The sequence below is a fragment of the Cyclopterus lumpus genome, chromosome 24 (assembly GCF_009769545.1).
Source record: "Cyclopterus lumpus isolate fCycLum1 chromosome 24, fCycLum1.pri, whole genome shotgun sequence".
Classification (NCBI taxonomy): Eukaryota; Metazoa; Chordata; class Actinopteri; order Perciformes; family Cyclopteridae; genus Cyclopterus; species Cyclopterus lumpus.
In genome coordinates, this window is record NC_046989.1 from 10728963 (window position 1) to 10844079 (window position 115117).

The window sequence follows — 115117 nt, forward strand, 5'->3', positions numbered from 1 at the left end:
TATTTTAAAGCTGAGACAAAGAAATGGTTAATTAGTACCCAGCTCTGGCAGCACTAGACTGTTACTGCTCCTACCCATCCTTAATCTGTCAGTCAATCAGTTTGTCTGTCAGTTGTTGACTGTCTGTTTTTAGGTCTGTATGTCTTGACTTTGCTAGTCGACCATTCACTCCACCTGCATGTATGTCTTTTGTTGTTGTTTACCTGTCTGTGGTTATACATTTCATTTACTCTGTATGCTTTTATGTGTTGGGTCTCTGACATGGATGTTTTTATTCTGTCCATTTTAACATAGTTCTCCCTTATTTTATTTTGCTTGTTTGTACATTGTATATGTAATCTTATGTTTTTAGGTTTTGTTGAGAATGAAATACTTAGAAACGTAGAATAGAAACCAGACACATATGAAGACCAGATCCGTGAGCCTAGAGGATGGGACCATCCTGTGCTCCAATGAGGCTCTCAGAAAGTCTAAACCAAGAGCCGCCTCCACCTTATAGTCGACAAATCAAAAATGCCCTTAAGGACGATATAGGCTAAGTGCGCACTCTTGCTAAGTTGCCCTTTTTCTTTGCTATTTTAGCTAGATTTTGGGCCATGCATGCATGTTTAACTGCTGGACATAATACTCCTGTTACGATTGAATAAATGTTCATTGATTGATTTTAATTTGCTCGTCTCAAGTCCTGATTTCACTACCACGACAGTTTGTTTCATAACATCTGCATCTTGGGACTACAGATGAAAAATAGCCTCTTGGCTAACTCTGGCACATTTACAGAAATGTTTATATTAATGTACACTGTCCCTTATCAAATAAACAAATTAAAAAATTTAAAAAGCATGTATGATCATCTCTAATTCAGTTGTTGATAATACAGATAGCAGTTTGCTAATGTTTCTAAGGTGGAAGAAACAAGATCTGGACAGCTGCTTAACATGGGGGTCAAACGACAAGCATTGGGCACATATTACCCCGAGATCACGCAGGTTGCGGTAGCAAAGAGCAGCTACTTTGAAAGTTTGAAAAACACGTTTGTTGAGAGTAACGTCATCTCTTATTGGAGGGAGGTCAGGGCCGGGGTGGGTAATCGGGAAAATCGGGAGAGTTCCCGATGGGCCGCTTCACTTCTGGGCCGGTCGAGAAATGTATTTGTTGACATTTGTCACGTTAGTTCATCTTCTCTTAAAGTGGGCTACACACGTTCCGCATTCTTACACCGCAGCCTCTGGGTTGTACCATGTGAGGAAATTCTCCCCTCCCAAATAGAGTTGGTTCGGTCCGTAGCCCGTCTTTTCCAAAAGCTTTTCTCAGATAGGCTACGGATAGCTGGGCCGGCCCGACCGCAGCGATACGCGTCAGGGAGGATGGACGGGAGGAAGAGGGCAGGAGGGGCTGAAAAAGCCAGGTTGAAAAAAAGAAAGGCATTGGAGGAGGATGCTGCCAAATGTGCCACGTTTACTGATTTATTTTCAAGAGGACAAACACAAGTGGCAACTGGTAAAGAGAGACAAAGGCCTATTGATTAACAACGTAACTATTCGGCTAACGTTATAGCCTTGATTAATAGCGTTGTCAACCTATTCCCAAGCAAAATATTAAGTTGATTTTAACTATTGTCTAAACAATAAAACATTCATTCTCATGCATCATATAGTTAATTATTACATTTGTCATTAACAAACAGAATAATAAAACAGTGAACCTCTCTTATGTTTCATAATACATTCCTCCAGAATATTCCTCATAATATCCCAAATTAATTATCATAACTTTCTTTATGTATTAATTTAAAACATAAACTTTCTTATCTACATGTGCAAGTATATATAAAATCCACTACAATTCAACAAAGTATGCAGTAATATGACTCAACATTTTTCTTTGTAGCTTCGGAGTTGAACTGAGTTGAACTGTAAACATTAGTTCAATATGCCTCTTTGTTGAAGAGTGGGATATGTTTCAAATGTTTTATTTATTTATTTCTGCTTTTGTTAATTTATCAACCTATCCTTGTGGAATAGTGGAATATTTTTTGTTAACTTCTCATCTTAAGTGGATTATTATTGTTGTATTTAACCTTTACATTATTTGTTGGACCATGGTATTCATTTTTTAAAAACTACAGGATAGTAAGAGCTGAACTTGCTGAACTCATTTATCCAATTTCCACTACCATGGAAAAAGTGGGCTGGTCTTGAGCCTGAAATTCCCAGCCTGAAAAGTGGCCCTGAGAGAGGTAGTAACAAAATGGTAGAAGGCAGGGACTTACAAGAGCTGACAAGCAGGAACACAGAGTACAGAACAGATTCAACCTAATGGTGTTGGTAGGAACATTTATAGTTGAGAGTTACTTATGGGAGGGCGGTCGTAAACAAAAAATTGAAGTCAGGGTGGAGGCGCTTAAAGGAACACAGAGCAGAGGACAGCTTCAACCTGAAGGTGTAGGTAATCATTTTCCTTATCTTTCCTCATGGTATGACAGTTGATGATCCAAATACTACACTTGTAGTAATGTAAACAAGATAATCCTAAAGAATGTTAAATGTTAACAGGGTTGTTTTATGCCTGTTAACATTTAACATTCTTTAGGAGTTTAGAGTTTAGTTTAAAAACTACCAAAAGCTAAATAATAAATAATTTACAAATGTTAAACATTTAGTGTAAACAGGAGCAAAATATATACATACAATGTCTTTTTGCAGAAGATTGGAGTATTCACTCTGCAATTTTCTCGACAGTTTCCACAGACTGACCATGGCTGAGTACAAGCTAGAGGTCACAACGGGTGACATGAAATATTCAGGAACAAATGACCACATATACGTCACATTATTTGGCACTGAAGGGCAGAGTGAGAGAACCGAGTTGGACAACTTTGGAACTGACTTTTCGACTGGGACAGTAAGTTGAATCCTGTTGAACATCCTTAAATTAGGTCTGGGACAATGTAATGGCTTTTGTTTGTATATTTGTCTTCTGCCTATTTGAAGAAACATCAAACTTTTATATAAATAATACACTTCATGTTTATTTCCCGGTTGACACAAAGGGAAAACTGTCATGGATCTGAGGACAGGGGGCGAGGGTGGAAACCGGGCAGGACAAGATAGGGCAGGCAGACTGGGGAACCAGGAGGATGATCCAAACTATAGGGACAGGAAGAATAGCAAGGGAATAAACACTTGGATGAACAGGAAGACAAGCAGGGAAGAGTGACACGTTAGGTTATTAGGTCTCAATGTAATACTAATACATAAGCAAATGAGAGCATCAGCAATAAAAGTGACTATTTCTGTATAGTTATTCTTAATGCTTTCCATTGGTGCCACAGTCGGATACATTTATTTTTTAAAAAAAAGTGAAAGTATGTCTAGTCTTGGCGGAGATATGTTCTCTTTAGACGCTTGCCTAAAGCAACATACATACTGAACTGAGTCAGCAAGGAGTGTTTCTAGAGTTTGAGGACATTCAGGGCTAAGCCTGGACATCTGCAGGGAGTCCAAGGGATCATTCCCGCGAATTTAGTTTTGATTAAACAAGCTCTATTTTGATGCCTATTTATATACAGTTTATATTACATTTATATACAGTTTATATTACATAGAACGAAAGTTCTATGCAATATAAACTGTTTATGACATGTTTATAGTGCTTTTATCAGTGTATTGTTAGTCATTATGAAATCTGAAAAGCTCAGATTGAACCATCCCGGTGAACATGCATGCAATGACGACATCTTTTTCTGGCACACGCACGCCTCCTCCCGGCTTCACTAAGCTTTAGCCTACCTTTGCTTCCCTCCTTCCTTCCACCTGGACTTGTACACTCTGCCATTCCTACGGAGAACTTCATTGACTTTGACATTCTGGGATGTTACAAAGACTACCGTGCATTCACACACAATATATTTTTGGTTGTTCTTCACAGGCTTACGTTTCAAATCATACACTGAAAACACAATCTAATGGCATTTAATCTTAATGGTGCTAAGGTCACATGATACATTTAAATTAACTTGTCAGAGTCTAACTTATTGCTTTTTAAAAGCTGGAATTTTTAATATTTCTACTAGGATGTATTCTATGAAGGGCTTTCACCAGCCAGTTGGCATGCTCATCTATCACGAGATGATGATATATATTTCTATATGTTTTAATATTAAAATAAATATTTAAGAAGACTGTCCGGTCTGTGCGGACATTTGTACTCAGATACTTACATATATTATACTATATAGTATGGGTTAAACTGTTATTCACAATACTCTAACATTCATGTTGAACTGTAATATTGTATTTGTATGTTTAAATTTACATGAACCTTTGTTTCAAGACAGGAACTTACACCCTGAGCACCAATCTGTCTCTGGAGAAACTTCTGCTCATCAAGGTGGAGAAAGATCCTTTTTGCTATCTCCCAGAAGATGAGTGGTACCTCTCCAAGATAGTGGTGACGACTCCTGAAGGAGAAGCCATTCTTTTCCCCTGTTACAGATGGATCTCTAGAGGAGAACTGGTGGAGCTCAGAGGAGGAAGAGGTCTGTTTCAAGGTCCCCAAATAATTGATGAAAGATCATAAATATTGAGATTTATAGATACAACTTATTTTCACATGTTTGTTTTGTTGATAGTTTGTCAATTTTAAAGTTGTATTGATGTAATGTTCTCTTCATGTCTCAGCCTTGAAGGGTTTTGAGGAGGACCATCCCGTTATGATTGAACACCGCGAAAAAGAGCTGATACTTAAAAAGAGCTTTTACCAGTAAGTTTGTATGTGTGCAGTACAGTATGTACCAGCATATGCTGTTATGGTCTCAGAAGTTCATCTGGAGAAATTCATACGTGCCTTTTGGTAACTTCTTTTATTTTGTGGGGCTGTTTTTTAGATGGAAGATTTTGGCTGAAGGACTACCCCACATCAACCATTTCAATAATGTGTTGGAGCTCCCAGCTGAAATCCGCTTCTCTCATTCCAAATCATCTGAAATAGATTATGAGAAAATGAAAACGTATGTGTACATACATATTGTATAGTCAACTGGTTACATGTTCTATGTTTTGAGGCAAAAAGACAATTTGACACATAAATATCAGTATTCTGTTTAATCATGTATTATAAATACTTTTTTTGTTTTACTCTGTCTTACTTCAGTGGTATTGAGCTGGAACTCAAGGGACTGCTTGGATCTGCTGAAAAATGGGAAAGCATTGAAGACATGAACAAAATCTTCTGGTGGAAAAAGACAACAATGACAGGTAGGTTGTTTTTCCACATCATTAATAATATCATTCAATGTCAATGAATATGAGCATTTGGCCAATTCTATCATTAGTTCAACAAAACAGTTCATTCTGCAATGATAATACAATATGTATGAAAGCCTTTTAAGAAAAGTTGATATACTGCATCTTAAATTATTTAAATGGACTCGGCACTAATATCTCTAATCTATCTAGGATTTACACAAATGTAAAATTATCCCAAAATTAAAACCCAAGGAACACTTTTAAAGGTGCACTCAGCAGAGTTAAGATATCCACATGGTGTCACGGATTGGCTGGGAGCCACAGGAAATAGGACTCAAAATGCAGATAAAGAGGCGTTATTCAGAACTCAGGAAATAGGGATCTTTACTGGGCAACATTAAGAGCCGAACTGACACAGAACAAGGGGTTGACACAGACTAAATACACAGGGAAACGAGACACAGGTGGAAACAAAACGAGACACAGGTGGAAACAATGAGGGCGGGGTCTGCAATCACACATGAAGACGACACACAAGGAGGGAGGATTCTGAAACGAGAGACTGGGTAAGTGACAGACAACACAACAGAAAACAGACAGTGAACTACTCAGAAGGTCTGGGTGTAACACATGGTGCGTCTATACAACTGAATACAACCCATAATTACTTAACCATTTAAATTAGTTTACAATGTTGTATTAGATGTTGTTCCTGTTGGGCAAAACATATACATATATTATATTATATATCATATTTGCAATTCTTCCAGAGTATGTTAGCGAGCACTGGAAGGAAGATGACTTTTATGGATTCCAGTTCCTGAACGGACTCAATCCCAAAGTGATCAAGCGCTGCTCAGAGCTTCCCCCAAACTTTCCAGTCACAGAGGAGATGGTGAAGCCGTTCCTGGAAGAGGGAAGCTCTCTGCAGGAGGAAGTGAAGGTATGAAAGAAGAAGAGTGGCTTTAGTTTGGAGATAATCTCGGTTTTGGGAGACGGTTTTGTGTGTTTATCATCCCAATATAATTTTGCCTTGATTTATCTGTGCAATTCTGTCCTCTGTCTTTCATTCCCATACAGAAAGGCAATATATTCCTCTCTGACCATAAGAAGATGGATGGAATACCCCCGAGAGCCTATAATGGAAAACCTCTGCACGTGACTGCTGGTCTCTGTTTGCTCTACTTGAACCCAGAAAACAAACTGATGCCCATTGCAATACAGGTCTAGTCACATGATCATATTACGTTCCACACTACATTACTATGTTTTCAAAAGTCCAGTTGACATTCTTTAACCTACAACAAATAAAAATGTTTTCATCAAATTCCAGTTGCATCAACAACCTTCTGAGCAGAACCCCATCTTTCTGCCCAGTGACTCAGAGACTGACTGGCTGCTCGCCAAGATGTTTATTAAAAATGTTGTTTCCATGGATCATCAAGCAGTCCAACACCTCATGAAAACTCACTTTCTGGCAGAGGTCTATACTGTTGCTGCTCTCCGCAAATTCTCTGTGATTCATCCCCTCTATAAGGTATGATTGCTGGTGCACTTTTTTAAATATATTTCAATGATCTGAACTGATTTTTTTGTATGTCGTTACTAGAGAGTCAATAGAGCAGAGACAGGAAATGACAGAAAAAGTGATGAGGAATGCATGCAATCAAGATTATCTTAACTTACGTATATGTCATGTTGGTCTCAAAATAGTCACATAAAATTGCAATTAAAAAAATATCTATTTCCATTGAGTAATTCACCGATAATATATAAATAAATAAGTATTACCATAAAGAGAAACATTCAGTTTATTTTGTGTAGCCCAAAATCACAAATTACAAATTTGCCTCAGAGGACTTTACAATCTGTACACATACGACATCCCTGTCCCAGGACCTCCCATCGGATCAGGAAAAACTCCCAAATAATAGAAAAACCCTTTCACAGGGAAAAAAGGAAGAAACCTCCAGTAGAGCAACAGAGGAGGATCCCTCTCCCCGGATGGACAGAAGCAATAGATGTCATGTGTACATATGAACAGCGTTACAGAGTTACAACACATTTAATGAATATGACAGAAATGTATGAATAATTACTAGGCATGGACCACGATCCATGAAACAGAAGGAGAAAGAGAGGCAGGAGGCCGCCCACCAGGCATGAGGCATTGCGAAAGAGGCGGGGCCAATGAGGTCTGCCTTTGAGGCAGGAGGCACAGAGAAGGAGGCAGGACCATTGGGAAGGAGGCCAGGCCCAGGCCAGATGCAGGAAGCAGGGGCAAGGACCCAGGACCAGCTTCAGACACAGCCAGGTCCAATAGACCTTATGAGATGTGAAGTCACAAAGACTCCGGGGAGGAAGTAGCTAGGTACAGCTCGAAAGTAAAAGGGTAAACAGGAAATATGGCAACGAAATATTGAATAGGAAACTTGTCGATTCCCTCTCTGTCTCGCCCCGTGTTTCCTGTTGGATTGTGCTCTTATATTTGTTATTGTAGTATGCTAATTTTTCACTTTTGATGTTCACTTTGTTTTCTACTTTATATAAGATGTTGCCCTTCTGACAGTCGTTCAGTCTATAAAAGAAATGTGCATATCACTCTCAAGATTGTTTTGCAGGGAACCTTGCCCTCCACCATTTGAGGATCTTTTATATACTTCTCTATAAAAGACAGCTCATTGAAAGTCTCCTTTCCATAGTAAACCAATTGTGTATGTGTTTATTCTAGTAAGCAATGGTCTTAATAGTGCAGACCAAATATATATTGTAATATCTTTACAAAGAATGTGGTTGTATTTTCCATCAATGGTGAATCACCTCTAAGCGTTACCTTTTTACTCAGTATTACATTTTCTAGCTTTTGAAGTGACAGTTAACTTGTTATAGATCAATAACTTTGCATCCATCAGGGTTTACTCTTGTTTCCTGGATTCCTTTGGTGATCAACACAAACAAGATGTGCTGCCTGTTGTTTGCTCAAATGAGCAAACATGACTTTTAAAATTATTCTCTTTGTCTGTACAGCTGCTGATTCCACACTTCAAGTCTACTCTGTACATAAACACTGGAGGCCGCAAAAATCTTTTTGGACCTGATGGGGCTTTCAGTATTGTATGGCTCTGTAAAATACATATTTCTGAATACAATACATAATTCTTTTACTTGAAGAAATGTGTTTGATTTTCAATATCTGTGCATTAATTACTTATTAGAGTTCACTTGGATATGACGGACTGACAGAGCTCATGAGAAGGGCTCTCTCTGAAACGACCTACAGCTCCCTCTGTCTGCCAGAGGACATCACTGCACGAGGACTGGAATCCATCCCCAACTTCTACTACAGAGATGATGGCCTGAAGCTGTGGGACATCATCAACAGGTTATCTTAAATAATTATTCCAACTGTCCACACCGGTTAATTCTACAAGCAACATATTAGAGTCTTATTCACAGATACAAAATGTAAATTAAATCTATTTTGTGTTCACTAGCTTCGTGAAGGCAGTAGTGGAGTACTACTATCCCTCAGACAGTGAAGTGCGTAAAGACAATGAGCTGCAGGAATGGATCAGTGAGATATTCACACATGGCTTCTTGGGAAACAAAGCCTCAGGTATTTAACAGTGAGCCTTTAATATTGCAATGAAGATTGTGATTGCCAATAATGAACTGATAGTAATTATGCTACCAACAGGGTCTCCAGAGAGCTTTCATACTGTCGAGGAGGTGATCAAATTCATCACCATGGTGATCTTCACAGTGACGGCTCAACATGCTGCAGTAAACAATGGGCAGGTAATTAGTTGGGACATTGGAATGTTTATTGATGTTTGATCAAGTATGAGTTAGTTTTAACACTAAAACAGATGTATGAACATTTGGCAGGTCTGCAATCTGCTTTTAATTTATTACACTTTTTCTTTAGTTGAGCATTACATTTGGGAAGAGGTTTCACAGAATACTCGAATATCATAGAAACTCTGCAATTGTTATAGACTAATCAAGACTAGAATAGAATAAAAAGCAGCAGTCATATATACCCTACAATGGTGCAAAGTTTAAATTCCCAGTGTAGATTGACATTAAATCAAGTTTATTTTATTAATTTAGTTGTGACATGTTGAGATTTCTTTCTTAATTTAGTTTGACTACTACTCCTGGATGCCAAATGGCTCACTTCTGCTGCGCAAACCTCCTCCAACCACTAAGGGGCAGTCAAGCATGGAGACAATTTTGGAGACTCTCCCAAATGTTGGTGAGACAGTCAACTTTGGAGCACTCGGTTGGATACTTTCAGAGACATACTCTGACATGGTAGGTTTTGTGATGATAAATACTCATTATAACACGTTCGCATTTTAAGTGTTTAAAATAATTTATACCAAACACATTACTGTGTCAATCTGATTCACTGTTTTGTTTTGTCCTTTTGGCAGGTTCCCATGGGTTCATACCCCGATGAACGATTCCAGGAGCCTGCTCCAAAGCAGATGATTAAAGAATTTCAAGCAGAGTTGTCCAACCTCAGTGAAGCAATTGCAACAAGGAACTTGCAGCTTGAAATACCTTACAGCTACCTGGACCCTGCTCATATCGAGAACAGTATTGCTATTTAACTCAAGCTGTTTTATCTCTCTGCATGAAGCAACTATATCAATACCTTTTAACACCTGTTTTGCATGCTGGGTTGTGGGTTACATTCTGACTATACTCTAGGCTGTATCATGTTAAGTCGGCCTATGATGGGGTACCTGTATCTTTGTGTGAATCGTGTTTTACATAGACATGTAGAAATAAGTTAAATGAGCAGTTTTGATAGGACATATTTGAGCTTGGACTGATATGCATCAAAGAGGTCAAAGTCCAAAATAACAGATACTTGACTATCAAGGCTAGCTAATTTCCTGATGTTTATCTTTTTTTAAAGTACCCTGTTCACTCGTTAAATGAGTTGAAGTTAAAATCAAAAGGGAACTTCTATTGTGAGTCAGAAGAATGTTAAGCCATTGCAATTTGCGTTTCATATGCGTTTTCATGCTGTTTTAGGGTATTTTAATCATACTTGTTTTGTCTGCAATAATTATATATTTCAGCTTTATTTAGCACTACTAATGCCTGACAATATTGAGCTAACAACCTTAAAAATGTAGAAGGGTTATTCAAGCTGTCAGACCTAAGTCTGATTTAGCTTTGAAAAATAGGACATTAGATATCTAAAAAGTATCCAACCCAAGTTTTGGATTGCAGTTGCCCTAGCAAGATTTAGCTCTGAAAGACAATATGTGAACCATGTCTTCAATCTTCAATCTTCTAAAAAAAAATTATATTATCTTTGTGTTTGACATCATGGTGGTGCAGGGGTCTTGTGTTGGGGCACACTTCACCAGAACCTGTATTTAAGGCATAATCTTTGGCATTGTTTGCAGTTAAAATTAAAACGGCATGGGATTCAATTGTGTCATTCAGTGTGTCACATACTTATTAGAGATGTAAAAGTCAACATGATTTGAGCATGAGTAAAAATGTATGCAATTAGTGACAAAAACACAACTTTAATAGGATTACTTCATTGGTAATTCTACTCACAAGCAAGCCATTTGTTTTTTTTTAAGCAAAAGCTAAAACATCCTTCATGCCTGTCAGAACATCACCAGCTACACCTGGCCTTTCAGGAAGTTAAACCTGCCTCAGGACAGTAACCGACTACAACGGAAAGTCAGGAATGCAAAAAATGCAATGGTGAAACACACCTTTATTATTATGTCAATGCACAGAGAGGGAGGTAGAAGTCAGGGTGGAGGGGCTTAAAGGAGCCAACAAGCCTGAACTTAGAGTAGATACAATCTGAAGATGTTTGTCAGAACTTCACTTATCTTTCCTCATCATCTAACAGTTGATAATCCAAATACGACACTTGTAGTAATGCAAACAAGAGAATCCTAGACAATGTTAAGTGTTAACAAGGTGTTTTGATGCCAGTTGAGAAAAAATTTCAAAACCCCTCTCAGACAATATTGCTGAGTTATGGTGACAGCATTATAGTACCTTATTCAACTGTATCAAAAGTGACTTATATAAAGGTGGCCAATATTGAGAGTAATGTGCCAACGACGATTATGTCACATGAGGTGTACCAAGCTATAAATAAGCTGACTGATGGCAAAGCAAGTGGTTTAGACCATATTACTGCTGAACACCTTAAATATGCTCGTCCGAGGATAGCTCCTCTTCTTGCCATTTGTTTTACTGGCTTTGTGACGCATGGCTTGTTACCAGACTCAATGCTGTCGGTTCTGTTAGTGCCTGTCATTAAAAACAGAGCTAGGTAGTAGGTAGCCTAGATAATTACAGGCCCATTGCACTGACTTGTGTATATGCCTTAAAGGAAATTGTCAACAAATATAGAAATCAAAACTCATCCGTTCTCATGTGTTTTATTGATGACTCCAAAGATTTTGACCGTGTTAATCATGGAGAGGTGTTTGTAAAATTGAGTCAAAGAGGTGTCCCCAAACACATTGTGAGAATTCTGGCTTACTGGTATGCCCACCAGACGATGCAAGTTAAATAGGGCCAAAGTGTCTCAGCCCCATTTGGGGTCTGCTAAGGGGGGATCTTGTCCCCAGTTCTTTTGAATCTATATATTGATGATCTGTCCAAGAAGTTGAACGCCTGTAATACTGGGTGCATGATTGGTAAAACTTTAGTTAATCATATTATGTATGCAGATGATCTTGTGATTCTTAGCCCATGTAGGGCTGGTCTTCAGCAGCTCCTTACTGTATGTACTGTATATGGTGTGGAACATGACATCAAATACAATGCCAGTAAGAGTGCTATCCTGATCTGTAGAACCAAAGAGGACAAAAGTGTAAAATTCCCTGACTTCAAATTGTCTGATAATTACCTCAGTGTCTGTGATAAGGTAAAAATATCTTGGACATTTATTATATAGATGACCGATGATGAAGATATCTATAGGCAATGTCGTATGAAGTATGCACAAGCAAACATTCTCTCACACAGGTTTATATGTGGACAGATGGAGTGAAGATGTCTCTGTTTTAGAGCATAGTGTACACTTCTCTACACTGCACACTTGTGGTCTAATTACAAAAAGCAAGCTTACAGAAACTTCAAGTAGCTTATAATGATGCCATGAGAATATTATTGAAGAGACCGAGATGGAGTAGTGCCAGTGAAATGTTTGTGGCTGCAGGAGTTAATACTTTCCAAGCTGTTTTCTATTGGTAGGTGTAAGAGCCATTTTGTTTACTTGTGTTTTGTTGGACCTCCCACCACTAGGGGTTGTAGGGCGACGACTGTCAATTGAGACAGGCCAATATAATCAAGAGGAAAACTAAGGCCAGGTGTTGCTAGACTGGCAGGCGCACACAGTCTTTTGACCGGGCGGAAGTAGACAGTGTTCGACAAACCTACGGTTTGATTTCTTTCACTCTTTTCTTCTGTACATTTTGGTTTCTGTTGAAAAGACCTACAACATTACAAATAAATAACATTTCAAACTAAAAACTGGACATGGCATCTACTTATTGCACGCGTCAAGACTAAACCTGTAGCAACCATAGTGACCACTTGTTGACAGGCAACGGGGTCACTACAGTAGGTCTATGTATTTTACTTGTGATTTTGTATGTATTTTATTCTATTTAATTTGTTGTACTATCTGGACCTTGAGTCTGAAATAAAAGTTTGATTGATTGATAGTCTGTTGTAGCAGACATTAGTTCATGTGGTAGAGAATTTCAGACTAAGACCACAATGCATGCTTAACCTCTAAAGCTACATGTATATCTGCTGAAATCAAGAAACACAACATTAATAGTTACATCACCTCTTATAGGAAGGCAGTAGTAACATAAAGGTTTACCGTATTTTCCGCACTTAAAAGCGCACTTAAAAGCGCACTTAAAAGCGCACTTAAAAGCGCACTTAAAGGTGCACTTAAAGGTGCACTTAAAGGTGCACTTAAAAGCGCACTTAAAGCGCACTTAAAAGCGCACTTAAAAGCGCACTTAAAAGCGCACTTAAAAGCCTTTAATTTTCTCAAAAAACGACAGTGCGCCTTATAATCCGGAGCGCCTTATATATGAATTAATTCTGGTTGTGCTTACTGACCTCGAAGCGATTTTGTGTGGTACACGGCGCTCTGTCAAAATGTTTTAGTACGACTTTGGTAAACTACAAAGCCGCACCGCTTGCAGCATTATGGTGCGTTCACACCAAACGGCTTTATAACTCGCGTCAGTTTATTCGCCAGTCAAGTTGTGTTCATTTGTGTCTTTCGCAACCAGTTGCGAAAAGGAGGCGTGGCTTATCTCCGTGGCTTGGCTCGGTAAAAACAGTTATAAATTCCACCATCCACCACGGTCGAAATAACCACTAGTTCTGCTTTATACTTGTTGTGTACATCCCATAAACGTCGGAACATCTAACGCCCTCGTGTTTGGGTTCATAACATCACCCGTAGGCTCACACAGCTCGGAGAGTTTCACCGACTCCGCCTCGATAACTTCCGCTTCCAGCGCTACCAGAGCAGCAGCAGCCCAACGGGCGGAGCATCTCAATGCTGATTGGCTGCTTCCAGAGCAGCAGCAGTCCAACGGGCGGAGCATCTCAACACTGATTGGCTGGCGAGTTGCGAAACTTTTGCAACTTGCGTTGGAAGTTGAAATATTTCAACTCTGGCGAAATTTCGCAACGCGCGAAACGCGTCTATTCAACCAAAAATTTCAACAAACGTGTCTATGCGTTGACTTTATATGGGATCCAGACTCGTGAAAGATTCGCAACGCGTTTGGTGTGAACGCCCCTTTACGGCTACCGTAGTCAGGAGCGTCGCGGAGTAATACATACTGTGCTTCGACATAATATTACAGTGTGTGTGTAAGGACCCCAAAATGGCACCTGTCAAGAGACACGCTTACGACGCGGACTTCAAACTCAAGGCTATCAGTCACGCAGTAGAACATGGGAATAGAGCAGCTGCGACAGAATTCAACATTAATGAATCAATGGTAAGGAAGTGAAGGAAGGAAGAAGATGACCTGCGCCAAGTAAAGAAGACCACACAGAGTTACGCTAACGTTTGATTTAGCGGTATCAGACTGTTTTTTACGTGTTACAACTGAACAAGGTTGGGAGTTATTCTGAATACGCTCATTAACGTTTGAACAATGTTGAGAGTTATTGTGAACATGTTTAATAAAGTTTGACTGACTGTTTTGTTTCGCTTAATGCGCCTTATAGGCGGGTGCGCTTTATATATGAAAAAAGATCGAAAATAGACCATTCATTGACAGTGCGCCTTATAATCCAGTGCGCCCTATAGTGCGGAAAATACGGTAAGTCAGGGTGGAGGTGCTTGAAGGGGCCAAACAGCAGGAAAGGAGGATGGTACTAAAGGCAGAGCTGACGTCTACAAACAGGAGGTTGAGACGCCTTCAACACACATTCAAACCCGGCTTGGGTTTTGAAACAAAAATCTAAAGTCATCAAACAAGAACTTGTACTCTATTCAAACCAGTTCGCTTATTTTTTATTTTTAGTCAGCACATAAAGTTCCAGAACAGCTTCAATCTGAAGGTGTAGGTAGGAACTTCCCTCATGGTATGACAGTTGATGATCCAAATACGACACTTGTAGAAATGTAAATGTCTTTTGATTACTGTTGACAAAAAAGTGTAGTTGAGAAATAATATCAAAAAGCCAAGGAAGAGGCCTGCAGTGGTGGGGCAGGAGATTATTGTACAACCAGGCCAGGAACACACTGATCAAGAAGATCAGAGGAGCAAAGAGCAGCTACTCTGAAAGGTTGAAAAACAAGTCTTTGTCCAACAGTCCTGTTTGGGGGTGTAGACGCCTGCAGGATATCACCAGCAACATCTGGCTGCTCAGGAATCTCAACCTGCCTCAGAAGCTGCTGATGCAATTCTAAAACACAATAGTCCAGTCTGTTCTGGTTTGGATGAGCCAATAAACAGGGTGGAGGCACTTAAAGGAGCCAAAAAGCAGGAACACAGAACAGCTTCAATCTCAAGGTGTAGGTAGGAACTTTCCTTATCTTTCCTCATGGTATGAGAGTTGATGATCCAAGTACTACACATGTAGTAATGTAAACAGGATAACCTAGACAACGAGTTACGCATGTAACTACGGTTCTATGAATCCTGGATGACCGCCAGAGGCGGTGCTTAGCACTGGATATCTTCCGTCTCGCGCACACGCAGGTCGAGTTTTAATAACAACTAAGTCACTTGTGACCTCAGATGACCCCCAGCCGGGTATAAGTTCCGGTGTCATCCCGAGATCAAGCCTATGGAATCTTCTCGCGAAATCACGAAAATAACTCTGGCGGTCATCCAGGATTCATAGAACCGTAGTTACATACATAACTCTCGTTCTATTTCATCCTTCCTGACCGCCAGAGGCGGTGCTTAGCACTGGATGACTTGTATCAACAGAGTCACAGGAAACCCAAGGAGCCTACCTCGTATGGATCAAGTAGAGGAATCTGGACAAAGAAACACCCTCAGTGAGTGATGGGTAGCAACGTTCACCCTGTAGTATCTGGTGAACATGCTCGGTGATGCCCATGAGGCTGCAGCACATATATCCTCCACCGGCACACCTCTCAGGGTTGCCCATGATGGGAAACATTCCTAGGTAGAATGGCCCCTCACTCCGGATGGCAGAGCACAGCCATTCGCTTTGTATCCACAGGCAATGGCCTCCACTATCCAGTGGGACAGGCGCTGTTTTGAAAGGGCACAGCTCTTCCTAGTCCCACCATGACAGATGAAAAGCTGCTCTGACTGTCGTATGCCTGTGATGGCTTCGACATAGGCTCTGAGGGCCCGGACCGGGCACAGGAGCCTTGACCTCTCCTCTTCCAATGGGGGGTCAAATTGTGCAAGCCGGATAGGCTGTTGCCAGCACCTTATGGAGAAATGCTGCATTAAGCCATAGTGTAACACCCAAACCATCCAAGTTCCACCTGAGACAGGACTAACTCACCGACAGGGCGTGCAGTTCGCCTACTCGCTTTGCCGAAGTGGTGGCAAGGAGAAAAACGGTCTTTGCCGACAGCCATCTCAGCTCTGCCTCCACCAGGGGTTCGAAAGGAGGCAAGCATAGGATGTCCAGTACCACAGACAGGTCCCATGGAGGAGCCTTTGGGGTGCTCGGGGGACGCAGTCCCTGAGCCCCTTTTTAAGAAGAGGGACACCAACCTGTGGCTCCCTACCGTGTCATTGTCAATTTTAACATGCTGCCATGAGATAGCAGCTACATACACCCTCAGGGTAGAGGGAGACCGGTCCTTATCTAGGAGGGACTGCAGAAACTCAAGTATAACGGGCACGGGGCACTGCACCGGGTCCTCGTTGTGACCCACGCACCAGTCTGAAAACAGCCTCCATCTACATTCGTACTGTGGACGGGTTGATGGCGCTCTGGCATTCAGAATAGTCTTCCTGACTAGTTCCGCCATGGCGTCCTGCGGCAGAGTCTGTGAAACTTTTAAAATAATGTAATTTCAGTAAAGAGGTCATTATTATGGGTGATTTTTAACATAAACTGGGAGGAAAAATCATCTAGAAAGAATCTTAAACGGCTAACTGATGACTTTGACCTTGTACAGATTGTCTGTGGGCCCACAAGACTAACCAATTCTTCCAGGACCCAAATTGATTTAATATTTAGTAATAGGCCTGATAGAGTTCTAAAAACTCTCAACATGGTAACTGGTCTTTCTGACAACAATCTAACTCTGGTAGCCAGGAAACTAACCAGCAAGTGGTTTAGGCCTTCGGTCAGGGATGATGAATCTTTTAGAATCCCCAAAAGAAATCAAGATATTTTTCATCACACTCTTCAACTAATTGATTGCGATGATCTACTTTCGGGAATAGACATTGAGGAAGACAGTAAAACATTCTCAGATAAATTAGAGAACACTATCAGGGATTTTAGTCGCAAATTTAGGAACAAAAATATCAAACACTCTGTTCCTTGGATAAATGATGATATCTTCAAAATAATGAAAGAACGGGATTGTGTCATAAAAACTGTAATTTAAAATAAATCGAGGCATGACAGACAACATTTTGCTATGCTGAGGAACAAAGTGGTAAAGAAGTTAAGAAAAGCTAAGGCAGATTTTTTCCTGACTATAATAGGCAACATAAGGCAAGAGGTAAAACTAAAATGATCTGGGATCAGTTACACAAGCTAACAGGACATCCCAACAAAGTAAGGAAGCTGCAGGAACTTAACATTAATGAGAAACTGTCAAATAATCCAGTTGAAGTAGCAAAAGCTTTCAATCACTATTTAATTGATTCTGTAGCGACCATTGCTAAATGTTTCTCCCTTGAGATTAGACCTGTCTGTACACTAAATTCATTGGTTCTAGTCATGATGCTTTCTCCGTACAGGCAGCAGTACACTGGAACTCCATTCCAGGATCAATCAGAGATCTACAATCATTCAATTCTTTTAAAGCTGAGACAAAGAAATGGTTAATTAGTACCCAGCTCTGGCAGCACTAGACTGTTACTGCTCCTACCCGTCTTTAATCTGTCAGTCAATCAGTTTGTCTGTCAGTTGTTGACTGTCTGTTTTTAGGTCTGTATGTCTTGACTTTGCTAGTCGACCATTCACTCCACCTGCATGTATGTCTTTTGTTGTTGTTTACCTGTCTGTGGTTATACATTTCATTTACTCTGTATGCTTTTATGTGTTGGGTCTCTGACATGGATGTTTTTATTCTGTCCATTTTAACATAGTTCTCCCTTATTTTATTTTGCTTGTTTGTACATTGTATATGTAATCTTATGTTTTTAGGTTTTGTTGAGAATGAAATACTTAGAAACGTAGAATAGAAACCAGACACATATGAAGACCAGATCCGTGAGCCTAGAGGATGGGACCATCCTGTGCTCCAATGAGGCTCTCAGAAAGTCTAAACCAAGAGCCGCCTCCACCTTATAGTCGACAAATCAAAAATGCCCTTAAGGACGATATAGGCTAAGTGCGCACTCTTGCTAAGTTGCCCTTTTTCTTTGCTATTTTAGCTAGATTTTGGGCCATGCATGCATGTTTAACTGCTGGACATAATACTCCTGTTACGATTGAATAAATGTTCATTGATTGATTTTAATTTGCTCGTCTCAAGTCCTGATTTCACTACCACGACAGTTTGTTTCATAACATCTGCATCTTGGGACTACAGATGAAAAATAGCCTCTTGGCTAACTCTGGCACATTTACAGAAATGTTTATATTAATGTACACTGTCCCTTATCAAATAAACAAATTAAAAAATTTAAAAAGCATGTATGATCATCTCTAATTCAGTTGTTGATAATACAGATAGCAGTTTGCTAATGTTTCTAAGGTGGAAGAAACAAGATCTGGACAGCTGCTTAACATGGGGGTCAAACGACAAGCATTGGGCACATATTACCCCGAGATCACGCAGGTTGCAGTAGCAAAGAGCAGCTACTTTGAAAGTTTGAAAAACACGTTTGTTGAGAGTAACGTCATCTCTTATTGGAGGGAGGTCAGGGCCGGGGTGGGTAATCGGGAAAATCGGGAGAGTTCCCGATGGGCCGCTTCACTTCTGGGCCGGTCGAGAAATGTATTTGTTGACATTTGTCACGTTAGTTCATCTTCTCTTAAAGTGGGCTACACACGTTCCGCATTCTTACACCGCAGCCTCTGGGTTGTACCATGTGAGGAAATTCTCCCCTCCCAAATAGAGTTGGTTCGGTCCGTAGCCCGTCTTTTCCAAAAGCTTTTCTCAGATAGGCTACGGATAGCTGGGCCGGCCCGACCGCAGCGATACGCGTCAGGGAGGATGGACGGGAGGAAGAGGGCAGGAGGGGCTGAAAAAGCCAGGTTGAAAAAAAGAAAGGCATTGGAGGAGGATGCTGCCAAATGTGCCACGTTTACTGATTTATTTTCAAGAGGACAAACACAAGTGGCAACTGGTAAAGAGAGACAAAGGCCTATTGATTAACAACGTAACTATTCGGCTAACGTTATAGCCTTGATTAATAGCGTTGTCAACCTATTCCCAAGCAAAATATTAAGTTGATTTTAACTATTGTCTAAACAATAAAACATTCATTCTCATGCATCATATAGTTAATTATTACATTTGTCATTAACAAACAGAATAATAAAACAGTGAACCTCTCTTATGTTTCATAATACATTCCTCCAGAATATTCCTCATAATATCCCAAATTAATTATCATAACTTTCTTTATGTATTAATTTAAAACATAAACTTTCTTATCTACATGTGCAAGTATATATAAAATCCACTACAATTCAACAAAGTATGCAGTAATATGACTCAACATTTTTCTTTGTAGCTTCGGAGTTGAACTGAGTTGAACTGTAAACATTAGTTCAATATGCCTCTTTGTTGAAGAGTGGGATATGTTTCAAATGTTTTATTTATTTATTTCTGCTTTTGTTAATTTATCAACCTATCCTTGTGGAATAGTGGAATATTTTTTGTTAACTTCTCATCTTAAGTGGATTATTATTGTTGTATTTAACCTTTACATTATTTGTTGGACCATGGTATTCATTTTTTAAAAACTACAGGATAGTAAGAGCTGAACTTGCTGAACTCATTTATCCAATTTCCACTACCATGGAAAAAGTGGGCTGGTCTTGAGCCTGACATTCCCAGCCTGAAAAGTGGCCCTGAGAGAGGTAGTAACAAAATGGTAGAAGGCAGGGACTTACAAGAGCTGACAAGCAGGAACACAGAGTACAGAACAGATTCAACCTAATGGTGTCGGTAGGAACATTTATAGTTGAGAGTTACTTATGGGAGGGCGGTCGTAAACAAAAAATTGAAGTCAGGGTGGAGGCGCTTAAAGGAACACAGAGCAGAGGACAGCTTCAACCTGAAGGTGTAGGTAATCATTTTCCTTATCTTTCCTCATGGTATGACAGTTGATGATCCAAATACTACACTTGTAGTAATGTAAACAAGATAATCCTAAAGAATGTTAAATGTTAACAGGGTTGTTTTATGCCTGTTAACATTTAACATTCTTTAGGAGTTTAGAGTTTAGTTTAAAAACTACCAAAAGCTAAATAATAAATAATTTACAAATGTTAAACATTTAGTGTAAACAGGAGCAAAATATATACATACAATGTCTTTTTGCAGAAGATTGGAGTATTCACTCTGCAATTTTCTCGACAGTTTCCACAGACTGACCATGGCTGAGTACAAGCTAGAGGTCACAACGGGTGACATGAAATATTCAGGAACAAATGACCACATATACGTCACATTATTTGGCACTGAAGGGCAGAGTGAGAGAACCGAGTTGGACAACTTTGGAACTGACTTTTCGACTGGGACAGTAAGTTGAATCCTGTTGAACATCCTTAAATTAGGTCTGGGACAATGTAATGGCTTTTGTTTGTATATTTGTCTTCTGCCTATTTGAAGAAACATCAAACTTTTATATAAATAATACACTTCATGTTTATTTCCCGGTTGACACAAAGGGAAAACTGTCATGGATCTGAGGACAGGGGGCGAGGGTGGAAACCGGGCAGGACAAGATAGGGCAGGCAGACTGGGGAACCAGGAGGATGATCCAAACTATAGGGACAGGAAGAATAGCAAGGGAATAAACACTTGGATGAACAGGAAGACAAGCAGGGAAGAGTGACACGTTAGGTTATTAGGTCTCAATGTAATACTAATACATAAGCAAATGAGAGCATCAGCAATAAAAGTGACTATTTCTGTATAGTTATTCTTAATGCTTTCCATTGGTGCCACAGTCGGATACATTTATTTTTTAAAAAAAGTGAAAGTATGTCTAGTCTTGGCGGAGATATGTTCTCTTTAGACGCTTGCCTAAAGCAACATACATACTGAACTGAGTCAGCAAGGAGTGTTTCTAGAGTTTGAGGACATTCAGGGCTAAGCCTGGACATCTGCAGGGAGTCCAAGGGATCATTCCCGCGAATTTAGTTTTGATTAAACAAGCTCTATTTTGATGCCTATTTATATACAGTTTATATTACATTTATATACAGTTTATATTGCATAGAACTTTCGTTCTATGTAATATAAACTGTTTATGACATGTTTATAGTGCTTTTATCAGTGTATTGTTAGTCATTATGAAATCTGAAAAGCTCAGATTGAACCATCCCGGTGAACATGCATGCAATGACGACATCTTTTTCTGGCACACGCACGCCTCCTCCCGGCTTCACTAAGCTTTAGCCTACCTTTGCTTCCCTCCTTCCTTCCACCTGGACTTGTACACTCTGCCATTCCTACGGAGAACTTCATTGACTTTGACATTCTGGGATGTTACAAAGACTACCGTGCATTCACACACAATATATTTTTGGTTGTTCTTCACAGGCTTACGTTTCAAATCATACACTGAAAACACAATCTAATGGCATTTAATCTTAATGGTGCTAAGGTCACATGATACATTTAAATTAACTTGTCAGAGTCTAACTTATTGCTTTTTAAAAGCTGGAATTTTTAATATTTCTACTAGGATGTATTCTATGAAGGGCTTTCACCAGCCAGTTGGCATGCTCATCTATCACGAGATGATGATATATATTTCTATATGTTTTAATATTAAAATAAATATTTAAGAAGACTGTCCGGTCTGTGCGGACATTTGTACTCAGATACTTACATATATTATACTATATAGTATGGGTTAAACTGTTATTCACAATACTCTAACATTCATGTTGAACTGTAATATTGTATTTGTATGTTTAAATTTACATGAACCTTTGTTTCAAGACAGGAACTTACACCCTGAGCACCAATCTGTCTCTGGAGAAACTTCTGCTCATCAAGGTGGAGAAAGATCCTTTTTGCTATCTCCCAGAAGATGAGTGGTACCTCTCCAAGATAGTGGTGACGACTCCTGAAGGAGAAGCCATTCTTTTCCCCTGTTACAGATGGATCTCTAGAGGAGAACTGGTGGAGCTCAGAGGAGGAAGAGGTCTGTTTCAAGGTCCCCAAATAATTGATGAAAGATCATAAATATTGAGATTTATAGATACAACTTATTTTCACATGTTTGTTTTGTTGACAGTTTGTCAATTTTAAAGTTGTATTGATGTAATGTTCTCTTCATGTCTCAGCCTTGAAGGGTTTTGAGGAGGACCATCCCGTTATGATTGAACACCGCGAAAAAGAGCTGATACTTAAAAAGAGCTTTTACCAGTAAGTTTGTATGTGAGCAGTACAGTATGTACCAGCATATGCTGTTATGGTCTCAGAAGTTCATCTGGAGAAATTCATACGTGCCTTTTGGTAACTTCTTTTATTTTGTGGGGCTGTTTTTTAGATGGAAGATTTTGGCTGAAGGACTACCCCACATCAACCATTTCAATAATGTGTTGGAGCTCCCAGCTGAAATCCGCTTCTCTCATTCCAAATCATCTGAAATAGATTATGAGAAAATGAAAACGTATGTGTACATACATATTGTATAGTCAACTGGTTACATGTTCTATGTTTTGAGGCAAAAAGACAATTTGACACATAAATATCAGTATTCTGTTTAATCATGTATTATAAATACTTTTTTTGTTTTACTCTGTCTTACTTCAGTGGTATTGAGCTGGAACTCAAGGGACTGCTTGGATCTGCTGAAAAATGGGAAAGCATTGAAGACATGAACAAAATCTTCTGGTGGAAAAAGACAACAATGACAGGTAGGTTGTTTTTCCACATCATTAATAATATCATTCAATGTCAATGAATATGAGCATTTGGCCAATTCTATCATTAGTTCAACAAAACAGTTCATTCTGCAATGATAATACAATATGTATGAAAGCCTTTTAAGAAAAGTTGATATACTGCATCTTAAATTATTTAAATGGACTCGGCACTAATATCTCTAATCTATCTAGGATTTACACAAATGTAAAATTATCCCAAAATTAAAACCCAAGGAACACTTTTAAAGGTGCACTCAGCAGAGTTAAGATATCCACATGGTGTCACGGATTGGCTGGGAGCCACAGGAAATAGGACTCAAAATGCAGATAAAGAGGCGTTATTCAGAACTCAGGAAATAGGGATCTTTACTGGGCAACATTAAGAGCCGAACTGACACAGAACAAGGGGTTGACACAGACTAAATACACAGGGAAACGAGACACAGGTGGAAACAAAACGAGACACAGGTGGAAACAATGAGGGCGGGGTCTGCAATCACACATGAAGACGACACACAAGGAGGGAGGATTCTGAAACGAGAGACTGGGTAAGTGACAGACAACACAACAGAAAACAGACAGTGAACTACTCAGAAGGTCTGGGTGTAACACATGGTGCGTCTATACAACTGAATACAACCCATAATTACTTAACCATTTAAATTAGTTTACAATGTTGTATTAGATGTTGTTCCTGTTGGGCAAAACATATACATATATTATATTATATATCATATTTGCAATTCTTCCAGAGTATGTTAGCGAGCACTGGAAGGAAGATGACTTTTATGGATTCCAGTTCCTGAACGGACTCAATCCCAAAGTGATCAAGCGCTGCTCAGAGCTTCCCCCAAACTTTCCAGTCACAGAGGAGATGGTGAAGCCGTTCCTGGAAGAGGGAAGCTCTCTGCAGGAGGAAGTGAAGGTATGAAAGAAGAAGAGTGGCTTTAGTTTGGAGATAATCTCGGCTTTGGGAGACGGTTTTGTGTGTTTATCATCCCAATATAATTTTGCCTTGATTTATCTGTGCAATTCTGTCCTCTGTCTTTCATTCCCATACAGAAAGGCAATATATTCCTCTCTGACCATAAGAAGATGGAAGGAATACCCCCGAGAGCCTATAATGGAAAACCTCTGCACGTGACTGCTGGTCTCTGTTTGCTCTACTTGAACCCAGAAAACAAACTGATGCCCATTGCAATACAGGTCTAGTCACATGATCATATTACGTTCCACACTACATTACTATGTTTTCAAAAGTCCAGTTGACATTCTTTAACCTACAACAAATAAAAATGTTTTCATCAAATTCCAGTTGCATCAACAACCTTCTGAGCAGAACCCCATCTTTCTGCCCAGTGACTCAGAGACTGACTGGCTGCTCGCCAAGATGTTTATTAAAAATGTTGTTTCCATGGATCATCAAGCAGTCCAACACCTCATGAAAACTCACTTTCTGGCAGAGGTCTATACTGTTGCTGCTCTCCGCAAATTCTCTGTGATTCATCCCCTCTATAAGGTATGATTGCTGGTGCACTTTTTTAAATATATTTCAATGATCTGAACTGATTTTTTTGTATGTCGTTACTAGAGAGTCAATAGAGCAGAGACAGGAAATGACAGAAAAAGTGATGAGGAATGCATGCAATCAAGATTATCTTAACTTACGTATATGTCATGTTGGTCTCAAAATAGTCACATAAAATTGCAATTAAAAAAATATCTATTTCCATTGAGTAATTCACCGATAATATATAAATAAATAAGTATTACCATAAAGAGAAACATTCAGTTTATTTTGTGTAGCCCAAAATCACAAATTACAAATTTGCCTCAGAGGACTTTACAATCTGTACACATACGACATCCCTGTCCCAGGACCTCCCATCGGATCAGGAAAAACTCCCAAATAATAGAAAAACCCTTTCACAGGGAAAAAAGGAAGAAACCTCCAGTAGAGCAACAGAGGAGGATCCCTCTCCCCGGATGGACAGAAGCAATAGATGTCATGTGTACATATGAACAGCGTTACAGAGTTACAACACATTTAATGAATATGACAGAAATGTATGAATAATTACTAGGCATGGACCACGATCCATGAAACAGAAGGAGAAAGAGAGGCAGGAGGCCGGCCCACCAGGAGGCACAGAGAAGGAGGCAGGACCATTGGGAAGGAGGCCAGGCCCAGGCCAGATGCAGGAAGCAGGGGCAAGGACCCAGGACCAGCTTCAGACACAGCCAGGTCCAATAGACCTTATGAGATGTGAAGTCACAAAGACTCCGGGGAGGAAGTAGCTAGGTACAGCTCGAAAGTAAAAGGGTAAACAGGAAATATGGCAACGAAATATTGAATAGGAAACTTGTCGATTCCCTCTCTGTCTCGCCCCGTGTTTCCTGTTGGATTGTGCTCTTATATTTGTTATTGTAGTATGCTAATTTTTCACTTTTGATGTTCACTTTGTTTTCTACTTTATATAAGATGTTGCCCTTCTGACAGTCGTTCAGTCTATAAAAGAAATGTGCATATCACTCTCAAGATTGTTTTGCAGGGAACCTTGCCCTCCACCATTTGAGGATCTTTTATATACTTCTCTATAAAAGACAGCTCATTGAAAGTCTCCTTTCCATAGTAAACCAATTGTGTATGTGTTTATTCTAGTAAGCAATGGTCTTAATAGTGCAGACCAAATATATATTGTAATATCTTTACAAAGAATGTGGTTGTATTTTCCATCAATGGTGAATCACCTCTAAGCGTTACCTTTTTACTCAGTATTACATTTTCTAGCTTTTGAAGTGACAGTTAACTTGTTATAGATCAATAACTTTGCATCCATCAGGGTTTACTCTTGTTTCCTGGATTCCTTTGGTGATCAACACAAACAAGATGTGCTGCCTGTTGTTTGCTCAAATGAGCAAACATGACTTTTAAAATTATTCTCTTTGTCTGTACAGCTGCTGATTCCACACTTCAAGTCTACTCTGTACATAAACACTGGAGGCCGCAAAAATCTTTTTGGACCTGATGGGGCTTTCAGTATTGTATGGCTCTGTAAAATACATATTTCTGAATACAATACATAATTCTTTTACTTGAAGAAATGTGTTTGATTTTCAATATCTGTGCATTAATTACTTATTAGAGTTCACTTGGATATGACGGACTGACAGAGCTCATGAGAAGGGCTCTCTCTGAAACGACCTACAGCTCCCTCTGTCTGCCAGAGGACATCACTGCACGAGGACTGGAATCCATCCCCAACTTCTACTACAGAGATGATGGCCTGAAGCTGTGGGACATCATCAACAGGTTATCTTAAATAATTATTCCAACTGTCCACACCGGTTAATTCTACAAGCAACATATTAGAGTCTTATTCACAGATACAAAATGTAAATTAAATCTATTTTGTGTTCACTAGCTTCGTGAAGGCAGTAGTGGAGTACTACTATCCCTCAGACAGTGAAGTGCGTAAAGACAATGAGCTGCAGGAATGGATCAGTGAGATATTCACACATGGCTTCTTGGGAAACAAAGCCTCAGGTATTTAACAGTGAGCCTTTAATATTGCAATGAAGATTGTGATTGCCAATAATGAACTGATAGTAATTATGCTACCAACAGGGTCTCCAGAGAGCTTTCATACTGTCGAGGAGGTGATCAAATTCATCACCATGGTGATCTTCACAGTGACGGCTCAACATGCTGCAGTAAACAATGGGCAGGTAATTAGTTGGGACATTGGAATGTTTATTGATGTTTGATCAAGTATGAGTTAGTTTTAACACTAAAACAGATGTATGAACATTTGGCAGGTCTGCAATCTGCTTTTAATTTATTACACTTTTTCTTTAGTTGAGCATTACATTTGGGAAGAGGTTTCACAGAATACTCGAATATCATAGAAACTCTGCAATTGTTATAGACTAATCAAGACTAGAATAGAATAAAAAGCAGCAGTCATATATACCCTACAATGGTGCAAAGTTTAAATTCCCAGTGTAGATTGACATTAAATCAAGTTTATTTTATTAATTTAGTTGTGACATGTTGAGATTTCTTTCTTAATTTAGTTTGACTACTACTCCTGGATGCCAAATGGCTCACTTCTGCTGCGCAAACCTCCTCCAACCACTAAGGGGCAGTCAAGCATGGAGACAATTTTGGAGACTCTCCCAAATGTTGGTGAGACAGTCAACTTTGGAGCACTCGGTTGGATACTTTCAGAGACATACTCTGACATGGTAGGTTTTGTGATGATAAATACTCATTATAACACGTTCGCATTTTAAGTGTTTAAAATAATTTATACCAAACACATTACTGTGTCAATCTGATTCACTGTTTTGTTTTGTCCTTTTGGCAGGTTCCCATGGGTTCATACCCCGATGAACGATTCCAGGAGCCTGCTCCAAAGCAGATGATTAAAGAATTTCAAGCAGAGTTGTCCAACCTCAGTGAAGCAATTGCAACAAGGAACTTGCAGCTTGAAATACCTTACAGCTACCTGGACCCTGCTCATATCGAGAACAGTATTGCTATTTAACTCAAGCTGTTTTATCTCTCTGCATGAAGCAACTATATCAATACCTTTTAACACCTGTTTTGCATGCTGGGTTGTGGGTTACATTCTGACTATACTCTAGGCTGTATCATGTTAAGTCGGCCTATGATGGGGTACCTGTATCTTTGTGTGAATCGTGTTTTACATAGACATGTAGAAATAAGTTAAATGAGCAGTTTTGATAGGACATATTTGAGCTTGGACTGATATGCATCAAAGAGGTCAAAGTCCAAAATAACAGATACTTGACTATCAAGGCTAGCTAATTTCCTGATGTTTATCTTTTTTTAAAGTACCCTGTTCACTCGTTAAATGAGTTGAAGTTAAAATCAAAAGGGAACTTCTATTGTGAGTCAGAAGAATGTTAAGCCATTGCAATTTGCGTTTCATATGCGTTTTCATGCTGTTTTAGGGTATTTAACATACTTGTTTTGTCTGCAATAATTATATATTTCAGCTTTATTTAGCACTACTAATGCCTGACAATATTGAGCTAACAACCTTAAAAATGTAGAAGGGTTATTCAAGCTGTCAGACCTAAGTCTGATTTAGCTTTGAAAAATAGGACATTAGATATCTAAAAAGTATCCAACCCAAGTTTTGGATTGCAGTTGCCCTAGCAAGATTTAGCTCTGAAAGACAATATGTGAACCATGTCTTCAATCTTCAATCTTCTAAAAAAAAATTATATTATCTTTGTGTTTGACATCATGGTGGTGCAGGGGTCTTGTGTTGGGGCACACTTCACCAGAACCTGTATTTAAGGCATAATCTTTGGCATTGTTTGCAGTTAAAATTAAAACGGCATGGGATTCAATTGTGTCATTCAGTGTGTCACATACTTATTAGAGATGTAAAAGTCAACATGATTTGAGCATGAGTAAAAATGTATGCAATTAGTGACAAAAACACAACTTTAATAGGATTACTTCATTGGTAATTCTACTCACAAGCAAGCCATTTGTTTTTTTTTAAGCAAAAGCTAAAACATCCTTCATGCCTGTCAGAACATCACCAGCTACACCTGGCCTTTCAGGAAGTTAAACCTGCCTCAGGACAGTAACCGACTACAACGGAAAGTCAGGAATGCAAAAAATGCAATGGTGAAACACACCTTTATTATTATGTCAATGCACAGAGAGGGAGGTAGAAGTCAGGGTGGAGGGGCTTAAAGGAGCCAACAAGCCTGAACTTAGAGTAGATACAATCTGAAGATGTTTGTCAGAACTTCACTTATCTTTCCTCATCATCTAACAGTTGATAATCCAAATACGACACTTGTAGTAATGCAAACAAGAGAATCCTAGACAATGTTAAGTGTTAACAAGGTGTTTTGATGCCAGTTGAGAAAAAATTTCAAAACCCCTCTCAGACAATATTGCTGAGTTATGGTGACAGCATTATAGTACCTTATTCAACTGTATCAAAAGTGACTTATATAAAGGTGGCCAATATTGAGAGTAATGTGCCAACGACGATTATGTCACATGAGGTGTACCAAGCTATAAATAAGCTGACTGATGGCAAAGCAAGTGGTTTAGACCATATTACTGCTGAACACCTTAAATATGCTCGTCCGAGGATAGCTCCTCTTCTTGCCATTTGTTTTACTGGCTTTGTGACGCATGGCTTGTTACCAGACTCAATGCTGTCGGTTCTGTTAGTGCCTGTCATTAAAAACAGAGCTAGGTAGTAGGTAGCCTAGATAATTACAGGCCCATTGCACTGACTTGTGTATATGCCTTAAAGGAAATTGTCAACAAATATAGAAATCAAAACTCATCCGTTCTCATGTGTTTTATTGATGACTCCAAAGATTTTGACCGTGTTAATCATGGAGAGGTGTTTGTAAAATTGAGTCAAAGAGGTGTCCCCAAACACATTGTGAGAATTCTGGCTTACTGGTATGCCCACCAGACGATGCAAGTTAAATAGGGCCAAAGTGTCTCAGCCCCATTTGGGGTCTGCTAAGGGGGGATCTTGTCCCCAGTTCTTTTGAATCTATATATTGATGATCTGTCCAAGAAGTTGAACGCCTGTAATACTGGGTGCATGATTGGTAAAACTTTAGTTAATCATATTATGTATGCAGATGATCTTGTGATTCTTAGCCCATGTAGGGCTGGTCTTCAGCAGCTCCTTACTGTATGTACTGTATATGGTGTGGAACATGACATCAAATACAATGCCAGTAAGAGTGCTATCCTGATCTGTAGAACCAAAGAGGACAAAAGTGTAAAATTCCCTGACTTCAAATTGTCTGATAATTACCTCAGTGTCTGTGATAAGGTAAAAATATCTTGGACATTTATTATATAGATGACCGATGATGAAGATATCTATAGGCAATGTCGTATGAAGTATGCACAAGCAAACATTCTCTCACACAGGTTTATATGTGGACAGATGGAGTGAAGATGTCTCTGTTTTAGAGCATAGTGTACACTTCTCTACACTGCACACTTGTGGTCTAATTACAAAAAGCAAGCTTACAGAAACTTCAAGTAGCTTATAATGATGCCATGAGAATATTATTGAAGAGACCGAGATGGAGTAGTGCCAGTGAAATGTTTGTGGCTGCAGGAGTTAATACTTTCCAAGCTGTTTTCTATTGGTAGGTGTAAGAGCCATTTTGTTTACTTGTGTTTTGTTGGACCTCCCACCACTAGGGGTTGTAGGGCGACGACTGTCAATTGAGACAGGCCAATATAATCAAGAGGAAAACTAAGGCCAGGTGTTGCTAGACTGGCAGGCGCACACAGTCTTTTGACCGGGCGGAAGTAGACAGTGTTCGACAAACCTACGGTTTGATTTCTTTCACTCTTTTCTTCTGTACATTTTGGTTTCTGTTGAAAAGACCTACAACATTACAAATAAATAACATTTCAAACTAAAAACTGGACATGGCATCTACTTATTGCACGCGTCAAGACTAAACCTGTAGCAACCATAGTGACCACTTGTTGACAGGCAACGGGGTCACTACAGTAGGTCTATGTATTTTACTTGTGATTTTGTATGTATTTTATTCTATTTAATTTGTTGTACTATCTGGACCTTGAGTCTGAAATAAAAGTTTGATTGATTGATAGTCTGTTGTAGCAGACATTAGTTCATGTGGTAGAGAATTTCAGACTAAGACCACAATGCATGCTTAACCTCTAAAGCTACATGTATATCTGCTGAAATCAAGAAACACAACATTAATAGTTACATCACCTCTTATAGGAAGGCAGTAGTAACATAAAGGTTTACCGTATTTTCCGCACTTAAAAGCGCACTTAAAAGCGCACTTAAAAGCGCACTTAAAAGCGCACTTAAATGCGCACTTAAAGGTGCACTTAAAGGTGCACTTAAAAGCGCACTTAAAGCGCACTTAAAAGCGCACTTAAAAGCCTTTAATTTTCTCAAAAAACGACAGTGCGCCTTATAATCCGGAGCGCCTTATATATGAATTAATTCTGGTTGTGCTTACTGACCTCGAAGCGATTTTGTGTGGTACACGGCGCTCTGTCAAAATGTTTTAGTACGACTTTGGTAAACTACAAAGCCGCACCGCTTGCAGCATTATGGTACGTTCACACCAAACGGCTTTATAACTCGCGTCAGTTTATTCGCCAGTCAAGTTGTGTTCATTTGTGTCTTTCGCAACCAGTTGCGAAAAGGAGGCGTGGCTTATCTCCGTGGCTTGGCTCGGTAAAAACAGTTATAAATTCCACCATCCACCACGGTCGAAATAACCACTAGTTCTGCTTTATACTTGTTGTGGACATCCCATAAACGTCGGAACATCTAACGCCCTCGTGTTTGGGTTCATAACATCACCCGTAGGCTCACACAGCTCGGAGAGTTTCACCGACTCCGCCTCGATAACTTCCGCTTCCAGCGCTACCAGAGCAGCAGCAGCCCAACGGGCGGAGCATCTCAATGCTGATTGGCTGCTTCCAGAGCAGCAGCAGTCCAACGGGCGGAGCATCTCAACACTGATTGGCTGGCGAGTTGCGAAACTTTTGCAACTTGCGTTGGAAGTTGAAATATTTCAACTCTGGCGAAATTTCGCAACGCGCGAAACGCGTCTATTCAACCAAAAATTTCAACCAAACGTGTCTATGCGTTGACTTTATATGGGATCCAGACTCGTGAAAGATTCGCAACGCGTTTGGTGTGAACGCCCCTTTACGGCTACCGTAGTCAGGAGCGTCGCGGAGTAATACATACTGTGCTTCGACATAATATTACAGTGTGTGTGTAAGGACCCCAAAATGGCACCTGTCAAGAGACACGCTTACGACGCGGACTTCAAACTCAAGGCTATCAGTCACGCAGTAGAACATGGGAATAGAGCAGCTGCGACAGAATTCAACATTAATGAATCAATGGTAAGGAAGTGAAGGAAGGAAGAAGATGACCTGCGCCAAGTAAAGAAGACCACACAGAGTTACGCTAACGTTTGATTTAGCGGTATCAGACTGTTTTTTACGTGTTACAACTGAACAAGGTTGGGAGTTATTCTGAATACGCTCATTAACGTTTGAACAATGTTGAGAGTTATTGTGAACATGTTTAATAAAGTTTGACTGACTGTTTTGTTTCGCTTAATGCGCCTTATAGGCGGGTGCGCTTTATATATGAAAAAAGATCGAAAATAGACCATTCATTGACAGTGCGCCTTATAATCCAGTGCGCCCTATAGTGCGGAAAATACGGTAAGTCAGGGTGGAGGCTTGAAGGGGCCAAACAGCAGGAAAGGAGGATGGTACTAAAGGCAGAGCTGACGTCTACAAACAGGAGGTTGAGACGCCTTCAACACACATTCAAACCCGGCTTGGGTTTTGAAACAAAAATCTAAAGTCATCAAACAAGAACTTGTACTCTATTCAAACCAGTTCGCTTATTTTTTATTTTTAGTCAGCACATAAAGTTCCAGAACAGCTTCAATCTGAAGGTGTAGGTAGGAACTTCCCTCATGGTATGACAGTTGATGATCCAAATACGACACTTGTAGAAATGTAAATGTCTTTTGATTACTGTTGACAAAAAAGTGTAGTTGAGAAATAATATCAAAAAGCCAAGGAAGAGGCCTGCAGTGGTGGGGCAGGAGATTATTGTACAACCAGGCCAGGAACACACTGATCAAGAAGATCAGAGGAGCAAAGAGCAGCTACTCTGAAAGGTTGAAAAACAAGTCTTTGTCCAACAGTCCTGTTTGGGGGTGTAGACGCCTGCAGGATATCACCAGCAACATCTGGCTGCTCAGGAATCTCAACCTGCCTCAGAAGCTGCTGATGCAATTCTAAAACACAATAGTCCAGTCTGTTCTGGTTTGGATGAGCCAATAAACAGGGTGGAGGCACTTAAAGGAGCCAAAAAGCAGGAACACAGAACAGCTTCAATCTCAAGGTGTAGGTAGGAACTTTCCTTATCTTTCCTCATGGTATGAGAGTTGATGATCCAAGTACTACACATGTAGTAATGTAAACAGGATAACCTAGACAACGAGTTACGCATGTAACTACGGTTCTATGAATCCTGGATGACCGCCAGAGGCGGTGCTTAGCACTGGATATCTTCCGTCTCGCGCACACGCAGGTCGAGTTTTAATAACAACTAAGTCACTTGTGACCTCAGATGACCCCCAGCCGGGTATAAGTTCCGGTGTCATCCCGAGATCAAGCCTATGGAATCTTCTCGCGAAATCACGAAAATAACTCTGGCGGTCATCCAGGATTCATAGAACCGTAGTTACATACATAACTCTCGTTCTATTTCATCCTTCCTGACCGCCAGAGGCGGTGCTTAGCACTGGATGACTTGTATCAACAGAGTCACAGGAAACCCAAGGAGCCTACCTCGTATGGATCAAGTAGAGGAATCTGGACAAAGAAACACCCTCAGTGAGTGATGGGTAGCAACGTTCACCCTGTAGTATCTGGTGAACATGCTCGGTGATGCCCATGAGGCTGCAGCACATATATCCTCCACCGGCACACCTCTCAGGGTTGCCCATGATGGGAAACATTCCTAGGTAGAATGGCCCCTCACTCCGGATGGCAGAGCACAGCCATTCGCTTTGTATCCACAGGCAATGGCCTCCACTATCCAGTGGGACAGGCGCTGTTTTGAAAGGGCACAGCTCTTCCTAGTCCCACCATGACAGATGAAAAGCTGCTCTGACTGTCGTATGCCTGTGATGGCTTCGACATAGGCTCTGAGGGCCCGGACCGGGCACAGGAGCCTTGACCTCTCCTCTTCCAATGGGGGGTCAAATTGTGCAAGCCGGATAGGCTGTTGCCAGCACCTTATGGAGAAATGCTGCATTAAGCCATAGTGTAACACCCAAACCATCCAAGTTCCACCTGAGACAGGACTAACTCACCGACAGGGCGTGCAGTTCGCCTACTCGCTTTGCCGAAGTGGTGGCAAGGAGAAAAACGGTCTTTGCCGACAGCCATCTCAGCTCTGCCTCCACCAGGGGTTCGAAAGGAGGCAAGCATAGGATGTCCAGTACCACAGACAGGTCCCATGGAGGAGCCTTTGGGGTGCTCGGGGGACGCAGTCCCTGAGCCCCTTTTTAAGAAGAGGGACACCAACCTGTGGCTCCCTACCGTGTCATTGTCAATTTTAACATGCTGCCATGAGATAGCAGCTACATACACCCTCAGGGTAGAGGGAGACCGGTCCTTATCTAGGAGGGACTGCAGAAACTCAAGTATAACGGGCACGGGGCACTGCACCGGGTCCTCGTTGTGACCCACGCACCAGTCTGAAAACAGCCTCCATCTACATTCGTACTGTGGACGGGTTGATGGCGCTCTGGCATTCAGAATAGTCTTCCTGACTAGTTCCGCCATGGCGTCCTGCGGCAGAGTCTGTGAAACTTTTAAAATAATGTAATTTCAGTAAAGAGGTCATTATTATGGGTGATTTTTAACATAAACTGGGAGGAAAAATCATCTAGAAAGAATCTTAAACGGCTAACTGATGACTTTGACCTTGTACAGATTGTCTGTGGGCCCACAAGACTAACCAATTCTTCCAGGACCCAAATTGATTTAATATTTAGTAATAGGCCTGATAGAGTTCTAAAAACTCTCAACATGGTAACTGGTCTTTCTGACAACAATCTAACTCTGGTAGCCAGGAAACTAACCAGCAAGTGGTTTAGGCCTTCGGTCAGGGATGATGAATCTTTTAGAATCCCCAAAAGAAATCAAGATATTTTTCATCACACTCTTCAACTAATTGATTGCGATGATCTACTTTCGGGAATAGACATTGAGGAAGACAGTAAAACATTCTCAGATAAATTAGAGAACACTATCAAGGATTTTAGTTGCAAATTTAGGCACAAACATATCAAACACTCTGTTCCTTGGATAAATGATGATATCTTCAAAATAATGAAAGAACGGGATTCTGTCTTAAAAACTGCAATTAAAAATAAATCGAGCCATGACAGACAACATTTTGCTATGCTAAGAAACAAAGTGGTAATGAAATTAAGAAAAGCTAAGGCAGATTTCTTCCTGACTATAATAGAAAAGGCGAGAGGTAAAACTAAAATGATCTGGGATCAGTTACACAAGCTAACGGGACATCCCAACAAAGTAAGGAAGCTGCAGGAACTTAACATTAATGAGAAACTGTCAAATAATCCAGTTGAAGTAGCAAAAGCTTTCAATCACTATTTAATTGATTCTGTAGCGACCATTGCTAAATGTTTCTCCCTTGAGATTAGACCTGTCTGTACACTAAATTCATTGGTTCTAGTCATGATGCTTTCTCCGTACAGGCAGCAGTACACTGGAACTCCATTCCAGGATCAATCAGAGATCTACAATCATTCAATTCTTTTAAAGCTGAGACAAAGAAATGGTTAATTAGTACCCAGCTCTGGCAGCACTAGACTGTTACTGCTCCTACCCGTCTTTAATCTGTCAGTCAATCAGTTTGTCTGTCAGTTGTTGACTGTCTGTTTTTAGGTCTGTATGTCTTGACTTTGCTAGTCGACCATTCACTCCACCTGCATGTATGTCTTTTGTTGTTGTTTACCTGTCTGTGGTTATACATTTCATTTACTCTGTATGCTTTTATGTGTTGGGTCTCTGACATGGATGTTTTTATTCTGTCCATTTTAACATAGTTCTCCCTTATTTTATTTTGCTTGTTTGTACATTGTATATGTAATCTTATGTTTTTAGGTTTTGTTGAGAATGAAATACTTAGAAACGTAGAATAGAAACCAGACACATATGAAGACCAGATCCGTGAGCCTAGAGGATGGGACCATCCTGTGCTCCAATGAGGCTCTCAGAAAGTCTAAACCAAGAGCCGCCTCCACCTTATAGTCGACAAATCAAAAATGCCCTTAAGGACGATATAGGCTAAGTGCGCACTCTTGCTAAGTTGCCCTTTTTCTTTGCTATTTTAGCTAGATTTTGGGCCATGCATGCATGTTTAACTGCTGGACATAATACTCCTGTTACGATTGAATAAATGTTCATTGATTGATTTTAATTTGCTCGTCTCAAGTCCTGATTTCACTACCACGACAGTTTGTTTCATAACATCTGCATCTTGGGACTACAGATGAAAAATAGCCTCTTGGCTAACTCTGGCACATTTACAGAAATGTTTATATTAATGTACACTGTCCCTTATCAAATAAACAAATTAAAAAATTTAAAAAGCATGTATGATCATCTCTAATTCAGTTGTTGATAATACAGATAGCAGTTTGCTAATGTTTCTAAGGTGGAAGAAACAAGATCTGGACAGCTGCTTAACATGGGGGTCAAACGACAAGCATTGGGCACATATTACCGAGATCACGCAGTTGCGTAGCAAAGAGCAGCTACTTTGAAAGTTTGAAAAACACGTTTGTTGAGAGTAACGTCATCTCTTATTGGAGGGAGGTCAGGGCCGGGGTGGGTAATCGGGAAAATCGGGAGAGTTCCCGATGGGCCGCTTCACTTCTGGGCCGGTCGAGAAATGTATTTGTTGACATTTGTCACGTTAGTTCATCTTCTCTTAAAGTGGGCTACACACGTTCCGCATTCTTACACCGCAGCCTCTGGGTTGTACCATGTGAGGAAATTCTCCCCTCCCAAATAGAGTTGGTTCGGTCCGTAGCCCGTCTTTTCCAAAAGCTTTTCTCAGATAGGCTACGGATAGCTGGGCCGGCCCGACCGCAGCGATACGCGTCAGGGAGGATGGACGGGAGGAAGAGGGCAGGAGGGGCTGAAAAAGCCAGGTTGAAAAAAAGAAAGGCATTGGAGGAGGATGCTGCCAAATGTGCCACGTTTACTGATTTATTTTCAAGAGGACAAACACAAGTGGCAACTGGTAAAGAGAGACAAAGGCCTATTGATTAACAACGTAACTATTCGGCTAACGTTATAGCCTTGATTAATAGCGTTGTCAACCTATTCCCAAGCAAAATATTAAGTTGATTTTAACTATTGTCTAAACAATAAAACATTCATTCTCATGCATCATATAGTTAATTATTACATTTGTCATTAACAAACAGAATAATAAAACAGTGAACCTCTCTTATGTTTCATAATACATTCCTCCAGAATATTCCTCATAATATCCCAAATTAATTATCATAACTTTCTTTATGTATTAATTTAAAACATAAACTTTCTTATCTACATGTGCAAGTATATATAAAATCCACTACAATTCAACAAAGTATGCAGTAATATGACTCAACATTTTTCTTTGTAGCTTCGGAGTTGAACTGAGTTGAACTGTAAACATTAGTTCAATATGCCTCTTTGTTGAAGAGTGGGATATGTTTCAAATGTTTTATTTATTTATTTCTGCTTTTGTTAATTTATCAACCTATCCCTTGTGGAATAGTGGAATATTTTTTGTTAACTTCTCATCTTAAGTGGATTATTATTGTTGTATTTAACCTTTACATTATTTGTTGGACCATGGTATTCATTTTTAAAAACTACAGGATAGTAAGAGCTGAACTTGCTGAACTCATTTATCCAATTGCCACTACCATGGAAAAAGTGGGCTGGTCTTGAGCCTGAAATTCCCAGCCTGAAAAGTGTGCCCTGAGAGAGGTAGTAACAAAATGGTAGAAGGCAGGGACTTACAAGAGCTGACAAGCAGGAACACAGAGTACAGAACAGATTCAAACCTAATGGTGTTGGTAGGAACATTTATAGTTGAGAGTTACTTATGGGAGGGCGGTCGTAAACAAAAAATTGAAGTCAGGGTGGAGGCGCTTAAAGGAACACAGAGCAGAGGACAGCTTCAACCTGAAGGTGTAGGTAATCATTTTCCTTATCTTTCCTCATGGTATGACAGTTGATGATCCAAATACTACACTTGTAGTAATGTAAACAAGATAATCCTAAAGAATGTTAAATGTTAACAGGGTTGTTTTATGCCTGTTAACATTTAACATTCTTTAGGAGTTTAGAGTTTAGTTTAAAAACTACCAAAAGCTAAATAATAAATAATTTACAAATGTTAAACATTTAGTGTAAACAGGAGCAAAATATATACATACAATGTCTTTTTGCAGAAGATTGGAGTATTTCACTCTGCAATTTTCTCGACAGTTTCCACAGACTGACCATGGCTGAGTACAAGCTAGAGGTCACAACGGGTGACATGAAATATTCAGGAACAAATGACCACATATACGTCACATTATTTGGCACTGAAGGGCAGAGTGAGAGAACCGAGTTGGACAACTTTGGAACTGACTTTTCGACTGGGACAGTAAGTTGAATCCTGTTGAACATCCTTAAATTAGGTCTGGACAATGTAATGGCTTTTGTTTGTATATTTGTCTTCTGCCTATTTGAAAGAAACATCAAACGTTTATATAATAATACACTTCATGTTTATTTCCCGGTTGACACAAAGGGAAAACTGTCATGGATCTGAGGACAGGGGGCGAGGGTGGAAACCGGGCAGGACAAGATAGGGCAGGCAGACTGGGGAACCAGGAGGATGATCCAAACTATAGGGACAGGAAGAATAGCAAGGGAATAAACACTTGGATGAACAGGAAGACAAGCAGGGAAGAGTGACACGTTAGGTTATTAGGTCTCAATGTAATACTAATACATAAGCAAATGAGAGCATCAGCAATAAAAGTGACTATTTCTGTATAGTTATTCTTAATGCTTTCCATTGGTGCCACAGTCGGATACATTTATTTAAAAAAAAAAAGTGAAAGTATGTCTAGTCTTGGCGGAGATATGTTCTCTTTAGACGCTTGCCTAAAGCAACATACATACTGAACTGAGTCAGCAAGGAGTGTTTCTAGAGTTTGAGGACATTCAGGGCTAAGCCTGGACATCTGCAGGGAGTCCAAGGGATCATTCCCGCGAATTTAGTTTTGATTAAACAAGCTCTATTTTGATGCCTATTTATATACAGTTTATATTACATTTATATACAGTTTATATTACATAGAACGAAAGTTCTATGCAATATAAACTGTTTATGACATGTTTATAGTGCTTTTATCAGTGTATTGTTAGTCATTATGAAATCTGAAAAGCTCAGATTGAACCATCCCGGTGAACATGCATGCCAATGACGACATCTTTTTCTGGCACACGCACGCCTCCTCCCCGGCTTCACTAAGCTTTAGCCTACCTTTGCTTCCCTCCTTCCTTCCACCTGGACTTGTACACTCTGCCATTCCTACGGAGAACTTCATTGACTTTGACATTCTGGGATGTTACAAAGACTACCGTGCATTCACACACAATATATTTTTGGTTGTTCTTCACAGGCTTACGTTTCAAATCATACACTGAAAACACAATCTAATGGCATTTAATCTTAATGGTGCTAAGGTCACATGATACATTTAAATTAACTTGTCAGAGTCTAACTTATTGCTTTTTAAAAGCTGGAATTTTTAATATTTCTACTAGGATGTATTCTATGAAGGGCTTTCACCAGCCAGTTGGCATGCTCATCTATCACGAGATGATGATATATATCATATGTTTTAATATTAAAATAAATATTTAAGAAGACTGTCCGGTCTGTGCGGACATTTGTACTCAGATACTTACATATATTATACTATATAGTATGGGTTAAACTGTTATTCACAATACTCTAACATTCATGTTGAACTGTAATATTGTATTTGTATGTTTAAATTTACATGAACCTTTGTTTCAAGACAGGAACTTACACCCTGAGCACCAATCTGTCTCTGGAGAAACTTCTGCTCATCAAGGTGGAGAAAGATCCTTTTTGCTATCTCCCAGAAGATGAGTGGTACCTCTCCAAGATAGTGGTGACGACTCCTGAAGGAGAAGCCATTCTTTTCCCCTGTTACAGATGGATCTCTAGAGGAGAACTGGTGGAGCTCAGAGGAGGAAGAGGTCTGTTTCAAGGTCCCCAAATAATTGATGAAAGATCATAAATATTGAGATTTATAGATACAACTTATTTTCACATGTTGTTTTTGTTGATAGTTTGTCAATTTTAAAGTTGTATTGATGTAATGTTCTCTTCATGTCTCAGCCTTGAAGGGTTTTGAGGAGGACCATCCCGTTATGATTGAACACCGCGAAAAAGAGCTGATACTTAAAAAGAGCTTTTACCAGTAAGTTTGTATGTGTGCAGTACAGTATGTACCAGCATATGCTGTTATGGTCTCAGAAGTTCATCTGGAGAAATTCATACGTGCCTTTTGGTAACTTCTTTTATTTTGTGGGGCTGTTTTTTAGATGGAAGATTTTGGCTGAAGGACTACCCCACATCAACCATTTCAATAATGTGTTGGAGCTCCCAGCTGAAATCCGCTTCTCTCATTCCAAATCATCTGAAATAGATTATGAGAAAATGAAAACGTATGTGTACATACATATTGTATAGTCAACTGGTTACATGTTCTATGTTTTGAGGCAAAAAGACAATTTGACACATAAATATCAGTATTCTGTTTAATCATGTATTATAAATACTTTTTTTGTTTTACTCTGTCTTACTTCAGTGGTATTGAGCTGGAACTCAAGGGACTGCTTGGATCTGCTGAAAAATGGGAAAGCATTGAAGACATGAACAAAATCTTCTGGTGGAAAAAGACAACAATGACAGGTAGGTTGTTTTTCCACATCATTAATAATATCATTCAATGTCAATGAATATGAGCATTTGGCCAATTCTATCATTAGTTCAACAAAACAGTTCATTCTGCAATGATAATACAATATGTATGAAAGCCTTTTAAGAAAAGTTGATATACTGCATCTTAAATTATTTAAATGGACTCGGCACTAATATCTCTAATCTATCTAGGATTTACACAAATGTAAAATTATCCCAAAATTAAAACCCAAGGAACACTTTTAAAGGTGCACTCAGCAGAGTTAAGATATCCACATGGTGTCACGGATTGGCTGGGAGCCACAGGAAATAGGACTCAAAATGCAGATAAAGAGGCGTTATTCAGAACTCAGGAAATAGGGCTCTTTACTGGGCAACATTAAGAGCCGAACTGACACAGAACAAGGGGTTGACACAGACTAAATACACAGGGAAACGAGACACAGGTGGAAACAAAACGAGACACAGGTGGTAAACAATGAGGGCGGGGTCTGCAATCACACATGAAGACGACACACAAGGAGGGAGGATTCTGAAACGAGAGACTGGGTAAGTGACAGACAACACAACAGAAAACAGACAGTGAACTACTCAGAAGGTCTGGGTGTAACACATGGTGCGTCTATACAACTGAATACAACCCATAATTACTTAACCATTTAAATTAGTTTACAATGTTGTATTAGATGTTGTTCCTGTTGGGCAAAACATATACATATATTATATATATATCATATTTGCAATTCTTCCAGAGTATGTTAGCGAGCACTGGAAGGAAGATGACTTTTATGGATTCCAGTTCCTGAACGGACTCAATCCCAAAGTGATCAAGCGCTGCTCAGAGCTTCCCCCAAACTTTCCAGTCACAGAGGAGATGGTGAAGCCGTTCCTGGAAGAGGGAAGCTCTCTGCAGGAGGAAGTGAAGGTATGAAAGAAGAAGAGTGGCTTTAGTTTGGAGATAATCTCGGTTTTGGGAGACGGTTTTGTGTGTTTATCATCCCAATATAATTTTGCCTTGATTTATCTGTGCAATTCTGTCCTCTGTCTTTCGTTCCCATACAGAAAGGCAATATATTCCTCTCTGACCAGAAGACGATGGATGGAAGGAATACCCCCGAGAGCCTATAATGGAGAACCTCTGCACGTGACTGCTGGTCTCTGTTTGCTCTACTTGAACCCAGAAAACAAACTGATGCCCATTGCAATACAGGTCTAGTCACATGATCATATTACGTTCCACAGTACATTACTATGTTTTCAAAAGTCCAGTTGACATTCTTTAACCTACAAAAAATCATCAAATTCCAGTTGCATCAACAACCTTCTGAGCAGAACCCCATCTTTCTGCCCAGTGACTCAGAGACTGACTGGCTGCTCGCCAAGATGTTTATTAAAAATGTTGATTCCATGGATCATCAAGCAGTCCAACACCTCATGAAAACTCACTTTCTGGCAGAGGTCTATACTGTTGCTGCTCTCCGCAAATTCTCTGTGATTCATCCCCTCTATAAGGTATGATTGCTGGTGCACTTTTTAAAATATATTTCAATGATCTGAACTGATTTTTTTGTATGTCGTTACTAGAGAGTCAATAGAGCAGAGACAGGAAATGACAGAAAAAGTGATGAGGAATGCATGCAATCAAGATTATCTTAACTTACGTATATGTCATGTTGGTCTCAAAATAGTCACATAAAATTGCAATTAAAAAAATATCTATTTCCATTGAGTAATTCACCGATAATATATAAATAAATAAGTATTACCATAAAGAGAAACATTCAGTTTATTTTGTGTAGCCCAAAATCACAAATTACAAATTTGCCTCAGAGGACTTTACAATCTGTACACATACGACATCCCTGTCCCAGGACCTCCCATCGGATCAGGAAAAACTCCCAAATAATAGAAAAACCCTTTCACAGGGAAAAAAGGAAGAAACCTCCAGTAGAGCAACAGAGGAGGATCCCTCTCCCCGGATGGACAGAAGCAATAGATGTCATGTGTACATATGAACAGCGTTACAGAGTTACAACACATTTAATGAATATGACAGAAATGTATGAATAATTACTAGGCATGGACCACGATCCATGAAACAGAAGGAGAAAGAGAGGCAGGAGGCCGGCCCACCAGGCATGAGGCATTGCGAAAGAGGCGGGGCCAATGAGGTCTGCCTTTGAGGCAGGAGGCACAGAGAAGGAGGCAGGACCATTGGGAAGGAGGCCAGGCCCAGGCCAGATGCAGGAAGCAGGGGCAAGGACCCAGGACCAGCTTCAGACACAGCCAGGTCCAATGGACCCTATGAGATGTGAAGTCACAAAGACTCCGGGGAGGAAGTAGCTAGGTACAGCTCGAAAGTAAAAGGGTAAACAGGAAATATGGCAACGAAATATTGAATAGGAAACTTGTCGATTCCCTCTCTGTCTCGCCCCGTGTTTCCTGTTGGATTGTGCTCTTATATTTGTTATTGTAGTATGCTAATTTTTCACTTTTGATGTTCTGTTAGTCCACTTTGTTTTCTACTTTATATAAGATGTTGCCCTTCTGACAGTCGTTCAGTCTATAAAAGAAATGTGCATATCACTCTCAAGATTGTTTTGCAGGGAACCTTGCCCTCCACCATTTGAGGATCTTTTATATACTTCTCTATAAAAGACAGCTCATTGAAAGTCTCCTTTCCATAGTAAACCAATTGTGTATGTGTTTATTCTAGTAAGCAATGGTCTTAATAGTGCAGACCAAATATATATTGTAATATCTTTACAAAGAATGTGGTTGTATTTTCCATCAATGGTGAATCACCTCTAAGCGTTACCTTTTTACTCAGTATTACATTTTCTAGCTTTTGAAGTGACAGTTAACTTGTTATAGATCAATAACTTTGCATCCATCAGGGTTTACTCTTGTTTCCTGGATTCCTTTGGTGATCAACACAAACAAGATGTGCTGCCTGTTGTTTGCTCAAATGAGCAAACATGACTTTTAAAATTATTCTCTTTGTCTGTACAGCTGCTGATTCCACACTTCAAGTCTACTCTGTACATAAACACTGGAGGCCGCAAAAATCTTTTTGGACCTGATGGGGCTTTCAGTATTGTATGGCTCTGTAAAATACATATTTCTGAATACAATACATAATTCTTTTACTTGAAGAAATGTGTTTGATTTTCAATATCTGTGCATTAATTACTTATTAGAGTTCACTTGGATATGACGGACTGACAGAGCTCATGAGAAGGGCTCTCTCTGAAACGACCTACAGCTCCCTCTGTCTGCCAGAGGACATCACTGCACGAGGACTGGAATCCATCCCCAACTTCTACTACAGAGATGATGGCCTGAAGCTGTGGGACATCATCAACAGGTTATCTTAAATAATTATTCCAACTGTCCACACCGGTTAATTCTACAAGCAACATATTAGAGTCTTATTCACAGATACAAAATGTAAATTAAATCTATTTTGTGTTCACTAGCTTCGTGAAGGCAGTAGTGGAGTACTACTATCCCTCAGACAGTGAAGTGCGTAAAGACAATGAGCTGCAGGAATGGATCAGTGAGATATTCACACATGGCTTCTTGGGAAACAAAGCCTCAGGTATTTAACAGTGAGCCTTTAATATTGCAATGACGATTGTGATTGCCAATAATGAACTGATAGTAATTATGCTACCAACAGGGTTTCCAGAGAGCTTTCATACTGTCGAGGAGGTGATCAAATTCATCACCATGGTGATCTTCACAGTGACTGTTCAACATGCTGCAGTAAACAATGGGCAGGTAATTAGTTGGGACATTGGAATATATATTGATGTTTGATTAAAGAGTAAATGAAGATGGTCCACAGCAAAAATGAAAACGTTTTAGGATGATTATCTCTTTGAAATTATGTAGTTGAAAGGTTTAAACTTAATAATATAAATAATATAGGACAATATGTGAACATTATTTCTTCAATATTTGACTTTGACAAAGTGAAGCAGAACAACATTAGCTATATTTTAGTACAGACAGCTAGGTCTGGAAACATGCAGAGTGAGCTCACTCCTGGCGAATTATGGTTATGATATTTGTATAAATATTGGTTGGTGTTTGAGTTGTGTTTGAAGTGGCTGACTTATTCTTGTAGCCCAGGTCCCGTTGTTTAATTTGATGTGCAGTATTATGATATTTGCTCAATTATGCCACTAGCACCACGTCCACCCATATGGGGGGAAGGGTCTCCAGATGTATGATTTGGTCCGCAATATGCTTTTTATTCATTCCAATTTTACATTCATTCATTCCAACATTACAATGGTGCAAAGGTTGAATTCCCAGTGTAGATTTACATAACATGTTCTGCAATGTTAATTGAAAAGTTTTCTATCAAAGCTGTTAGATATTGAGATTTCTTTCTTAATTTAGTTTGACTACTACTCCTGCGTGCCAAATATCTCACTTCTGCTGCGCAAACCTCCTCCAACCACTAAGGGGCAGTCAAGCATGGAGACAATTTTGGAGACTCTCCCAAATGTTGGTGAGACAGTCAACTTTGAAGCAATGGTTTGCCTACTTTCAGAGACATACTCTGACATGGTAGGTTTGGTGATGACCAACACTCATTATAACACGTCCACATCTTAAAAGTGCTTTAAAAATGTGTCATTCTGATTCACTGATTTTCCTTTTGGCAGGTTCCCATGGGTTCATACCCCGATGAACGATTCCAGGAGCCTGCTCCAAAGCAGATGATTAAGGAATTTCAAGCAGAGTTGTCCAACTTCAGTGAAGCAATTGCAACAAGGAACTTGCTGCTTAAAATACCTTACAGCTACCTGGACCCTGCTCATATCGAGAACAGTATTGCTATTTAACTCAAGCTGTTTTATCTCTCTGCATGAGGCAACTATATCAATACCTTTTAACACCTGTTTTGCATGCTGGGTTGTGGGTTAAACTCTGGGAGACTATACTCTAGGCTGTATCATGTTAAGTCGGCCTATGATGGGGTACCTGTATCTTTGTGTGAATTATGTTTTACCTAGACATATGCTGAGGAATAACTCAATTGAGCAGTTTAGGTAGCAAATGTTTATTTTCTCTCCAAAAATCGTCAGAGCATATTTCCAAAAACGTACTATTAGGATAAATTGACCGCAAATTGGCAATCTGAAGGGTTATTTTATAGCATGAGAACATATTGGACCTTAATAAAGTGTCATATTATCAACTTTTTTCCCGGCTCAAAATCTTGCAAGACTTATGGCCGATCTCAAGGCCCTCAAACACAATGTACTGTGTGGTACTTAATTGTTAGCTCTTTATCATCAAACTATTACCCCACTATTGCATACTATATTATATGTTGTAACCTAGCTGTAAGAAAAATACTACATTTTTTTGTTTTAGTTTTGTTTGTTAGTGCTCTTACTTTTCTCTTTTCACCTTTTACATATAACTGGCCTGCCGTTATTTCTCAACAATATCTTTCAGGTGAATGAGGGGTGATGGGAAGGGAGGGATGCATAGCGTATTTTGGATTTGTATTCACTGCCCTGTGTAATTATTACCGTCATCATTAACTGTAAGCCAATAAAAATAGTAATGTAAAAGAAAGTGATGTAAAAGGCAACATACTGTAACTTGAACAGGAGTAAATATGTATGTAACTCAAAAAGGGAATTCATTAGAATGCAGATTCTCCCAGGTGTGCCTACAAAACCGCTGCAGTGGGTAAGGGAAAATGAGAAATGGATAAAGTAAGTAATTTGCTTGGACAAACTAACCTGAGCCATTTAATGCGCAACTGTATTGACAAGCTTCTTGTAAAATCCGTCCTTGCTGTCAAAACCTTTGTTGTTCTCCCATCTTCCACATCGGCACTGCCATTGATCAGTGTCAGCAGGACAGATTCTGGTATGAACAAGAGAGGGGAATACAACTCTTACCAGGAGTGTTGGTGTGTCACGGAAAAACACAAGAGTGAAAGGACTGTGTGCTGTGCATAATCCCTGATAAAATACTGATGTCTTAATGCAAACTGTTTCATGAATGCTACTACAGCACTTCACAGGTAGACGCTAAGTTCAATAACCTTGGACTTGGCCAATAGAGATATATCCAAAATCAATAAATTCCAGCTCTCGGTCTGTATTTCATTCTTTTTCTATATCTCATTTCTCATATTGGAAATTAAGCAGTGATCTTGAGTCACACAGAGGTTGAAGGAAACATTTGAGGAACCAACATATGACTTATTAGTTTGAAACTATAGTTACTAGTTCATTAACTCTTAATGATTAAATCTGTATTTGTTACAATTATTAGTTCCCCACAAAAGAAATCGCAGAAAGAAATGCATATATCAAAATATACATATCTAAATTGTCTGTAGATGTTTGTTTCACATTCTAAAAAGTTAAAAAGACAAAATGAGCATAATTAATATGACCATTATAGTGGTTTTGCTTGTTTTGGCTCATTACCTACAAATGTTTACTTGCTGTTCAAAACAGGAAACATCATGAAGGCTTTATGCCATTATGTAAAGTTATGTTATTATTGTGGGCAAGAATCATGTCAGTTTGTTGCAAACTCCAAAATATAGTCAGTCCAAATATACATTTTACTTTTGGAATACAACCAACATAATGTTTGTATACACTACTTCGAAGAAATTGTAGAGTTTAGACTGCAGTGACGGAGCTTTCCCAGATAACTACTCCCACAAAACCATGTCCCTGACTAGGGATGCCACCTGATACCCGGTTCTAAACGAGAATCTACAGTTGTAGAAGTTAAGTAATGAGAAAACAGCAGCGTTGCAAACTGCCTCCCTCCGTCTCTGTGCCTTTCCTGTCACGAGGTGCGGAGCTTACTCCGACACACACACCGACTCAGGCTCAGTACAGCGTGAGACACACATCATGGCACAGAGAACAAAACGATCCAAAGTGTGGCTACATTTTATTCAAGGAGATGCTGAGAACTCTTGTCACAAATACAATAAAAACCCTCATAAGTACACATCCCCTACTTTTTGTAGATTTTCAGTCTGAGGCTGCAGCCAGGACCCAGCTCAAGTCTCTTCATGCTAGCAGCTACAGGGAAGATGAGACAGGAGAGGGTGAACGAGTGTATAGGGCTGTTACCCAGCTTATTGTTAAAGGCCTGCACCCCTTCTCAACACTGGAGTGGAAGGGATTTAGGTAACAACTAAGTCTGTCAGTGTATATTGAGTTTTTTAATACATAGTTATTAATAGCATGCCTGAGTTATCCATGATTACAGAGACCAAGTAGGCCACTGGAGGAAGGGGGGAGACCGGAAGTGGGTTGACAGGTAACCCGCTTCATCACACTCACACTTTATGACCTGGACTTCCTGCCAGAACAGATAACATTGACTACAGAGCAGAGAAACACCCGGCACAGATGGACTGGAGTCTAACACACACACACACACACACACACACACACACACGCACACATACAGATTTATGAAAAGGTATTGAACTGACCAGACCATCAAGATAAGTATTTACAAGTTGGCTTTATAACTTATTTGGAAAATCTTTTACATCGGTATCCAGTGTGCTGATAATGTGCACGCTATCATTTCCATGGTATTAGGGTGTCACATCAGCACAGAAGGGTTGAAGAGGCAGTTTCAAAAGCCATCAACGAGCACATACGATGAAATTAGCATTTTCCTCTTATGCTGTATTTACACTTAACTGCATTGTGTGATCTGATGTATGAATCTGTATGTACCGTATTTTCCGCACTATAAGGCGCACTTAAGAGCCTTTAATTTTCTCAAAAAACGAGAGTGCGCCTTATAATCCGGAGCGCCTTATATATGAATTAATTCTGGTTGTGCTTACTGACCTCGAAGCGATTTTGTGTGGTACACGGCGCTCTGTCAAAATGTTTTAGTACGACTTTGGTAAACTACAAAGCCGCACCGCTTGCAGCATTATGGTACGTTCACACCAAACGCGTTGCGAATACTCGCGTCAGTTTATTCGCCAGTCAAGTTGTGTTCATTTGTGTCTTTCGCAACCAGTTGCGAAAAGGGGGCGTGGCTTATCTCAGTGGCTTGTCTCTGTAAAAACAGTTATAATTTTCTCCATCCACCACTGTCGAAATAACCACTAGTTCTGCTTTATACTTGTTGTGGACATCCCATAAACGTCGGAACATCTAACGCCCTCATGTTTGTGTTCATAACATCACCCGTAGGCTCACACAGCTCGGAGAGTTTCACCGACTCCGCCTCGAAAACTTCCGCTTCCAGCGCTACCAGAGCAGCAGCAGCCCAACGGGCGGAGCATCTCAATGCTGATTGGCTGCTTCCAGAGCAGCAGCAGCCCAACGGGCAGACTTTATTCAACGCTGATTGGCTGCTTCCAGAGCAGCAGCAGCCCAACGGGCAGAGCATCTCAACGCTGATTGGCTGGCGAGTTGCGATACTTTTGCAACTCACGTTGGAAGTTGAAATATTTCAACTCTGGCGAAATTTCGCAACGAGCGAAACGCTTCTATCGCAACATCCGGCGAATTTCAGGCAAAATCAGGCTACTATCACCTGAAGAATATATCAAGGATTAGAGGACTTATGTCTCAACAGGATTTGGAGAAACTTGTCCATGCATTTATCTTCAGTAGACTTGACTAATGTAACGGTGTGTTCTGTAAAAAGTAAATCAGAAAGCTGCAGCTGATTCAGAACGCTGCAGCTCGAGTCATCACTAAAGCATTGAATGGTTTAGGGCCTAAATTCATTTATGATCTGCTGCTACCTTATGAACCATCCTGACCCCTCAGGTCATCTGGGTCTACTTCCTGTTCCAAGAGTCAGAACTAAACATGGAGAAGCAGCGTTCAGTATTTCTGCTCCACATTTCTGGAACAAAGTCCCTGAAAGCTGCAGGTCTGCTGAGACCCTCAACTCCTTTAAATCCAGATTGAAGACTTTTCTGTTTTCTCTTTTTTTTTTTATTGAACAAGATTCAAGGATATCAATCAATTTATGCATCTCACTACTGCATTTTATTTCTTTAACTGCACTGCAACTTTCATTCTATTTCTTGCTTTTTGACTGTTTTTAATGGTTTAATGAATGTTCTTAATTTTTTTTAAATCTTGTTTTCTTTTACATATGTTTTGATGCATTTAATGGTTTTATGTGAAGCACTTTGAATTGCCTTGTTGTTGAAATGTGCTATACAAATAAACTTGCCTTGCCTTGCCTATTGACTATGTCCACGTAAGTACTTTATTACTTAGCAGGAAAGGCTGTATTACTTATCAATAGAGTTGCAAAGGGGCGGAAAGTTTCCGGAAAGGTTCCACGGGAATTTTGTCTCAGGAATTTTGAAAAAAAAAAGTTTATTTGCAAAAGCATATAACAGGGAACTTAAATGTAGTTGAGAACAAGACTATGCACACCTAGCTCAGCTGGACCCTGAATGCAGCTGGTTGGGAACATTTTCTGCCAGAAACATAAATGTTTTTGAACGTCTTTGTCATCAGTGTTGCGTCTGAACGTTTCAGCCCTATGCCTGCCAAGTGTGAGAGCGCCGAGTTGCGTAGAGGCCAAGAGCGGTATTGCAGACAGATAGAGATTATATAATTATAGCTCCCAACATATTGAAAAAAATAACTGAACTAGTTTATTTTTTGGAGTTGTGAACTTAGTTCAACATTTTGAATTATGAACTATAAACTGGTTCATTTTAAAATGTGTAAACTATGAACTGAACTAGTTCATGTAGAAAGTGAACTTTCCCAACACTGTTTGTCATTACCTGGTTCCCAAAGTGGGGGTCGCGACCCCTAGGGGGGGCGCGGTGGTACTACAGGGGGGTCGCGGCTTCATCACCAACCCACACACACAGACGCACACATACACCGGTAAAACAATATAAAATAACCGACGTGACATGCACTGTGTTCCAACCACGCCACCAGAGCGGCTCATGTCACAGACCGACTGTGGCAAAACCAGCGAGAGCGAGCGAGCGAGCGCGCGCGAGGGAGAGACACACAGCGACACAGAGCGAGAAATAAAAAAAAAAATTGGGGTCGGGCTGCGGGTGGGGGTGGGGGGGGGGGGGGTCAAAGGGGGTCTTGACAGAAAAAGTTTGGGAACCACTGACCTAGCATATTGATTACTTGGTAAACTGAAGCCATGTTCATTTTAATACCAAGTTTATTTGTATACAGTGGACTAACTTTTTACAGCAGTGAGGAGGACGATGATGAGGTCCAGGAAGAAAGCATTTAGACCTGAAAGGATTCAGGGGAAAACACACACACACAAAAATTGGGTTGGGGGGTGGTGATCATAGGGAATACACTTTTTTTATTCAACGTTCATGTTTTTGTTGTTCGATGAAAGAATAAAGTTCTACTCACAAAATGTCAAAAAAGTCAAAAATGTCATTTTTAAAAGTTGTATTATGAATGTTTGCATGCATGTCTGCTTATGACAAGGTAAATACAGTTAAATTACCCCAAAATGTCCAGTTTATTCCCGTTAATTCCCGTTAATTCCCGTATATTCCCGTTAATTCCCATGGAAAGTTTCCAACTTGGAATATTCCCGGAATTTTGCAAACCTGCTTATCAATCACCCAATGCAGATGGTGATAGTCTTCACAATAATTTAGCTTGTCAAATAATTGTAAATAGAAAAGTCAGTAAAGCAATTAGTAAAGTAAATCATATACTGACTTCTTCAGAAAAGAATCAGGGTATTACGACACTGCCTCGAACACTAGATAAGCAGACACGCAGTGACACAATAAATAAGGTCCAGAATCGGATGAACACCACACTTGACAGAGATCGATCACATTGAGAGATCTGCGGTAAGACTGTGCCGGACTGACGAGTCAACAAGACCGGAGAGGCAGCCTTGACAAACACAGACCACAGAACAGCTTCAAACTGAAGGTGTAGGTAGGAACTTTCCTTTTCTCTCCTCATGGTGTGAAATATGATGATCCAAATACTACACTTGTAGTAATGTAAACAGGATAATCTTGGACAAAGAAGTGTTAAAGTTTTTTATGCCTGTTGACCAAAAATTTGAATTTAGAAAAACTATCAAACGCTTTTGTAAATTAATTATTTGAAAATGTAATACGTTTAGTGAAAACTACATAAACAGTGCCATGTATGTTATTTGCAAAGAATTGGAGCATTCACTCTGCAATTTAGAGATCTAAATGTGTTTCTTTACCACAGACTGGCCATGGCAGAGTACAAACTAGAGGTCACAACAGGTGAGAGGTTCTTGTCAGGAACAAATGACCACGTATACGTCACCATATTTGGAACTGGAGGGCAGAGTGAGCGAACTGAGTTGGACAACTTTGGCTTCGACCATGTAACTGGGACAGTAAGTTGAATCCTGTTGAACATCCTTAAATTAGGTCTGGGACAATGTAATTATGAATGGACCCTTCACTAAACCCCATCCCCCTTGGTTACTGTTGCTAGGCCTGTCAAGTTTTCACATCCAGCATGTCAAAGTGTTTTTTTTAACAATATGAAAATGGAAATAATTGTTTAGAAATATCAGAGAGATGTAGGCAGAAAAGACTACAATGTGCATTTGAGAGCTCACGTTACATTTACTAGATAATTTGTTGGCTGAGTGTTGTGAATGAAGAGGGAATAAAAATCAAGGGAAAAGCTCACCGGTCACAATGCAAACATCGACACCATAACATACTACTGAAGTACAAACATAGACAGGAACAACAATGTCCATGCACATCTGGGTAAGTCTATATGATATCTCAAATTCAACTGTCTTTGTTTGCATACATATTGAAATAGCTCAAGGTATTAGCATCTTACTTTGGAGCAAACAAAGTAGTTTTTGTTGATCTTCAATGGATTCAGCTGTGGGTGAGGTCTTCCACATTGTTTAATCCATATCCGACATCAGCCCTCTTGTGTTTTTGGCTTTGGAAAGGCAAAATATAAAACAATCTCTCCTAAACTTTGAGGATATCTGTGGTTGGACATGCAGGTTCCATACACACCATCTTGACAGGCTGCGAGGTTGCTCACGGAGGTTCGGATAACTGTAAATAAATTAATCTTAACATTAGTGGAATGTAACAAGTACATGAAGGGCTTTCACCAGCCAGTTGGCATGCTCGTCTATCACCATGTACCTAGATGATGATCTAGATTAGTTTTAATATAAAAAATAATATTTATGAAGATTGTCCAGTCTATGTGGACCTTCGTACTCTTTAGATACATATTATGTTATAGCAAATATTATCGGTTAAATGTGTATTTACAACACATTCATATTATATTATAATTGTTTGTTTAAATGTACATTAACCTTTGTTTCAAGACAGGAACTTACACCCTGAGCACCAATCTGTCTCTGGGGAAACTTCTGCTGATCAAGGTGGAGAAAAGTCGTTTTTGCTATCTCCCAGAAGATGAGTGGTACCTCTCCAAGATAGTGGTGACAACTCCTGAAGGAGAAGCCATTCTTTTCCCCTATTACAGATGGATCTCTAGAGGAGAACTGGTGGAGCTCAGAGGAGGAAAAGGTCTGTTTCAAGTTCCCCAAAACATTGATTAAAGATAATTCGGTAACACTTTATAATAACTATATGCTATTTAGCATTAATAAAGTATGAGTAAACACTTAATTCATCATTTATAAAGCATTGTTCCAACATTAACACTCATTAGTATGCAATTCATAAACACAGTTATAAATGTTTTATTCTTGATTAATAAGCTTGACTATTATGCATTTCATGATTGGGTTTTCAAACTTCATAACTGTATTCCGTATTTGTAAATTATGTTATATATATATTACAAACCAATTATTTAAGACTTATAGATGATTAATGAGATAATTTATAATGTGTTAGTAAATGATCAAATTAATTCAATTATTCATGCATTTATATATACATATAATGAATTAGATATGCACTAATGGTTATGGACTATGTTAACATGTGCTTTATAAACTTGTTTTAATACTATTATTGACTAACATTATTGATTATGAGTACTAGCTAGCCTGAATAATTGACATTTTAATTTTTTTTTTTTTATCATTTACTAACACTTTATAAATTACTTTAATAAGTCTTTAAGTCTTTAATAATTAATTTGTAATATATATTACTTAATTTACAAATGCGGAATACATCATTTATAAAGTATGAACACCCAATCATGAAATGCATTATAGTGAAGCGTATTAATAAAGAATAAAATACTTATAACTGTTTCTGAATTGCATACTAATGATGGTTAATGTTGGAACGATGCTTTATAAATGATCAATTAAGTGTTTACTCATACTTAACTAATGCTGAATAGTGTATAGTTATTATAAAGTGTTAACGATAATTCATATTGAGATATTATAGATAGCACTTATTTTCACGTTTGTTTTGTTGACAGTTTGTCAATTTTGTCTTTTAAAGTTGTATTGATGTTATGTTGTATTGATGTTCATGTCTCAGCCTTGAAGGGTTTTGAGGATGACCATCCCGTGTTGATTGAACACCGCGAAAAAGAGCTGAGACTTAAAAAGAGATTGTACCGGTATGTTTGTATGTGTGCAGTACAGTATGTACCAGGAGCTGTTATGGTCTCAGAAGTTTATCTGGAGAAATTCATACATTCCTTTTGGTAACTTTGTCTTATTTCTGTTTTTTTAGATGGTCGATTTTTGCTGAAGGACTACCACACATCACCCATTTCAATAATGTGTTGGAGCTCCCAGCTGAAATCCGCTTCTCATATACCAGAGATGGCAACATAGCCAAAGTGAAATTAGATACGTATGTCTACATCAAGATTATCGGCACATTTTCTATATTTTATGAGATAAAAAGTCAATTTGAAACATAAATATCAGGATGCTGTTTAATCATGTATTACGTATATATATATTTTTTTTTTACCCCGTCTTACTTATAGTTTTATCAACCTCCATCATAAGGAGATGGTTGGATCTACTAAAACATGGGAAAGCATTGAAAAAATGAAAGAAATCTTCCAGTGGAGAAAGACAACGATGTCAGGTAGATTGTTTTTGTTCCCATTATTCACATGTGCAGCACAACTCATAACAATCATGTCATTGACATCCTTTCATAACAAGTGAATAAATATGAGAAGTTGGCAGATTCTATCATCAGTTGAACACCACAACAGTTCTTTCTACAATATTGCCTGATATTAATACAATATGCATGAAAGCACTTTAGGAAAAGTACATATACTGCATCTTAAATTAATTAAGTGGACTCTGCACTAATATCTCTGTAATCCATCTAGGATTTACATTTAATGATTCCAAAAAGAAAACCCAAGGAACACTTTTAACTAGAAAGGTGCACTTAGCAGAGTGTAGATATCGACCAGGTGTGTATATACAACTGAATACAACCCATAATTGACTAATTGTATAGTTCCATTAGCTGTTTGCCAAACCCACTGTCTCACTAGGCTGTGTAATCACTAGCAGCCTTACTCTGCCAGAGGCCAGTTACGAGTAGAAGATGAGATGTCACTAGGCAGTACATGGCAATATAAAACAGGCGAAAAAGGAGGAAAATTAAGTTTTAAAGTATGATTTACAGACAGAGACAGAGGATCTCAAGGATGCACTCAATATGTATTTTGTATAACATATTTCAAACTAAATTCATAATCATAATTCTACAAAAAGAATTATGATTATGAATTTAGTTTGAAATATGGTCTGTTAAAAGAATCATCAATACTTGTAGAGACAACAAAGGTCCTGTGTGACAGCACCAATCCAACATTAATTGTCAGTTTTGACTAAAATTCTATTGTGTCTGAAATATCAATTCCAGGAAGTTATCCATTAAAATGAGTTAACAATGTTGAATTACATTAGATTAGATGTTGTTCCTGTTTTTGTATTGTCAGTAAAGATCTTTCAGGAACAAACCAGCAATTGTATTTGAAAATGATTCAGATATAAGATAGATATATAGATATACATATATTATATTATATATCATATTTGCAATTCTTCCAGAGTATGTTAGCGAGCACTGGAAGGAAGATGACTTTTATGGATTCCAGTTCCTGAACGGACTCAATCCCAAAGTGATCAAGCGCTGCTCAGAGCTTCCCCCAAACTTTCCAGTCACAGAGGAGATGGTGAAGCCGTTCCTGGAAGAGGGAAGCTCTCTGCAGGAGGAAGTGAAGGTATGAAAGAAGAAGAGTGGCTTTAGTTTGGAGATAATCTCGGCTTTGGGAGACGGTTTTGTGTGTTTATCATCCCAATATAATTTTGCCTTGATTTATCTGTGCAATTCTGTCCTCTGTCTTTCATTCCCATACAGAAAGGCAATATATTCCTCTCTGACCAGAAGAAGATGGAAGGAATACCCCCGAGAGCCTATAATGGAAAACCTCTGCACGTGACTGCTGGTCTCTGTTTGCTCTACTTGAACCCAGAAAACAAACTGATGCCCATTGCAATACAGGTCTAGTCACATGATCATATTACGTTCCACAGTACATTACTATGTTTTCAAAAGTCCAGTTGACATTCTTTAACCTACAACAAATAAAAATGTTTTCATCAAATTCCAGTTGCATCAACAACCTTCTGAGCAGAACCCCATCTTTCTGCCCAGTGACTCAGAGACTGACTGGCTGCTCGCCAAGATGTTTATTAAAAATGTTGATTCCATGGATCATGAAGCAGTCCAACACCTCATGAAAACTCACTTTCTGGCAGAGGTCTATACTGTTGCTGCTCTCCGCAGCTTCTCTGGGATTCATCCCCTCTATAAGGTATGCTGGTGCACTTTTTGTTATCTATTCCCTTGATCTGAAATGATGATCTGACTGTTGACTGAAGATGTTTCAGGTATAATTTTGGTTGTTGTATGTCGTTACTAGAGAGTCAATAGAGCAGAGACAGGTAATGACCAAAAATGAAGAATGCATGCAATAAAGATTTACCGGGTCAAACGCAAAGAGTTTATATCTTAACTTATATTTCATGTTGATCTCAGAATAGTCATGTAACATTACCATTTTAAAAATATCTATTTATATTTAATGATTCACAGATAATACATAAATAAAGTATTACCAGAATGTGGCCCCGAGGCTGTGCTAGAGGCCGCTGCCACGCCCCCTGTGTAAATCCATCCTTCTTGTTGGCTTACAGTTCGTCAGGGTTGCTACAACAAGCTAACTGTTGCGTTGGCTAACACAAGTAGCTAGGTTCAGCTCGAAAGAAAAAGGGTAAACAGAGGAGCGAGGAAATATTGAATAGGAAACTTGTCGATTCCCTCTCTGTCTCGCCCCGTGTTTCCTGTTGGATTGTGCTGTTAAAGTTGTTAACGGTCTTTGTGGGTCATTAAATGTTAAGTTACATGTATTGAAGCAAGTTTGCCGTTGGAAGCATGAAAACATTTCTCACTTCAGTTCAAATAACTTGAGTTTGCCAATGTAAATACATTTTATAGACTAAAAAAAGAGATTTTTGCAGGGAACCTTTTGACATTTGAGGATATTTTATATACTTCTCTATAAAAGACAGCTCATTGAAAGTCTCCTTTCAATTAGGTAAGCAAAGGTCTTAATAGTGCAGACCAAGGATGTATTGGCCTTTGTAAGATCTTTACAAAGAATGTGGTTGTATTTTCCATCAATGGTGAATCAACTCTAAGCGTTACCTTTTTACTCAGTATTACATTTTCTAGCTTTTGAAGTGAGAGTTAACTTGATCGATAGATAGATCAAGAACTTTGCATACATCAGGGTTTACTCTTGTAAAATAAAAATAAACTGTTTTCAGTTTTGTTTACTTCTGGATTCCTTTGGTGATCAACACAAACCTGCTGCCTGTTGCTCGAATAAGCATCTTAACATGACTTTTAAAATGATTTCCTTTGTCTGTACAGCTGCTGATTCCACACTTCCAGTACACTCTGTTCATAAACACGGATGGCCGCCCAACTCTTTTTGGACCTGACGGAGCTTTGAGTATAGTATGGCTCTGTAAAATACATATTTTTGAATATTCAAACTATTCCAATTAAATTGCATTATTGCAATTAAATTGGAATTACATTTTATTAGGTTGCAGGTGTGTTTTTTTTACTCTGACAAATGTGTTTGATTTTCAATATCTGTGCATTAATTACTTATTAGAGTTCACTTGGATATGACGGACTGACAGAGCTCATGAGAAGGGCTCTCTCTGAAACGACCTACAGCTCCCTCTGTCTGCCAGAGGACATCACTGCACGAGGACTGGAATCCATCCCCAACTTCTACTACAGAGATGATGGCCTGAAGCTGTGGGACATCATCAACAGGTTATCTTAAATAATTATTCCAACTGTCCACACCGGTTTATTCTACAAGCAACATAGTAGAGTCTTATTCACAGATACAAAATGTAAATTTAATCTATTTTGTGTTCACTAGCTTCGTGAAGGCAGTAGTGGAGTACTACTATCCCTCAGACAGTGAAGTGCGTAAAGACAATGAGCTGCAGGAATGGATCAGTGAGATATTCACACATGGCTTCTTGGGAAACAAAGCCTCAGGTATTTAATAGTGAGCCTTTAATATTGCAATGACGATTGTGATTGCCAATAATGAACTGATAGTAATTATGCTACCAACAGGGTTTCCAGAGAGCTTTCATACTGTCGAGGAGGTGATCAAATTCATCACCATGGTGATCTTCACAGTGACTGTTCAACATGCTGCAGTAAACAATGGGCAGGTAATTAGTTGGGACATTGGAATATATATTGATGTTTGATTAAAGAGTAAATGAAGATGGTCCACAGCAAAAATGAAAACGTTTTAGGATGATTATCTCTTTGAAATCATGTAGTTGAAAGGTTTAAACTTAATAATATAAATAATATAGGACAATATGTGAACATTATTTCTTCAATATTTGACTTTGACAAAGTGAAGCAGAACAACATTAGCTATATTTTAGTACAGACAGCTAGGTCTGGAAACATGCAGAGTGAGCTCACTCCTGGCGAATTATGGTTATGATATTTGTATAAATATTGGTTGGTGTTTGAGTTGTGTTTGAAGTGGCTGACTTATTCTTGTAGCCCAGGTCCCGTTGTTTAATTTGATGTGCAGTATTATGATATTTGCTCAATTATGCCACTAGCACCACGTCCACCCATATGGGGGGAAGGGTGTCCAGACGTATGATTTGGTCCGCAATATGCTTTTTATTCATTCCAATTTTACATTCATTCATTCCAACATTACAATGGTGCAAAGGTTGAATTCCCAGTGTAGATTTACATAACATGTTCTGCAATGTTAATTGAAAAGTTTTCTATCAAAGCTGTTACATATTGAGATTTCTTTCTTAATTTAGTTTGACTACTACTCCTGCGTGCCAAATATCTCACTTCTGCTGCGCAAACCTCCTCCAACCACTAAGGGGCAGTCAAGCATGGAGACAATTTTGGAGACTCTCCCAAATGTTGGTGAGACAGTCAACTTTGAAGCAATGGTTTGCCTACTTTCAGAGACATACTCTGACATGGTAGGTTTGGTGATGACCAACACTCATTATAACACGTCCACATCTTAAAAGTGCTTTAAAAATGTGTCATTCTGATTCACTGATTTTCCTTTTGGCAGGTTCCCATGGGTTCATACCCCGATGAACGATTCCAGGAGCCTGCTCCAAAGCAGATGATTAAGGAATTTCAAGCAGAGTTGTCCAACTTCAGTGAAGCAATTGCAACAAGGAACTTGCTGCTTAAAATACCTTACAGCTACCTGGACCCTGCTCATATCGAGAACAGTATTGCTATTTAACTCAAGCTATTTTATCTCTCTGCATGAAGCAACTATATCAATACCTTTTAACACCTGTTTTGCATGCTGGGTTGTGGGTTAAATTCTGGGAGACTATACTCTAGGCTGTATCATGTTAAGTCGGCCTATGATGGGGTACCTGTATCTTTGTGTGAATCATGTTTTGCATAGACATGTAGGAATTAATTAAATGAGCAGTTTAGGGAGCAAATATTTATGTTCTCTCAAAAAATGGTTGAAGCAAATTGCATGTGTTATTAGGATACATTGACCACATATTGGCAAAATAAATGGTTACTTTATAGCATAAGAAGATATTGGGCCTTAATAAAGTGACATTATCAGTTTTTCTCGTGGCTCAAAATCCTGCAAGACTTATGGACAATCTCAAGGCCCTCAAACACAATGTACTGTGGGGCATTTGTATTAATTATTCTTATATTGATATGCTATAAAATTGTTCTGTGTAATTATTGTCATCAAGTGTAAGCTAAAAAAAATAGTTTGAAAAAATAAATGTAAAAATGTCTCCGCCAGGTGTGCCTAAAAAAAGCCACTGCTGTAATTTTTGACTCAATAAATACAAACCACTAAACCGTGTGTATTCAATTTATTTTGTATAGCCCAAAATAAAAGATTTGCCTCAGAGGCGATGTGATCCATGTGAGGCGAGAAAGACTCTGGGGAAGAAGCAGAGTTAGTTATGTGCATTAATGGGACATGAGTTTAAACAGAAGGAAATAGAGAACAGGAGAGAGGAGCTCAGTGTATCCTAAGATGTCCCCCAGCAGCCTATAAGCCTATAGCAGTATATCTAGGGGCTGGACCAGGCAAACCAGATTCAGCCCTAACTATAAGTGCTATCAACTAGGAAAGCCTTAAGTCTACACTTAAATATGGTGACTGTATCTGCCCCCCGGACTGAAAGTGGAAGCTGGCTCCATCGAAGAGGAGCTTGATAACTGAAGGCTCTGGCTCCCATCCTACTTTTAAGACTCTAGGAACCACAAGTAGTCCTGCATTTAGCAAGTGCAGCTCTCTAATGGGGTAATATGGTACTGTGAGCTCTCTTGTGGGGTAATATGGTTCTACAAGCTCCTTAAGATATGATGGTGCATCACCAATCAAAGCTTTGCAGGTGAAGAGAAGGACTTTAGATTGTATTCTTGATTTTACAGGGAGCCAGTGCAGAGCAGCTAATACAGGAGTAATGTGATCTCTTTTCTTAGTTTTTGTTAGTACACGAGTTGCAGCATTCTGAATCAACTGGAGGGACTCAAGAGACTTATTAGAGCAGCCTGATAATAAGGAGTTAGATCTAGTCTAGAAGTAAGAAACGCGTGAACTAGTTTTTCTGCATCACTTTGAGACAAGATGTGCCTGATTTTTTAAATGTTACGTGGATGAATAAAGGCAGTCCTTGAGATTTGTTTTCTGTGGGCGTTAAAGGACAAGTCCCAATCAAAGATAACGCAGAGATTCTTTACAGTGGTGCTGGATGCCAGGGCAATGCCATCTACAGAAACTATATCATTAGATAATTGAGGCGGTGTTCTGGGCCTAGTAGAATAACTTGCAGGTCATCCAGCAACCTAAAACGTAGCTAGATAGATAGATAGACGGATAGATAGATAGATAGATGGATAGATAGATAGATAGATAGATAGATAGATAGATAGATAGATAGATAGATAGATAGATAGATAGATAGATAGATAGATAGATAGATAGATAGATAGATAGATAGATAGATAGATAGATAGATAGATAGATACCCGCAGCTTCTCACTCAGCAGCAGTGGCTGGATGGTGTTGAATGCACTGGAGAAGTCAAAAAAAGTGATTCTCACAGAGCCACCGGTTCCATCCACATCCAGGTGTGACTGAGCTTGTTGCAGCAGGTGATGGCGCCTCCACTCCCACACAAGGCTGGTAAGCAAATTGCAGAGGGTCCAGTGACGATTTCACCTGCGGTCGAAGGCGGGCCAAGACCAGCCTCTCCAGCACCTTCATCACATGAGATGTGAGGGCAGCTGGTCGGAAGTCCCTGAGGTCAGATGGAGTTGACTTCTTTGGAACAGGGACCAGGCACGACGTCGTCCACAGCACCGGGACTTCTTCCTGTCTCAGGCTCAGGTTGGAGAGGTGCTGCAGGACATCAGACAGCTGGATAGCGCAAGTCTTCAGGACCTGGGGCTGCTGCTTCCTTTTAATTTACACGATTTTACCGAACCCATATATATCCATATCCATACAATCCATACAATTAGCATAATTGTGTGGCAATCTTGCGGGCACTTTTATTAGTTAATTTTAGCGCGATGTATGGTGTGCACTAATTCTGACAGAGTGGGACGTCTTTATTTCTACCCCTTCTTTGCTGCAAACTATCCGATTTATTTTTAGATTACACTTTACAGTCAATGGGCCACGCAGACTGAATACAAGGGCTACTACAATATAGGCTTTAAAAACCCCAAGCCCGCCATACTAAACGACGGAGGACATATTTGAGGCTTGAACAATGTTATTCAGGTTCGGTGTCATTCTCACTCCGGAGTCTCCGGACGTAGAGGTCTCTGTTTTGGGTTCGCGTGCAGAAATGGGCAACTGGGACCCGCGCGGAGCGGTTCAGATGAGAGCCTCGCAGAAGCTCCTGCTGTCCACACAGGAACCGTGTCTGTGGATCGGCGACGTTCAGCTGGCAGAGCCGTTCAAAGAGGCTTTGTGGTTCAAATTCGTCAAAAGAGTCCGCGGCACTTGTATCTGGGAAGGTATATGTCCGTCCTCTGATGTTGTGCAACAGATTATGCAAAAAATGAAATTATTTTTGAGACGTCACATGGATTTAATTCCCATTTGAAAGTAACGTTTCAGGCAAAATACGAAAATAACTCCGCCATGTTTGGTTGTTATTGTGTAACCCCTCCTTACCGCCACATGATGGCGGTAGAGAGACACTTGTTATTTATTAAACCCACAGGGGCGAGTGGATGTCAGTGCACTTGTATACCTAAACAGAGGTGTTTTTTACCAAGTTTCAGTTAGTAGCATTCCCAATATAATCTTACATTTAATGGTGCTGCATTCAAAAGTATACCTAAGTGTAGTTTACGTAATTTGACAGTAAAAGGAAGTTTATTATATGTTATATATTGTTGAGTTGTTTGTTAAAATGCATCCTATTTTATAAACTGATCATGTGATTTCTATTTTATTCAAATCTGCAAATGAATTAGATCCTGTACCTGTACGATTGATGTTCTTTGATGTACTTTAATATAAGCTGTAAAATGTCACTCAGAGTGAAAGTATTCAGTAGCAGAAAGATATAAGTCAAATACAGTACCTCAAAAGTAAATGTATTTTGTTACTCTGTTGTTATTATTAGACAAATGTTCTCCTTTTGTTTATGATGCTTAATCTGTTTAACGCAACAAAGTATATTTTTTCCCTCCAAAGAAAAATATAGGCCACATCTACCTTTTTGTTTGGGAAATAAATCTTAAAAACATCTTTATGATCACTAAATGTCCCCAAACACGCTCAAATAGGTATATGGTCACTAAGTTGCTCCTTTGTCACCAGGTAGTGGTCCGAGCCATGACAGATGTTGTTCATATGATGAGAGGAACATGGTGGACGGAGTGTACTGCCATCCGATTGGTCACTGGATAGAGGGAACAGGACACATAGATGAGATGAAACACACCACCAACTTCTATTTTGGTGTGGCTGGTCAGAAGGCCATTCATTTCTCCAGGTAATACAGTACGACAGTCACACAAAGCCGAAGCCATCATTGTGATGTTGTATGGGAATGCTGGGAGTATCTCGATTTCATTCAACAAGTATGGCATGTTAGTCTCGGCGAAAAGATTTTAGAAATCAGAGTGTCAATAAGTTGGCAGCATGACTTTAGACGGTTAGAGTTGGGCAGCGTGGGCGTCATACAGAGTCAGTCCTGAAACCTGAATACAGACTGGGGAGGTTTAGCAAGACGCCCGTCAGCATCAAAGCCTCAGGGTGTTTTTTATTGTTGTGGCCGAGCTTTACCTTTTACCTCGGCATTAAAAAGAGGATTTGGTCTGTGTTGGTAAACTAAGTATGAAAACATTAAAAAAAGCAGTTAGATATCTTTTATGTTCCTAAAGCATTGGAGTTATTGCTTTCTTGTAGCCTGTAACAAGTACAAATTGATATCCATACATCCCACCCCCCTAATGAAATGTGATGCTCGTTGAAAGTTGTCTGTCTTTTGTGATGTGAAATCCGATGATACTACATTTAATAATACAGAAAAATAATGAGATCCCCAGGGGCAAATGAATTTTCCTGCTGAAGTGTGATTGTTTCTTGAACAACACAAGAGGGCTGATCAGCTCCTCCTCCCTTATCTTCCATTACGGTTTTCAATCATAAGCGATCTTCTTTAGTTCTCAGTCCAAGTTTGAATTCTGCTTTGTGTGTGATACTAAATCAGTGAGAGAAAATGATTCAGCTCCTGCGTCTTCTGCTGCTGACACGACGGTCCTGCTAAACGGGCAGAACAGTCATGTCCCACTGCCCTCTCTTGATGAAAGTTGTCTCTCTCTCACAGGGAAGACAAAGCCGCAATCACCCTCTCAGGGCTGCTCACTCCTTTGTTTTTTGACCTTGCTCTCTCCCATTCCTTTATAAATGCTGTCTGTACTTGAAAATCAATCCACAAGCAAGTAGGGGATTTCAATCTCTGCCTTTTTCACAAGTCTAGAGAGAGAGATCGTGAGTTGTCTGTCGGCTCGTAATATCTCAGTGACAGCTTCCAGGATCAATAGCTGAATTGAAATCAGTCACTATATGCTCCCGTCAAACAAGAGATAAACTTGTGTCACATAATTTAAAAAGGGATCCTCAAGATGTAATTTGTTGTTCAAAAATGCATGTGAATATAAATCTGTCAAAGAGGTTGCTGAAAGTCACTACTGTGCTGTTCCCCTTTGTACTTTTTGCAATCTGTCTGGCATTGATTCTACACGTCTTTGTAGGTTTTGAGTATTCACATCTATTCTTAGCACCCTGTTAGTTTCCAGAAATGTATCAATGGGTAAGCAAACACTCGGGAGGGCGATGTCTGTTGAGTAAGTCGGTCAGTCCACCACTTCGATCCATACTGAAATATCTCAACAACTGTGACATGGATTGCTTTGAAATCTGGTACCGATATGGATGGTGGCCAGAGGATGAATGCCAGTCTTTGGTCCGTCATCCACTGGGTAACAGAAAACAAGTCCACCGTCATGTTTGACTGTTTTATGCACCGTTACACCACCACTCTCCTGCCTCACAGACTTTAAACACACATCTTGTTACACAACCTTAAGAAATGTTGCAGCATGAGCAGACGTGACGGAATGTACTTTACATGTGGGGGACATCTGCAACAAAAACAATGCAAGTTAATGGTTTGGAGGATGCTATTTATATTTGAATGAAATCTGTTTATTGGACATTAATTGTTGAGCAAATATTCACACACACACACACACACAACAGCCAGCATCAAACAACCCGTGCATGCCTTCCGTTTTTTAAGGCACATACTCGCTGCCATGATATACCGGGCACAGCAGAAATGATCCCGGGACCCTGGAGGCAGCGAGCACATAACTTGCATAAGAATGAGCAGCCTTGGCTGGTTCCATCCGGTTTTAATTAGTGTCTGAAGACCTTACACGGCTTTTGCCAAGGACCTGTGTTTAGTAGGAAGCACTGCGCCTTTGTGTCTTTCCTATTAATAGCTATTTCTAATTAGTCTGTCAGCCCTTACATCCATGTAGCCCCAAGTATCATACACACTCACCTCTGCAATAACTCAAATGATTCATAGAGACTTTACCTCACCGTCTAGCAGGTGCCTTGTCACTCATGCTGGTATTTAGGGAAGAGGAGGCTTGAAGGTTATTTATTTTTGTAATTAGTTTTTATTACTGGTACAAGAAGAGTCAATTCATACGGCGTACTTATACAACAGCGCACCAGAGACAGAAATCTTTTCCATAAAGTATATTCCTACTTTGTTGGGTAACAATTAACCATTTACTAGAATCTTCTGAAAATTCTCATATTTTCATTGTAGTGTAATAGATTGAAATAGTCTGTCAAACTGATGAAATTGGTTTTCCGCAACTTGGCCAGTTCATCTTTTGAGTTTTGGTATAGTCCAAGTGTTATATATATATATATTGATTTGGTTTCTGAGAGTAAGAACTAACAGTATAATTCTTCAGCAGCAAAAAAAGATCAATGTACTCTGGCAAACTCTGGCATATAATAACAGCATAAATAGAAATGATGAATGCTATCTCTGTTTGTTGCCCCCAGGGTGCTGCCACATATTTGGCTGGGCAGCTGCCCTCGACAGGTGGAACATGTGACGATCAAGATGAAGCATGAATTGGGAATTACTGCAGTGATGAACTTCCAGACAGAGTGCGATGTGGTGAACAACTCCGACGGCTGCAGGCGCAACCTTGGAGAAGCCATGACCCCTGAGACCATGATGCGTTTGTACAAAGACTGTGGCTTGGTGTATGTGTGGATACCCACACCTGACATGAGCACTGAGGGTAAGGAGGATTCTTGCGACATGCAAGAATAAATATATAATAATAACAGGGTTTAGTCAAGTCAGAGTTGAGAGAACGCATCATTTTTGCAGTGCAGTGCAGTCATGGAGCTGAAAAGCCTTAAAGCTCCTCAGTTTGACATCCTTCACCGGAGTGTTTATTCACCTTGGAGAGCTAACTGAAGGTTTCATTCAAATATGTATAGGTCCGAAAATTAGCATGAATTAATTATTTTAGAACATTTCTAGAATTAGATAAATGCATGAAATAAACATGAAAAGGATCTTAGTTCATTGCTGGTATTATATCCCACCATGGCCACTGATCTTCTTCCAAGGTTCCCTTTAACCAGAGTGTTACAGTAAAATATCTCATGTCTTGTGTAAGTCACAAAAGAAGTGCCGCATATGCTTCCACAGTAAATTCAAATAAAGAAAGAATGCAAACAAAATTACCCGAGATACATGCGTAGCTGTCGATACTTGTAGTTTATTCCTGACAGTGTGATAATTTACTTGTGAATCCAGCAACCTGCGCATGGATTGTGATAAATGTACATTTTGAGTATGCATGGGGTGGCTCGAGGCAAACAACTGGCGACAGTCCTTTATGGTACATTTAAAATTCTTCTCCAAAGGTGATGCCGAATAGTTAACATTGTCGTAACAGGTCACCCGGTATGTTTATGAATAAGTCTGACAATACTCTATATTTTTTCTTATCAATACCATTTAAACAATACCAAAACCAACAATGAATTGATCCTACCAAGTCGTATCTGTGTATTTAAAGTTTATTTAAAATGTATGTATCGTTGTTTCCTTGCCAAAGACCAACATTGGCCTTTTATTTACTGAGAGTTACTTGGTCTTTTATTTACCTTTCCCTCTAAATGTCCTCTGTGTTGTTGTCGTCTTCTGCAGGTCGGATCCGGATGCTTCCCCAGGCTGTATTTTTGCTTCATGGTCTCTTGGAGAATGGTCACACTGTCTATGTTCACTGTAACGCCGGAGTAGGCCGGTCGACGGCAGCCGTGTGCGGCCTGCTCATGTACGTCCTTGGCTGGAGCCTGAGGAAGGTGCAGTACTTTGTTGCGGCCAGGAGGGCGGCAGTGTACATAGATGAGGCGGCTTTAGTCCAGGCTCAGGCAGACTTCACTCAGAAGTTTGGACGACTACGACCATCCATCTCTTGCCCAGATCCATGATAATGTCGTTTCCTTGCATTGTCTTCAACATTGAAGCATAGCTTACAGTTATGAGAAGTTCCACTGGACTGAACTCTCGGAAAGGAATATGACTTCTGAAAAAAACATGCTCTGTAGTCAGCGCCAGAAGGAGAAATAACCTATAGCAAGAAGATGTACTCAACACATGAGCCACTTCAGCTGAGTGGCTTTCAACATCTGGTTGATCCCCGAGTGTCTGAAGATGTTTCAAACTATTAATCCTATTGTGATGTGCTGGCTTGTCAGCTTCAGGACTCTAGTAGTATCAGTAAAGGTCTGCAGTGGTGTTTGAAAAGACCTTTTCCTTTCGTCTTTTTTGTACTGATTAATTCAGAGAAGGACATTTTTGTTTATGTGTTGAATAGCAATGAATGAGAATTAAAACGGAAAGAAAAGTATCGCTCCACTACCTTTACCGCGGTTTGCTTTCACCCAAAGGTTTTCTTTCCACAGTTGCTAATGCATGATTATGCATCAAAGCAACAAATCAATTTTCAAACCAAAATAACGACGATGCCTATCCCTCTCTGTCAGAGAAGTATTCAGCTCCCACACATTGAAGAATACAGCTCCGCTCCATCTCTCCCAGAGAGCCTGATAGCATTTCATCTTTATTTATTAATCTGACAGATGCTATTCCGACCCATCACCTAAATAACGAAAACCAAATCCCTGCCAAACCATTTTAATGCATACACAATTAGACATTATTGGAATACTGCTTATCAATCTGCCTAGATTCCTATTGTGGATATATTGCTTTTTTTTAAGTTAGTGTTTTGTGGGGGGCGGGGGGAGGGGATGTGTGCTAGTGGAAGCAAATCATTGAGGATTTTTAATATGTTCAAAGAAAAGTGTGACATGCTTTTTCTTTTTCTTTTGAAGAAGCAGAATATTTACTGGTTTTGTGTATACAAAGGATGTATAAAGACAACTGAACACTGTTGGATGCGGCATTCTGTTTATTTCCGATGAAAGTTTCTGGGGTTTGTCCCTTAATTCACGCCCATGTAATTGGTAAACATCTTGCATTTATTCCACTGGGTTATTGTCAGTGATTTGATGTTGGAAAGCATTTGCAGTCCATATGATTTCCAGGATCTGCCAATCACCGATACCGATCCCCCGGATCCTTGCATTCACATTCGAGTAAACATTCGAGAGAATTTTTAACTGTCAAAGAGATGGCTTTTTATGGTGCAGATGGAGCCACAAATATCTCAAAAGTACCATTTAATCCAGACTGTTCCTAGAATATATCCTGTGTGCTTGTTATGAGCATTTTGTTTTGGCATGCAATGTCCCTGCAAGCCATCAGCTCATATTTATTCCTTCTGCTTCTTCTATTACAGATATTCATTCTGCTGATTTTAAAGCATCACAGGGCCATTCTTTAAATGTGCTTATGCAGTACACCTTCTATTTCCTTCTTTAATGGATCCATCAATGGCCTTTTCTCCACTGTAAAATGAATAAACTATAATGAAATAAACATTTAGAAGAAACAACCTTTTCAGTAAAAGGTTCAATCCCACTAAGCAGAGCAACTCGGTCATGATAAGGAGTTCTTGTATGAAATGTGGACAACAATAAAAGACACTATCCAAATACATACAGTGTCCGTTTATGCCCAAAGGTAAAGATTATACTGAAACAAAGACATTTTTACTATATTCCTCTCAGTATGCATGTCCTGTATATATAGTATACTATATAATAACTTCATGATTTCAACCATTTTAACTACTGTTGATGATGTTAATATGCAGCTGGGGTTTATATTTAAACTCCTTGGACACACATTATGATATTTAGTGTACAGGCAATATACATTTTCCATACATGTTATGCTGTTTCAAATGTTCTTTGTCAGTGTGTTCCAAGAGACACATTTAAATCAGTCCAAGTTCATGACAGTGCCACAGCCCGTCGTCAGCACAGCGACGCCAGCCAAGACGAAAACAAAATAATAGAGCTGTGTATCTACCAGAATGTCTGAAATGGCAAATCTCACCAGCTGTGACAATTGTATCATCATTCGTACAATAGCAGTGTGGGAATACTGCCTGTCAGTGTATCATGAACAGCAAGTACACCGAACAGGCCCCGATCCCTGGTGGCCTCTGGACTAGCACTGTACTCTCCATCAGCTCGACTGTTAGAAAAGACGGTTGTGTATGAGAACTATACTTCGGGTAACTTCCCTAGCCAAGTTCCTAGCCTGCTCGTTTTGCATGAAACATCACATGTGCAGTGCTAAAACGTTTTATCCCGGTCAAAAATACATTGACGACAATGACATTCTGCATTATTCAGCCACATAATCAAGTTATTAAATAGTCTATTTACACTCCGACTGCAAAAGCAATGACCTCTGGACACTGGATCCACTGGAGCCTGCATGTGACATAGGGAGGGGAGCCAAATCTTTCCGAATCCAAGCATTCAAATGGTTGTGCACAAGCACTGAAAAAGTACTTATTTTTCATGATATGTCCCCTTTAAATTCAATATACTCGATATTACGAGATGTATTTGTTGCAGCAGACGGCACATAAACAGTGTGCAGGGATATTACAGAGTGCAAGTAGAAAACACAATTCAAACTATATTCAGAAGAATACAACTCTACATTTTCTATTCGTATGGTTATATTTATTTTCAACCATTACCACAATTTGGTAACAAAGCTGTTTCCAGTAACAAGCCAGACATTGCAAAGGTCTCATTAAATGTTCCACTGCTTTATTTTGCTTATCGGCAAGATGGATGAGCTGAGCTACTGAAAGTCAGTATGGCACATTCACAAGAAGTCATTAATTGTGTATTCTCTGTATTAGATAATATCATCTAAACAGAACCAGCCAGTCTATTTCAGCTTTGGAAAGTCAATTGTGTTTTGTCCAATAAGCCTTTGGTGGACTAAGACGCATGATGATGATTTGGAACATGAACTCTGCCCTTTGAAACGTTTACCATCCGTCTTGCATGCAGTTCTATTAGCTAGAACAGTCTGCACTGGGCAAGCATTCATCAAAGAGAGTTAAAGCCCTTTTCACCTGCACAGACAGCCCTACAACTCACACATACAGACATACATCAGTCTAGGCACCACTGGTTAATTTACTTAATGGTTTCCATGTGCATCCATATTTGCATGGTATGGGCTCAATCTGGGCTTGACTTTGCTCCTGGGCGGACATCCAGCCACCCTGCAGGTGCCTACTGTCGAGGGAAATGTGATTTAACCAAATAGTTCCATATTTACAGGCTTATTCTACCGTGTATGTTTCACTAGCTTGTACCAACAGCCCATCTTGTCGGAGGACAGGAGAGGGGTTGCTCTATATTCAGGAACATTTGACTATGAGGAATTCTGTGTAATAACAATACTACTACGACTAATAATAATAATATGCCAGCACAGTTGCACATTGAATGTGCAACTACTGGCATATTATACTGTATATTGTATTGACAAGTTTCCTGTAAAATCTGCTTTGTTGTTCTCCCATCTTCCACATCGGCACTGCCATTGATCAGTGTCCGCAGGACAGATTCTGGTATGAACAAGAGAGGGGGATACAACTCTTACCAGGAGTGTTGGTGTGTCACAGGGAAAAACACAAGAGTGAAAGGACTGTGTGCTGTGCATAATCCCTGATAAAATACTGATGTCTTAATGCAAACTGTTTCATGAATGCTACTACAGCACTTCACAGGTAGACGCTAAGTTCAATAACCTTGGACTTGGCCAATAGAGATATATCCAAAATCAATACATTCCATCTGTTACCTGGGGCTCAGCTCTGGGTCTGTGGAGTCCTGTCTGGCTCTGTATTTCACTCTTTTTCTATATCTCATTTCTCATATTGGAAATTAAGCAATGATCTTGAGTCACACAGAGGTTGAAGGAAACATTTGAGGAACCAGGTTATGACTTATTAGCTTGAAACTAGTTACTAGTTCATTAACTCTTAATGATTAAATCTATATCTGTTAACATTATTAGTTCCCTACAAAAATAATCACAGAAAGAAATGCATATATCAAAATATACATATCTAAATAGTCTATATGTTTTTATTTAAAAGCCTCTCTTTTTATAAAGACAAATGGAGCATAATTAAAATGACCATTATAGTGGTTTTGTTTGTTTTGGCTCATTAACTATGAACTTCTACTTGCTGTCCATAACAGCAAATGTCATGAAGTATAAAGTTATGTTATTTTTGTGGGTGAGAATTATGTCAGTTTGCAGCAAACTCCAAATAAAGGTTGGCAGCTCCTCAAATAGTTTGGCTTTAAGTTTGTTTCATCAATATACTTGCATTGTTTTTTCGTATTCTAATCAAACTAAAAAGCATTTGATTAGAATATTAAAAAAATTTGGACCACATCATTTTATTTTGTGCATAAAGGATTTATGATGCTCTCTCTTGAGAAAGAAAGATGCAGAGCCTTTTTTCTGTGCTTTGCTGCAGATTTAAAGCATAATAAATTATGAGCCTAAGATGGCCTCACATAGTATCATTACATCTTCGGTGGAGAGCAGTCTTTCACTTCCTTGGAATCTAGTGGAGGGTAGGCATATTTGACAGTTTGACAAAACAATCACTCAGTTGTCAAAATCCTGTCTCGTGTTTCCTTCTTTTAGTTCATTTTTCTAAACTCATCCATCAGATGCCTTGCAGTAAACAGTGGTGATGTGTGACCACATCAGATCTTTATGTGTGTGTCTTTACAAACTGTTTGTATTTATATTTATAATCCCGCTTGAACTAAACAAGACTGGACAGGTATACATTACTTTATGAAAGGAGTTTGTTTGAAGACGTTTTTAGCACGTAATTAAGCCGGCTAGCTTTCAGAGTGAGACAATAGAAATGGTGTGATCATGCATGATAAGTGGGTCTGCCTCCCTTGTTTCTTTCCCCCTGCTTGAATCAGTGATGCCAGATGCCCGAGCTGACAGCTCAGTTAACTTGGTAATCATGAGATCAATGAGCGCCAAATGGATCTGATGAAAGACATGTCCATCATTTTAGCATTGCTTGATTCTGCAGGGAAAAGGCCGCCATGCGATATAGAGATAGATAGATAGATAGATAGACAGATATACAGATATACAGATAGATAGACAGATAGACAGATAGATAGATAGATAGATAGATAGACAGATAGATAGACAGATAGACAGATAGACAGATAGATAGATAGACAGATAGACAGATAGATAAATAGATATAGATACTTTATTCATCCCCAGGGGGAAATTTCTTTTTAGCAGCAACAAACAAGGTTACAATATATACAATACAAATATACAAAATTAAATTAAATAGTAGAGCAGGACATATTAAATTTAAGAAAATTAAATAATTATATTATTATAGTTATATACAGTGTATATAAGGGAGTATAAAGTATATAAAGTGAAGCGGAGCGAGGGTTATTTATGTTGATTCACTTTGAGGAGGATCTGGCCAGAGGGGATTTATTTTAAAGTATTATAGCAGTGGGCAGGAATGTTCTCCTGTATCAGGAATGTTCTCCTGTATCTGGCCTTGTGACAGCGGAGCTGAAGCAGTCTGTTGGAGAACGTGCTCCTCTGTCCCTGCAGTAGGTGGTGCAGAAGGTGTTCTGGGTTATCCAATATGGACAATCGTTTCTTCAGTGTCCTCCTCTCCACCACCTGTTCCAGATAGTCTTCTTTGCAGACAATGATGCATATGTGGTTATCTAGGCGTTTTCTGTTTGGTATGACCAGCGACCCAAACTCTCAAAATAGTCTATCAACGTCAACTCCTCTCGCGCCTAGAAAAGAAATTCTGGAGCTTTTTCCCCCTGAAAATGTTGGCAGCTCACCAGTCGGCTTAGTCCGGTTAGCTGGATTAGTCAAGCTCATATGATTTGTGTCAAACTGTATGCTTGCATTGTTCAACTGAAGTCAGGTATATCTGTTGATGCACTTCAAACATTTCATTTGTGAAAGCATCACCCGAGTGTGTCAATTAGAGGAACTAAACAAAAATGTATTGGCAAGTCTTCAGTCTTCCTCCTACAGCAGATTCAAACCATGCCAAAAGTAATGATGAGTATTTATAGATTCCTTTATGCAACCACACTTGATAGACAATACAGAATAAAAGCATATGGTACAAGTATGATACAAGTGCAAAAGCCCACTACAATGTGCCTTCACATGGGCATTTTAGTGCAGAGCGCAGGACTTGTATAAATAAGTACAAGCTGTAGAACAGTTCAATAATTATCAGCAGGTCAGAGTCTTATTGCTGCTGTCTTTGCCAGGGCTCCCTTGGGGAAGAGATGTTATAATCACAATGGGACTTGGTTAAATAAAGGTGTAATATTTACAAGCAGAAATAAATACTCATTACGATGGAATTACTAGCATTTGTGTCATTTATTTGTATTGGAAATATTCCAGTATTTAAGTGATTTCATGGTCAATGAGGGGCTGCACAGCAAGAGGGGTTCGATCCCCGATTGTCCTTCTGTGTGGGTTCTCCGGCTTCCTCCCACAGTCCAAAGACATGCAGCTTGGGTTAATTGGAGACTCTAAAGCTGTCCATGGGTGTAGATGTGAGCGTGAATGGTTGTCAGTCTCTATATGTGCCCTGCAATAAACTGGCGACCGGTCCAGGGTGAACCCCGCCTTCGCCCGATGTCAGCTGGGATCGGCTCCAGCGCACCGCGACCCTGAAGGGGCTACATTTTATTCAAGGAGATGCTGAGAACTCTTGTTGTCACAAATACAATAATAAAAACAAAAAATAAGTAAGGGAGGTAATACCATCAACTTATCAAAGCATCCCAGAACATAAATGTTGGGAAGATGCACAGTGTTCGACTGTTTGGCCGCTGAGCAGCCTTCCATTCACATCCCCTACTTTTTGTAGATTTTCAGTCTGAGGCTGCAGCCAAGACCAGTTTACTACCAGTCCAACGAGTGGGCGGGGCTCCACGGCGCCCGAGAGAGAGACCGTGAAGCGTGGGCGGTGCAACGGGAATGAAGGCGCCCGGTTAAAAAACAAGAGAGGCTACTTCTTCCTCTTCTTGCTCACGAACGTCTTTCCTCCGGCTCGGGCGAACGTCTTCTTCTTGTTGAACGCCGTCTTCTTCCTGCGCATCGTCTTGGTGTCGCGGTCCTGCATCCAGTCGTCTCGACGCGCTTCCCACTTCAACTGCTTCAGGCCTGGAGACGACAAAAAAAAGGTTGTGGATCGAGTGGAAAACGACAGCGAGAAGAGGAGGAGTCTTTAAACACGGCTGGCATCCAGCAAACCGTAAAGATTAATATGCACTTTGATACAAATCTACTCTTTAGTAGCAACATGTTGCATATTTATTGCACACGACCTACCGGCTTTGTCGGTGTTGGCCATTGCGTTGAGTCCGACGTTATCGAACTTGGAGCCGGCGTTCTCATCCAGCAGGGAGCCGAACTGAAAGAAATAAAAAGGTATTAAAAAAAGGTGCGAGTTTTTTTTAATTACATTTTTCAACATGGTATATATAATATGTAAAAAAGAAAGAAAAGTAATCGTATGGTTTGTAAAAAAAGTCATTTGTTGAATAACAGGGCGACTGTGGGTCAGTCTTTCAATCAGGGGGTTGGTGGTTCAATCCCCGCCCTAGTCGATGTGTCCTTGAGCAAGACACTGAACCCTGAGTTGTTCCCTGTAGCTGTTCTAGTGTATGAATGTAACATGATTGGATAAAAGAGTCAGCTAAATGACATGTAATGTAAAACAGAATGTAGAAAGCTCTAATTGGACTTTAAAGTTGCAGAAAGTCAGATTTCCCTTGAACGCCTCACCTCTTCAGCAGAAGCAAACATGGCTACATCTTTCTTTCCCTTCTTCTTCTTCTTCCCTGGTTTCGAATCTACAAGATGACCCAACAAATCAATCAATACATAAAGTGAGTCACAGCTGGAGGAACGTCACCATTTTTATAGCAATGAAAACCGTCTCATCAGACCAACTTAAAAATAAAAACTAAACATAAGAAAAGGAACCTAAAGATCCGGAGTGGAGCTCCTCTGAGGACTTCCTCTTCTTGGCTCGAGGAGTGATGTCTGGAACCGTCTCGTCTGGAAAAAAACAACGTTTGTTTCATTACTTGAAGCAGGAACGTTAAATTATATATATAATGTTTTTAAAGATTTATTAGACTCAGATAAAACCAGAGAATTCTCGTTTTTTATGCATTTATTTACTTGTATTCACATGTTAAGTCCTTTAAAGAACGGCCATCAAAATATACTCGAAGCACCAAAAGTCAAAGTCCTCATTCAGAACGGCCCGGTCCTGTTTTATAGTGTATTATAATTATTAGAGTAGATTATAATCGGTAGAGAAACACGGCCAAGCACATTTAGTTTTATCTTAACGATCAATAACGTCGTACTTGAGGTAAAGTGTGTTAACGTAGTTTATAAACTCACCACTGAAGTCGTCGTCTTCGAGCTCCGGAACTGAGAAGACAAAAAGAAACAAATACATCAAATTACAAAATAAAAGCATCTAATAAACTCTGAACCAGCTTAAGCAACATGTACAAGAAAACATACAAATAAACATAAATATCCTCTGAAACTCAAATTTGCGGTTTAAAAAAAGAAATAATTCACTGATAAAAATAATAATATTTAGGGTCAAGCCAAATCAAATAGTTTACATGATATTCAACCTGTGTTTGTCTTTATAAGTCATTTATTTATTTATTTACAGGTTTGTATAAAGTAGCCCACGATTATGAAATATGAGGTTGAATTATGGCGTTTTATGACTAATAATCCTTCATGTAGAAAAACCACCAAGAACTAACAAGTCTGTAGAAATGTGATTAATTAAAAATGTGATTTCGTTGTTTAAAAAAAAAAAAAAAAGATGTGTGGAAAAGTTACATGAAACACTTTAAAAAAAAGGGAAATTGACCGAAACCCAAAAGACGGACTCGACCCCCACCTTCATCATCATCATCATCGTCGTCATCGTCTCCTCCAGGATCCACGAAGGCGCCTCCTTCCTCCTCCAGCTCGTCCCCGAAGTCCTCCTCGTCCATGCTGCCCAGAGACACCTCCTCGTCGTCCAGGTCAGAGTCCTCCGAGTCCTACGAGTCGTCGCCGCCTTTCTTTCTTTTCTTACTCTTCACGTTTCTGTCAAACGGAGAAACCAACCAATCAACCAACCAATCAATCAATCAATCAATCAATCAATCAATCAATCAATCAATCAATCAATCAATACGCGATATCGGACTCAAGGCCGACAGGAAGTTCATCGATAATCAATAATCAGGACTGCTCACCCTGCAAAGTCCAGATTATCGACCGGCATCTCGGTGAAGTACGAGTCTCCCTCACAGGAATCTGTTCAGAAACATTAATATTTATTATTAGTTACAGTAAGTAAATCATTTACACGAGAGGTTTAACAAAACCACAAAAATGAAAAAAAAAAATATTTTTTTACTAATTTAATGACTTTCAAATATGAGTTTAAAGAATAAAAACACATTACTACAATCGTAATTATTATTTTTCATTTAAGCCGTTTTCACATTTTGGTGTACATCCAATAAAAAGGAAAAATAAATAACCTAAATTAAAAATAAATAAACTAAATAAAAAGGAAACAAAAAAATATAAATTAAAACATTTGTAATGAAAACAAGTGTTGCGACCAGCATGAAGAAGTGTGTAATTTCGTCCTAAGATTTCAAAGTAAAAGCACAACATTTATTTATTCTTCTATATCGACCATAAAAAAAAAAGAAAAACACAACGTTTACCTTCACGGTGCTTTCTTCTTAATATTTAAAATTTAGGAGCAATTTGTTTGCAAAACAACCGTTTATCATCAAGTAAAAGTGTTTAAACCCGATTTCTTTTGATTTAAATTATGATTCATATTTATTCTCTTTAGTATCGACACCGTTTGAAAACAGGTAAAAAGGTTAAAACTAAACAAAGTACCGTTTACATTTTTACATCATCGTGTTTAACGTAAAAAAATAAATAAATACATTTCTGTGTTATTAAATGTTTTGCAGTCCAAAACTACGCGACGCCCGTGACCTCTGACCTCCGCCCTAACTCACCGAGCATCAACTCAAACTCCTCGTCGTCCACGTCCTGCACGCTCTCGTTGTCTCCGTTGCCGCGACGACGACCCTCGAGCTGCTTCTCCTGCTGTCGCTTCTTGAAGAAACTGGAATAATAGAAATAATTAACTGCTTTGTCTTGATTAAACTCAGAGTTTCAGTAATTTACTTCTTCAAAGAGTGAGGAACAGGTGTGAAACCCGATTAAATTAATTAATTAATAATCAAATATATATGCAATTAGTGCGACACAGTTCTGAAATTCACAACTCTACATTTACAGTTTTGGGAAAAAGAGAAGATGTTTCTTAATAAATAAACTCTCGTCCTTCTGGGTATTTGAGTTCTCAGCTCATTCAGATCCTTCTTGTTGCTTCTAATAACCGACATTAAATCTGGATTTTGGTTTATTTTCATCTGACAATATTGAAGGAAAACGTATTTAAAGAGTTAAGATCAGATTTTAATCGTTTTAATCTTATTAAGTCGCCCAAACTCACCGATGGAAGAAGACGTCCTCGACGGGGATCTGGTTTTCTTCTTTAGACAGAAACTCCTCACAGTTCACTGACGGAGGGAAAATAAAAAAAGTTATTACACAAAAAATATAAAATTATATATAAATATTAAATATAAAAAGTGAATAAAAACAAAAACAGATGAGAAATGTGAACACAAACTCACCTGGTAAAGATCTGAGCGGGAACCTCTGCTGGGGCATCAGCGCTGCACAGAGAAGATGAAACGTTTAATAGCTGAACTATTAGTGTCATAAAATAGGCTTATAATTAATAAATATATATGTATATATATTTATATATCGTGTTCCTTACGCGTTTTCCTCAGCTGTTTCGGGTTCCTGAAGACGAACCGGTCCAAGAACCGGATGAGGGTGAAGTCCTGCAGCGGGTCCCCGGAGTACTGGACGGCGCCCCCCTGTGGAGACGTTCAGAAGTTCAATGAAGTCACGAGCGGCCACGACGGACCCAGAAGACGTTCCACCTGCAGCGGCTTACCTGCAGGAGCGTTTTGGCAAACAGCGACACCGACGGGTGGAAGTGCACGGCGAGCTGCAGGAGTACAGAGCTGTTATTGACGTGGACGAGGTTTTAATAACGTAAAGAAACTAACGAGACCGAACTAAAAACACACAATGAGCAACACATTTAAAAAAAAAAGTTTGAATCCACGTATTTGTATTCTGTTCTTTGCAGAGATGCAGATCTTTATTATAGCTGCGCTAACGGCTAACAGCTAACGGCTAACAGCTAACGGCTAACGGTGGTTGCATCGAGTTACATTATGATGCGTTCAAGCGCCATTCAGGGAAAAAAAATGTAGCATTGGGCGGAGGAGAATTAGAACTATTGTGACGCGTTCAAATGTTCAAATGTAATCTTGTAACATTTAGTTTTTGGGGAGAAATCTAATAAAAATACAAATTAAATAAATAAATATATATATATATATATATATATATATATATATAAATAAATAAGAAATATAAATATTACAAAAATATGTCAAATTAAAATAAAGAAATATATAAAAAATGTAATTATTTTTATTTATGAATACAAATAATCAATGTACACTACTTCTACTCGGTTCAACTATCCATTTGAATAAAAGCCGAGCCCTTTATTGTTTGTTTGTTTGTTTGTTTGTTTCTCACCCTCTGCAGTTCCCATAAAGTTGCGTGGTCGGCGCCGCAGTATAACGGGTTTCTGTGCAGCGGGTCGTAGCTCTTGATGCCCTTCCCTCCTGGAGAAAACAAACAGGACAATAATCAGTCAACAACAACAACAACAAAATCTCCCGTTCACTGTGAAAACGTAACTAAAAACTGTAAAAATAACTACGATGCAACTTTTACCATAAAATGACAATAAAGAATTAAAAAACATTTTTTAAGCCAAACGTTTGATGGAAATATGAAAACATTTTCATCACTAATTATCAGACAAAAAAACAGATTCATCTGAATGTTCAAGATCAGCGAAAACGTCAAGAAATAAGAGCGAAGATACAAACTTTAAGAATGTTTTTTTTAAATCCCCCAAAACGCTTCTTTTCGATAGTCTCTCTCACCTTCCAGGTTCTGGTGGTGTACCCATGATGCAGCGGGCTTCGCCACCTCCGGCTTCGCACTCGCGCCTTCCTCCAGTTTGTCGGCGTCCACAAAGCGCTCCTCTTCATCATCATCTTCCTCTTCCTCAGCAAGGTCTTTGAACTCCTCTTCCTCTCCGTCCTGAAGTGAAACCATCAAAAACAATCATAAGGAATATAAAAAGGGAACTATTCATTTATTTTTGTAACATTTAAAACTATTATTTCAAACAAATGTAAAACATTTTAACCATATAGCTACACTTATAACATTGTTATAATTACTTTTTACAGGATTTGTGGCCTGAATTAACTTTTTATACATTAAGTCAGTTTTTAAAACACTAAACAAACATTATGTTTTATATCTTCCATTTGACGTTTTTCTCATACGCAGCTCCTTTTGCTCAATGTTGGATACATTTAATTGTTATCATTGTTTGTAAATAAAGTTTGATTTAAGTTTAATATTATTATTATGAATAATGTAAAATGATCGAACTGTTTCTTCTTGTAGATTTATATTGTAAAAAAATCAAATTATAGATTTTAGGGCATTTTTAGACCAAACGATTAATCAAGAAAATACAATAATTAATCAATGAAATTAAAATCCAATTTGTCCACTTTTATTTAAATAGTTTTAAATCTATTAATCTCTCATTGGACGGCGTGCAGTGTAAATAAAAACACACAACAAGATAAACATGACCAGTCACCCCGTCCTGCTGCAGCAGCAGCCTGAGGCCCGGCTTGACCTTCATGACCTCTGACACCAGGAACAGCGCCCCGCAGGTGAAGCTGGCGCTCTGCTCGCCGCTGACCTGCAGCAGCCGCTTCACGAAGGCTTTGACGCGCCGCAGCACGATGTCGGCCTTCAGGGATTTGTAGAGCAGGTTGAGGAACATGCTCTGACGGGAGGACGACGACAAACCGGGGTCCAGCAGCTTCCTGAGGAGGAGGAGGAAGTGGAGGAAGAGGGAGGAGGAAGGGAGGGGGAGGAGGAGGGAGGAGGACGGGGATGAGGAGGAATAGAAGGGAGGTGGAAGAAAAGGGAGGAGGAATAGAAGGGAGGTGGAGGAAGAGGGAGGAGGACGGGGATGAGGAGGAATAGAAAGGTGGAGGAAGAGGAGGTGGAGGAAGAGGGAGGAGGAGGAAAAGGAATAGAAGGGAGGAGGTGGAGGAAGAGGAGGAATAGAAGGGAGGAGGAGGAAGAGGACGGGGAGGAGGAGGGAGGAGGAATAGAAGGGAGGTGGAGGAAGAATAGAAGGGAGGTGGAGGAAGGAGGTGGAGGAAGAGGGAGGAGGACGGGGATGAGGAGGAATAGAAAGGTGGAGGAAGAGGACGGGGAGGAGGAGGAAGAGGAATAGAAGGGAGGAGAGGGGTAGGAGGAGGAAGAGGAGGAAGAGGAATAGAAGGGAGGAGGGGGAGGAGGAGGAATAGAAAGGTGGAGGAAGAGGAGGTGGAGGAAGAGGGAGGAGGAATAGAAGGGAGGAGAGGGGTAGGAAGAGAAGAGGAAGGAAGGAGGAAGAAGAAGAAGAGGAAGGAGGAGGAAGAAGAGGTGGAAGAGGAATAGAAGGGAGGAGAGGGGTAGGAGGAGGAGTAGTAAGAGGAAGGAGGAATAAGAAGAAGAGGATTTAATTTAATTTATTTCTAATATTCACACTGAAGTGATTTTAAGAGCTGAACTTGTCGTTTTTCTTTTAATTGTTATATTAAATTAGTTTTTCATTCGTTTCCCCCCAAAAATAAACATTTGATTTTAATACCTACAAAATGAATCAATAACATGGTTGACTATTATAATTTATGCTATTTAATTAATTTCTTGTATTTATTGTTATTGTTCTTTTTTCTTTCATCTTGAAATAAGATAAATACATTTTTTTTAAATTAAGGAAACAAGCTGCAAAAACTGCAGCGACCTTTTTAATATTACACAATCACCCCCCCAAAAAAATATCCAACCCTCTTTATATATTACAAAGACTTAAAACAACCACAGAAGAAGAAGAAGAAGATGATGATGAAGAAGATGGTGGTGATGAAGGGTGAGGGTCTACCGGTCGGAGACGCTCTGCTGGGAGTTCATCACCTGGAAGAGCAGCATGAGCGCCTGCACGGCCGTGTTGAACCTCACCAGGTGCACCACCTTGAACAGCGTGTCCAGCTGCTCCCGCACCTTGTCGTCGGCGCCGCCGGCGTAGGGATACGCCCGGTTCACGCCCGACAGCAGCCCGCTCAGCATCTTCGACTCCACGTCCTTCTTCTTGACGCAGGCGCGGAAGAAGGAGAAGTAGATGGCGATGAGCTTGGCGGCGAGCTCGGCCTCGTCGTGGCTCAGCATCACCTGGCTGAGGAAGCAGACGGCGTAGTACTGCGCCTTGGCGCAGATGTTGGGCCGGAACATGAGGCGCTTCACCTCGCAGCACACCACCACCTTCATGTTGGGGTGCTTGTGCAGCAGCGACTCCAGCAGGTGGGACGCCTTGGCGGCCGTCTTGTACTCGGGGTCGCCCAGCTTGTTGACCACCTGGCCGAGCAGCGCCCGCTCCTGCTCCGGGTGGCTGCACAGCAGCTCGTGCGCGGTGGTCAGCGCCTTTGCCTTGGTGGCCGCCACCGTGTCGTGGGCCACCATGTCCAGCGCCGCCACGAACTCCGCCACGTGGTGCCTCAGGTGGTGCTCGAAGTACCAGAGGACGAGGCGGCGGTCGCGGGAGTCCCGGTTGCCGCTGGCCTTCTCCTCCAGCAGGTCGAACGGGTGCTGGGCGAAGGGGCGGAGCTTCCTGCCCTCCGGCAGCAGGTCGGACAGCAGCAGCTCGCGCAGCGTGTCCAGCGCCATCAGGCCCATCCGCCGGCTGCCCTTCTTCTTCACCATGCCCACCAGGTTCTACACGTGCTCCAGCGTGTGCACCGGCGCGTCCTGGATGAGCACCGTCATGGCCGCCATCCTGTCCGCCAGCACGCCGGAGGAGACGACCGTCTTCATCCAGTTGGAGTTGGCCCCTTTCTGCAGGATCTTCTTGCTCTTGTAGAGCGCCACGTCGGCCTCGAACAGCTGCTGGGCGAGCGCCTTGTACTGGGACACCAGCGAGGCGTCCTGCTCGGCGGCCGTGCCCTCGGCGGCGTACTCCAGGTCGAACCACTTCCCTCCGGGTTTGATCAGTAGCACCGACCTCCGCTGGAACTCGAACACGTTCACGTTCTGCTTCTTCTTCTGCGCGTCTTTAGTCTTCTTCGGCTTTCTCCTCCTCGTTTACCTTCTCCCGAGCGTTGTTTTCCTCCCCTGCTTTCGTCGCCTCTGCCTTTTCACCGCCCCCCTCGGGCTCGTCTGGGATGGACTGCAGTCCGGCGAACGCCCGGAGGCCCAGTTTGGCGATGAACTTCTCCAGCTCGCCCTCCTCCAGGTCGTCGATCGCTCCTTTCTTTCCTCCGTCGACAATCTCGTTGCAGTCGTTCATGGCAGCGAGCATCGCGTAGTCGGCCTGCAGACGAAACGAGAGAAGAAGAAGAAGAAGAACGTGTTTTTCATGAGCGACGACAAACTAAATGAGACTCGTCTTCAGCCGTCAGAATAAAAGTGATAAGATACCGGAGTCCACAGCAATACTCATTTTACTTATTGTTTAACTTTGAAATTTAAATATATATATATGTATGTATGTATGTATATATGTTACGTCCATTTTTGTTGTTTTAAAAGTCCTCATTATGCAGGATAGCATAGATCATATTATTGGATTATTATTAATAGTGATGCATTAAAATGTATTGCTTTATATTTTGTGTTAATCTGAATATGCAAATACATAAATAAATAATGTGTATAAGTAGCAATAAACATAACATACTCAAGTAGCTCGAGTTTGTGAGTGATGAATGTATTTAATTACTTTCCACCTTTACTATAAACGCCGTAACCCCGCAGGTGTGATGTTTTATTCGGTTAACTCGCCTGCGTTCCTCCGAGCCGTAAAACCTCGTCCAGGTTGAACTCTTCTTCTTCTTCTTCTTCTTCTTCTTGTTTCTTCTTCCCTCGGTCTTCACCTTCGTCCGCCGCCGGGTCTCCATCTTCCTCCCCGCCGATGCTTTCGGCCTCCACGTCGTCTTCTGCGGGGTGAAATGTGACTTTACTGCTAGCTTTGGACTTCTTACGGTGCTTAACTTTCGTCGCCATGCTTGCGTTCAGCATGAGGAGAACGTGACCCGGATGTGGAACGCGGCGTCACGGCAGCGTTTCCGTATTGGAGAAAGAAACCGAAATATTTTAGTAACTTTCCTTACGTTATGTTTTTTTTTTTTATTGTTCATATTATTAATTAAATGATAGTATATAAATGCATACACAAAAAAATCCCGGTCGTTTTTACTATTCTATTTTTTTTTTTTAAATGCAACTGGAGTGAAGAACTACTTCCGGCTGTAGGTCAAGGGAGCCAATCACAAAGGATTGTCCCTGTGACGTAAGACCCGTTTGTCCAATCAGAGAGTTTATCAATGTGTCAGGTTACCACCGCTCAAAAATAATAAAATCAGCTTCTCTTGAAGCTGAAAGCTGGAAATAAAATAAATAAAGGAATATTATATTATTATTACTATAGTGTGAAAATTAGGTCACGTCCTTGTTTTGTTTTTCAAGGCATGAAGCATACATTTTTTGCTCAAGTCAAGCAAAAACATTTAGTCCATAATCCAGGGAGTTAAATGTATGAATAAAATGTTAATGTATTTGTTTAAATACTGCGGTTCTGCTCCGTGTGGTTTTTTAGTAAAATGTTCGCCATGACCCACACATGTTGCTATAAGATAAGATAAGAGAGATGATTATCATCATCCCTTGATATTACATTATATTATAGCAGAAGAAAGTTTCAATTGGCAAATAAAAGAATGAACAAATGAACATAAGCTGCAATTAACAAAATGCAAAACAGGATACAATGCAGAACATGATACAATATAAAGTTCAATAACAAACAACAATATATATATATATATATATATATATATATATATATATATATACACAAGTAATGTAACTATAAATACAGGTAGATGAGGAAATAAATGTCATACATATTATGTTTCCTAAATATATTTATTTAACTAATACGTTGCAAGTAGTCAAAACTAGTTAATAAATTATAAATTAACCCAAAATTAAGAGAAACAAACAGAAAGATACACTTTTACTAAGATGTGTTACCATTTTATTTAAAAACTCTACATTGTTTTATTTAGGTGTTTTATTGTGAAAGGTGACCCGGATGTTATAAATCGTATACCGGTTTGATGAACTTCCGTTACTCTGTTAGCATTTCGCTGTTGCACAAGGACTTTGCAGCTTTCAGTGACTTTAAAGGACAAACAGACACGAAACGACAAAATAGATTTCTACAAGTTGTAACCGGAAGTTAACTACGTCATTTCCGGTTGCGGTTCCGTATGACGTAACTTGTTTTGGGGTTTAAAAACGCAGCAGATGATCAGCAGAGTCTTCAGCGCATCAGCTGCAGGTGAGAGCAGCCATGAGATGATCGATATGATTATTATTATTAATAATATGAGACACTACGTGCTATAGAACATACATGGTATTTTATATTTGCATGTTTTCTGTGAACATGTTGTGTTGCTCTGATTCGTTAGTGCAAGCCTTATTATTTATAGTAATAATAATTTATTACTATAAATAGTTTATTATTATGTATTATTACTGAGTAATAGATTTATTGTCATACAAAAGATTTATGTTTTGTTTACTAGATTTTAATTGACACCATTCAACTTGACAAAATAACTTTAAAGTTTAAGGGTTCGACATAAACAAGATTTGCTCTTTTCTGTACAAAAATGTGTATAGTTTTGTTCTCAAAACCTTTGACCTTTGACCTTTGCGATTCATCTTTAAATATTTTACATTGTTTCTGGCTAAATGTGGCGTTTGGTTTCTTAAAAGAACGCAAAAAAATACATACTTTTTAATTAATTTGGTCATTTTGTTGGCAAAAAATAGATTAATTATAGAAAATGTAACAATAAAAACACTTTATTTTGTGGTTTTCATGTGAAACTACTTTATAATTAAACAAATAAACTGTTTTATTAAGTGTGTCTCTTTTGTTATTGTTCTATTTGTTTACTGATTCGGTGTTATGTTCTTATATTTAATAATCAGTGCGATGGCGAGCGGCTCAGACCAGACTCTCCTGCAGCGCTCCAACAGGTGAGGAAAAGCCCCGCCCCTCCATGCTGCGACACCTGACCTCCAAAATAAAAGCCACAGGTCCGATCACGGTGGCGGAGTACATGAGAGAGGCGCTCACCAACCCGGTGACGGTGAGTGATGGTCGGTCAGATGTTAACGCATGACCGTCCGCAGTTCCTGGATCAGTTATAGAGCTTTTATTGTGGAGAACTTTCTGACTTTTATTTAGAAAAATAAATCATTTTTACCTGATGATTGTCAATATAAATGTAAAAATAACAAAAGATAAATGTTTATCATACGTTCCCAGAATTGTGGATTAATTTATTTTACTTTACAAGTCGTTCAGGTCAAATTTTAAGTAAAAATAGCAACAATTCAAAGGTAAAATAAAATAAAAATAAAATAAAATAATTGTTGACCAGTACGACAGTGAGCTGTGATTCGTTAATATAAAACATTTGGCTTTATGGAGCTTTTTTTTAAAAAAAGCCTCTTTTTTTTAAAAAAAGCCTCTTTTTTTTACGAGAACAAAGGAGTCGGTTTTAAGGTGGTATTTTTAAATTTTTTAAACCTGAAGGCGTTCCACGTCACTCTGCTTGGTTTCTCTCTCAGGGTTATTATGTGAGGAACGACATGCTGGGACCCGACGGAGATTTCATCACATCGCCAGAAATCAGCCAGATCTTTGGAGAGGTGAGGCCGGAAGAGTCCACCTTAACAGAAAGAGTCCACCTTAACAGAAAGAGTCCACCTTAACCGGACGAGTCCACCTTAACTGGACGAGTCCACCTTAACCGGACGAGTCCACCTTAACCAGACGAGTCCACCTTAACAGGAAGAGTCCACCCTTAACAGGAAGAGTCCACCCTTAACAGGAAGAGCCCACCTTAACCAGACAAGTCCACCTTAACAGGACGAGTCCACCTTAACAGGAAGAGGCCACCTTAACAGGAAGAGGCCACCTTAACAGGACGAGTCCACCTTAACAGGAAGAGTCCACCCTTAACAGGAAGAGGCCACCTTAACAGTAAAAGTCCACCCTTAACAGGACGAGTCCACCTTAACCGGACCAATCTAGAGTTCCGTATTTGTAAAAAAAAACACAATTTTTACAAAATAAAAGAACCCAAATCAGACGTAATAACACGCGTGTTCGATTCCAGCTGCTCGGCGTCTGGACCCTCAGCGAGTGGATGGCAGCCGGTCGCCCCAAACGGCTGCAGCTGGTGGAGCTCGGACCCGGAAAAGGATCTTTAGCCGGGGACGTCCTCAGAGTACGAACTCCACCTCACAGATATCACATGAAACTTCACCACTTCATCACTCACATTAAGAGTTATTGTGTTATAGGGTCAAAACATGACCTCACAGATATCACATGAAACTTCACCACTTCATCACTCACATTAAGAGTTATTGTGTTATAGGGTCAAAACATGACCTCATAGATATCACATGAAACTTCACCACTTCATCACTCACATTAAGAGTTATTGTGTTATAGGGTCAAAACATGACCTCATAGATATCACATGAAACTTCACCACTTCATCACTCACATTAAGAGGAGTTATTGTGTTATAGGGTCAAAACATGACCTCATAGATATCACATGAAACTTCACCACTTCATCACTCACATTAAGAGTTATTGTGTTATAGGGTCAAAACATGACCTCATAGATATCACATGAAACTTCACCACTTCATCACTCACATTAAGAGGAGTTATTGTTCACCTGCATGACGAAGTGGGGATGTGGCTTCCTGTGTTCTTCTTCCAGGTGTTCAGTCAGTTGCGGTCCGTGGTGGGCGGAGCCTCGGTGTCGCTTCACCTGGTCGAGGTGAGTCCGGTGCTGAGTCGTCTTCAGGCCCAGAATCTGACCGGCAGCCGCAACCGGGAGGCGGACGGCGAGGACCAGCTGGTGTACCGCCGTGGGGAAACCGCCGCCGGGGTCCCGGTGTCCTGGTACCGCCGCCTGGAGGACGTCCCCTCAGGTACACGGGACGATACCGGCTTTCCCCTCAGTGCCTCGACACATAAGAGAGAGAGTACAAGTGTAACTTTAGTGATGTGTTGGTTCTGGTGCCCCCTGTGGACTAAAGTGGTAGTGTTGGTTCTGGTGCCCCCTGTGGACTAAAGTGGTAGTGTTGGTTCTAGTGCCCCCTGTGGACTAAAGTGGTAGTGTTGGTTCTGGTGCCCCCTGTGGACTAAAGTGGTAGTGTTGGTTCTAGTGCCCCCTGTGGACTAAAGTGGTAGTGTTGGTTCTAGTGCCCCCTGTGGACTAAAGTGGTAGTGTTGGTTCTAGTGCCCCCTGTGGACTAAAGTGGTAGTGTCGGTTCTGGTGCCCCCTGTGGACTAAAGTGGTAGTGTTGGTTCTGGTGCCCCCTGTGGACTAAAGTGGTAGTTTTGGTTCTGGTGCCCCCTGTGGACTAAAGTGGTAGTGTTGGTTCTGGTGCCCCCTGTGGACTAAAGTGGTAGTGTTGGTTCTGGTGCCCCCTGTGGACTAAAGTGGTAGTGTTGGTTCTGGTGCCCCCTGTCAAGTGGTAGTGTTGGTTCTGGTGCCCCCTGTGGACTAAAGTGGTAGTGTTGGTTCTGGTGCCCCCTGTGGACTAAAGTGGTAGTGTTAGTTCTGGTGCCCCCTGTGGACTAAAGTGGTAGTGTTGGTTCTAGTGCCCCCTGTGGACTAAAGTGGTAGTGTTGGTTCTGGTGCCCCCTGTGGACTAAAGTGGTAGTGTTGGTTCTGGTGCCCCCTGTGGACTAAAGTGGTAGTGTTGGTTCTGGTGCCCCCTGTGGACTAAAGTGGTAGTGTTGGTTCTGGTGCCCCCTGTGGACTAAAGTGGTAGTGTTGGTTCTGGTGCCCCCTGTGGACTAAAGTGGTAGTGTCTCTGAGCGCCAGGGTCCCTTCAGAAAAGGATCAGGACCAGGACTAAACTGAGGTCATATGAGGACCAGGACTAAAGTGAGACTGGTTCAGGATCAGTTCAAAGTTCTCCACACTAACTTTAATCGTCTTCCTTTCTCAGGATTCAGCATCTTTCTCGCTCACGAGTTCTTTGACGCTCTGCCCATCCACACATTTCAGGTTTGTTTTAAAGCCGCTCTGTTTTTTTTTAAAATTCCCATTTGTTTTCGCCTGAATGTTTCATGTTGCTCTTCTTAAACTTTATATTTCCTTATTTAAAAAAAAAACTTTTAGTTGATGTTTTTAAAGGTGAGACTCCTCCTATAAATCTCACCTGCATAACATTTTTTTTTTTTTTTACGTTGTGTTTTCTGCTGCTTTGTTTTATGAGCGTGTAGTTGCAGCACACGGCCACCAGGTAGAGCCAAAGCGACGCGTGGCAAAGCCTCTCCGGGGCGCTTCCCGTCCATAACTTTCTGTTTGTTTGTCGCGTAGAGGACGCAGCGAGGCTGGAGGGAGGTGATGGTGGACGTCGACCCCGAGAAGACGGAGCGGCTGAGGTTCGTCTTGGCGCCGTCTCCCACGCCGGCCTCCACCACGCTCGTGCAGGTCAGAAACCCAGAAACCCTAAAAAAAAACAATCTAGTTCAGAGGAGGTCAAAGAGCTGGTTCATTTAAACTTTAAAGGAAAAAACGAAGAACGTCTTTAATCGTTTAAACGCGGTGGAAATGAACTCCCTCAGATGAACTCTGTTTTACGGCCTCCATCTGGTGTCCTCTGCCCACATTTAAGGGCTGTTTGATTTGGCCTCTTTGGCTCCCTTTGAACCTCCTGCCAGAGGCATGACATCATCATCCTCATCATCATCATCCTCAGTGGGATGGAGAAAACGTGGATTTAAAGGGGGAAAGAAAAAAAAATGATTCATGCCTGTCTGTGTGCTTAAAGATTAATTATTATAATTAAGAACAGTTATTAAATTAATTCTCCAGCCCACCCTTAAAAAAGGATCAAAGTCGGACTGAAGGTCGACGTCTCCAGCAGAGAGGAACTGAGAGTCGAGTGATTTATTATTGATGGGTCATAGAGAGTGTGTGTGTGTGTGTGTGTGCCTCTCAGCCAGATGAAAGGCGGGGTCACGTGGAGGTGTGTGCGGAGGGCGGAGTCGTGGTCCAGCAGCTCGCCCGGCGGATCGTAGAGGACGGCGGCGCGGCGCTGATCGCCGACTACGGCCACGACGGAACCAAGACGGACACGTTCAGAGTGAGGAGGACACGCCCCCCCCACCTGTAACACCTGTACACCTGTAACACGAGACATGGAGGAAGGAAGGATGGAGGAAGGAGGAAGGAAGGAAGGAGGAAGGAAGGAAGGATGGAGGAAGGATGGATGTAGGAAGGAAGGATGAAGGAAGGAAGGAGGAAGGAAGGATAGAAGAAGGATGGAGGAAGGAAGGATAGAGGAAGGATGAAGGAAGGATGGAGGAAGGAAGGATGGAGGAAGGAAGGATGTAGGAAGGAAGGAGGAAGGAAGGAGGAAGGAAGGAAGGATAGAGGAAGGATGGAGGAAGGAATGATGGAGGAAGGATGGCGGAAGGAAGGATGTAGGAAGGATGTAGGAAGGAAGGATGAAGGAAGGAAGGATGGAGGAAGGATGTAGGAAGGGAGGATGAAGGAAGGATGTAGGAAGGATGGAGGAAGGAAGGATGAAGGAAGGATGGAGGAAGTAAGGATGAAGGAAGGATGGAGGAAGGATGGAGGAAGGAAGGAAGGATGAAGGAAGGAAGGATGGAGGAAGGAAGGATGGAGGAAGGAAGGATGAAGGAAGGATGAAGGAAGGAATGATGGAGGAAGGATGGAGGAAGGAAGGAAGGATGATGGAAGGAAGGATGGAGGAAGGAAGGATGAAGGAAGGATGAAGGAAGGATGGAGGAAGGAAGGATGTAGGAAGGATGGAGGAAGGACGGATGTAGGAAGGATGGAGGAAGGATGGAGGAAGGAAGGATGAAGGAAGGATGAAGGAAGGAATGATGGAGGAAGGATGGAGGAAGGAAGGAAGGATGATGGAAGGAAGGAAGGAAGGATGATGGAAGGATGAAGGAAGGATGGAGGAAGGAAGGATGTAGGAAGGATATAGGAAGGATGGAGAAAGGAAGGATGAAGGAAGGGTGGAGGAAGGATGAAGGAAGGATGAAGGAAGGATGGAGGAAGCAGTGAAGTCCATCTGCTACCGGGGTCGACGCTCCTCTTCCGTCTCTCTAAATTTTCACACCGTTTTAATTTAACTGAACAAAATGTTTAAAGTTTATCTTCAGTGAGATTTTATAAAAACTGTGAACATACAAAACACCGTTTGAGTTCTCGTCTCTCCTACTTTTCCGCCAGGGCTTCAAAGGCCACCGGCTCCACGACGTCCTGTCGGCGCCCGGCTCGGCCGACCTCACCGCCGACGTGGACTTCAGCTTCCTGCGGCGGATGGCCGGAGGGGGCGTGGCCTGTGTGGGACCCGTCACCCAGAGGACGTTCCTGAAGAACATGGGCATCGACGCCCGGCTGCAGGCGAGTGCGACCACGGGAGATCCATCTTTATCTTTATTACCCGTTTCTGAACCGGAGGCAACGAAGCGTCTTGTTCTCATTCTGATATCGATTTTTTTTTAAATAATTAAATAACAATAATCTGTCACAATAAATCTGAGATGTAAAGAAAACAGTATTTCAAAATAACCTCAAACAAACATTTCTGACATTGCTACTTAGTGATACAGATTATGTTGCAGAGCTTTAATATCACAATATTGACAGAATAATTCACAATGTTATTGAGATGCCGTTAAAATATATAATATATATAAAATGATTTTAGACGTTATCACATTTCAACCAGGCGGCGACCTCCGGTTCTAAAAAGTGAAGTGTTAAAGCTGCATTCTCTCTCCTGACCACCAGGGGGCGACTCCTCTGGTTGTATAGAAGTCTATGCTTCATGTGTTAAAGCTGCATTCTCTCTCCTGACCACCGGGGGGCGACTCCTCTGGTTGTATAGAAGTCTATGCTTCATGTGTTAAAGCTGCATTCTCTCTCCTGACCACCAGGGGGCGACTCCTCTGGTTGTATAGAAGTCTATGTTTCATGTGTTAAAGCTGCATTCTCTCTCCTGACCACCAGGGGGCGACTCCTCTGGTTGTATAGAAGTCTATGCTTCATGTGTTAAAGCTGCATTCTCTCTCCTGACCACCAGGGGGCGACTCCTCTGGTTGTATAGAAGTCTATGCTTCATGTGTTAAAGCTGCATTCTCTCTCCTGACCACCAGGGGGCGACTCCTCTGGTTGTATAGAAGTCTATGCTTCATGTGTTAAAGCTGCATTCTCTCTCCTGACCACCAGGGGGCGACTCCTCTGGTTGTATAGAAGTCTATGCTTCATGTGTTAAAGCTGCATTCTCTCTCCTGACCACCAGGGGGCGACTCCTCTGGTTGTATAGAAGTCTATGCTTCATGTGTTAAAGCTGCATTCTCTCTGCTGACCACCAGGGGGCGACTCTTCTGGTTGTATAGAAGTCTATGCTTCATGTGTTTAAAGCTGCCATATTTCTACTGACCACCAGGAGGCGACTCTTCTGGTTAGGACATAAAGCAGGGTATGCTTTAGGGCGGGGCTACGAGGTGATTGACAGGTCGACACCAGAGCGAGGCTTCAAATCGTCAGTCCACAAACCGACGAGTGGTTTCAACGTGAAATGCGTATTTAATGGATTAAATATCAAAGTTATCTTTCACATCAAACCAGAACATTATTGATTTGTGGTTCTCTTGCAGGTTCTCCTGAGGAGCTGCAGCGACGCGTCCGCCAGGGAGCAGCTGCTCGCCGGCTACGACCTCCTGACCGGCCGCTCCCAGATGGGCGAGCGCTTCCACTTCTTCGGCCTGCTGCACCGCAGCCGGCTGGCCGAGCCCACGAGGCCGGGGGGGCTGAAGCTGGAGGGGAAGCGGAGCGCGGCGCCGCTCCCCGTGGCCGGATTCACCGAGCTCAGCTTCTCCTGAAGGGCCTCCGTGGACGGGTCGGGGGAGGGGTCAAACGGGGAGGTCGGGCTGGAAGATCGTGTTCATGGTGGACATCGGAAAGACGTTTTGATGTGAAGATGTGAGATAATAAAGAAGTTGTCGAATTTATTGGTTGAATAACACATGTCCCGTTTACCAAATTCTGCCGACCACGGAGGTTTGTGACCCCCCGAAGGTCAGAGGTCAACCCCGGCTGCAGGAGGATCCCCTCGCGCCTCCTGTCCGTCCACATCTTGAGGCGGTTAGAGCCGGTTCCCCGTGAGGCCAAAGCCAGCAGCCGAACCCTCCAGAGGAGCCCAGCGCTCGGGGTCGGGGGTCGTTACCGGCTCCTCCTCCCGTGTTTTCCAACCAGACTGTCGCACATTTGGAATTCATTAGTGCAGTTTATTACTAAACCGCCTACAGCTGAAGAGGTTTAAGTTGTGGCTTTTTAAACCAAATTTAAATGTGGGATCAGACACAATTCAAGACGGCTTTCTGGCTCCTCTTATAGATTTAAAAAAGAGCACATTAACTCTAAATATTCTTTGTTTACTGAACATTGCAGAATATTCTGGTTAATAAAAGTGCAAAGATTTTAATGAGATTTTCAGACTTCAAAATTAACTTATTGCTCTTTCTGTTCACATCAGTGATTAAAACCCATAAAACCTCTAATATCCAGATTTCCTTGCATTTATTTATATATATATGTATATATATTCATATGTATGTATATATATATATATTCATATATGAATATATATATTCATATATATATTCATATGTATGTATATATGTATATATATATGTATGTATGTATATATATATATATATATATATATATATATATATATATATATATATGCGAGAGAGAGAGATGGCTGTTTTAAAAGTAACCCGGTAAAGTCGATCAGAGGAATAAAAGACCTTCATTTGAATAACGAGGACGTAAAATGAGATTTATTTTCCCCAAAGTAAACCATTTAATATTCCCCCCATTAATAATGGTCCATGTGACACAAACATTTCTTCCAAAAATATAAAACTTGCGAAATAAATTCTCAGGATCACCGACGCTGCAGAAAGACGAAGACGGACGACAGCGGCTCGATTCTCAGCTCGTCTTCATCAAAACTATAATGTTTGTAGAATAAACTTAACTTAATATAAACACAGATTCCTATCATAATCCCGTAATAATAATAATAATAAAAGACGGATATCAAAATGCTTAAAGTTAGCAAGTTATAACGTGTATTGTCAACATGCTAACAAGCTAAGATGCTAAATGTAGCATCGTACTGACATCACCTCAATGCTAGTTAAGTTGGCTGGTGAATTGTCCGTAAAAAGTATGCGGTTAGCTCCGAAATCCGCTAATCTAGAAAGCTACTTTTAGATTAGCTTTTAAAATAACTTTAAAATAATTTATTTAACATTTAAGTTTTAAAAGCTGACCTGAAATATTTAAGACGTTTTTCGTGACATAAAATACCTGAATTGTTCTTATTGGCATAATTAGCATGTTAGCATGCTAAGGTTAGCGTGTGACAATGCAACAGAAGTTGTGAGTTGTAACATGAGTTATAATCCGAACTATGAAAATAAATCCCAGGTTAAAAACCCCTGAAGTGTGTTCTTTCACATTCTTACGTGTTAGCATGCTAACACATATTAATACGTGTTAGCATGCTAAGGTCATGTGATAGCATGTTAACATGCCCAACAACTAACGGGAAGTTGATGCTCTGTTCAGGACTTAAGAATCCAGTTTCAGCCATCCAATAATTTAGGTTTCTGTTGAGTTTCACAGATCAGGAAGAAAAACAAGATTATTATCAGTGAATTCTCCCAATAGTGCAAATATCTCCCAACAAAGAACAAGAAGAAGAATAAACATTATATTCAGAACATAACCAAGTGTAACATGTTTTGTTTTTTTTGGTGTTAGCATCACATAAAAAATTCTCTGCACGTCTTCATGAGATCTAAAACGTAACAACGACATCATAAAAATATGCTATTTGTGCTGAAACAGTATATAAAAGCTCCGGATTTGTTGGTTTTAAGCTAATAGCCCTTCTTTATTTTATTGATTGTTGAATTCTGGGAATAAAATTTCCCTCCAGCTTTTGGCTCTTAAGGGCGCATTTGTTATGGCTTGTGGAAAGAAAGAAAAAATAACAATCGCAGTGAAATAATGTTCCTTAATAAAAATTCTCTGGCCCTGATTCATCGTCACAGTGTCGTCACACAGATGCCGAACCGCCGCCTCCCAACGCCGTCCAGCGAGGAAACGCCGCGCCGCCTCGGGGAGCGCTTGCTTCCACGTTTAAAGTGTTTCTACCCGACCCCGGGTGGGGGGGCGCTAGGGGTCCTCGTCCATGTCGTCCAGGTTGGGCGACATGATGAAGTGCTCGGGGCAGTGCAGGCCTCTCTCGTCAGCGTGCTCCTCCCAGCGGGCGTTGTCGCTCTCGTGGGTGATGTAGCGCTCGCCGCGCCGCGTCTCGAACTCCCGGAGGTCCAGCCAGGTCTGGTAGTCCTGCAGGGGGACGAGAACCGGCAACATATAAAGACTGCGTGTGAGAAGTGGGCCGAGTCTGGTTCTGTGGACTGATGTGTTCACCAACTTCGCCGTCGCCATCTTGGATTACGGCCGTCGACCACGTTGTTTTGTTTTGCAACCGGTAAACAGGAAGTGACCACATCAGGACTGAGGAGCAGTATACGCCGTATACGCCGTACACGCCTCAATCTGTCACCTGTCAATCACCTTGTAGCCCCGCCCCTAAAGCACACCCTTCTTTATGGTCTGTTTGACACTAAATGACCATAATTTATTAAATGAACATCACGCTGTATTGAAGAAGACTTGAAACTAGAGATTGAGACCAAAAACTAATGTTTACAATGTTTACTGAGGGAATAAATCAAGAGAAGTAGAGTCATTTATATAGACTTCTATACAACCAGAGGAGTCACCCCCTGGTGGTCACTAGAGAGAATGCAGCTTTAACACATGAAGCATAGACTTCTATACAACCAGAGGAGTCGCCCCCTAGTGGTCAGGAGAGAGAATGCAGCTTTAACACATGAAGCATAGACTTCTATACAACCAGAGGAGTCGCCCCCTGGTGGTCAGGAGAGAGAATGCAGCTTTAACACATGGAGCATTGACTTCTATACAACCAGAGGAGTCACCCCCTGGTGGTCAGGAGAGAGAATGCAGCTTTAACACATGAAGCATAGACTTCTATACAACCAGAGGACTCACCCCCTGGTGGTCAGGAGAGAGAAAGCAGCTTTAACACATGGAGCATAGACTTCTATACAACCAGAGGATTCGCCCCCTGGTGGTCAGGAGAGAGAATGCAGCTTTAACACATGAAGCATAGACTTCTATACAACCAGAGGAGTCGCCCCCTGGTGGTCAGGAGAGAGAATGCAGCTTTAACACATGGAGCATTGACTTCTATACAACCAGAGGAGTCACCCCCTGGTGGTCAGGAGAGAGAATGCAGCTTTAACACATGAAGCATAGACTTCTATACAACCAGAGGACTCACCCCCTGGTGGTCAGGAGAGAGAAAGCAGCTTTAACACATGGAGCATAGACTTCTATACAACCAGAGGATTCGCCCCCTGGTGGTCAGGAGAGAGAATGCAGCTTTAACACATGAAGCATAGACTTCTATACAACCAGAGGAGTCACCCCCTGGTGGTCAGGAGAGAGAATGCAGCTTTAACACATGAAGCATAGACTTCTATACAACCAGAGGAGTCACCCCCTGGTGGTCAGGAGAGAGAATGCAGCTTTAACACATGGAGCATAGACTTCTATACAACCAGAGGATTCGCCCGCTGGTGGTCAGGAGAGAGAATGCAGCTTTAACACATGAAGCATAGACTTCTATACAACCAGAGGAGTCGCCCCCTGGTGTTCAGGAGAGAGAATGCAGCTTTAACACATGAAGCATAGACTTCTATACAACCAGAGGAGTCGCCCCCTGGTGGTCAGGAGAGAGAATGCAGCTTTAACACATGAAGCATAGACTTCTATACAACCAGAGGAGTCGCCCCCTGGTGGTCAGGAGAGAGAATGCAGCTTTAACACATGAAGCATAGACTTCTATTCAACCAGAGGAGTCGCCCCCTGGTGGTCAGGAGAGAGAATGCAGCTTTAACACATGAAGCATAGACTTCTATACAACCAGAGGAGTCGCCCCCTGGTGTTCAGGAGAGTTTTTTTCCTATAGACTTCAGAGGAATGACTTCACGAGTGAACTTCCTATCTTCCTCTTCTTCCTCCTCCTCCTCAGGTCTGGATCAGCTACGCCAAGTACGAGCTGTCCATCAACAGCTCCGAGCGGCTGCAGAAGTGCCGGCAGATCTTGGAGGAGGCCAACAAGGGCATGAGGAACTGCGAGGAGAAGGAGGAGCGGCTGATGCTGCTGGAGTCCTGGAGGGACTTTGAGAGGGAGTTCGGGTCCGAGAGCTCGATGGAGAGGGTGAGGAAGCTGCTGCCGGACAAGGTGAAGAAGAGGAGGAAGCTGACGGCCGAGGACGGGGTAAGAACCGCTTCATACGTTCTTATATTCTATATTAGTCTCGCTCTACAAACCTTTTGACCCGTTTGATGAATACATTTATGGACACAAAGCTTTGATTCATTGACGATGATTAAGTGGATTCATTTTATTTTTACGTTTCCCAGTTTGTTTTCTAATGTGAATCAAATCAAGAAATATTTAGAAATATTCATGTTTTTTATTTTATGCGTCACTCAAAAGATAAATAAAATGTGTTTGAAGTTTTCTTCTTGATTTGATCTGATGGGAAACAAAGATTTTAGAGTTTGGTCCACGCCCATAAAGAAAAGTACTCTATACTAACAAGCTGTACTTATATATTTAATCAAAGGAAAATGAACCTTTTAACGGTTTGGATGGTTTAACGTCGTTGGCAATAACCTCGGCGTCTTCTTCCAGTCGGACGCCGGCTGGGAGGAGTACTACGACTACATCTTCCCAGAGGACGCCGCCAACCAGCCCAACCTCAAGCTGCTGGCCATGGCCAAGATGTGGAAGAGGCAGCAGATGGTGGACGAGGACGGCGACGAGGACGGAGGAAACGAGGACAGAGGAGACGAGGACGGAGGAAACGAGGGCGAAGAAAACGGCGACGGGGGCGAGAAAAGTCCCGAGGAGGCCGAAGAGACGGACGAACCCGCCGCCGCTCCTGAGAACCGGCCGGAGAGAAACGCCGAGGAAACGGAGACGACGGGCGCCGATCGGGACGACGAAGGCAGCAGCAGTGACAGTGATGATGGAGGGAAGAAAAAGGAGGAGGAGAAGGAGAGCAAGAGTGGAGAGGAAGATAAAGAGTAGCTCTCCGCTCTGGATCCATTTTTCTACCAATCTGTTCCTGTTTTCTTTTCTTTTTTACAAAAAGCAGCCGATGAGTGTTTATTGTACGACGTGTTTTCTGCATTATACAAACATCAATTTTTCATAAAACGTGAGAATGTAAAGGAAATGAAACCGTGATTGATCCTCTTTGGGACCAACAGCTGGTCTGTCACAGCGTGACTATGTACAACGTGAATAGCCCGTGATATTAAATATGATAATAACGTTATGAGGGTGCAGGGAGCCACGGCGACCGCTACTCGATGTCCTCCGGTCTGACGGGGTGCGGCAGCGGGACGATGGACTTCTTCTCCGTGTCTCTGGACAAAGCTTTCCTCATGTCTGCAACCAGGAGACAACAAGGTCAGGGTTCCTTCTGGAGCAACAGCGCCCCCTTATGGTGAAACAATAGGCTTTATATTTACACTTATGGGTCAGTTCATCTAAATACATTTGATTTAGTTTTCTTTCATTTGTCCATGTTTTGAGATATTTCTTCTGAAACTTTAAATTCAAAGCTTTGAAAATAAAAACGGGTCCTTTTGCAGAAGGATTTATTTAATGTATTGTTTTGTGCATAACTATTAATTTATAAGTTGACTGAACTGGCCTTTTAAAGGCTGTTTGACGTGTTGAATATGTATTCACGTCTAATACGTAGGGGTGGGCAGCATTTGGTTTTTTTCCCGATACCGGTGCCTGAACTGATGCTTTAAAAAAAGATAATTAAAAAAAAAAACACAAAACGACGATTGACGACATTAAAGAAAAGCTTCTTTTTTTTAATTGCCAGAGCACTTTATTTTTCTTAAATCTGAACAATATATTAACCGTTTAAAAGTATAATATAAGTAATGCAAAACCCGTGGCTTCAAACTTTTTAACTTCAAACTAGGAACAATAACAACAGTTTACACTAAACTTAAATACATATAAAGAAATACAAAACACTTTGTATACAGCTTCAAAATATGAGCATATTTGGCTTCTCTGGCAACATGCGACCCCTCTCCTGACTGACTGCATGTGCACAGGAGAAGACCTTCAGATGGGGTCGGTGAGGCCTGGACACACAGGTCTGGGTCTGAAGGTGCTTCATCCACCACCAGGCTGCAGGGTCTGGTCCTGATGGGATTGAAGGCAGACTTTTGTAGATCTGGACCTGTAGAGGGCACTGAAGAAGCTCTCGGCCCTCATCCTCCAACAGCTTCTCTAGGGCTCACTTCTTGGCAAATTGGAAATAGTCATATTTATACCATATATTCTGACACAGACTGCCTTTTCTTCTCGCATCCTTAGACCCACCAAACTCAAATACGTGCTTGCAACACCTGCTACGTGCATTGAGGTCGAGACCGAAGGAAACGCCGTTATTGACGATGTTAATATGACTATATTAAGACCCACTACATTCTATAGCTCAGCGGTAGTTCAGATGCTCTCGGGTCAAAGGTTCCTCATGAAGATGGATCACGTTAATGCTGATGAACTCCGAAGAGCTGCAGCAAGCCGCTCCTCTGGAGCTCCTCCATGTGGGTCCTGACCGGAGCACGGCGACGGGGAACGGAATATCGTTACGGAAATACAGAGTCCGTCGAATATAAAACATAAGCGATGAGACAACGAGTCATTGTGGCTGCAGTTCCACACTACAAAACACTACCACTTTATATGCGCTTTAAGTTAGGTTAGCTTCTTTTATTAAGACCAGCTGGTTTTAACGTGTAAACAACGGTCTCGTGTCATTTACACGCTGAATGAAGAGGAAACTGGTCTCACAGATAACGAAGTATGACACCTCAGACCGACCAGAGCGTGTTGTCAAGTATTTATTGAAGTTAGTAGTATATATATATATATATATATATATATATATATATATATATATATATATATATATATATATATTACACATTAACTATATCATGAGCTAAATATTAATGTTCGTTGCAAAAAAAAAATGTATCTGATTAGTTTACAGTAAATTAAAAAAAATTAAAAACAAAAGTTATTTCACGTGAGATCACGAGAATCAGTTGTCGCGAGACCGGCGCACGCAGCGCAGCTGTTTGTTTGGGTTCGGCGCGTGACTACGGCGTTCTGTGACGTCACGGCGTTCTGTGACGTTCTGTGACGTTCGGCAGTCCTTTGATCCGTGTATTGAGGGGGCAGCCAGAATGCTTTGCTTACATAGGGAGAGTTAGCACAGACATTCATTATTGAGAGGTTTTTTGCAAACGACCAGAAAAAGAAGAATAGCAGGATCTTCATCCAAGACAATCCACCATAGTATTGATATTAATAATTCAAACAATTATTACATTAATATTTCCCAATGAGTCTAGCACAGGCAGCACAGATGGAGGAGATGCCAACAGACATAACCATTTACCCGCTGATCATTTCCTTCTTCGAGAAGTTGACAGATCATCAGTTGGAACTGCTGTTACAGGGCCAGATGGAAGAGACCAACATGGCCCCGTTGAGGGAGCTGCTTTTGGACATAATCAAGACCTTGACCACAGACTTCCTACCAACATTTTGGACGACAGACGTGGTGACGGAAGAAATAATCAAGTTGGCTCTGGGCAACAGCGTCACAGACTGTTTTAAAGATGCTCTGGGGGTCACCGTCCAAGGCCAGAGTCCCAGTGCAAAGCTCTTGAGGGACATGATCGCAGAAGAGGTCACGGTCACCATCCAGTGCTCCATATCGTCTCCAGACACCCCGATGGAGCAGTACATCACTCCCCCCAGCAGGCTGGATCAGATGCTGAAACCAGCCGCCAAGATGATCAAGGCGATCGGGCGTAAGATGATGATGAATGTGTCCACGTGTAGTGAGGGAGAAGTTCTAGAGGAGTCAGAACAACCAACAACATCTCAACTCAAAAAAACAGAACAGGAACCAGAACCAGCGGAGTCAGTAAAAGCAGAACTCTCTGATGAATCAGAGAGCCAAGCAGGGGACTTTCCAGAGGTTGAATCAATGAGTCTAGCACAGGCAGCACAGATGGAGGAGATGCCAGCAGACAGATTAACCGTTCGCTCGCTGATCGATTCCTTCTTCGAGACGTTGACAGATCATCAGTTGGAAATGCTGTTAAAGGGCCAGATGGAAGAGACCAACATGGCCCCGTTGAGGGAGCTGCTTTTGGACATAATCAAGACCTTGACCACAGACTTCCTACCAACATTTTGGACAACAGACGTGGTGACAGAAGATATAATCAAGTTGGCTCTGGGCAACAGCGTCACAGACTGTTTTAAAGCTGCTCTGGGGGTCACCGTCCAAGGCCAGAGTCCCAGCGCAAAGCTCTTGAGGGACATGATCGCAGAAGAGGTCACAGCCACCATCCAGTGCTCCATGTCGTCTCCAGACACCCCGATGGAGCAGTACATCACTCCCCCCAGCAGGCTGGACCAGATGCTGAAACAAGCCGCCAAGATGATCAAGGCGATCGGGCGTAAGATGATGATGAAAGGGTCCAAGTGTAGTGAGGGAGAAGTTCTAGAGGAGTCAGAACAACCAACAACATCTCAACTCAAAAAAACAGAACAGGAACCAGAACCAGCGGAGTCAGTAAAAGCAGAAGCACAGGTTGAATCAAAACCTTGGGATGAAGGTTGGGATTTTTCTGGCGGCCACATTGAGATAAAGGTTATGCCATATAAGGTGAGAAAAGAATGGAAGGATTCTGGCAGCTGGATGGAGGTTTTCTTTGTTCCGAGGGACGTGGTCGAGGAGGAGGAACTCTCAGCGACTCCTGCCCATCCTTCGCAGGAACAAAAGAGGGAAAATGCACTGTTATTATTCCTGGAGAACCTGGTGTCACGGACAATAAAGAAGTGTAAGGTTCAAATTACCATCGAGGACCCCGCAACCATCATCGAGCCTCTCATGAATAGGACGTGGGCCGCGGTCGAGGACATCGACTTTGATTCCTCCCCCAAAACCTTCGCCAACTTTGAGAAAACCCTCCTCAACGATCTGATCAAGAAGTGGGGCGGTCCACAAATGTTGCTGCTCGACATGAGAGCTGGGGAACCGATACTTGAGGAGTTCATCGCCTCTGCTGTCAAAACTCACCTGTTGGCGCCAGTAAAGCGGCGCAGCAGCATCTGCCGGTTCTTCTCGTCCGTGGGCCGAACCATCGCCAGCATCTGCAAGAGAAAGCCGGTCGACAAGGCCGGTAGCTAACGCGTAACGTTTAGGGTTAACTCTGGTTGATCCAGGGAGAAGCTCTAGAGGAGTCAGATGAACCAACAACATCTCAACAAAAAAAAAACAGAACAGGAACCAGAACCAGCGGAGTTAGTAAAAGCAGTACCCTCTGATGAATCAGAGAACCAAGAAGAGGACTCACCAGATGTTGAATCTAAAGGACTAGGTCGGTAGCTAACGCGTAACGTTTAGGGTTAACTCTGGTTGATCCAGGGAGAAGCTCTAGAGGAGTCAGATGAACCAACAACATCTCAACAAAAAAAAACAGTCCTCTTCTTGGTTCTCTGATTCATCAGAGGGTACTGATGTTGAATCTAAAGGACTAGGTCGGTAGCTAACGCGTAACGTTTAGGGTTAACTCTGGTTGATCCAGAGAGAAGCTCTAGAGGAGTCAGATGAACCAACAACATCTCAACAAAAAAAAAACAGAACAGGAACCAGAACCAGCGGATTTAGTAAAAGCAGTACCCTCTGATGAATCAGAGAACCAAGAAGAGGACTCACCAGATGTTGAATCTAAAGGACTAGGTCTGTAGCTAACGCGTAACGTTTAGGGTTTTCTCCGGGTGATCCGGTTTGAAACATCTGATTACGCCAAAGAGTTCCAATCCTTTCTCACATCCATGTCTCCTTCACTGATGAAGCCGCACATCACTCCCCCCAGCAGGCTGGACCAGATGCTGAAACTCGCCGCCAAGATGTTCAAGGCGATCGGGCGTAAAATGATGAAAGTGTTCACGTGTAGTAAGGGAGAAGCTCTAGAAGAGTCAGATGAACCAACAACATCTCAACTAAAAAAAACAGAACAGGAACCAGAACCAGCGGAGTTAGTAAAAGCAGTACCCTCTGATGAATCAGAGAACCAAGAAGAGGACTCACCAGATGTTGAATCTAAAGGACTAGGTCGGTAGCTAACGCGTAACATTTAGGGTTAACTCTGGTTGATCCAGGGAGAAGCTCTAGAGGAGTCAGATGAACCAACAACATCTCAACAACAAAAAAACAGTCCTCTTCTTGGTTCTCTGATTCATCAGAGGGTACTGCTTTTACTAACTCCGCTGGTTCTGGTTCCTGTTCTGTTTTTTTTTTGTCAACTAAAAAAAACAGAACAGGAACCAGAACCAGCGGAGTTAGTAAAAGCAGTACCCTCTGATGAATCAGAGAACCAAGAAGAGGACTCACCAGATGTTAAATCTAAAGGACTAGGTCGGTAGCTAACGCGTAACGTTTAGGGTTAACTCTGGTTGATCCAGGGAGAAGCTCTAGAGGAGTCAGATGAACCAACAACATCTCAACAAAAAAAAAACAGAACAGGAACCAGAACCAGAACCAGCGGATTTAGTAAAAGCAGTACCCTCTGATGAATCAGAGAACCAAGAAGAGGACTCACCAGATGTTGAATCTATAGGACTAGGTCTGTAGCTAACGCGTAACGTTTAGGGTTTTCTCCGGGTGATCCGGTTTGAAACATCTGATTACGCCAAAGAGTTCCAATCCTTTCTCACTTCATCAGAGAGGGACGTAGACCAGTGGAGGTCTACATTCAATTAAATTAAGTTTATTTTGTATAGCCCAATAATCTGGTTCCAAATTATAAATTTGCCTCACAGGGCTTTACATTTTTACACATACATGGCCATCCCTGACCTTTGCCCTCACATCAGATCAAGAAAAACTCCCCCAAAAAAAGAAAAATAAATTCTAAGGGAAAAAGGGAAGAACCCTTCAGGAGAGCAACAGAGGAGGATCCCTCTCCCCGGATGGACAGAAGCAATAGATGTCATGTGTACAGATGAACAGAGTTACAGAGTTAAACACATTTAATGACTAGGACAGAAATTATGAATAATGAGTAGAAGGCATGGACCACGATCCAGACCTCCACGATCCATGAAATAGGGTGGAAGAGAGGTGAGGGAGGGGGGCATCAGCAGGGCCAATGGCAGGAGGCAGGGCCACAGAGGCAGGAGGCATCGCGAAAAAAAAAAGTATTTAGGGTTAGACCTATTTTTTTCCGCAGGGAGAGACCCCTGAAATCAAAGTATATTTTGTACTTTTTTTCAGATGATAATAATAATATTTTTTTTTTTGCAACAAGCCATTATGTCATGACCTAATTGTAATAATTAGCTGATGACATAATGGCTCTATATCTATATAGTGGGAGTAGTGGCTGTAGTGGGTATAGTGGGAGTAGTGGGTATAGTGGGAGTAGTGGGTATAGTGGCTGTAGTGGGTATAGTGGGAGTAGTGGGTATAGTGGGTATACTGGGTGTAGTGGCTGTAGTGGGTATAATAGTGGCTGTAGTGGGTATAGTGGCTGTAGTGGGAGTAGTGGCTGTAGTGGGTATAGTGGGAGTAGTGGGTATAGTGGGAGTAGTGGGTATAGTGGGAGTAGTGGGTATAGTGGCTGTAGTGGGTATAGTGGCTGTAGTGGGTATAGTGGGTATACTGGGTGTAGTGGCTGTAGTGGGTATAATAGTGGCTGTAGTGGGTATAGTGGCTGTAGTGGGTATAGTGGGTACAGTGGCTGTAGTGGGTGTAGTGGGTGTAGTGGGTATAGTGGCTGTAGTGGGTGTAGTGGCCGTTGCCTATTAGGTGTCACGCTGTAAAGTTGGTGTGTGTGTGTGTGTGTGTGTGTGTGTGTGTGTGTGTGTGCGCGTGTGTGTGTGTGTCCAGGTGTATCTTGCCTTCACCTGCTTGGAGAAAGGTGTGTCCTGCCTGTTGTCATCGTACCTGTAGTTTAGGCTTTTCTAATTATTTAGTATTTTATTGGCACCAATGGAAAAAGTAGTGCTCATATATTTGCACTATTTTGTTTGCTGTGTCTGTCTCTTCATGCTAGCAGCTACAGGGAAGATGAGACAGGAGAGGGTGAACGAGTGTATAGGGCTGTTACCCAGCTTATTGTCAAAGGCCTGCACCCCTTCTCAACACTGGAGTGGAAGGGATTTAGGTAACAACTAAGTCTGTCAGTGTATATTTAGTTTTTTAATACATAGTTATTAATAGCATGCCTGAGTTATCCATGATTACAGAGACCAAGTAGGCCACTGGAGGAAGGGGGGAGACCGGAAGTGGGTTGACAGGTAACAGAGTGTCACTCTAACCCGCTTCATCACACTCACACTTTATGACCTGGACTTCCTGCCAGAACAGATAACATTTACTACAGAGCAGAGAAACACCCGGCACAGATGGACTGGAGTCTAACACACACACACACACACACACTTCAGGAAAGGCTTTAAACTGACTAAACATCATTTATAGGAAGGGTTCTGTGTGGGTAGGGATGAGCAGACATATGGTTGGCAGTACCCCGCACAGCCAATCATATACATTATAAATCACCAGTGACAACAGATAATGATTGCAGGCCTATCAGAGAAGATTAGTTAGCTCATCTCCTTGTCAGTTCTGTGATGTGATGGTAGAACTTATATTTACAGGAAAATGGGCCAGTGTCCAAGTATGAATAAGTTATACAGTGCACAACATTTGGCCAAAAAACAAACCAAAACGTGCTTGTTTGAAATGTTCTCAAAGAAATGTATTTGTTTGATAGAAATGTAGCTATGAGAGGTTAAACTTTCATACCACTCTGCATTTGTTTTGATGTTATGCTTCCTCTACCTTGCCTTGATTACTGTTCCTGGTCAGCACATCTGGGCTCCAGAGCCAGACAGATGGAAAGTAGATGAGGCCTGACTTTAGCCTGGGGACTAAGCCAGGTATTCAAAACTTACTTCAGGAATATATTAGTACGATCAAGTCCTGGAAGACATTAGTAAGGGCTTTTAGCAGAGCCTTAGAGGCATCAGTGGGCCTGGATATGACTGCTAAGCCTTGAGGTAAAAGTCAAAGGCAAATTAGTCATCAAAGCAGGCTAATATTTTACCACAAGTTGTCATATACTGTTAAAAAAGCTGACATTAAGGGAGAAGAGTTAGTGAAGTTCATATAGTAGTTAATGAGACACTTGAAAAGTTTACCCTTGCGGTCAAATCACTTGCACTAAGACTAGACCGTAATGACGTTGCAAATGAAGCAGTAACATGTTTGTGCTGTTTAATGCCAACTTCTGTCCTTATTAGAGTCACAGTCCATTCAATTTCAATCCTTCAACCTGAGTATACAACTTATCTCTTTCTCATTCCTTCTCACACACCTGCATGCACTCACAAGCACCGACAATTTCATTTGAAATTCCTACCAAATTTATCCTGCAACTCTGGGGGGCTGTGAAACTGCCTCGCTGATGGAAGGGCAGAAGGGGATTGTGGGTAATTTCATGTCACAATTCCAGACTGATGTCTCTTTGGACAGATAATAGCCTACAGCTCACAGTGACTTAAAAGGCAAAGTCATAACGCAGCCTCTCTTCAAATACTCTACTTTTCCCCACATGTTCAGATATTTCAATGAACTATTTATTGAGGAATATTTACAACATTTCCCCCATTTATAAATGTGTATTGGAATGTGGAAATTGCTTGTTTCTCTGAATATTGGCATTATTGGCTCCCTAGACTCATTGCCTCTTCCATTACTATGCCAGTAGCATGAACAACATAAATACTCATTATTGCACTTATTTCTTCCACAAGATGAAATCAATTGGACCTCTGTCAACTTTTGTCAAATCTTTAGTCCTTCTGTTTACACAATAGCCCTATAACTCAGTCCCTTTCTCAGGTCTTTTTGCAAATTGCTCAGGTAGAACAGTTGGGTTTGTGATCTAATCTTGGCGCTCTACTGCCTGACAATGAACCTACTTCTCTTTTCCACCACCCTTAGGTTACCTAAGAGCCTTTATCCCTCCCTTACTCAACACTACACTCTTCACTCTTAACGTCTCATCATTCTTTTACTTCATCCGGTATACTTCCACTTTGTTTCCTCACACGTCTCACACTTTCCCATCGGTCAGTTCTGTTCTCGATTTCCTCTATTTTTAGTAGACATACCACTGCCGGGCTGAAAACAAGTCCTTTTTAAATGCTGTATTTTTCAAATAAACAGATGATTTATAATGTCTATTAGTGAGAAGACAGTCAGACTCAAAGAAGAGCACAAGACCACAGCGGGTGCTTCATTCATTCACGGCTGACTACACCGTCTCATTGTTTTGCGTCTGCTGTTAATTTAGTTTGGCATCTTCACGTGTAGAAAATTGGAAAAATGTTCCGGTCAGTGCTTCAGTGGACACAATAAATGGTGCATCCTCACAAGCAAGCAGCTGCAGTAAAACGTGAACCCCACCACCCCTTTCCTCAAACACCCACTCCCATCTGACATACACACAATTATTTGTGTACAAGATTCAGGCATTCACTTTTTGGCATGAAGGTGGCCATGGCATTCACAACCTCACGTTGCCAAGAAAAATTATGTTTTTCACTTGCGAATTGTGGACAAGAACATGATGAAAGGTAGACACAATTAATGGATAATCAGGTCGAGGTTAAATGCCTTCTTAACAATGGCTTTTACATGCTATCCACGTGTAAAAGAAAAGAAAAAAAGAGTCAGAAAAAACATAATTACACAGCAAATAACACTGTGTTAGTAAACACCAGATATGGGTATATTTTACTTCTCTCAACAAAAGTATGTCCTGTGTTTTGGAAACCAACCACATTGTTGTGTGTCACATACCAAGGCTTTATGGTAAACTGTATTTCAAACTTTCGCAAAATAAAACAAAACTTTAAAACAACAATTCTGCTCAATCTTCATTCACACACAATAGAATAAAACCTCCTCTGCCTTATTTTGATGAGGTATCTCTCCCCAAGGTATTATGTTTGGTGGGTCAACTTTAATGACCCACTATAAACTCTAATGAATAAAAGCCGATTCGGGACACATAAATTGTTACTTCCTTCCCGGCCAATCAAAACGTCTACAGCAGCTGCCCTAAACCTTCAGGAAGGAAGATCTCTGGCTGAAAAGAACAAAAAAAGAGATGAGGAAGTGGAGAGAGATGAATCATTTATATATAGTCTTTACACTTGTGTCATGATGCTTTAACTTGCACTGACTTACAATTGTGTGAGTAAGTGTCTGCCCTTCTTTATGCATTTGTATTTGTGTGCAAGTCCATGCAAAGGCCGTCCCTTGTTAAAAGTCATACCACTATGAGATGCTGAAGTGTGGATCACTTTGAGCATGTAAACAACAGCTCTGAAGCTACTAGCCCTTACGTAACAATTCTCAACAGCCCAGTGCTTCATAAATCGTCATCTGTGGCAGCACTGAAAATATCCTGCATATAATATATTGACTGGAAGTCCTTGTAGTTCTCATACTCTCAAAGAACAACACAGAGCTGTTAAGGGAAGTGAAGGGTGGTCATGAATCAGAACTGAATATCCTTTGGCGCTTCAAGGTAAATAAAAAAGACTGAATATCCAACATTTTTAAATAGATCAGGATGTTGCATTGATCTAAATGAATTCACAGGGCCTCTAGCCGTCCGTGTATTTTTAAGGGGAGGAGGCTTTACAAGACCTAATTGGTACCCAGGGGTCGACATCAGTGCTTGCTCTGTGTTCGGACAAGTGGAATGTCTCATGCAGTTGTCTGATCGGGCAAGAGAAAAATAAATGTACATTTTATTAAGGGCCAATATATAGTTTTTAAAAAAATCCCAGTTACGGGTCGGATCACAGATCAACAACAAAAGGAGCAAATATAACTTTTGGATCCCTGATCAGGTTTTTTGCAAACAATACTAATTGCCAATCATCGCTGACCCATATTGTTGTGAAAACACCTCCTTCAAACAACCACTACATTTTACGAGATATATGAACACATCATGATAAGGTTATTATTTACACATTATCATTGATGCGTTCGACCTGTCAATTTAAGCACGGATTGGTTGCAGTTTATTTCAAATCCAGAGGTGGGCGGTGTTGTACAACCCAGCCTGGATGGGTTAATTTCAATCATCCCGAAGTCAGTGTTAACTGTCAAAAATACTAAATATGATCTTTTTGGTTGGTTATTCACATCTATCGTGGTCATTTGTGTAAAACACATAATTGAAATGATTACTAAATAAATTATTGTATTTAAATATTTGCTTTGATTAAAAATGTTTTACATTAAGTATGGTAAGTTTCTTAGAGCTAGTGTTAAGAAGTTAAACAGATCATAATTCCCTCCCTTTTTATCGATTTTATATTGCTTTGAAACCAAACATCTCCAAACAACTATGTGTATTTTATTTGTATGCCAAAGACGAACGATTTATTTATGATAAAGTTAATTTACCTTAGCCTTATACTTTTTCCTGGTTAGAGCTTGAACGCATCATAATGTAACTCAATGCAACCTTAACTGTTAGCTCCTTTATTTAACCGGATTGTGCTGCCCACTGGCTGCTGACAGCTAATGTTACTAACTCTAGTCCTGCTGATTTTTAACACAATTATTTGGGGTACCATCTATTTTGTTTACTTCTGAAAGGGGGGCTTTACCTCACACTTTCTATGGATCAGCTTGTAATATGACAACCACAGAGCAAGAAGAAAGATGTGGGTGGAGAAACAATACTGTGAATATCATTGCTTACAGGTGCTGTTAGATGGAGCGCGGTGCCAGGCCCATTCATGTATTATACATGCAGTCCACTTTGTATTAAACTCATTCATCACCTGCATACATATATAAGTAAGTATTGCAGTGAATCAAGTACTCATGCCCATCCCTGCCCATGCTCAATAATATTAGCGAAATCCTATAGTAACACATTATAATACTTTAAAAGCAATGCATTAGTGTCAGATGACACTGCATTTCAATAACCTCTTTTACTCCCTGTTGCATAGAGGACGTTGTTGTTAGTCCACCTATTCACTAGTGTTGCCTTTATTGCTTCTTTTGCTACAACATTTCACTTTACCTAAGAACCTAAACACAATTCTTTCATTGGAAATAAATAATAAATAATCATGTGTTTCAGTTGTGTATGCACTTAGAGAACAATGGCCCTTTTAGGACTCTGCTATTTTTGAGAGCTACTGGAGTTTGATTTTAAAGAAGTGATTAAGGTTTGAGTAATTATTTGAAGGTGTGGAGAAAACAATTGCAACATGAAAATTGCACACATTCTTTATCGATTATCAGAAAGTTATTCATGGGCTATTAAAGTACTTTAAAGTGATTCAAGAACAACCACCACAAGATATTGGAGAATGTAATCTCTCTACACAGGAAATTGGGCACAAATTGATGTGAATCTAGAAGAAGAATCAACATTCATAAACCACAACTTTGACGTGAGTGAAGAAAGCTGCACAGAAGATAAGAGCTGCAACCAAATCTGATCCCAGAAGAGAGACAAAACTATTGGACACGACCCAATGCACTTCAAACAGTGATTAGGAAAAGACAGTTGGGAAGGAGGCAAAAGATTCATCACCTGAAGGGAGAAAATGAAGAGACGGAAGAACAAGGGCTGATTTAGTACAAGTGATTGGGTTTGGTCCAGGGGTTGTTGGCCAAATTCATTTAGCGAAGACACTGATGAGCAGAGGTTTTAAAGCGAAAAAGGCAAATAACTGTGGGATGCAAAAGACATTTGACGGAGGAAGTTAGATAAACTCTCTATGACATTCAGAAGAATACTATAGACTCCACTGAAGTCAATTTTAGTCCTACTTATATATTTCTGAGAGGGTTTTACAATCTGTACAACATCAATATTGGGTGTCTGATATTTTACACATTTTTGTAACGTGTGATGGAAGGACCCAAACGCAATACGACAGAATGGTGGGTTGAAAGCAGATGTTTATTCCAGCAGAACACACAAAGGAAACAGACGAGGGAGAAGGCAGGAATCTCAGGGTTGGGGACAGAATATGATGGTGGTTAACCAGGACCGAGGCCACGTGGCGAACTCCAAGCAGGCAGGGTCGTACTGGGGGGAGAAGTGCAGTTATGGTCTGGCAGAACACAGAGAACGATCTGGCCGTGACTGTGAGTGAAGCTGGGGCTCATGTACTGAATGGAGTAGGCGCAGCAGAGTGGACAGGTGAGTGTCATAGAGCTGACGAGGTGGGTGGAGCTAACAGGTGCACAGAATGAGCTGACGAGGTCACTTGAAGGGAGTGAGTGCAGGAGGGTGGGCAGGTGAGTGTGATTAAGCTGACGAGGTTTGACAAACAGGTGCACTGAATGAACTGATTAAGTGTGCGAGAGACACAAATGGAAGCTGAACGGTGACAATCTCGTGTTCAGCTGACACCTGAACACGAAAGTGTCACCATGAACAGAAGGTCAACATTTGCAACTATAGTCTGTTGCACCTGTTTTGAGGCAAAAAAACATAAAAAAAACAGCTTAATGATTTCTGCTCACGATAAACAAATTCATTTTTGTTCAGCACAATAACTTGTTATATAAGAGTCACGCTGACAAAAGTACACAAGTATTATTTTATATATTATGAATGAGATGTGTTCGAGAAGCGGAGCACCATAAAACAAACTTAATTTACACTCAACAGAAACAAAACAAAACCGTCTATCACTGCTCAACACTGCAACAATTTGGTCACAATAAACCTTTAATTCATCGGGTTTTTAAAATTGTGCTGGGTCTACTCGCTGTTTTTCCCCAGTGTCGCTCTCTCCCCAAAGAGCAGCTGCGGGGGGGAGGGGGGGTATACAATGTAGTTTTTACTTGAAATGCAATTCCCTATTATCTTGTCACAAATTTAGCCATCAGGCTTGTTTGTCTTCAGAAAAGAAATTGCCAATACGGCGGTACATTTTCCCTTCACTGTAGTTTGTTTTTTAAAATGATTTTCTAGAAATGAGCATCATAACTTGAAGTGATAAAACAGATCTCTATGCTTGTATCACAACTAGAAGCCGACTTACACACTGATTTTTTTAGAAAGAGGTGAAATGATCTGTATTCTTTTTTCATGTGTTAAGTAAAAGCTATTTTTGAAACTAGATAATAAACAAACTGACTTGATATGATGGGGATATTGGTCGCGCACAGATGCAAATACAGATAGGATGCAGCACTTCAACGAGTCTCTTTCATGATAACAGGCCAATGCCAGTAAGCTTCATAAGTAACAACTGCACAGCTGGGATGTTGCTCATCTTACCGATATTGTATTATCCTTTCCATCTGCGTCCCTCTGTTTTCAGCCGTCTGCGGGTGCGATGGCTGAGGTTCACTGTGATTGCATCAGGTTTTAATATCTATCCAAGGCTGTGGACAGAACACTGTGTGTGTGTGTGTGTGTGTGTGTAAACAACAATAATACCACAGTAATAGTGGTGATACGTCACAGTCAGTCTGTGTACCACAACAGCTGGTGACCGACAGAGTGTAAAATTGTCAAAAACCTTTCACAGAAATATCCACACAACTGTATTATTAGGATGTCTGAGTAATGCTACTTACACTATGCTGCATAGGTAGGCATTGTAATTGCCGTTGTTCAGGGACCTGATATATTTTGTTGCAAGTGAAATTATAGCTGATTTGTTTCTTCCCACCATCGAAAGGCATTTAAGTCTGAAATATTGAACATTAGGCTACAATGCGAATGTAAGTGTCTTTCCATTGCTGTTGTCTAAATTGTCTGTCTAGTGCATGCTGGGATAAAGTCTCCAGTAACCTGGAAAATGTACAAGTTGTTAAAAAATACTTCAAAGATTAAACTTTGAAGTGGCTTACTCAGACTATGGAGTGACTAATTAATGGAACATTAGCTTTATAATATCTGATGGAGGATTATATCTTTTAGAGGAGTCACATCAGAGCAAATATGAGCAATAGTAAAACGCCTTCTGGCTAATGTTAATCTGGTCAAAATAAAAAATAAAATGTAATTGTCACTTGTGTTCCTGACAATAACCAAATAAAGCCTTTTAGTACTAAGGACAAAGATAAATTGTGCTTCATGAAATATTTGAGAGATATCTTAAGTCTCAATATCTTATATTACACCATCAAATAACATTGAATTAATAAGCCGCTGGAAAAAACAGGGTAGTATGAATTAAATAATGTAGATTTCTCCTATATTATAGTATTTTCCAAATGTAGACACTACCTGCCTGCAGGTCCACACTATGGAAATAGCCACAGTGCAGACTGAGGTTGTTCATCCCCTCAGTTCAGCCTGAAGCCATTACTCCCTCCATGGTCTACCAATTCTATTGTAGCTTGTTCCTGCTACTGCAGTGGTATTTGGGGTGTCTGGGTAGTCTCCTGAGCCTGTAGCAGTGTGTGTGTGTGTGTGCGTGTGTGTGTGCGTGTGCGTGTGCGTGTGTGCATGCAACAAATGCAAATGTTCTACCAAAGAGATTCATTCTTGCTAAGATCTGCATTTTGAACCATGATTATGTCAACTAGAGTAATTATGCTAATTCAGGCATAATAGCTCGCTTTACACAGTAAGAGGAATATAAAACTGTAAATCAATGTTAATGAATACTTGGTGTTGCTTAAACTCTACAGAGTCTTTAATTTCCCATATACAAAATGTCTGGCGAGATTGTTAAACATGCATATCTCACTTAATTTCAATTTAAGGGCCGAATGACCTTGTCAAAACAGCAGAGAAAGGTGGTCTGTTGAAACCCTCTTATCTAAATTCCATCCAATGCGTTGCATGAATAAAATAAGAATGCAGCACAGCAGTTAAAGAACAATATGCACTGGAATATAATCCAAAAACTTAATTTAACACACAATTACATACAGGAGAAAACAGGTAATTGTTGTTTGGTACTGCATATACATACACGCTGTGTAACAGAGCTTGAGGCTCATTATTCTAACTGATATTTAAAAAGGTGGGTTGTTTTGGGCAATGGTTGTCATCATAATTCCCTTAAGTGTCTTCAAACCAGGAGAAAAAGCAGAGGAAAAGTACAAATCTATAATACCTCACCTTAACTGTTGCTTTGAGGAAGGTCAGCATAATCCTGCACACCTTCAGCACAGGCTCAGATACAGATGGATAAAGCTTTTGAGTGTGTTTTCGTTTAAGCAAGAATATAGTCAATAACCTTTTTTTTCTGTCGTATTTCAAAAACGCATGTTCAAATACAGTACACCGACGAAAACTAAGACATACGGTACATGATGGCTTCGAATGGATGGAATTGCAGAAACTAAAGAGGCTGTTGAGAAAGACCCTCCAAAAAAATAAACTTTATCAGCAGAAAAGGAGACAATTTACTTATTAGATTAAATATACAAAAACAAACAAACATACACACACACACACACGCACACAAACAGTTGCACTTGCGAACAAACAAGCAACATACACAAAACATTGTGTAGACAGTGAATAGTGCTATCATAGATAATTTTAAGAACCCTTTTAATTTTATTTTCTCTTGGCGGTTACAATTTGGTTGTATGTTACACAGATCAAAAGCCACTCAAAGGCCCTTACCCCATAAACTCCTAAACTGCTATGTGAGACATCTCCAAAAGCATATTCAAATAAATATGGTAGAAATGAGAGAAAAAAATAAGAGATTAGGAAAAATAAAGCCATCTTGCTATGACAGAGAAAAATACCACAATGTACAAACATTGTTGTATTAGTGACAACAGATATGTCACGAATGTTTCATCTTTTGCAAAGCTGGTGCCAACACA

At 40.6% G+C, this 115117-nt stretch overlaps 6 protein-coding genes and 2 pseudogenes across 10 annotated transcripts; 7 read left to right on the plus strand and 1 right to left on the minus strand.

Moving 5' to 3' along the window:
• The first annotated feature begins 2336 nt into the window (after window positions 1-2336).
• On the plus strand, window positions 2337-10296 carry LOC117727632 (hydroperoxide isomerase ALOXE3-like). Of its 2 annotated transcripts, none has more exons than XM_034528030.1 (15): window positions 2337-2444; window positions 2742-2904; window positions 4336-4540; window positions 4683-4764; window positions 4889-5011; window positions 5155-5258; window positions 6020-6192; window positions 6330-6473; window positions 6583-6786; window positions 8277-8363; window positions 8465-8631; window positions 8744-8865; window positions 8947-9047; window positions 9396-9566; window positions 9689-10296. In XM_034528030.1, exons 2-15 carry the CDS (start codon window positions 2758-2760, stop codon window positions 9866-9868), a joined length of 2010 nt encoding a protein of 669 aa, XP_034383921.1. In that variant the 5' UTR covers window positions 2337-2444; window positions 2742-2757; the 3' UTR covers window positions 9869-10296. The 2 variants fall into 2 exon arrangements, with proteins under 2 accessions (XP_034383921.1, XP_034383920.1); XM_034528029.1 differs by having other exon boundaries at window positions 2345-2448.
• A 9701-nt stretch (window positions 10297-19997) lies between these two features.
• Window positions 19998-29383, plus strand: LOC117727281 (hydroperoxide isomerase ALOXE3-like). Of its 2 annotated transcripts, none has more exons than XM_034527497.1 (15): window positions 19998-20215; window positions 20509-20671; window positions 22102-22306; window positions 22449-22530; window positions 22655-22777; window positions 22921-23024; window positions 23786-23958; window positions 24096-24239; window positions 24349-24552; window positions 25992-26078; window positions 26180-26346; window positions 26459-26580; window positions 26662-26762; window positions 27111-27281; window positions 27404-29383. In XM_034527497.1, exons 2-15 carry the CDS (start codon window positions 20525-20527, stop codon window positions 27581-27583), a joined length of 2010 nt encoding a protein of 669 aa, XP_034383388.1. In that variant the 5' UTR covers window positions 19998-20215; window positions 20509-20524; the 3' UTR covers window positions 27584-29383. The 2 variants fall into 2 exon arrangements, with proteins under 2 accessions (XP_034383388.1, XP_034383389.1); XM_034527498.1 differs by having other exon boundaries at window positions 19998-20211.
• An 8401-nt stretch (window positions 29384-37784) lies between these two features.
• Window positions 37785-46772, plus strand: LOC117727280 (annotated as a pseudogene).
• Window positions 46773-51536: 4764 nt separating this feature from the next.
• LOC117727283 (hydroperoxide isomerase ALOXE3-like) lies at window positions 51537-60105 on the plus strand. The gene is made up of 15 exons (XM_034527499.1): window positions 51537-51666; window positions 51955-52108; window positions 53087-53291; window positions 54231-54312; window positions 54429-54551; window positions 54691-54794; window positions 55784-55956; window positions 56094-56237; window positions 56347-56550; window positions 57672-57758; window positions 57922-58088; window positions 58201-58322; window positions 58404-58504; window positions 59132-59302; window positions 59401-60105. Exons 2-15 carry the CDS (start codon window positions 51962-51964, stop codon window positions 59578-59580), a joined length of 2010 nt encoding a protein of 669 aa, XP_034383390.1. The 5' UTR covers window positions 51537-51666; window positions 51955-51961; the 3' UTR covers window positions 59581-60105.
• Window positions 60106-62005: 1900 nt separating this feature from the next.
• epm2a (EPM2A glucan phosphatase, laforin) lies at window positions 62006-68144 on the plus strand. 2 transcript variants are annotated; one of them, XM_034527669.1, is made up of 4 exons: window positions 62006-62354; window positions 63169-63343; window positions 65944-66188; window positions 67112-68144. In XM_034527669.1, the coding sequence occupies exons 1-4, from the start codon at window positions 62105-62107 to the stop codon at window positions 67393-67395; spliced, it is 954 nt and encodes a 317-aa protein (XP_034383560.1). In that variant the 5' UTR covers window positions 62006-62104; the 3' UTR covers window positions 67396-68144. The 2 variants fall into 2 exon arrangements, with proteins under 2 accessions (XP_034383560.1, XP_034383561.1); XM_034527670.1 differs by having other exon boundaries at window positions 62100-62354; window positions 63173-63343.
• Window positions 68145-74028: 5884 nt separating this feature from the next.
• LOC117727092 lies at window positions 74029-83876 on the minus strand (annotated as a pseudogene).
• Window positions 83877-84958: 1082 nt separating this feature from the next.
• On the plus strand, window positions 84959-93496 carry ndufaf7 (NADH:ubiquinone oxidoreductase complex assembly factor 7). Of its 2 annotated transcripts, none has more exons than XM_034527126.1 (10): window positions 84959-85175; window positions 85838-85998; window positions 86483-86563; window positions 87034-87144; window positions 87654-87867; window positions 88897-88955; window positions 89271-89384; window positions 89896-90039; window positions 91161-91334; window positions 92594-93496. In XM_034527126.1, the coding sequence occupies exons 1-10, from the start codon at window positions 85142-85144 to the stop codon at window positions 92816-92818; spliced, it is 1317 nt and encodes a 438-aa protein (XP_034383017.1). In that variant the 5' UTR covers window positions 84959-85141; the 3' UTR covers window positions 92819-93496. The 2 variants fall into 2 exon arrangements, with proteins under 2 accessions (XP_034383017.1, XP_034383018.1); XM_034527127.1 differs by having other exon boundaries at window positions 85838-85885.
• A 2438-nt stretch (window positions 93497-95934) lies between these two features.
• On the plus strand, window positions 95935-98795 carry LOC117727091 (crooked neck-like protein 1). The gene is made up of 3 exons (XM_034527128.1): window positions 95935-95958; window positions 97141-97389; window positions 97810-98795. Exons 2-3 carry the CDS (start codon window positions 97234-97236, stop codon window positions 98206-98208), a joined length of 555 nt encoding a protein of 184 aa, XP_034383019.1. The 5' UTR covers window positions 95935-95958; window positions 97141-97233; the 3' UTR covers window positions 98209-98795.
• The last annotated feature ends 16322 nt before the right edge of the window (window positions 98796-115117 follow it).

Excerpts from the sequence above, each read along its gene's own strand:
- LOC117727632 (XM_034528030.1), top strand. The coding sequence starts at position 2,758 with ATGGCTGAGTACAAGCTAGAGGTCACAACGGGTGACATGAAATATTCA. Across the intron at positions 4,765-4,888 it reads CTTAAAAAGAGCTTTTACCA|ATGGAAGATTTTGGCTGAAG; the intron begins GTAAGTTTGTAT and ends GCTGTTTTTTAG. Across the intron at positions 9,567-9,688 it reads CAGAGACATACTCTGACATG|GTTCCCATGGGTTCATACCC; the intron begins GTAGGTTTTGTG and ends TCCTTTTGGCAG.
- LOC117727281 (XM_034527497.1), top strand. The coding sequence starts at position 20,525 with ATGGCTGAGTACAAGCTAGAGGTCACAACGGGTGACATGAAATATTCA. Across the intron at positions 22,307-22,448 it reads GGAGCTCAGAGGAGGAAGAG|CCTTGAAGGGTTTTGAGGAG; the intron begins GTCTGTTTCAAG and ends TTCATGTCTCAG. Across the intron at positions 24,240-24,348 it reads TGATGCCCATTGCAATACAG|TTGCATCAACAACCTTCTGA; the intron begins GTCTAGTCACAT and ends ATCAAATTCCAG.
- LOC117727283 (XM_034527499.1), top strand. The coding sequence starts at position 51,962 with ATGGCAGAGTACAAACTAGAGGTCACAACAGGTGAGAGGTTCTTGTCA. Across the intron at positions 54,552-54,690 it reads GCCAAAGTGAAATTAGATAC|TTTTATCAACCTCCATCATA; the intron begins GTATGTCTACAT and ends TCTTACTTATAG. Across the intron at positions 55,957-56,093 it reads CTCTGCAGGAGGAAGTGAAG|AAAGGCAATATATTCCTCTC; the intron begins GTATGAAAGAAG and ends ATTCCCATACAG.
- epm2a (XM_034527669.1), top strand. The coding sequence starts at position 62,105 with ATGTTATTCAGGTTCGGTGTCATTCTCACTCCGGAGTCTCCGGACGTA. Across the intron at positions 63,344-65,943 it reads AAGGCCATTCATTTCTCCAG|GGTGCTGCCACATATTTGGC; the intron begins GTAATACAGTAC and ends TGTTGCCCCCAG. Across the intron at positions 66,189-67,111 it reads ACCTGACATGAGCACTGAGG|GTCGGATCCGGATGCTTCCC; the intron begins GTAAGGAGGATT and ends CGTCTTCTGCAG.
- ndufaf7 (XM_034527126.1), top strand. The coding sequence starts at position 85,142 with ATGATCAGCAGAGTCTTCAGCGCATCAGCTGCAG. Across the intron at positions 86,564-87,033 it reads TCAGCCAGATCTTTGGAGAG|CTGCTCGGCGTCTGGACCCT; the intron begins GTGAGGCCGGAA and ends GTTCGATTCCAG. Across the intron at positions 87,868-88,896 it reads CCTGGAGGACGTCCCCTCAG|GATTCAGCATCTTTCTCGCT; the intron begins GTACACGGGACG and ends TTCCTTTCTCAG.
- LOC117727091 (XM_034527128.1), top strand. The coding sequence starts at position 97,234 with ATGAGGAACTGCGAGGAGAAGGAGGAGCGGCTGATGCTGCTGGAGTCC. Across the intron at positions 97,390-97,809 it reads AGCTGACGGCCGAGGACGGG|TCGGACGCCGGCTGGGAGGA; the intron begins GTAAGAACCGCT and ends GTCTTCTTCCAG.